This window comes from Taurulus bubalis, assembly GCF_910589615.1.
Source record: "Taurulus bubalis genome assembly, chromosome: 9".
In the NCBI taxonomy this organism is placed as follows: domain Eukaryota; kingdom Metazoa; phylum Chordata; class Actinopteri; order Perciformes; family Cottidae; genus Taurulus; species Taurulus bubalis.
In genome coordinates, this window is record NC_136597.1 from 19,313,989 (window position 1) to 19,434,797 (window position 120,809).

Genomic DNA, 120,809 nt, shown 5'->3' on the forward strand with positions numbered 1-120,809 from the left:
TGCTTCAGGCAAAGGACATTTCCACGCCTGAAGCTGTATATGTGTGTGTGTGTGTGTGTGTGTGTGTGTGTGTGTGTGTGTGTGTGTGTGTGTGTGTGTGCGTGTGTGTGTGTGTGTGTGTGTGTGTGTGTGTGTACACGTGTGTTTAAGTCTGTCTCAGTTCATTTGTGTTAAGAGCTGAAACCACCATGCTGTCTGTGATTCAAGCCTGTCGGCCCCGTCGGCGTTCCTGACTGTCTGCTAATACAATGCCTTATCCCTGTGTTCAGTGCTCACAGGGGATCCAACAGAGAGGGAATTCCCTTCTCTCAGGAAATTACTTTAGGACCACAAAGACTGTTAGGCTCTGAAGGCCACGCCACAATGGCAACATACACTGTAACAAGATTACTGTAGAATTTACAGCAAGTTGCTGGCAGCAATTGGCAAGTAAGTAGCTGCATTCTATTTTACAGTATGCTTACTGTAAAATTAATCACAGTACCTATGAAATACTGTCGTCGTTTTTACAGTAATAATCCAGTACCGTCATTGTTATTACAGTAGTATATACTAATACTGTACTTGTCATCACAGTAACCTTGTACAGTTTACAGCAAATCCTAGACTACTGTAACATGCATCACTGCATTCATTTTAATACTGTAAATGAATACTGTAAAATAATTACATACTGTAAAATGAAGACACAGTTTTTTTCAACAAGACATTTATTTTAATATTTCAGCATTTTAAATAAAACATTTACATTTTGTTTTTAGTTTGTAAAAACAACATTTTTTATGGTATTCTTGAACATACAACATTTAAATGTTCCTCTTTCTTCAAGTTACTATGACAATTTAAACATGTTTTAAAGTAATTTGACAGTAAACAGTACAATTCAAGGACTGGAAGCAATACAATATTCAAGTCAAGAGGGAAATGTATAAAAACAATTTGAACTGAAACAAGTAATTCTAGTACAATAAAAAGTCCATGACTGACTTTACTGTATTTGAACTGAATCCTCTCCCTGGACGGTCATCTTTTCAGTGAACTGGAGTCTCTTCATGAACTGGAGTCTCTTCCTGGGCAGGAGTCCTCTTCCCTGCAGTGGAAGGACAGAGAGACATTGGTTACCGATTCCCATTAGAAATACCACAATATGTTTCTACTATGACGATGTCAGCATATGTGGTGTTTGTCTGGTACTGGGATCTTACCAACATGATGAGCCTTGAGGCTCAGCAGGGACACCTGGGCCTCAACATCAGCCTGGTGAAGGTTTCCTGCAACACAAAATAAACAGACAATAGTACCGTATTTATTAGGAGAGACATGAAAGAATATACATTATTAAGAATATTTATTTATCAAATAAAGGTGTATTTAGGGGGAAAGAGCTGGTTCTGTGTGTGCGTGCGTGCGTGTGCGTGTGTGTGTGAGAGAGGGGGGGATATGATCAGCAATTGTATATGTTTAAATGTCTAGTGTGGAGGATATCATATTTACTTGAGAAGACTGTGCCGTCATTGTGCTCTAATTAATGTGCAGTTGCAAATTGCTGGCAAAAAGAAATTATGAAGGAATAATAATGAGCTTCGTTACCTTGCTGTTGCTGAAGTTGAAGTGGACTCTGGTCAGAAATGTTGTAGCTCTTGCTCCAAAATGTTGAGAAGCCTCTCCTTGCTCTCCGTGGTCGAGAGAATAAGTGTCCATCGGCACACAACGTTAGTCTACTGTCATCTTTGTGTAACACAACGGAGGAAATGCAATGTCGCTTCCCCCCTCTGTCTGAGTGACAGCTCAACCTAACGTCTGTGTTGAAAATAATGTTAAAACGAATTATGGTGTATTCCCGCTCAAAATGACTGTATTGTGATTCACAGCAACAGTTATTACTGTATTGTGAGTCACAGCAACATTTATTTTACAGTAAGATTCACCCGGGAATGAATTTTGACCATGATGCATTGCAGATCTACAGTAACATGCTGTATAGGAGTTCTACAGTAAGAATATGGCCAGTATACAGTAATATTACTGTGAAAACTACAGAAACTTGTTACAGTGTAGACAACGGACTTCTTAATGGAGCACAATGACATTTACTGGCATGCTATGCTGTTGTCACAGAGTAACACACAATTATGGAGTCACGGTTGGCATTTCCTTTCAAGAAAGTTATCCATGTTAGGTTACTTCACCATTAAAAAGGTAGAAATAGCGGCTACTTTGAAGTTAGCTCTGCTATATTTAGATAAGCAACACATTGTTATCTCTTATTCTGGTGTTGGTTTCATTCTGTCATCTGTTGATTGTCATGTAGTGGCTTGTAGTGTCATGTAGTGTCTTAAAGCACACATGTACTGTGTGTAATGTGCCAATAAGTCATGTAAAGAAGGCTTTGTAGTTGGTACGCTGTGGCCTTGTGGTTGCTGGCTCCAAACAGAGCTTGTTTTTCTTTCTTTCTCCTTTTGATATGTAGTCTTTAGGGGGATGAAAGGATCCATCTCAAATAGATGGGCCAGTGAACACCAACAGGAGGCCCACTAATAATCAGAGTTACTCTTCATTGTACACGTACGCATGTATTCACACAGACCGATAAACAAACACTAAAATGAGTATACATGGTAGTCACAAGTTATCCTTATCAACCATACAAAAGCTATGCTGTTAAGGAAGCTAAACTCTTCCACAAAAATGAAAACGCCAACTAGGGGATTCCTGCTATCTTATTCTTACACGAAAGCAGATTCTCTGTAATTTATTTGGCTCTTGACAACTGTCCTATTTTAAATGAAATGTAATACCCCGGGGGAAGAGTTCCAATAGTATACCTTGTAAATATAGATATGACACAAACCTTTTGCTGTAGTTCCCTTCCTCAAATTGCCAATTTTTTTCCTAGCACTTAACAGTTAGCCATGCAGTGCTAGCTGTCGACTGGTGCCTGTCCCTAGTCACACCTTGTCAGCGAGGCCTGTCCTGTCTGCGGCCAACCACTAATGGGCCACTGCCTCAGCTCTGACAGCCAGGATGACTCTTTCTTTTTTCTTTTCTTTTTCTCAGCTGCTACCTCTTCATTAAGACCTGCCTCAAGCTACTGTGGCACAAAGATCAGCACCTGTTGTCTGTCACACCGAATGGGGATCTTCGCAGCACCTCAGCTCCTCCTCCCACTCAGATCAATATCCAAGTCCCGATTAGGGATGTACTTTTTCAGCCCTGATACTGATACAGGGGCTTTGGGCACCGAGGACTGTGTTAAATTAATAATCTGAATGCCTCATGGTGTGGAAGAAACAATGAGCACTGTTTTATGTTTAAGGCAGCATCAAGCTTGGCTTAAATATTGTTTTCCGATCAAAGTGTGTACTGAATGGATCTGATGCCGATTGTTCTCAATTGTATTAAAGCCAAACCTTGATATCACCCATTACTTTTAATCCACACATCAGGATTATGAGAGTCTGGGTATGTGCCGCAAAATGTGAAGCCAGTATCATTTCCTGTAACGTCTCAACTTTTTGAATGGAAGGAAATAGATGTAAATTATTATATAATTGATGTAATTATGGTAAATTCAGCAATACGCTGCTCATTCTTGTTTCCGTGTACTGTAGTGAGGATGTGTAGCAGTGAATTGAGCTCTTTATTATACCTAAGGGCACAAACCTTTGACAGGTGTGGAATGAATCATAATGTATCTTGCCTTTTTCAGAAATAGTCTGACTTCCTGAAATCACTGCAGAATATTTAGACTTTTCGAGCTTCAGAGACAGCGGGTTCAGTCCAGTCTGCCGTGCAGCAGTGGGATGACTGTTGCTCAGGCGTGTAGCAGCCTGTGTGGGTGGCAGCAGTGGGGTGTTGGCCTTGCCCCTGATGTACCAGGCTGTTGCCCTTGATTGTCTGGCACAGGGTCAAGGTAACGCAGGGCTGGTCACTACCGTCAGCATTCCTCACTGTCAAGGCACACAGTCTAACACCATTGGGAGGCTGAAAGTGTGTGTATTTTAGCGTGGATGCATGTACAACAGAACATGTTGCTGTGCTATTTGTGCTTTTCTGCTTATCACTTTGAGTCATGTGAGATTGGCAAACTATGTATACATAATCAGTGCATATTTGCTGATGCCACTGACTCATACACTGAACTGTTACATGTACATCCTGTGCTGTGTGCTTAGTTGGATCAAGAATGTATATCCGCTACAAGAAATCAAGCACTAGTTCATTCGAAAGTAGGAAGAAACATGAATATTATTGAGATCTCTCTGTGGCATTTAGTTATTTAGTGATCATGTTCCATTAAGAAATGTTTGCCTTCCTTGTGAATTAGTCTCTCTATCAGCATGGAGGATGCTGTTGCTCTCAGGCTGTTACTCATCTCTGCAGAATATGAATTGATCGCACTTTATCCAGGCAGAAATCCAAGCAGGGAGACTTGGAAATTGAATTAAGAGGTGAATGATGTAAAATAGTGGTGAGGTAAAGTGTTGAAACTCAAACTAATATTCAAACATGGAAATGATTAAATTTGATCTATCAGTTTGATCTGATTGAATTAAAAATGTACAGTTTGAACTCTCTGAAGTCTCTTGTACTCCAGCACTGGGTAATCTTTTCCCCAGTCAGTTAACTAGGATGCTATTATTGTTCAGTTTGTAGATGGGATATGGAAGAAACTTATAAGCCAGTCTGAGTGGATAATCAGCAGAAGCAGCAAAGGTACTGCCAGTAAACGGGTCAATGTTAATTGGGATCAGGCTACATGGGTTTCATTCAAATTAACACACAAATACCAAATTATATAAATTATCATTAATACAGTGCATGAAGTGGAAAGCAAATAAGTGCCCGTACTCCCCTAATTCTTGATGTACATGCAGGTACTTCGCCTCATTGATTTGATCCGCATCAAATTGAATCAGAAATTTGGTAAAATATTGGGTTTATCAGTCAGTATCTGAAAACCACACTTATTCCCAATTATTTATAGTTTCTAATTTCTAAAGTGAACCCATTATTTCTTCACAACAGAAATGTGATGTGGACAATATCTGTTATACATATCCCTTTTTATTTTCAATGCATAGCAACATCAATGTCCATTTGTTTAATTAAATTGTTTTCATTGTAGTGAAATAGCATTGGGCAAGACATTATATCATTTCTCTTTTTTTATCCAATTAACAAGCTATTAATTAAAGTAATAATCAACAGATTTATTGATTATCAAAGTAGTCCAACCAACCAACCAAATATATTCAACGATAGTTTGCACGGTGTATAAACGGTATAGAGAAACATATGACAGTTAAAATATTCACATCTTCATATTGCCCTCTACTAATGTGAAATCATATGGGACACCTTAAATAAACACTCTGCATTTGAGCTGCTTTTAAGATATGACCAATATACGCCGAAGCTATGACTATATCATACTGAGACCATGACAGCTCTGAGGCTGATGCATATGTTCTTGGGGTATTTAAATGTTGTTTGTGATAAGCAATGAAGGCACTGCGACTTAAAAACAGGCTGTTTAGTGGGTCTTGTAGATAGGAGCCTCGTATCATTAAACAAACAGATTAGATTTTGGTTCCACTTGACAAATTGACTGTAATTTCTTTTGCTGCCTGGATGATCGGTAGAGATTGGATTTCTGCTGGGCTCTATAAGACGTTCACAGGGAGGCATTAGCAAAACAAACATATAACAACTGCTCAGTCTTGATTCAAATTCTCTTTTGGCTTTACCCAGAGACTGAGAATCACTTCTGCAAGAAATAACACTGTTTTGGGGGAAACTCCCAAATGAAACGATTGATCAAAAAGTTTGCAATTTGAAATGTCAACACTGATTAACTCTGAAGTTAATATTATGTACCTGACAGATGTTGAACTGCCTTATAAAGCTGTCTTTATGACAGGATTTGTCAAAGCGAGTCAATAATGTCCCCAATAGAAGAGAACTCAAACAGGAAATGCATGCTTGAATGCAAAACATGGCAAAGCAGATGGCAAGCAACAGGGCCCTGCAGTCCAGTGTAGGGTTGTGCGTTTGGAAGAAATCATAGGGGAAAAAAACAGCCAGGACGGATGATATCAGGCCATCTGTCTGTATTACAACAAGGTGTCATTTTTAAGCGGGTGGAAAACTCGCTCACGCTCTTTCTTCACATCTGATCTTTTCAGCAGATAGCACAACAACTATGCCATCGCCTCCTCTCTCTTTGACTTTTTATGCAACCAAATCCCACAGTGTCCGTTGCATAATGATGTTTGTTCGCTGATGAATCTCCTTGTTGTACCTTGAAGTACTCTGCCCTTCTTTTAGTCTCTGTTTCCGTCTCTGATCTTGCACTGTATCAGGTTACATTGCGGTTCATGGGGGGCCAGAAATGATGCTGTTAAATTCCCTTCTCTCTCAAAAGACGACAGTGACATACAGAGGAAGAAGCTGCCTGCTGAAGGAGCCACTGAAGTTCACACACACACACACATGTACTGGGGAGACATTCCGGCTGTTTCCAAGTGAAAGGGAGTTTGTCCGCCTACACTCTCAGAGGACCAGGAGATGTGTATCTGGGCCTGGCTGAGAGGCTGCTGGCTTGCTCTACCGTGGCAGGTGGTGCACAGTTTCCATTTACAAGAAAACACCAAGTGTAGGCAGCAAAGAGGAGGTGCTGTCATCTATTCCTGCATCGAACACAGCAGATCCAAACCACTTTGTGGCGGCAAGGATGGTCATGTTGTATTGATGTTTATTCTGGCACAATATTTTATTTCAATGATGTTTCCAAAAATTGCACAATAGAACGTAGGGAACAGTGTTGATTCACACTGAATCCCTTTTAAAATGTTGTCAGATTCTGAGTCGATTCACAATATTCAAAAAAGGATTTTGTACATTAATAAAATTACTGAACAAAGGTAGAACTCAATCATGAAAGCACCGTGCACCACCTGAACTTGATTTTCCAAACACATTTATAATCTTTGTGAATACTAAAAACACCATCACCAACACAATCGCTTTCATTTTGTTCTCAACTGCTGGAGACATAACGTTAAGTAACAAAACCAACAGAGCTCTGCATTCAAATTGTGACACCAAGAATCAGAATTGAATCAAGATATTTTCAAAGGTTCCAGACACTTGCGAGTGGTATAATTACAAAATTGATTGTCTGAGCTCGTTGCCATCCAGTTTCATCAAGTAAACCCTTTATGTTGTCTACAATGGAATACCTTGTTTGTTAATGATGATGTCGTGGGATAATAAACCTGGCTGAGGAGCAAATAGACCCATTCTTTGTAATCATTGCAAAGGCAGTTTTATCTCTGCTGAATGAATAGCAGAGTCTGTATACAGCGGTATTCCACCTGGAGCCATGCGGATCAATGTTTTCAGGCCAGTGTAAGATTACTTTCTTTGTACTTTCTTTGTAGAACTATCATTGTATTATGCATTTTGATTGAGAACAGGCTGAAACCTTTCAATGCATATGTGCACCTTTTTTGTTCTTCTTCTTCACAAGTGACATTCAATGGCAGCCAAAATGTCATGCAAGACGTTTTCAACTCAAGATAAGAAACACCGGCTCAGTCTCTTATCATCGTGACCCAGAAAAGTCAAGGAGAGCTCAGGGGGCATTGCCTTGATTTAGATGTATTCCACATGCGGGACCAATGGAAGGAGGAACAGTGAGTACAAATTAGGAAGTAAAACATGCATGGAGATGATCCCTGCATTCCTCCAGCAACTACAGAGTTTGATATAATATGCAAGTTATGGAGATCATTGAACCCAACCATTGGTTTCCACAGTGAGGATTTAGGTGGGGCTGCTTGGAAGTCATAATCTCTGAGCTCTCCTCACATCGGTCCCTGATTGGCTGAATGGCTGTTTAAAGTAATTCAAAGTTAAGATATTGGTGGATTTTGTCTATGACACATATGTGCACAAGTGGACTTAGGACTGCATGATTTTGCAAGTTAGGGATTTAGCTCTAGGGTAGAACTGTATTTATGTTGCGTTTAGTTATACACTTGCCTAGAAACTTCCAACACTTAGTCGACAACCAATTTCACGACTGTCACACAATAATATTTCGGTTTTTCATTGTATTAATGCAATTGAGGCAACACTAGAAGGATGGCACAGGCTTTTCTGTGTGCCCCCGCGGTTGATATTTACACTAAACTGAACACTGATGCTGAGTAATGTTTGATGATGGGCCAAGCTTGTCCAATTCCCAAAATGCGATACGCTCCAGTGACTTTAGTCATTATACTCAGAGCCAGCATGCTTTAGAAAGCACTTTTAATGACAGGAGTTCTGTAATAAACAGCTTGACATTGCATTACAGTCACGTTCAGTTGAAACTATCATTTTTTAAATATAACTTAGTTGTTAGTGTCACAACTGTATAGTTCTGCTGATTTTTCGCCAAAGGCATACGGCTCATACTGTTATGGACATCATTTAAATGCATCTCTTGAAAGTGTGGCTGTGCATAGAGCCGACAACTCTTTATTCCCAGGAGCAGTTGAATAGTGATATTCTGTTTTTTTAGTGTGAGGCGGAGATATATCTTTGATCCAGAAATACTGTCACCTCACAATTTCCTCTGACCCTGAAACATTGTTTGATGAAGACATTTAAATTCTTGCTATTTCTGGAACCTCTCCTTCCGGTAGATGTTGATGTGTTAAGCGTCAGTGTGGTTTTCCCAGGCAGGCACTCACCTTGCGCGTTGCTCAAAATCACAGATTTTTCTGTTTTGCATCTTTCTTTCTTTTTCTTCCAACACCCCAACCCCTTTCCTTTCACCCTCACTCCCACCACCTCCCCTTGGGCAATGAAAGCTAAGACGGAGGGAGAGATGGATGATGTTGTGTTGAACTGTGACGTGTCTCCATGCAAGTCATTCCATTATTATTCATAAATAATTGGCCAGAACCATCTGTAGAAGCTATTTATAGAGGTGATTGCCGTTTTGCCAAGGAGCACAAACTCTTAGCTTTTCAGTTGGCTAAACTATAAAGGGGGAAATAAAGCTTGAACACAGGGGTTAGTTTCCATGAGGCTTCTTATGAAGCACTTGACCTCTGGTTGATTTTTTTTTGCCCCAAAATGCTGGTCAGATGCTACATTTTGCTTGTGTGGTCAATACAGATAAATGTGTATTGTATTCTGTCAAATTCTGTCATCTCACCTCTTCTCTCTATAGTCACTCCAACAGTAGAGAAGCAGCATTTAAATGTGTAATTCCATTTCAATGGCAGCCAGAGATATTAACTCCATCTTTCTTCTGAGGATCTATCCTCCACTTAGGTCGGAAATCAATATGGACCGGTGAGGCCGGTCAGTTATACTGGATTAGACAGGAGCACTGATCCTGCTCAGACAAATAGCTTGCAAACGCATGAACCACTGTTCTTTTGTTCCTCCTGACCACAACATTACAAGCTCCATTAGTTATATCAGTGCATGCGTGTGTTTCTGGTCGTGTAGTGCTAAGCATGAACAGTGTTGAACAGTGCCCTTGAAGTTTGAAAGTGTGAATGACAGAAAGAGAGGGAAGGAAATCTATGCAGAGAGAAGGAAAAAAAAACGAGGAAGTAATCAGATTGGGAACAAAAGAGTGGATTATTTAGCCCTCATGGTTCATTATGATAAGCCCAGAGCCTTCTGGTGAATATTACATGAGAGTGTTAGATTAGAACAGATGAAAGGGAGAACTATATAGCCCAGCCAAGTTGTGCATAAACATATTGAAGATTTAATTGCACTTTGTGTGATGGATGCATTTAAAATCGGAATATGCAGTTGGGCAAGGGAGCAGAGGGTGGAATGGGATTTCTCGAGCGCAACTTGTGTTAATTCACCTTGCACATGCATGTGGGATTAAGCAGGTGGGCGAGCTGGCAGAACGCTTTACACAGTCCTCCGCCTCTGTCAGGATGTGCTGATTCGGGTTATCGAGGTGTGGTATGTTGAACTTGATAAAAAAAGAGAAGAAGAAGAAAAAAAATGACAGCATGACGCAGGTTAGGTCTGGGCCTATCTGCATGACAATAACAAATTCAATTTCAAACACAAGTCGGAGCTTGCACGTGCTGTAGCAAAGCATCGCCTCATAAAGCACTCCGTCTCCACCGCAGCGTGACAGCATGAGAACATGGCTTGAATGCATGATGTGACAAGGCTGTGTGGTAGAAACAGTCTGCTGTCATTAGTATGCAGCACAGACCCGTCTTGTCTAGCTGGACCTTTGCAGAAACTCTCTCTCCCAGAACAGCAGATAAATTGTCTGTAGTGAATAGAGCAGCTGAGGCAAAGCTGTGCCCTTTTCTGTACAAGGAGATTTCTCTTGTGTCGTTGGATTTGCCCCTCAAAGCAGTCACAATAGTCTAAAATACAGGAGTTGTATGAACAGAGGGGTCAAAGTTTAACTTCCCTGTAATATTGCAACGAGAAAGAGAAGCAGAGAGAGAGAGAAAGAATCTTATTAAGACCTTTGCGCCAGCAGCTTAGCTCTCAACTCCTGAGTGGGTTTTATCAGAGAAGGCTCTTCAAGCATGACCACAGTAATGAACCTATTAGCCATGAAATTGACTTTTCTGATAAATAAAGAACAGAGGAGAGTTTAGGGGACCAATTCCATTGCAACCCTTTTGTTTGAAATTCATAATTACATTTTAAAATCAGTACTTTTTTTTTTTAAACAACTGGACCTGCACATGTGCACAGGAGTTCTTCGTCATCAAGTTTTTTTTACTTAGCGACTTACTTTCTTTTAAGTGTGCTGCAGAATATTATGTGGACAAATTCTCCAGGTTAAAAGCATTAACCCCACGCCATAGCCAGTGTTTAGAAAGGGTCCAAACGACATAAATAATGGAATGCTAATATTCAAGGCAGTGTAACAACAAATAACTCAATCAGCAAATGCAAACCTCCCTGCTGGCTGAAATAGCATTTTAATCAACTGCTGTGATGACACGTTGCACACTTTAGGACCTCCTAGTGCAAATGTCTTCTGTCTGCCTTTAATTACTGCTTGACGATGAACGTGATTTGTCTTCCCACACAGGGGGTATGCTCAAAAGCCAGACGAGAAGCAAGCACCTTTAGTTCTGAAGTGGCACTTACAAATAATTCAAACGATTCACCATCTCAAATTTACTTTAATTACATTTTCTCAACATTGCAAATAAAACTTTCGAGTGGTCCAAGCTTGTAGAAGTTTACCTCCTCCCATCCTAAATCATGATTTCTATTGCTTTAGCAGGACGTTTTTGTTTAGCATCAATCGTCGCAGTACATACATCTGCGGACACGTTGTTGGCAACTCTATCAATATTTTCTAATCACTTCAGGACCTATAACACAACGTCAGTACTTCATATTCCACTCTGGAAGCGTTTTTGTGAGTGAAAAAATTGATGTATTCAATTATGCCTACATTCATGCCTTATGCAATTATTCATGGGCGGCAATCTGCCCACGGTCAGATCTTTTAAATGCATTACTCATGAACAGGTGGCGTTCATCAAGTTGAAATGAGCAACTTATGACAAGTTTATGCAGTAAAGATTAATGACTCAGATGTTTAGGATGCTATGGGGAAATGTTCTTGCATGACATCCGTTGACTGTTCTTAATTTGCATTTGTATCACTATGTATCACTTCAAGTACCTCACAAAGTAGCCGTATTCATATCCATACCATCACCGTGGCGAGCAGTTGGGTCCTTTCTGAAACAGGTGGTTTGAGTATTTCATCGGCTAAGGTAGATGATGCTGGTGTGAAAAGGGCCCAGACAATCTCACTGTGTACAGAATGGACTCACAACACTTCTCTATTTGCATGGATATCTTGTGACATCCAATCAACATATCCCATTGTGTCGAGTGTCAGACCCTGGTTGATTGATTGTAGTCCTGCTTCGCACCCCTCTGCTCAGAGCTCAGCTCAGCAACGACAGAAAGGACACACAGATGAATAATGCATGTCTATATCAACTCATCTTGCAAGCACAATGCTACAAGAGAAAGAGATGGATAGATAGCACAAGGCACAGATGGACAGAGAAAGTGAGAGATTTATTCCAGAGCTGATCAAGGTGGGCCCTGTACATGAAATTAGAAGTCCTGACACAATTTCAAATAAAATGTCCAACACATATTGTGCAATAAAGTCATTGCGCCCAATGACTTTCATTAAGTTTGCTGCACTAATATGAGATGACTGATCTTGTTTTGAAATTCACTGAGACTTTAAAAATAAAAAAAACTTTCAGAGGGTGAAGTCACCTCACTAGCTTATCTAATTAAAGGTCTATTCTATTCTTTGAAGGTCTTTCTATCGCTCTCAGGATTTACAAATTGTAGACCAACGCCATTTCGTGCCATTCGCTCTTCCTGAAAAGAAACTGAATCACTCAAACCTGCTACAATAAAGTCCATTTAATTCTTGGAAAATAACTCAACATCGCCTTGTAGTGGGTTATACTGTAGAAAGCGTAGTTATAGTAGAACAATATCTTATGTATTAACTTTGGTGAGGAGCCATCCATGGCCAAGAGTCTGAGGCCAACATATTGAATTTGTATCAGTCGCTTAGTGGCTCTTTTTTTAGAAGATGCTTAATCACTCTGCAGCAAAATTGTATTACTCATACAGACTAGAAGAACAAGGCCTTATCAGCCTGCTTCCTTCTGTTACACACAACAGACAATACTGTTTTGACCATTATTGCTCTCTAATGCCATCAAAGTGATTCTCTATGATGCAAAAGTGGTTTCATGTGAAGAGGATAAAAGGGAAATAGAAAGAATAATAAGGAGAGAGGTTTGACACTTAATCATGTTATCTGTCTTGTGAGTGTTCCTAGTAATTAAGACTAATTAAGATGCATGACTCAATAAATTGAATGTCAAATTAGGTATGCACATTTACAAGCTTTGTGATTAACAATATGGCAATGTTCACGTATGTTCCATCAAAATAAAAATAATACATTTATATTTCACCCTTATGTCTAAAAAAAACATAAATAACACACAGATAAAGCCACAGTAGATCAAGGCGCCTTTAAGAAGTAGTGCCTCAACACTCAGTTCCACCTTCCACCTAACACAAGTGCCACAAGGCTACATTTCAGCCATACTGTGTGATTTTTCTGCTTGGACATTTTCTGCCTTAGAAATTAGATGACCTCCATTCCTTTACTTTTTATAGGACTATATGGGATGTATCCACAACTACACTATCAATACAGATGCAGAAAAGACTCTCTTTTTGTCAGTATCTATCTTCAGGGACTCTAGAGGGAAGGGTTGTTGTTTAGTTTTTAACTATTTAGTTGTGGGTTACTCAGTCAGAAGGGAATGTGTTTCTGTGTGTGAAAGAGAGAGAGAGAGAAAGAGAGAGAGAGAGAGAGAGAGAGAGAGAGAGAGAGAGAGAGAGAGAGAGAGAGAGAGAGAGAGAGAGAGAGAGAGAGACAAGGTGGATGGACACAACATTAAAATATTGTTACAGTTACAGAATCCAGATAGTAGTAGTAAAATGTATTTCCATATCCTGGAGGGGAAAAGAATAATTCATAATTTAAATTATTTTAACTGTCATGCATCTGTCTCTTTGCCGTTCTTTTTCAACTCTGGAATCTGCTGGAGATATCAGCAAACGATGATCATCATGGAAGCAAAAATACCAAACGCATATAAATACCATGTCCAACAGAGCATGCTGTGTCTTTCGTGGCTGTATAAGCCAACAAGAGTGTTGGAGTAACTTTTCATACTCAAAGTTTGATATCATTGAGTCTAAGTCTGAGTTTCAAGTTGTGGCGTGTTGACTTAATCAAAATGTTTCATTTGACCTCATTTTCTCTTGTATGTGAAAGATTAAAAGACTTAAAATTAAAAAAAATCTTTCATATTTTCCAAAGGTAAGACAAATCGGAACATCCGGTCTCAACAATGCACATACAATAAACATGCAACAGAAATTTGTTTTTAATTCAGTTTTGTTGGCAAGTGAGAGCTTCATGCTTTTGAGATGAATTGTGTACGATGCTTGATTTGAGGTCATTTGCTCTTCAAGACTTGATCTTGTCAGTGAGCTTTTAGAGAGAGTTTTATAATGCAGTGGGTATTTTCCTCTAGTGCCAACAAACACCACCAGCATGAAAATAAATTATTTATAGTTCCCAAACACATAAATCCTTTATAGTGCACATACTCCTGTATTTATCTGAAACGGATGCTTAAAAAGTTGGAATCCAGCGATTGTTGCCTATTGCAGAAACGTATTTGAATATGACCCAGTTTTAGGAGATTTACTTGCGTTTTTCTGACGTCACTGTCTGATACGCTGGAGGCCTGACAACTTCAGCATGAAGGGAAGGCGTCTCTTAAAATTTTAGGAATCCTATGCAGAATGCAGAGTTGTGGGAACATTCTGTTTGAAGTCTAAAGCCTCCTCGACCTCAACAGCATAATCATTTTAAAGTTACTGATTTCAATGGACTCTAAACTTGTTATGTTTTCCAAAATCCTTCAGTCCAAATATCTTTAATATTCTGTTAAATAATCAGTAATGGAGAGTAGTTTGGTAGCGACATCATATATAATATGATTCTTCAAAAGTCGGCCACTCATGATGAGCCAATAAGCATTCAAAAAAGGTTATTGAGCTATCAACTGATCTGACAGCAGCAGCCCAGTAACATGCTGTAATAAACCTAGTTTTCCAATTAATGCTTACAAGCCATTCACCAGGCTGTTTTATTTTATTACAATGTCGAGATTATCTTTGTTTACACACCTAATCTTAATAACCTTTCATTTGTGGATTCATTAATAAGAACACAATATTCCGTCTCTTCATGATCTCGCAAAGTTTTGTTGTAATTATTCTGGCCAACAATGGCTGAATCAGTCAAACGGCTTCTCAAAACAAGCCACAGAGCTTATTGGTCTTTGCGTCCTTTGCGTCTATGAACGCAGGGAAAATGCCAGCCAGTGATGTGAAGAGACCTCTGTAGCCTCCTCCTCATCTCTGCTTGAGGCTCAAAGTTCCATTAGCCACTACCGGCACAAGGCATCCAAATCTCCCTTGAAATTGTGTGGTGTCAGGTTATGTCGACATCCGGTTTTTCATTATTTGTTAAATTATCATATTCAGTTGCCAGGCTATCACAGAGACAGACAACCCGTCACACTCACTTTCAAACCTATAGGGGCAATTTTAGAGTTAATGAACCTACATTTTAGACTGGGAGGAAGCTCGAGAAACTGGAGAAAACCCACGCTGACACGGAGAACAAACTCTACACAGAAGGGCCGCCATACAGCCCGGGCTCGAACCTGGGCTTGCTGTAAGGCAACAGCAGCCACTACACCACCTTTTGTAATCTTTCCAATTCATCAGTTGCATCTGAAGGAGCCATGCTTTTTGTTTCAGAGTTGCCGGGCTTGGAGGATTGAGCACAACTGTGGTGATTGAATTGATTCCCCACTGTTCATTGAAAGGAACATAGAAATCTCAAACATTGCTGTTGTCCTGTGAAAGCCTCTGGATGAGGATTTGAGTGATTTGTATCACTAATAATAGCTGAATACATGCACAGGTCAGATTTGTTTGTTTCCCTCTGTGCCATTCTGTCAATCAAACTTCAGTAATGTCTGCTCAGGGAACGAGTGCTTCCTGTCCTTGTAAAATGTGTTGCTGGTTGATGTATTTCACGGTGTGTTCTTGTCCTTGTACATTGAATCCTTCCATTTCTGAATTCCCCTAAGGTAGCAATTAGCCCTCAGTCTGTCATCGGCTAATGGATTTCTAATTGAGTCTCCACAGGTAGTCTACCTGGTGTGGGGGTTAAAAGGAAACAATGTGAGCAGGGCGCAAGATCTCCATCATGCGTTTTTTAAATCATTATTATTACTTGTCATTTCACAGTGACCAGCAGGAAGCAATGTCCTCAGTCTACTCTATATGCATCATCCTGTGTCTCAGTCTGGTCTTCACCCCACTGCTTAACATGAAGCCTGCTGTCATGTCATGCTGTTCAGCTTTGGCATCTATTTGCCTCAATTTGTCTGCCAAAAGTATGAAAAACACACCTAATACACATCAGCTTTTGTACAATGTTTATATTCCAATTCAGTTTATTTTGTATAGACCAAAATCACAAACACAAATTTGCCTCGAAGGGCTTTACAATCTGAACACATAACATCCCTGTCCCGGGACCTCACATCGGATCAGGAAAAACTCCCCCAAATAAAGATAGTAAAAAGGGGAAGAAACCTTCGGGAGAGAAACAGAGGAGGATCCCTCTCCCTGGATGGACAGAAGCAATAGATGCCATGTGTACAGAATGAATAAAGTAACAGAGTTACAGCACATTCAATGAATATGACAGAAATTATCCATATAATGAGTAGTAGGCATGGACCACGATCCAGATAACCACGATCCATGTCAGCAGACGGAGATAGAAGTGGCACAATACAGTATTTAGGACTTTGTAAGCATGTTCTTGACTTCCAGGTTTTCCGGCTGCACTCTTTAACTAACAACACATAGGTTTGTAAAGGACATGGTGTAGAAACAAGGCTTTTGATTCAGAACTTATATGCATGTGACCCTTTTCTGAACTGCTAACAGACATACAACAAAAAGAAATTTACGGAATGAACTTTGCAAATGTTCTGGATATATTGGGTACATTTTATGTTGCACAGCTGCATCAGTGCTTTAAAACTCCCTTTGCTATTGCACCACCACACATCCTTCTTTCATTTTTTCTTAAAGCCTCTCATTCCTGCACACATTTCTCTGCGCCCTGCATTTTGTCTAGCCTCTTACCAACTTCAATCTTCTTTCCAATATCCCTCTCTTAAGGTCCATTTTACACTTTCCATTATCATTCCCTCGCAGTGCTCTTTTTTAGGAGCCCACTTGTCATCTCTTATAGTCCATCTCTATGTGCCCTTTTTAAAGCCTTTCTTTTTTCTTACCTGACTGAAGGACACCAGCAACATCACCAATATCATCTGCTATACTTTCCTAATGATTCTCATATTTTTGTTGTGTGGCAATACCAATGTCCTGACCGTGTTCACTTCAGGCAAATCCACATTGCTGCAAAAGACCTAAAATAATCATATCTCGTCTTTCCTCTTTATTCAAATCAGCAGCTCTCGTTATTGATCAGAGTGGGGAGTGCATCAGTGCCTAAACATGGACTCTTGCTCTCAGGCTGGTAAAGCAATTAAGAGGTTATTGATCATGCTGCTCATCTGACAGCTGCCTATTTTGTATGTGGATGGGTAGCTTGTATTTGCCCGGTGTGAGGTGATGTTTTGCTTCAATAATAACTTCAACAGCTGGTGCACTCGATTGATTACTGTACAGAAATTTGATTAATTTTGTTGGGTATCAGAGTGGTAAAGTGGGTGTGTATCAGAGTGGTAAAGTGGGTGTGGAGTTCATCATTTAGCCAAGCTCTGATCTAAGCCATAATGACAGAAATCCAAAAAACAGAATGGATAAAGTTTCCAAAATCCGCCCTGTATAAATGTTGGACAGGCAACATTTATAATAATCCGTTTTCAGAGTAGTTCCTATGTGTGTAACAGCTAAAGCGATGAATATGAGAAGGCCTTTATATGAGAAACAAGGGATGTCTCGATCGGAACTACAAAAACACTCCACCTGTGACTGAGTTACTGTGACAGTAAAATGTCAGCAAATCTGTAGATTTTTTCATTCAGTCACCACTTTGCTCAAATACCTTTATATTCACACTGTAATTTTGACTCGCCTACGGAGCAAAATGCAAGCCCCATAGTAAAGGATCGATATTTGATTGGCTTTATTTGAGCTTTTATACCTGCGTCGGATCAGCGCCGAAACCGATCCTCAGCATTGGCTCGGGACATCTCCAATAAGTTATGCCACAGATTAGTGATTAAGTAACCTATTGCTACAAATTAGTCCGTACAAGTGTCTCGGGAAAGGACAAAGTACTATTACGGTTCAATTACATTCCTGTCCTGTTTTTGCATCTGTCGTACACAATGTCCTCACGGTGTCACTTAATCACAGGGTTAACACAGCTAATTGCCCACTCACTCATCTGGCACAGGGCTATCTGCCTTCCTTTGTAACATCTATTAATTATGAATAAAATGAAATCTCACAATGTCATTGCTCATATTTCTCCTCCTCTTCAAACCACTCTATCTATCCATTGGGCTGCCGGCACCATTTTGTTACATTGTTTGAAACTAATATGCAGCCCTCCATGAAGAAAATGTTTTGAATATCTGAACACTCGCATTTTCTGCCCAGGTCTTTGACCATTATGTGCGTCTGATCATTTTGTTTCTCTCAAAGTGGTTTTTGAAATGGATACAACTGTGAGCTTCTGTATCTCTTTCCCACTCATTCTGCCCAGAGAAGTGGAGTAAAAAGTGTGTGTGTGTGTGTGTGTGTGTGTGTGTGTGTGTGTGTGTGTGTGTGTGTGTGTGTGTGTGTGTGTGTGTGTGTGTGCGTGTGTGTGTGTGTGCGTGTGTGTATGTGTGTGTGCGTGTGTGTGTGTGTGTGTGTGTGTGTGGGCGTACTCGTGCATGTTTGGAGTGGGTGTTGTTTAAGAGATATGTGAGATTATGTTGCATTTTCTGTTGTGCTTCAGGGACATCGAGTTTATTTAGTGGACAATCTGATTGCATTGATTTGAAATCCTCATGTCTCTCAGGTCAAGTGTCATTTCGATGTTACACTTTGTGTTGGACCTCTTTTAATGATGTTGCACATGATGGAGGGCTGCGTGTGTGTATGTGTGGTCATGACAGAGAGAAACAGGAAGGCAGAGAAGTGTGTATGTGTGTGTGTGTGTGTGTGCGTGCGTGTGTGTGTGTGTGTGTGTGTGTGTGTGTGTGTGTGTTTGGAGGGAGGTGAGAGTGAAGGAGGAGGGATGTGAAGCCATGATTAATGCAGCATTGCCCTTGTATGTTTCAGAGAGAAGAGAGGACGGAGGTGAGCATTACAGCATTAGCATTCTGGCTGTGCTCCTGGAAGAGTCTGCTATCCCTTTGTACAGATGCTCCACTGCCTTTTAGATTACTGAACAGACACTTCAGTCTGGATGCATATCAACCAGATGTTTTCCAAAACTTTTTTAGGTCCGCTGCATAGTTTATGCGCTTTAATAGAGTAGTTTGGGTTGGCGCTTATGCTCTTCTGATCTCAGCTGTGCCGTAGCTTTCCCTTTTTAACTGTCATTGAATACAGGACATTCTGTTTGCCACCTCGTTTTTTTTTCATTAACATTAGTAGTTTGGGTAATTAAAGGAGCGGGAGATGTTCAACTCTATTGCCTTCAGGTGGCAAGGTTGTACATGGGCCTGATTTTAAGCTGACTTGAAAACTCATCACATATTTAAATCCTTGCTATGCTGTGCTGCCAAAACCCTTTGGGATGTTATGTGGAGTAGTGACAGCAGTTACTGTTGGGTTACTGGTATGCAGAGCAAGGCGCTCCAGCACATGGAGGAGCCGCTGGCATGACTGTGCACATTTTGACATTCCTATTACTGTGACCCATTATAATAAAAATATGAGCCTGGCGGCAAACTCCAGCAGAAACTAAACTTTTGTTCTGTGCATTTCGCAGCAGCACCATCTCTATGTTCACACTGCAGACCAAGGGGTCCCGAATTTCATGATGTTGCCCTTATAAGTGACACAGATCTGAATGTGAGCAACAAAAACTTGAGAGCAGCATTTTTTGGGACAAGTTTTGTTACAACTTCAATACAGAGGCCATTAATCTGATTACTTTAGATTAAGGAGGAGTCCACATTTTAACGCATTATTCTGCATCGCTAATATTCAAAGCAAATGTGTGTTCCCTCTGTTTTTGTATTGTGTTAAGTTCAGAAATCTTTGGGTGGTAGGCTTGAAGAAAGGTTCCGGATTCAGTAAGTTATAGTGAAACATATTTAATAAAAAGTTGTTGATACAGTGTATACGAGGGTGCACGAAACATAGCGTCAACAATCCACCAAACTATCTAACGGCAGTTAACTGTCTAGCCTTCAAATTAGGAGGTTTCATTACATTTGATATTATAGATCAGTGTAATGGGCGTTGTCGCTCTCATTGGCTTAGCTGTACAGTGTGCAATGGTTATAAGTTTAACAGAGGTGGAGGCAGCCTTCGGGTTGGTTTAGAGGTAGTACCTTTAGCACGCTTTGCTTCTTGGTACTTGACGTCATCTCTCTGTGTAACTGAGCACAGGTTCCCTCCCCGAGAGGAGTTGTTATTTTGTGCCGGGGTGTACTTGGCACGATACCCATTTTAAGCAGAACTGTGAGCTCATCTTCCCATTCCTGGCATACCTACAACATCTCCTGAGTGAACTCACTAACTAAGCATGCTGACTACTACCGAAATACGTTAGCTCAGGCCTGGCGAACCCGCGGCTCCGGAGCAGCATGCTTTGCCTGGTTTCATGCGGCTCTTGCGTTCATATCGAAGTTTTTTTTTTGTTTTTTTTTTTTTTTATCTTTTTATTGATTTTGCAAATACTTTAGACCACTGGTGTCAAACTCAAGGCGCGACGGCTTGAAAGCCATGAAATCGCGGACCCGTTTTCAGTCTTTTGCGGACCCGTTTTCAGTCATTCGCTGACCCGTTTTCAGTCATTTGCGGACCCGTTTTCAGTCTTTTGAGGACCCGTTTTCAGTCTTTTGCGGACCCGTTTTCAGTCCGTCAGGACGGTCATTTTACATGGGCAAAAAAAAAAAATCCTGTGCTTTTATTTTGAAGGGATTTTTTAATGCGGCAGAGTGCAATTTATTCAATTTCAGTCATATTGATGTAATGTGTTGTGACTCTGTTACGTTGTTCATTCTGGTCACATGACATCTATTCTTCTGTCCATCCGGTGAGAGGGATCCTCCTCTGTTGCTCTCCTGAAGGGTTCTTCCTGTTTTCCCTGTGAAATGGTTTTTACTATCTTTATTTGGGGAGTTTTTCCTGATCTGATGTGAGGTCCCGGGACAGGATGTTATTTGTACAGATTGCACATTTGAATTTGTGATTTTGGGCTATATAAAATAAACTGAATTGAATTGAATATTCACACACTCCTCAATGCTGCGTTCACAACTTTACTTGCTTGAGTTTACACATCGGACTATTTGTGATAGTTCGCTTCATTCCCAACCTTTTTTTATGTTATGTTCAAAAAGGCTGAAGTTATAACATTATTATGTGTGTTGTATTACCTTTTATCCTTAAGAAGCACTTTGGGGTTTTTAATTGAGTGTGAAAGGGAATATTCCTTTGTTTGGCATACTGTGACACTATCTCAGGTTCAAACGGCACCATATTTTCATTAAATCATATTGAGAAGTTGAAAATGTTCCTCGCTTTGGTCGCGGCTTGTCCTTCCGGGCTGATGGTGGGTCCTGCAGCCGGACCAGTTGAAACACTGCCCCAGACCACATGCATGTTCTTATTAGAGTTATGTCCTTCTCAACTGTGACAAAAAAGCTTTGAACAAAGTTAATATAATAACGTGTGTTTAATCTTTGTCTTTCATCTGTTTTCAGTTTGATCTTTGATAGAGAAATGTTGGTTTAACAGTGGTGTAACAGAGACATTTTAATTTTTGGCTCTGGAAGGGTGGGGGGTTATGATGTGGCTCTTTGCGGTTACACAGTAAAAAATGTGGCTCTTAGTCTCTGACTGGTTGGCCACCCCTGCGTTAGCTTTTGATGAGAGGCTGCGTATGAAAAAAGGCTGTTGATCAGCAAGACATTCATATATTACGTTGTTGGAGAATGAAACCCAAAAGATACTCAATAAGCAGACACAGACATTATGAAAAAACAATTTGACAGCTCATTGCTTCAAATTGGAATTTAAAATGAATCATTATGTACCGAGTCAGAACCTCCTTAATTAATCAAGCTTAATTAATAAATGATTGCAGAAGCTAATTCATACTTGTATACTTTGGACAAATTATTATGTTCACGGTTTGAAAGACTGTGATTTACATTCACGAATAAGAAGTTGGCCAGACAGTGTGAAAATGGATTCTTGATGTCTCAGGTTATAGTGGCTCAGTGCTCACAGAGTGTGAACATCTTCCAGAATATCGTTTGTGTCAAAGGGAAGGGCTTGTGGTTGTGTGCGAGCAGTGGAGGAGCCGTCTAAGCATGCCTTTTTGATCCATAGAGCTGAGATGATCACTGTATGTGATCCAATCGATTTCCGCGTTTGTCCTCCAGTGGTTGTTGTCCTCATCCTGTCACGCCTCCTCTGGGCGAAGGAAATGTTTGCACACACAGCTTGTTTGGGTTGTTATTTCTGCTCCCGCCTCAGGTCACATATTGAGCTGAACCTGGCGGTAATAACTTTTTCTGCTGCGTCTCAGACAGGTACTGCTGATTGTCTTTGGCTTACTTTAGTGCTGCTGGGTGTTTTAGGCACTTTACAGTATAACATTCATCAATGATCAATATGATGACGCTATTGTATGTTTAGATATATAGTTTTAAATAATTTGTGACGTAACACCTGAGATCCCTGTTGATCTGTTTCTAAGGTAGTCTATAGTCTTATGTTAGTATAATAGTTTTGACTGGTTAATCAGGTGGTTTATATTATCTGCTGATATTACATAACGTATTGCAGATATATTAATATTGTCATATATGTATGCCAATAATGAACAATATATATATATATATATATATATATATATATATATATATATATATATATATATATATATATATATATATCAGTGATCAGTGTCTGACAATATGACAAAGAAAAAGCATGCCTTTAAGTGAATGTGCGATGAAAAAAGAGTGATGAAAGCTATTTTGAATTTGAAGAATTGTTCATCATTATGACAAGAGCTCATAACCATTTTTTAACGTGACATTTTTTTATATTGAGTTGATATTTTATAGATAAGGAAAAGTATTTGTCTGTATATGATGCTCAAATGCACTATATAGTCAAAACATTTAAAATCTACTGTGGTGGGATTGCACCTCTCCTGGTTGACTGTAAAGATGACCGTTTGAAAATTCACTGCAATGCATTCCACTTTTTTTATTCTCAGACAAATCAGAATAAACCCATTTGGATCACACTTTATTGATTAAAACAGACTGCAAGCTTGCACACAACCTCCCACAACAACTCCACCTTTGTTTTGCTGTAGATCTGTCTTTTCTGACGAGGGTGACGTCATGCAGAACATTACTCATTTCAGCTTTAAAAGCAGTATTTGACCCTCATGAATGTACTGCAAAAAATGTATGGAATGCTCTGAAACCAATAAAACTATTTAAAAATATTTTCTACTTTTATGACTTCTTCTACTTCATGGTCTTCTAATTAAATCAGTGCACCCTCTCTGCTGCTGACCATCATGTATTCCTTGTATAGTGATTCAACATCGTTATGCAGGAATCTTGTCTTCAGCTGCATGTAAATCAGCTTCTGCATTCAGTTATCAACCCACATTCATCATCTACCTTTGCCACTGACATCCATATTTATCGAGCATATTTTATATCTGCATAATACAGTGGATGGTTTGTGTCTATTTTGTGGGATTTATAAGCATTGTTAGCCCAAACGATGCATCAGCTTCCTTGAGACATAACCGTATGTTAAGCTGTGTCATCTTCACAGCTTACCATAAATGATCATTTTGTTTATCTGAATCCTTGCAGCAACATAATCATTTGTTAACAATGTTTGGACATTTAAGAAACAAATGACTAAATACATTAATAGATAATCCAGATATGCATACTTTTAAATGATGAAAACTTCTTATTTACTGTTACTCGTTTAAGCAAATCTAATTTACAATGACCATTATGAAAATAGGTGTTGAAGTGTCATATCACATCCTTTTGCAGTGAGGAAAATATACAAGTTCATAAATATAAGTAAAATGTATCATCTGAAGTGTCTTCAAAAGTGTTTTTCACGGAAAACAAAGTCCTCAGTTTCTGTCTACTGATGTGTTGGACTGCCTGTCTGAGCCGCGACTATTGGCTTCTTTTGCACGCAGACCAAGTATTTTTGCTGCCCTCTGCTTCAGTGCACCGTGGAAATGGATGACAGTGTCTCTATAAACAACACAGTGGAGTTATGCACCACAGACTCTAGAAAAACTCTTTTTCTTTTTTGCACTTCTTCGCCTTGTGCTAAAAATAACTTTTTTTTTCTGAAGTATCTTTAGCACTGAGGCTCTTTGATGACAATATCAATTACTGCTGATTTCCCTCATTGCACTGATAGAACAAGAGAACTTTGATTAATTGTGTCGCTAAAAAGTAAATCTCAATGTGTATTATGATTGTGGGGGAAAAGCAGGCCCTCTTCTGGGCATCCATTATGTTTTTAGAAAAGATAAAAGGGAGCCTATCTTGGATGAATGTAAAGACATCAGCAAATGGTAATGTCACACGGGTCAGCCATTAGTGAATGAGATTCTCTGGAAGTAAGACCTGTTATTGGTCCTCACCATGACTCCTAGCACCTGGATCCCAAAGTGGAGGTTGTGTTTGATGCAGGGGTTTGATGCTTTTGTAGCTTTAATTGTGTTACCTGTGGTGTAGAAGTCAGGTCCTCCACCTGTCTTTGGTACATGCCATGTTGCTCTTTAGATACCATTTGTATTTCATCCCCTTCCTGTCAGGCTTATAGGGTTTGTTTTCACTGACTTCCTCCCTGTCACCTTCAGACATTACTACCTCTGCTCCTTTACTTATCTAGCTGTATTTCACTGCACTGATAGGCAAAATGCTCTGCAGAGTCTTTTGGAGTGAATTAGAAATGTTTGTTGTAATTAAGCCTATGTGAAAGCTGCAGCGGTGATTTATCTTTTTAAAAAGGGATGCGTGCATTAATCAAAGAGGCAATGATCTCAATCCCACCGAGAGTGATTTTATCTCATCATGTTTAGTAACAGCTAGAGCCAGACGGATAATGACAGTTATAATACAGATCACTAGGTTTTGGGAGTAAAACGTCTGATAATAATATATCGGCAGATTTAGTTTAACATAAGCGCGTAACATAAGGTCCTACCAACTGTTCTATTTTGGCCACTTGGCGGCAACAATTACAGTCCAACTAATTAACAATTCCCACCTGACTTCTTGAATGGGAAGAAGTTGAATTGCTGTGAGAGGATAGATAGTAAAGGCCTTGGTAGGGTTTAGTTGCAGTCTGTAGACCTCTAACTTAATTCATCATGGTACATTTTAGAGGCCATAGTCAGACTGGTTATCATATAAATGTATTTTCAAGATGACACTGTCAGAATCCTGTTGGCCAAAACCATGGTTGGGTTATCATTATTTGCCCCTTCATCTCAGACTTTAAATTATTTTCTCCCCTGTCAAAGGGAAATATTATTGAATGTTGCAAATGTGAAATGTATTATCAGGACAGAACACAAGAAATTATGCTGATAGTGCGCCATCCATATTAACACATAAAAATGTGTGCACGGATCCTGTGCTAAGCTGCAGCTTCAAGTATGGATGTAAATACACATTAATAATATGAGTTTAAGTTGTCTGCTGAGCTCAATTATGTACTTTTTCTTCTGCTGGGAATTGGACTGGTGTCGCCCCTTCAGGGTGTTAAGCTGCACTTCCTGGTTATCTGATTAACCCGAGCCATTTTTACATCTGTGTGAACGCTGTCGGAACTCTGTTCTCCTTTTCGGGGCTATAGGTGTTCTTAATGGTATGTCTTTGGGCTCAGGGTGTTACAACTGCCATATTTTGTAATTAATTATGGTCTTCGCAATTATGGTCTTCGCAATTATGGTCTTCGCAATGAGATTTAATTTCTCCAGGATTCACAGGGTGTTGATTCTGTACTCCATGCCTTACTTTTCATGGGGCAAATGGTGTGTATGGTCCTCCTGCTGTGCTCCAGGTTTGAGGCTGTTGTCTCATTAATTCTGGGCTTAGTTTTGCTGCAACCCATTACAAACCCACACCTCCATCTTGGCTTTGTGGTGATGCATTGCTTCACACTTCTCATTAATAACCCCACTGCATATAGGTTGGTGGGGAGGAGAGGCTGAAAGTGGGCCACAAAAGATGATATAGCCAGCAGTTGCTGGTCCACACAGACACAGACGCAAACGCAATTGATGGCAACATTATAGAGAGAATTAGACCTGCATAGGCTAACTATTGTGATAATCCAATAGTTGGCCTCAGACAACATCCATCTCAAAGTAGCTACGTCTTCTGATGCAGAGAAATGGTTTTCTAGTATTTAACAGACAGTATGTCGGGTGGAAAGAGGTGCTGAGGTATGGCGCTACATTAACCTTTTTAGAAGATAAAACTAGTAATAAAGAGGCTGAAAGGCAGTAGTATAACACATAGCCCATATCGACTTTGCAGGAGCAGCAGTGTGTGTATTTACTGTTGGGATACTGTGGGGAGTCCTATTGTTTTCAGAGAGAACCCATTGGTTTTCTCCTGTTTGCTTTTCCACGTTTGGGTGGGAGTTCTTTTTAATCATTAAAAAACCCATTAGTTTACCACAAAACATACATTTTACAAGATCTTAGTCATCTTTACAAGAGCTTAGTGTGGAGTTGGTTTATTGTCCAATTGTGAGCTAAACCCAAATAATGAATGTTGAAACCTTGGAATTACTTGTGAGTTTAGTAATAACACTGGAAAGACAACGAACATGTCATGTTTGAGTAATGGCCCCATATCTTGCAGTACAACTATAAAAATACAATCATTTAAAACAGGTAGTAGTTTATCAGACACACATTAGAGGATATCATAGCTTTAATTCATAAATGATTGTTTTGATCAGGCTATTCCACAACACATGAAATATAATGTTGCCTTTAAACCTTTTTATAAAGCTTCTAGGAGCATCTCTTCGTGACCTCAACAGCTGCCAACATCACTACTCTTGCATTACATTGCGTTAAAGGAAAAGTGATGATTTGTTCATGAATCCTTTGCTCTCCCAGGTCACAGAGTTTTGACATGTTCCAGTTTAACACACAGGTTTCTGTAACACTTGCATGTGTTTTAGCAAGTTGTTGAAATGTTTCTTGTTTTTTTTCACGGTTACTGAACGCAACATTTTTGTCCTGCATCTCATTAAAATGTTGCATGTGTGTTGCAGTGTGAAAGCAGAGCAGTGGAATACAAAATGTTGAACTATTTTCCCTTGACTGTTGCATGTGCTTTGCTGCACTGCGTGTACAGGTCATGTCGTTGTGTCTGGTGGTTGCTAAGTTCTGCTATTTTTAGGCTGCTGCCTCTATAAAACTCTATGAGCAGTTATAATCTGTTGTGTTGCGAGCTGATTTCTTTTTTTATTTTGATTGTTGCCACATACACAATGACGTTTTATGCTGTTGATATAATTACGATACTCTTCAAATCATAATTAGATCCAAACAGTGGTAATCAAACTGTACATATATTATGTGTTATAACACATAACAGGCAGTTCAAGCACACTACTGGTGTTGTACTACTCTCATATGACATATTCTACTCACGGCAACATATTCTACTCACGGCAACATATTCTACTCACGGCAACATTTGGTGCTGTCAGGAAGTATTAGGAGGTTGATGTGTTTCATCTACCGTTCAAACTAAAAGGCTAAATCAAGTTCTGCAGTCTAAAACATTGTCTGCAGTAAAATATTCGGCCCATATCGCAAATTTTGTCCTTGGCACTGATTTTCAATACTGTTTAAATTTGCAGTGAATAAATACTGCGCCCCACACATGCCATCATCAGTTACACTCACACGTATCGGAGATGAAATGAGATTTTGAAGATATACAAATTTTGTGGTGGACGAAGGAGGTTTGTGATCAGCTTTGTCCACACAGTGTTTTTAGGTTTGTGAGGCCCTTCCCGGAGAAAAGGCATGTGTGTCCTCTGAGGACGACAACACAAGGCTCACAGGACGAGCGGCAGAGTGTGCAGCTGCTTATAAGAGAAATAAATAAAGCATTAAACTTTCCTTCACAACCCAGTTGTTTTGGGTGGTAATCTCTCTCCGTCCTGTGTTCCATTTTATTTTCCCATTATCTTTATCTCTGCCTGGATCATTTGGGAAGGCTTACCTGTTTTAGCCTCTTCTGTATTTTTCAAATGCTGCCCTGTCAGTAATTCCGATTAAAGCTGAGAGTTTCCCTTGTGATAATCACGCGCATTTGTCACTTTCCACCAGACCGACTGGGAACCTCCATGGTAAGTCAATTTGGCACACCACAGCCGCCAGAATTAACACTGTGATGAGTGGCAACGCAGGACTCCTCGATGGCGTCATATGATATTTCCATCATATCAGGTGTGAAATAGAATAATTTCACAAGACTGTTAACTGTTAACTTCCATCCTGATTTGTGAATGCATATATGGCGGAACACAGAAACCAAATCATACTGGCGCTATATTTGAAGAGTGAATCCAAAAAGAGACATTTAAAAACAGTGACAGACACTTACTCAGTCAAAAATCATTAAAGACACAATTAGACCGTTGCTACAAACTGTTGATAATTGACTGTTTGCTAAGCCCATTATAATAATGGAAAGCTTGACAGGTGTAGCAATGATAACTAACACAATACATATGCAGTTTACAATAACAGTGGCAGATTTACCTCTTGAAATTTGTAGTAAATTTGGAAACAATGCCTCCTTGATATCAGATAAGTATATACCAAAGCAGGCTTCTCATTTCAGTGGCTTACTTTTTTATGTTTCCAGCGGACGTTTAAAAACAAGAATCCTGTTAAAAGGGTCCTGAATATGCACTTGTTGGCTTCATATCATGCTAAAAAAAACTGAGACTAAAGCTACATGTGCCAGCCTCACCAGAAATACAGAAACAGCATTGTTCTTGGATTTCATTTCATTATTTTGTGTTTTAAATGAAAAGAAAGTAAACAGAAATAGAAACATAATGTTATTCAGAGAATGTCCTACAAGGCCTGTTTGTTGTGAACACTTGGATCTGTTAGGTCTATGATGAAGAACTTGCTGCAAGACATTAAAGCTCCCAAAAACAGGGAGTGACGAATTTGTGCGTTTTTTTTTTCTGCTTTGGAGATTTAAAGAGTGGATTTGCAGAGATGGAAATAAACTTTCCCCTCCAGCATTTACATTTTAAACTCTTATGAGGATACTACATCAGTTGGCTATAAAGATTAACTTCTAAAGTACATCTGGGGAGACTTCCTCACCAATTGTGGTGAGAGCTGTTTGCTTTTGACAAATGCTTCACGGTCTTAAACCGGAGAGTTTCTGAAGTGCCACCACTTATTGCTGATCGTTAGATCATCACCTGTTGTAAGTGTGAAAGTCCAGACATTTTTCTCCATCTGTTGGGAGGGAACAGTGGAGTCTTAGGATTCTTATCGCCGCTTTAGCTGGCCAAGACGCCATGTGTTCAAAGATGAACCGTCAAGCTGGAAGGATGTGTGTGCCTGTATGAGGTGAGAAGAGGTCAAAGTATCGTATGTGCCTTTCAAAAACAGCAGGGATATCATCACCCCAAAATAAGCGATCGCTGACCTCTTGAAATCCATTTTCTTCAGACCAAACCCAGTTGCTCTAGAAATAACAATGGCTCTGTTTGTTTTATAATAGCAGCAGTGAGAATCAGATAACAAACAAGGGCACCGATACAGCCTCCTCATTCCTGTCTTTCTCGTCCCCAGAGTAGCTGTCATCCGTGGCCTAAGCTCGGTTTCTTAGCTGTGAAGATCTTGTTACCCCAAGTGCTGGCTCCGCTGGTGTTTCATCTTTCATCCTCCCTCTGTGAAGCACTGAACTGAACAACCTTTTTTTAAGAAAAATGGCGGTGGCTGAGAAGTAGCCAGATTTAACTTCTGCCTTTATGTTACGTGGGCACAAGTTATCCAGACCCTGGGGGAGGGCCCTCAGAAAGCCTGGAATGGAAAGTTTATTTTGTATTTATTTAATATGTTCGTCATAACTACATTGGAATTGTCTAAATAAATTGGTTAAGTGACTGAACTTTTAATCAAACAAAGAAAAAATGGCTCAGTCTGCCCCTGCACTAGGATTCAGCACAGAGCGCAAACTGAGGGAAAACAGCTTCTCACTGATTTCTTACAAAAGAAAAGAGAGCACCGTTTATGTATTGTTTAACAGAAGTTGTTTTTATTGAAGGCTGTCAGACAATACCTAGCTTGGAGCATATCGGCAATTTCTAACATAAATGAATCATTATCATAAATGTATCCGCATAATAACGACAATGTCATATTACATGTTTTTCGACATTACCTAGCAAGCACATAGAGCAGCGGCAGGTTATCATCTCCTCATAATGCTACAAGGACACGGGACAAGGTGAGCTCATGATGTGGCGACTGAAAGTTATTACAAGCAACCATTTGACATTGCTGTGTAGAGACAGTGCAACGTTAGCTGTAGCTATAGGTAGTGTTCACTTTGTCAACATACCTCATCAAGAATAACTGGTAACAGTTTTTCTTTTTTGTTCATTAACAAGGTCTATTCTTCTTGCGTTCTCTGGTGAATGTCCAGCGACACGAGCGACCAGAAGCCTCTGTGTTGTTTAGGCAACACAACTACTGGGTTTGGTTTAGGAATTGATTACGTTGGTAATAATGACATGATAGTGCATTACTTTTCGTAGGTAGGTATGACTTCAAACCGTATGACAACAGCCCCATCTCTGAGTTCTTTACATTGAATAAATGTGTATTGCTGTCTATATTTGTTATGCATGGGCACTTTTTTAGTGAATAACTGAGGACAGATCATAACATAACACTATCCCTTATTTACATATGTGAAATGCACCAGAGAAAGCATAGTGGTGGAGTTTGATCAAAGAAGCACCTCGTTTAGCTGCACTTAGATGGAAGTGTGGAAAACCCTCTTAATGTAAAATACAGCTTGCAACCACGGCTCATACTCGACCCTGAGAGCAAAGAAAAAGATAAAAATGGGAGTTCTGAGTCATGATGGAAACATTCTCTCATGCCACTCACTATGACATTACTTATCGAGAAACCTTATATTATACAAAATATCGCATCTCTCTTTCCCAAGACTGGTACTGATGAGGAGCTTTACTTTACTTCAAGAGGTTTGTGTCACACAGTTCATCCCACTCCATCTGAGTGAGCCACTTACAAATGTGGCAAGTATGTAAGACCGATTTGTTTACATTTCCTCCTCATTAAAACTGTATTATACTGGGTGAGATCAGTTGTGTGTCTTTGACCATAATGCACATTCAGCTCATTTTGAAGCACACAGCAGTATATGGCTGCACAAAGAGTTCGTAGGAACAACAATGGTCACTGAGGTAATTGCTTTAGGATTAGCAGGTGGCAGAAGCACAATTACATTTTGCTGCCCTGAGACAATTTTTTTTTTTTTAATTTCATGGCCATTCAGGCTGATTGCTTTCTGTAGTGGTCTGGCAGTCATTGTAACAGATGTGGGAATCTTCCTGTTTGAGCCTGTTGCCCATTTTACAATTGCTTCGTCTGCATTTTGCCAGCTTAAGGTCACTTTAAGAAGTCGGGTCAATTGCCGTTTCATCCCGGCTGTTGTAGTGATATCAGAGCTCGCAAACATCTTATCTGTTGCACTTGCAGTTTGTCTGAAGAGTGATTGATTTGAGTCTGAAGTCTGACAAATGGAGTAAACAGATGAACTAGACTGAATAACGAGGTGCCTCAGTAAGTGGTCGACAGCTCACCTGGCTGGAAACAACATCGTAGCAGTGTGGCAGCCGTGTGATAATGACACATACTTAAGCTACGCTTGTAGCTGATATTTACTGGGATGTCATCTTTCCCACTGTATTAGGTTGTAAAGGTATTTAGGGGTACACTGCATATATATCCTGCATGTAGTAACCACCCAGAAAGGGCTGATAGTACAACTTCTAAATTGTCTCTGGCAAAACCTGCATAGACCACATGTCAAGCTGTATCTCTGGCAGCAGCAAATCTCTTGGCATTTCCTTCACACTTTCAAATTTTCCTTATGTACTGAATCTGTAAAAACTGGAAGAAATCTAACTGGGCTAGTCTCCCGGCACACGGCACTCCAGAAATACCTGCAGGTGATAACTAGCTGAGGTTTTGTAACAGGTGTCCTGTCACCTTAGCCGCTATGCATGCATCATACCTGTGGGTGGAGGTGGTAATTAACTGTTGCTTTGTCATTTTTAGAACGTTACCATGACAGCTCTCTCTGTGCTGTCTCTTTCTTCTCATCTTTCTTCTCAATAAGTCTCACCTACTTCCAATGTCTGGAACATAATACAAATGCGCACCAAAATTGGCTGTAGTGGGAGACCTGGGATGGGGAATCATTCTAGACTTGTTGGAAGATTTGTTTTTATGGAACCGGTTACTGGATATGGATGAAAGTAGCCATTGTTTTGCAACCCTGGGTTTAGTGAGGCATTTTTTTATAAGGAAAAACTCAAGATTTGTTTGTTGGAGAATGTATGTTTGGCATGATAATCTAGAAGAAGAAAAGCGTCTCGGTCTGATGTGTTGTCTCTACAATATAGAAAATGAATTCCATTTTGCTTTCCAATGTTCTTTTTACTGCAAACAGCATGATGATTTCATTAGTAAGATAGAAATAGATATTGATTGAGTCAATATGGATGGCACACAAAGATTGAGATGGCTGTTTACATGTGAAACATTTCGCCAGTTATTTGGAGAGAGCCTGGGACAGAGGGGGAAAAAAGCTCTTTACAGAGATAATCTGGAAATATGTCATGGTTTTTGTTTTAGTATTTTTTTCCCCCTACATGCTTTGAATATGCAAGAACGGAAGATGTATACACAATATTGGTGTCTTGCAATCCCATGTGGGGTGGGCCAAATGTTTGGCATGACACGGAAATCAAATAAATAAATTAATGAAAATAGGAGGAAAGCAGTGAAAATAGAATCCTCTTAGCTTACATAGCTGGAGTGTGTGTTTGTTTGTGTGTGTATTTATGAGTTAGTGGTGGTCCTGGTGGGCTGACATGCCCATCCATCATGATCAGATCAGGTCGTAGACTCTGCTCGATGGGCTGTGGCCTGCAGGTAGCAGCAGCTGCAACACAGTGTCTCTGCTGTAATCAATATAAAGAATGTCAATGTGACAAGCCCTGTCCACCTCACAGGACAGCACTGCAAATAAAGCAACCGGTGTTTTTGTGCTCTAAGAATGCAAATAAAAGCATGTGTGCAGCCCCATTGACACTGACGGTGGCTGAGGATTTACATTATTGCCAGTCAGCATTTTTCTCCCATCAGTGATAGGGAAGGGCAATATGACCTACTTTTGTATTGCAGTATTTTTTTTGCTATATGCGATGATGGTATTGATGAAGGTAAATCAAAAGGAATATTCCACTCAAAACATGATTCTACCTCTTTTCACTCTCTCTGCAATGTAAGTAAACATCTTAACCTTTTAAAATCCAATCCCCCCCACCCCCCCATAGGAGACTGAGCGATTGTTATATAAAACTGTAAATCATAGCTTGTTTTATGAAAAAATGCCCCAAACTGCTGTATTTGGATGTATTGAACACCATAAGTAATATACAAGTGAAATATATGGTTTGGTACATGAAAACATTCAAATGTCACAGATGTGCGCAAATGTGCCCCAATGCAAATTTTGGAGACCTCGCCTGAATGTTCTCTGTACTAAACCCTCTCTAACTTTATTCTGCTTCACTTTATCAAAGTCAACCTTTGCAGAGAGAATGTTCACATATTGTGCTATGATTTGGGTTAGAGTTAGACCTTACGGCTGCATCATTTCAAAGAAATAATCATCCTGAAAGTGCTTTTTTTCTAGGCGGACCTGAAACTCTTTAATTTTTTTTCTGTGTGGCATCTTCATTTACTCTTAACCAGTAACATATAGACTGATATTTACACATCTGAACAAAATATCACATGTGTCGCCTTTTATTATAACCAAAATCATTCAAATAGCCCTAGTAGTTGCAGAGATACATCCTTTTTAGTTTGGGTGTGCAATTTTTGAGGGAAGGGTGTAGAAATAGGTGGGTTTTTAAAAAACATTAGTTTTTTAAACCATGTGTTCATTGGGTCGAAAAAAGAATGGAAATGAGGAATAGACTTGTATGTGTTTTGAGAGGAGTTCTGGGGAAAAATGGCGTGCTGGTTTATCCAAGCCTTGAACCTCCCTGTCATGCCTGCTTTGTCCACCTTGGGGAGCCCGGTCTTGAGCTCTTTGCTGCTTTTTTTAATGGAAGCAGAATCTCAAAGATCTTCCTGAGGTCGTACTTGTATTCAATTTCTATAAGTCAAATGGCCAAGCTGAAATGAAGACTTATTCTGTCTATATAAATATAGTAAAACACTTTACAATAAATATGAACAAGTTGTTCTACAAGTAGCCCTACTTTAAATTTGAAAAAGTAAAGCTTGTTTTTTTTTATTAAGACTGTATAAAATATGGTAATTCAACTCGTATTTTATAGTTTGATAGTTTATCCTTTTGTTTTATTGCATTGTAATGTATTGCTATTACGCTCCTGTAGGTTGACCTTTTATTATACGATACAATCAAGCAATACTTGTCTGAAAAAACATAAAAGTCTTTACATAAGTAGTATTTTTTCAGTTCCATTGTATTAGATTGCCATAATGTGCCCCTGTGTGTATCCAGTACAATTTATCACATTAGAATGAGTCGCCTCCCTAGTCCACGAACACCATTCCCTAACAAATTAAGTAATAAAATGAAATGGCTGCACGTGATGAAATATTTAATAACCCGGAGAGAAATTATTCATGTTTGAAGGTAGAAGTGAGATATCATCAAAAGGTGAGTGTTTAAGAGGGAGGTGACATTTGATGGATGGTATCCAAGGTCTGTGAAAGCTCTTGTATCTGTTACCGCACTGGAGATGGAGAACAGAAGGGATGTAAACCAGACATGCCAACATCGACATGCTACTGTAAATCAGTCATGCTTCTCTATTGATGGGGCTCATTTTGATGATTGCCTACAAGGCTCGAACACTCGCTATCAAAACAGATGTTCTATACAATATCTGATTGTTTGTTCTATATTCATTCCTCTGAATAGTTGCTTGGACAGGATTTTGGAATTACATAGTGCTAAACTGCAGCGTGATCCAACACAATCCAGTTCAGATGTCAGAAGAATGAAATAACAGAGCATCAGCCTGTGGTGTGATAAATCTACAGGATCATTAGACAGATGGCCAAGCTAAATGAGGGCATGGGTGTCTGCGGGGTGATCAACTTTACCATCATGGATGTTTTATAGAGTTCCGCACCTCTAGAACAATAACCCACTAATGTCATCATCATGCTGACTTTCCATTTTGCACCTTGCTTCAAGTGGAGCTAAAAACCTTTGGGTCGATTGACAGAAAATTATTGCTACTATTGATAATACTATGAACATATTTTCAGTAGTCAGTTTTATATAATTAAATGTTTCACCAGTCCTGATATGCATGTCAAATTAAACACATTTTGGATATGATAAAGCACCCCAAAAGGCCATTACATTTGCAGAAAAAAAATGTAAATGACAGTTTCATTAGGGCATTCGTTGGCCCGACGCTGTCAGTGCTCGGGCCTTAATAAATTGAGAAAATAATTTACAGCTCAGTTTCTGATGAAAGTAAGCTTTAGATTCTCAGCAATGTCTAAACAAAAAATGTATTTAAAGAACAATGTGATTATTAGATTGGTTAATTTAATTAATCCCCACGGGGGAAAGTGTGGTCACCTGCTCAGTAACTAATATCAAAAGATAGAAATACATGAGAGAAATATATGATAGAAAAAAGTCTGTTGATAAGTTGATGTGCTGTGATCCCTCCAGCTAAAGCAAAACAGAAACTATGTAATACGAGCAAAAAGTTGTTGTAAGCTCTGTGAGAAATATATATGCATTCACTTTCGTAAGACATATATAGAATATATAATAGTTATAAGAAACCCGAACAAAAATTATACTGACTACTACAATAGAAGATTTAGTACATTTTAAAAGCATACACTCAGTCATAACCACTGGTATTCTCTTTTTAATTAATATGTTAATACAAATTTTAGTTATTGTTGTCACCTTTGATGTCATGGTCTGTTAAAGTAACAGTATTGTCCTTTTTTTCTTCATTTAACATTGTTATGCCCATAAGCATAAGGCTTTGAAACTCAAATGACTTCCCACTGCGCAGTCACAGCTGAATAACAAACTCTCGCTGCTTCTCCATGGATATTTGTCGTACATTCAGTCAGTAGCTTGTGAACTAGTCCATGACCCATTGTCGTCTCAGTAGTTGTTCCTAAGTCTCAAATACATGAAATGATCATAACAGCATGTCATGCTTTGATGTCACTTTAGATGTGGTCGCTTCTCTGTTGTGATGGATTGGTCGGCTGCATGATTTCAAATATCTTTATTGGTCTCCTGATACTGTGGCTCAGACGACTCAAGGGCTCCTGAGCAAATAAGAAGGCAATAACTTTAGATGATTACATTAGAGTATGGCATTAGATTTTAATTTACCCTATAATACGTCAACAATAAATTAATAATTTCCTGTTGAGATCTCACTAACTAGAATTTTATGGTGCGCTATAGGACAAAATATATTTATTAAGCTCCCATTCATTCACTATCAGTACATCATTAGAGCATGTTAGTCGAGCCAGGTGTCTCTCTCTCTTCCTCTCTCTCTCTCTTTCTCGCTTCCTCTCTCTCTCTCTCTCTTCCTCTCTCTCTCTCTCTCTCTCTCTCTCTCTCTCTCTCTCTCTCTCCCACTCTCTCTCTGTCCTGTCTCGATGTCTCATTAGCGGTGTGCTCTAGGGTTATTGATCCCTGGGAGAGGTTAATTACGTTATCAAAGATTGAGTTGTATCTTTCGATATAGTAAACACAGGAAATGAGGATCTGAGGCTTATTATGTTTACTGGTTTCAGTCATGTACTTGCTGGAGCCTCTGTCTGAACCCTGAGGATGATTTATCTGAAAGTATTAATCGATAAGTATACAGGCAGTAATTGTAGCTCCCTGTATCTCATTTTCTGACCATTTTCACAGAAGGAATAGCTTTTTCGTTTTTACTTCTATTTATTATAATTATATAACTGTTCATTATTATTATAATTACAGTTATCTTTGTTATCAACTAATTGTACGGTTATTTTTTTCGATGGGCTATGCCCGTCACAATTTCTAAGGATGCACCTTCTTTCCTAAAGCATGCAACAATCAAACTCTTTCTCCCTTAAACTTCCAAGATCAAAAAGTCCAAACTCACCTACTTTGTATGACATACTATGACATTTTGTATGACATGTGTGAGATTTCCTATGGCATACTACACTATGACTTTTTTTATTTGTCAGATTTTCTTTTTAATTCCATACCCTACTATGACATTTTTAATTACTTTTTTTATGCCGTATTTATTATATGAGATTTCTATGATTTGTATTATGGTATATTATGCAGTGACATTTTTATTACTTTTTATGAAAATAAAAAGTAGTAGAATCCTACATGTGGAATATTGTTGATGACGTTTGTAAGGTTTGTTATGGCATATCATACTAAGACTTTGTTATAGTCATTTTTTATAACATGTACTGTATATGGCAAACTATACTTTTTCTTTTTTAGACTTTTTATAGCATACTATGACTTTTTCATGACAAGTTTATGACTTAAATTCTTATGACTTTGCATACTGAACTATTTATGACATTTTATGACTTTTTCAGACATTTTTCAGGCATAGTAAACTATGACAATTTAAAAACTATTTCATGGCATACTAAGTCTTTTTTATTACATTTAATTACTTTTTTTATGGCATACTATGCTAAGACTTTGTATGGCTGCTTTATGTAATAGTGATACTTTACACATTGTTATGGCACACATGCCTTTTTTTAACTTTTTATGGAATGCTATATTTTGAAATTTGTATGACTTTTTATTCTGGCATAATATAGTATGCATTTTCATGACAGTCTATGACTTTTTAAGTCATACTATAGCATACACACATGCTCCTTCACCTGAATAAATTGTAATATTACTTTGGTAATCCCTTGACTTTTTCATCCAGCGCCATCATTCTAATGAATACTACAACTGCTTAAAATCAGCATGTTTTTTTATTGTCATAATACTGCTTAATAAGTATCTAAAATTGATTATCAAAATTGGTGCTGATAAATTTTCTTTTGCTCAACTGATTAATCCATTTGCCACTACTTTATGCTATTAAAAAGTTATGTCACAGTCGTAATCCAACCTACTCTGAACTACAAAAGCAGTCACCTGGAAAGTGACCCGACTTAGCATGTCTGTGCTAGTATTAACAGCTAAGTAAACCAAGGCAGCCGCTACAGTATGAGCATGACGGTGGATTAGTATGCCATGCAGCGGTTGTGTCCCCGCCTGTTTTACTCGACTGTGATTTCTGTCGTCTTGGCTGTTCTGTTGTTCAGCTGTCAGACCAAAGTGCAAATTCTATCAGCGGGGGCTTATTCAATTCAGTTCTCCTTTGCCTGAAACCTGTGGACCAAGAAAATGAAATGATTTCCCCCCCTTTGACAGTGTTCACACACCATCCAATTAGAGCTCTGAAACACAAGGGAGAGAGCAATGGGCTGGGAGAGATGTTGGCAGTATAAAAGGACAAAAGACAAACAGTAGTGTGACAGGTTATAGAATTGAGTTAGTAAAGGAACGAGACAAAAGTCAGAAAATACGGTGCACTTGAATGTCATCCTACATGCTTGTATAGTATGTGTTTTCTGTATTATTCTGAAATTATTGTTTATATAAATATGTACTTGAGCTAGACCAATAAATCAGCCAATATTAGTTTGTTGCAGATATTCTATATCAGTGTATTTCTGCTAATAACAAAGAAATTCCAAACAAAATGCCAAAGGTGTTTTTGAGGTCATTTAGAAACAGCATCTCCATTGCATACCAGAGAACACTGCAAACAAAGCCTTTTAATTTAAAGGGTCCACATCATAACAAATGTTTGTGTATGTTAATGCGTTTATATATAATAATTAAAAGTCTGCCAATGCTCTATTGGTATTATCATCATACATCTTAAACGGCTATAATTTGTACATGTTATACATTCTGTAATAAAGTACAACCACAGCTGAACAATATCTTTTCATCTGTTTTAATGCATCAAATCCACATTGACCTACTGTCAGTAAATCAGCAGCAGACTTTCAAATGAGTCCATTCTTTTAACTGCAATACATTGATAAGGTACTGTCATATACACGTGTATAGCTCAAGTTTCAAATGTGTGACATGACTAAAAATAGTTGTTTGGCAAAACACATTCAGCGACAATCAATACAGTGTTGTATGTGTTGGAGAATGTGGTGATGTAAAGGGTTATTTATAGGGTTGATTTAGTCATGGTGTGAAATCATGCTCAACGTGTTTTTACTCACTTCTTCTGAATCTTACTTTGTGTGATCTGCACTACAACATCCAACAGATTTCCACCAACATCCTGTCGCTTTGGAGTGCAGCCCACTCCTGAATGAAGGTTAACTTTAGTCAGCACAGCTTCCTTGTTCTTGTGTTGTCCCGTTGCAGCTGGACTGTGCAGAACCACTGCACCTTGTGCTCATGGTTTACTGGTAAAAGAGACAAAATAACATGTAATTGCTGACACAAACGCCATGTTCAAACAGTCTGCTATCTATCAGTTAGTAATTATGAAAACTAATTGCCCTAATTAGGAAGCCTTGATTAAGGTGCAGCTTCTGATTTAAGAGGAAGCCAGCAGTGATGATCCCTGTGTCAGTTTCTCCCCATTCTAATTGTTCATTTTAGTATTCATTCCCTCTTCAATTGTTCCAGTCAAAAGACCTCATGCATAAATGCAAGGCATTTGTGCAAAATGGCCACCCAATGGCTTTAAATGAATCAGATGCAATGTTTTTTGCTGTACTAAAGTCCTTAATATTGATTCTTCAAGACAAATATCTGAACTCTAACCTGCCACAATTCACATTGACAAAGTTATACCCTTATGTTCTCTCGTGATGGGAATTTTGTAACTGTTATTTATTTATGTAATCTCCAATTTAAAACTCAGCATAGCAGCCATTATAAATCAAATGTGAGACGACTCCACTGATGTGTGTATTTGTGTCAGCATGTCCACACGGTAGTGCACACACGGACAAGCCTGCTTCCTATTGTGTAATCTCCCTCATGACAGTGAAAAATGCTTTTAATTTCTCACCGCAATGACTACTGTATTCTTTAGTTCTCCATTTAAACTTGCAATAGTATTCAGCCAGAAGCATATCCGACACAACTTTCCATTTCCTCAAATACCCCATAAAGTATTCAACTCGTTTCATTTTGGAGTGGCCTGTTATGGAACTGCTATAATTAGATTCCTTTGCTTGAGAGGCTTGCAGGGTGTTGATCATTGTTTTTTCATGAGGCATACTGTGCTATGAATCTTATCCTTTCAGACTAACCATTTTCTATTTGCAGACACGCAGGGCCCTCAAGATTTATATTCATAAACATGAAAATATGAACTACACAATGTCCATAAATCATTTGAGGGATGTTGTTTTGTTTTTTTACATAAAGCAGGGTTGATCATTTACTGCTGTTTTTATGCAACATGTTATTCTCCTAAACCAGTCTTATCAATAGTGTCTTGGATCTCTTTGTTGACCTTATAATGTTGTTATGCTTTACAAAAAGTGGCATTTAAATGATCATGGAGGACCGCACATCTTTCAATGAAAAAAAATGGAGTGACGGCGCCCTCTGGCTCTCGAACAATATAAACTATGTCTTTAAATTGACAATAATACTGCATATTACTATTATGTGTTTTTATAGTATTTTTATCTGTGCAAGCATCAGGCCGCAACATCAATTCTGCAAATATTGTATGTCTAACTACATCATTAGATGTTTTGTATATGATAATGCGTTGTCTCATTTTCATTTCTTTTCAGATCCCTTTTCATCTCAAGGGAGGGACCAGAGTTCCAGTGAGGATCAGATTCAATTAAAACCTTTAAAGTTGCCCTAATCGAGCCCAAGAGTGAATCATCTTGCTTCGGTATAATTGTGCTTTGTTAGCAGATATGCACTGTAGCTTTAATGTGAAGAATAAAACACTAGAATTGTCCCGTTACCTGAAATCAGGCTTTATGTGTTTATACGTTCAGATCGGAGGATATTTGAGCGCTCTTAAAGCTTGAGATAAAACGTGCCTGGTTCAGCGTGTCTCTTAAAACACGTGTTCACCCGAGGAAGAAAATTATTCAAAGCAAAAGACGGGCAAAGAATATCTTCACAAGCATTAAAACACAAAGCCAAGCATACCCACATTGTGTGATGACAGTTTATGAAAAAGGACCAAACATTTTTACCGTTTAAAAAACAATTATGTATAATATGATACAAGGATATTTTGTGCAAGAGGTTGTTGGGGCTGTGAAACCTGTACATTATGAACAAAGCACTTAAAATTCAAGAGCAACCTGAAAGCAGAACACGGCGACTGGGCCATGATTGTGTCAAACGGCTAACTGTCAAGATACTAGCTGTATTATACAAATGGTTTCCACCAGTATACAATAACTGTATAGGAGATTACATATTTATATAAAGTGCAGAACAAACACACACTTAAAGCAAGTGCTCTGTGACTGAGTATGAACCCACCACCACATGCTGAAAGCCCTCTCATCATATGGCTACAGGTGGTTGAGCAAACGTCTAAAAACTTGGCAGGGCAGCATCAACTGTTGGCAATAGTTCCCCTGCAGATTATATACTGTATTACAAAATGTGTATACTCTGTGCAGTATATTGAATCTTACAAATAGCAATAATTTCAACAGTTGTGAAAAAGTTAGCTAAAATTCCCCTTTTTACAATTATAAACAGACACATGTTGTTTTCTGCTCCTTCGACAGAGGCATAGCACCACATGCTCTCACTTTTCAACCTTGAATGTGAAATCACCTGAAATAAATGAGGTGGTTCATTCTTATTTCAGGGGTATAAGACGTCTTTGACATTAAAGATATAAGAAAATATATGCACCGTTAGTGACTAGATTACATGATTTGTTTATAGTTCATAATTCTTGTTTATCTCTAATGCTTCAATGTTACAAAAAGCAATGATTTCAGCATCACAGTTGAGTCTCAAGAATACAGAAGAGCAAAGAGGCATCAAGCGGTCCATCAGACTCGGTCCAGCACCTCTCCATGTCAAAACAACCAACGGCTGGGCTTTTCTGGGAGATTATCTACTGTTGGGAACCCTGTTGAAGGATGACATAAGCTGTTATGGTCTACAGGAGGGTGGACACATGATTGAAACCAAAGACAGGGTAAATATAATTTAACATGCAATGTCAGCGTACAGTTTAGATGTTATACAAGAAAAGCTGCTGGATGTTATTGTTCAGTGACTTTGGTTATTACCGAGTTGGTTCTTTTACGCTTCCAGCAGTCTGGATTGATTCGTTTCTGCTCCTCAGCCAGAGCCTTGGCCTCCATGGTGAACAGCCTCCTCTCCTCATTCTTCATCTTCTTCCACTTGTCCCCCAGGATGACACTTATGGCTCTGAGTGCCAGGTGAGAGAGAAAAGGAAAAAATGTCATTGTGTAGCATGCGATCAAAGTGTCTTAAAAAAAGATCAAAAAGAAAGCCATAGTGTATATGCCATGAAGTCAGAAAGTGTGTTATAAAGATCGAATTGAAAGTCAGCATAATATGTCTTAAAAGAATTCCTGGAGAAAATCATGGTATAGTATGCCATTAAAAGTCATACAAATTGTCATAGTATAAAAAAAGTAATAGTATTGTATGCCATCCAAATGTCGCCAAAAAATCCCAAAGTATAGTATTCAATAAAATGTCACGTCAAAAAGTCATAACATTCTTCATAGTATGTCATTCAAAATGTCATAAAAGGATACAGTATAGTATGCTTTAAAACTGTTTCATTAAAGTCTTAGTAAGCTATGCGATAGTGGGCTAAAATGTATAGTATAGTATGTTGGTACGTCGTGAAAAAATAAATAATGTAAATAAATTAAATAAAAACATCTTGGTTGGCATAGTAGGCCATGAAAAATCCTAAAAACGTCACAGCATAGTTTATCATAAAAAATGTCACAAAAGTAATGAAAATGTCAGACAGTTATATTATAGTACGCCACAAAAATTCGATTAAAGGTCGATTAAATTATGGGCCTGTGGGAGTCTAATAAAGCAATACATATCCTTACAAACCCCCGATTAGTATCTCTACATTTACAAACACTTTTTTTTCTCAGCGGGCGATTCAAAATCCTATGGTCTCATTGGTCCGTCACATCATATGGCACATGCGGAAACAGCTGATCATTTTTTGATATGGTCGACTAGATGATACACTGTCTTGGCACAAAGTGGGTCATTTTTCCATTTTTGACTGAATATGCTTCCTAACATGCCAATCCTTTCCTGGATTGTGTTAATTGTTGCTTTAGTTCTTAATCTTTCTAAAAAGGTGCACTATTAGTCTGTGGGTTATTGTTACGGCACCGAACAATACTCTGGAACTCTCGAGGAGTCCTTTTTGATACACCTTGCTCATACTCATGCTGATCTGCATGATTTTTTTGCAGATATAAATTTTGTTCCTACGACGACTCAAACACAGGGAAAAATAGGTCTAGACACCCTTCGAGGGTTTTTAAGAAGTTAAATGTCATAGTATAGTCTGCCAAAACAAAGTCAGTGTTATTCCAAGTTATAGTATAGTATGTCACACATATATGAAATATATCATATATCATAAATAGGCATAATTTGTTTTTATGTTATAGTAGAGTAAGCCTTAAAAAAACGTCATAAAAACATTATTAGGTTATAAAAAGTGGAATACTATATAGTATATCATGAAACATTTTATCAGCAGGGATGCCAACATCAGGAGCTGAAACTGGGATCTGTGGCTTTCAATTATAAATTGACTTGAATTTGAAAGAAAAATAACACAAAAAAATCTAATATTATCTAGATTAAGCAACAGAAGTATTTAATCTCTCGTCCAGTGGAAACCACACCGGCAAGGAGATCCATGGCTATTACTGGTGAGTTCTCCAGGAGGAGAAACTAATATTCATTCAGTTTTGCTACCGCACGTAACAAGAGTGACTGTAACTTTATCCTCACACTTGGGGTCTTATGAGGTCATAAGGCATTGTCTTTGCGTCAAACTACAAAGCTCCACATATGATGTTGTGGACTTTTAATCTGTAGCTCTGGCCTCGTCCAGGTCGACTAAGTAACATTCAACGCTAAGCGTGTCTCTGTTTTTAAACAATGCACACCATGTCGCCTCTACCCTTATTCTACAACAGTAACTCTGCTTCATAAACTGCCGTGTTAATCACAAAATGAGACTGTGTTGTAAATGTTACGGCCATATTACACTTCCGCTCTAAACACTAACGCAGTGTGTTTGGGAAAAGAGATGTCATTATTCTAGCGTAAGGTTAATGTGACCATACTTTAAAGATGTGACACAGTAATATACAAAAATAATGAACCTCAATTAGAGAATTCTGCATGGCAAAACAGTATGAATGAGTGCCATGACTGGATCTCATTGAGGTTTACATACCTGTTGTCCTTCCCAGGATACATATGCGTGTACTCCACTCGGTACTTCTTGGCGAAGAGCATGAAGGCATTCATTGGCCGCTTGCATTTTGTAGGTGTGGCAACAATGGCTGTCCCTGAGGTTTGGCTCTTGTTTGATTTGCCAGTAGAGGATTGTGGTGAGCCAGAGCGCTCAAGTTTATCACAGTCTGGACCGACGCTAGACAGTGAGGTCTTGCGCTGGCGAGCCATGCTGCTGAGAACATACACTGCAGAGGAGTCTAGAGGGGTGAAGTCATAACTGCAAAAGAAAAGAAGGAAAAGAGACGCAGAATTTAATATATTTAATAATAATATTGAATTTAATATTTCATTTCATTCACATTTTTTTGTTTTCCTATGTGCGAAACTGTGTTTGTAACAGAAGGTAATCTTGTTACTAAATTCTGATGCACTGAAAGGTAGACCTTTAATTCCTCTCATTGTAAAAAATAAATAATAATAATCAATAATACAATATGGCATTTGCACATATTTGCACATATGGCATTTGAACAAATGCCATATGATGAATAGATGCAACAACACGTTTTTAAACACTTTTTTTATATTTAATGGTAATATATAGATAAAGGAACAACACGTTATGTGTGCGGTATAATTCAGTTATGAAAATCAAATTTAAAAAACATTTCTGTTAACTTTAGTCTTTGTACAAGATGATGATTCAGGTGATGAGAGTAGAAATACCTGTCTTTAGTGCAGTGTACAAGGACATATGCTTAATATTATTAAACATTTTGAGAAAGTTGGCCTTCATCTTTAGAGCATATGAGTCTGCTCAAGAATTAAATTATAAATGTATTTTGTATAGCCCAAAATCACAATTTTGGCTCAGAGGGCAACACTAATGTATCTGATTCTACAGATCCTTCACCTTGAAGCTTTTTATCGGGTAAAGCCGATCATTATGTACATGTAGATTCATCATAGCGAGCGACCCCTTTCACATTGATATCAAATACATTTTCATATTAAATATCACTTATAGGCACTTGAAGTCTCTTCATTACACAAAGCATGATCGCTGTAGTTACAGGCGTGTACCTTCTGAAAGTGTCAAAGACGACAGAGTCATCACAGTTTATGGCTTCTGGGTGGCTTGGTGGCAGGCACACATTCCCCAACTGCATCTCATAGCAAGGGATCCCATGGTGCACCACGGTAAGGCTCGGATAAAAGGAAGACCAACCTGAAAAACCACAGATAGTAAATTACAGATTACTGTCATGAAGCTGTTTATACACAGAAAAAATATATAATTTTAGCATTTTGGATTGGGCAAACATTTGGTCAGTGGAAGCTTCTGTTGGCAAACACCACTTTCATTTTGCTTCTGTTTCTTGCCATCAAAGCTGACATGTTGTTATGTTGTGTTTTTTAAGAGAGAACCCAACCTGCAGTTGATATTTTGTCCATATTTTGAACAGAATCAAACAAAGAAATGTTTTACCTTTATTTTTGACAAAAAATGGATGATCCAATCGGCATTCGGCTGTTAAAAAGCCGTCATCAGTTGAGCCAGGGTCAAAGGTCAGTTTAAGAACTGCCTGGCCGAAAGATACGGTCTCTTCGTGGCTCACCAACTTCAGACCCTCTGAACCGTATCTCTGTAAATGAAGCAAAAGACCAATAAGAGGAGTCTTTCCTCCAGCAAGATGAGGTCGTTGAATACACTACCAAAACCAACTTGGAGCCTGATTGCCTGGAAACGTGGTTTCTAAGACACTAAATGAGGCCACTAGTGAGTCACCAAGGATGTTAAACTGTATGTTTCATTCATGCACTCAGTTACTCACTTTCTGTACCTCTTCTGTTAGCCTGGCTGCCACCTGGTGGCCATTACAAGCAATTGTTATGGCTACTGACATTACACTGAATCATGCACCTATCTAGTCAGCAATGCAGCAACACTAAACATAACGTGTACACGCCAGGAAAGTATTCCAGAATATTGCATATCAAATATTCTAATACGTGTTGCCTACCTTAAGAGAGAAGGTGGACGGCATCATGGTTTCATCGTCTGACTCATCATCAGAATCTCCAAGTTCATCAGCGTCCTGCCACTCCACATTAGGACCTCGATGGAAGCGCAGGCGAGTTCCTGAATATCAACACAACCGTGTGACATGATGAATACGCAGATGTGTGTTGTTATTGAGAAGAATACGCGTGGATGCAATACTGCTGTTTGGACACCCGAGGTCAGAATTTCTTTATAAATGTTTGTAACTCCTGCTCATTCCAGTTGTAAAAGGAGGATCCTTTCAGAAAAGTGTGAACAGCATCAGCACCTATCAGTCTTGTTTATAATTAAGCAGCCAGTCAGAACTGCTTTGACCATTTTAATAAAGGTCTATTCAAGAAACATTTCAGATAAGTTTCTTCTTCTTCTTTTTTTTTTTTAAGTGTGTTTCTCAATTCATATTTGTTGATAATAAAATGGTGCATTTCACAATTTTGCTTCCAAATTACTGATAAACATTTATAGATTTAAGAAAACACGAATGACTGACTTTACATAGACTGCAAATTTTGCCTTAAAGCTATGAGGCATCATTTTCAAGACCATGTTTTCTTTTCAGGACATTCTTCGGAAAGCTCAGGCTTCACTTCAACACATGTGAGCGAGGTGCAAGTGTCTGCATGTGCAGCGGTGGATACATACAGCATGTACATGAGTGTGTATGTATGCACCTTTAAGGAAGCAATGCCAGGCTGTGGAGGGCCAAGAGTGAGACCAGGCCATGTCTTCGTCATCAGAAAAAGATGAGGACATTGAGAAAACTCCAGACTCTGATTCACTGCTGGCCTGTTGGAAATAATAAATACACATCTTACAATGGCATCAGTATACAATAAAAATCAGTATACATGCCAAACAGAATGTACTAGGAAATAATCACGGAATGGGTGATTCTTAGCTTTTCAAAATGTTGAGGTTGTAAATGAAAGGTTACCCTGGTACGCCGGCGCTCCCTGAGGTGGCCTCTGGACGGGCTGGGTGCGCTACTGGCTAATGGGGGACGGGCGTAAGAATGTAAACTATTATTGGTGCCAAAGATGTGGACTGGAGATGATCTGAAAAAAATATTTAAATGTCATAACTATATTTCACGGTCATATAATGGTCATTGGTGATATTCTTTAGTAAAGTACAATTGATATTTAGCTGAATGTAATCATCTTGTTTAGCACCAGCAGGGGTATTCCACAATGCAAATGTTAGTTAGCCAGGTTTAGGGTGAATTGATTTTGCCGATATCCTGGTTGTAATGATGTAAATATAATGAGCCATTCACTTCAATAACTGCAAAAAAATAAAAAAGAAGAAGATAACTCATGATACAAGTTATGTATTGATACTGGCGAACCTGCCCTTCCCGCTTTGTGGAATACACCCCCAGTGGTACTAATGTGCCATATTCTTACTAAATTCCTATCCTTATATGAACTCATCGGACTTTGTTTATTTTCATGTTAGTCCATCTTTGTACAAACCTCTTATGTGGTGCGCTCTTCAGAAGGGAGCTCTGAGGACTGGTGGCGATGTTGGCCAGCTCCGTGAGCCAGTTGGTGCGTGGGGAGCAGCTGAGCTGCTGGTGAGACACTCCTGCTCCAACCTGAAATAACCCTGGAGACCTCTGGTCCTCCTCCACCTCCTGCAGCTCTGGCATGTCATCTGGGGAGAAGGCAACAGTAATATCCATAATTAGTATGTGGAAAAAGCTCAGTTTACTTCAATATATAATGTGATTGCTGGTGTAGGATTTTTTACCATAATCCATGTGGCACCCAGGTGAGGAAGGCAGGTCCTCGTTGCACTTGAGTAGATCAAAAGACTCGTCCATTTTCACAATGTTCTGCTATTTCCTTTTTTCTTTCTTCAAAAATAGGCTTTATGTTTCCACTGCCACATCTGCTGGTTTTATGCAAAACAAAAAAAAGGGACAAAACAGAGGTTTCACAAGCAAGTAATTTAAATTAAAACAGATCCTTTGTAATTGCATACATAGTGGTGGTATGCCTTTTGTTTAGAGTAATGTGGTTTCATTAAGACATTGTGAGCCTTTAATTATACTCATAATCGGTACAATTATTCTGACCGCGGGAAATAAAAACATACCCAGGATAGCATGTAATAATCTCAAGACGTGTCACATCAATAAAATGGAACAGGTAGGCAGCATAGAGGGAATCCTTTGTCTCTGGATCGACAGTATACCTTATGTGACGAGTCATGTGACCCGCTGCGTGGAGGCCTTGTTTATAAACTTAACTTTGGCGCATGCGTACCAGAGCCCATTCATTCGACTGCGTAGCGAAAGTTTTTAAAACAAATAGCTGGAATGCGTTTTGAAAAGTGCCATATGGATGCTCGAAAACACGATGTTGAAAATGATAGTCAAACAGTGTATCCAGATGTCAACATAACTCGGTGCTTGAGGACACGCAACGTCATTTTTTGTATTTACTTAAAATAGAAATGAAGCTGAATGAATCAAATCAATCAGTTTACAAGGAATAAGGAGGACAGCTTAGCATGACTCGCTGCATGCGCTGAGAAACCGATGTGCAGACTTCGTAAACGCGGATGTATACCAATGACATCCCGTTAATAAACCTTTCAAAAGTACCATCGTGCCCCAAAGACGGTTTTGCATAATCGGGCCTAACAGTAATGTTTCCCCTCACTCCTCAAAAGTAGCAGCAGTGTCCTCGGCTAAAACCCAGAGGCGGTCGGTTTCAACACTGTAAACAAAAGAATGTCAACAAGTTGAGGCATGACGCAACCTCTCTGCTCCGTTGAAATGAATGACACTGAACCCCAGAGAGGCCTTTTCACGGCATTTCACAGCACATTTGACCAAAATGAAAGACGTTATTCGATGCACAAAAACTGCGGTCGGACGGGCTCGTTATCACCAAAACAACAAGCGTCACAGCGAAAAAAAAAAAAACATTGTCGAGAACACTGGCGTTGGACTTCGAATAAAACGCGTGACAGCCCCGCTAAAACGCCACGTTAGCTCGGCAAAGACGCGGATCACACGACGCTGAAGTTAAATATGTGTTTGAACCTTTTGTTTATTCGAATAAAACCGAAGTCAACTTCACACTTACCAAACCTGTCGCCATCAAGAAACTCTCTGGCATTCACTCGAGGGGTGGGGATGAATGTTTCCCAGAGAAAGCCTCCTATTGGTGTAGGAGAAGGCCAGTCATGAGAATCCGAGCATTCCATTGGTCGAGGGTGTTGAGGAAAATGTTGGAGGCGGGCTCTAGTTTGTTGATCATCGTATGGTTGGATGAAAGTACATGTCTGTTACTACCCAGTAACAGCTGATTGGCAATAACAGGAACAATACATGGCTATTTTTCATCTGCAATGTTGCCACTACAGCTACACTCACGTTGTCTATCTATATCACGCTGCTTTCTAGATAATGCGTGGATTATTTGTCTTCTCCTTTGTCAATAAATCATGACTTTAACTCTTTACTACAAAATATTGTGAATGAACGAACGACAGTATGAATAATGAATGAATGAATGAATGGTGAATGAGTGAATGAAAAGCTTCAAACGTGTGCTATCCCATTATTGTCACAAATAACAGCGTTACACACAAATATAAAAATGTTCTTTATTGACAAGAAAAGTGAAACATACAGTACTTTCATCCAGTATTATGGGTTTGCCTTAAAAAATGACCAGCACTACCTGCACAAGGGTTGGGGTAAATTAAGAGTGTTTAAATGTTAAACCAGCTCTACCAGTGTAAGCTGCAGTAAACCACAGACAAAATACAGAAGACTTCAATTATTAATCTTAAAAAGATAGAGAAGAGATACAGAGAAGACCCACTTTAGATTCCTGTTTAGAGGAAACATCAGAATATGTGTATCCAAACAGTATACGTTGTTGGCAGAGGTAGACAGCAATAATGGGTGTCATAATCATAATGTATGTTTCACTAACACAAAAACAATTTGACTTAAATTGTACATTAAAACACAGGAGAATCAATAGTTTCAAGACACTGCCTATAATGACTACAGTCTAATGGGGCAACTTATTAAATTAAAGCTGGGCCTATATAATAACAGTAAATATTCAGTTTTAAATTGTACAGCAATGTGTGGTATATTCATACAAAACTATCAGCTATCTCTCTGAAGTTTTTTTTTTGCAAAAGCATAGTATTAGGCTAACAGCCACACACGCACTTACCAATGATATACAGTATATGAACATTCGTTCAAGGGATTAAATCGAATGATAAACAGAAATGCATTTTGTAAAAATGTCAAAGTACTGCCAAGTCTACATTCTGTTGTGATCAAAATCTGAAATATGTTATCAAATCAACTTCTTTTACAAATTGTTAATCCTTTTCATGTTGGGGCACCCTTGTACCCATGCTGCCAATGCTAGTGCTCTTGCCAAAATGACAAGAGATTGTGACATATTGGCTCACGATTATCCAGTAAGAAATGAGCTTTGGCATCTGATCTTAACAAACAATGTTTAGAAATGTACAAACGATATTATACTGTAGGTGTAACTAACACTGTGGAGAAAAGGTGAGCGTCAACAAAAGTGTTCAATATACAAACAATTAATGCATCGGACACTGACGAGTAAAATGTACGCTTACATTTTTAAGGTGAGAGTCGTGACTAATCTAATTCAAACCAGCTTGAAGCAACTCTGCTTTAGCTTACTTTACTCTCAAGTCTGCTAAAATGAACCTATATATCTCATATGGGATTCTGGCGTAGTCTGTTTGTATATCTGACACACAAATGTTATAGTGGATATTCACATTTGTAAGAAAAATCTGTTTATGTGATTATGGGGACAAACATCCATACAAGCCTCTTTTATTTTTTTTTTCATCCACCGATTCATGGTCCATTGGAGCTGTCTCATGCACTCTGTTGCTCAATCTCAGTGCTACTTCCAAACAGGGTCACCAGCTGCTCCTCATAGTTAGCTATGTTTCTCTTCATGATGTCCATGCAAGGGCCCAGCAATCTCTCAAAGGCTTGGACGTCCATAGCTGGCAAATACATAAATAAAAAGAGGACATCATATAAGGAGAGTTCAAGAGAATACTGTAAAGTAGACAGTGGTATACTGAAAAGTGTATGTGCCAGACGTAATATATGAATGATCATAAAAATGCTCAAAATATACCTAAGCATTTGACGCTTCCCACAGCATATGCTGATGCGGCTCTGGGCTTGTTTGTGACCAGCGCCAGCTCCCCAAAATACTGGCCCCTCGTGCATGTGGCGATATCCACCTCCTCATCCTCCTGGTCTTTTTTCGTCTGGGGGAAAAAGAAATGCACACTATTAACATACACACTTTTTAAACTTAACAATTAAAAAGGTATACTGGGCAAACATACCCTGCTTCTCTTCATGGTGATTCTAACTTGGCCAGACTCAACAATGTAGAAGCAATCTGCTGAATCACCCTGTAAATCAAAGCACAAAAATATGCGACTCAGCGTTTATAAATGCTCCATCACAGCAGAATGATCAATTCAAGAACAGATCATGAAGAGATTTGGTCACCTGGGCAATAATCTGCTGTGAATCGTTGTAAATCTTGGTGGATATTACGTCCACTACCTTCATTCTCTCTGAGAGCTGTGGATGAAAGGATGTTTGGTTAACAGTAGTTTTATATGCACAATGCACTTTCTTCACACTGGAGGACAAAGCTAATCTTACCTCTAAAGATGTAAGCAGTGGTAGTGTTTCCATGAATGCCTCATACAGCCTCCGTTTCTTGGCATTGTTCTTCACTATAATCCTCCTGAATGTCAGACGATCCTGAAACACAGATTTAAAGAACAGGATAACATTCAGGTTTTCTTTTTTTACATCAAATGCCTCTCTCCTTTCTCTTCCTGTTATATGTTATTTATTTTTGTTGACTCCTAATACACATGATGGAGAAAGAATCCGAGATGAGCAGTGAGTCTGGCATCGCCATACATTTTAATGGTGTGCTCATTTGCCCTGCCCTCTTTAAAAGGCAAGCTGGCTGGGTAGTAAAACTCCCTGCAATTCTCGTTCACCCTTTCACCAAATAATAGCTCATAGGAAACAACATTGTGTAGTTCAAGCAACAGCAAGCATGTGTTCATGTCACCGTGCTGCTCTTAAAAAAAAAAAAAAAAAAGGGGGTGTTCTTGCCATTCTCAGCTGTAATGACCAAAATAAATATCCTGACTTAAATACCCACAACCACCACTTTTTTTTGTGTCACTGCATCCAAGGGAACGATAGCTAGCTCACATTGGCAAAACAAACGGTATGTGTTGCGGTTGGGATGGTGATATTACATTTTAATTATTTGCATTTTGATGTATATCATTTTATATATATTTTTTTTTTACATTTAATCGAACCATTTGGCACTCCCTCTGCGGCCCACTAGGTGGCGGTCTGAAACAAAGCTGCTGTGGGAAACAAAGGCAGTTTAATCCAGCGCCGTCCAGCAGGGGAGAAAGCTCCCTAAACAAGGCTCTAACATCGTGGTAAAGTGGTCAGTAGGTCAGTCCCAGGCCCTATGACGTAATGTACTGGAGCTTTAACATATCCTACCAGGCTGCCACAAAGTTAACTGCATACAACTTAAAGTTCAGACCTAAATGAGACTCTAATTAAAACTGCCGTTTTGCTCAGTGGCATTTCAGGATCACTGTCCCTCCTCGACCTCAGGGGACTGTCGCCTGAGCAGGACAGGCTGCTTGTTCACTGAGTCAAACACGCACAACAAGTACGCAAGTGGATACAGCTGCAACCTGCCCGGTCCGCTCACAGATGACATAACAAAGCTGTTACCCACAGTTTAAGGACACGACCCTGGCTGAGTCATTAATGAACAGAAGGAAGTAGGAACTGAATATCGGAAATAGCTGTTCTGGACACAACTTAGTTAGTTAGATGTAATTATTATACAAATAATAAAGTAGTGCAGGAATACACCTTGTATTGCTTTCAACTTGAACATTGTCTTCTCCATGATAGTGTTGAATTTTCACAATTTTAATAGTTTATAACATTTTGAGTACTCGACTACTCAAGTTCCTCTGAGGTGTATACGTGCTAAAACAGACACAACTATTGAGCCATGTTTGTCTGATATGATCTGAATGGGACGCATTTTTTTATTTGTATAGGCCTGGATTGTATTTTTTCATATTCAGTTCACACATTCACTAGCTTTAATCTATGCATTAATAAAACATAATAAAGAAAAAGAAAAAAATCATATCCAGGGGCACAATTAGCGCTCTCTCGCTTTTTTTCTTCTTCTTTTTTCATGGGTTGTATATACAGTATGTTATTTCAGTCAGACTACATGAACTCACCAATAGTGCCAACACTTCCGCAGACAACCTGGATAATTACTGTAAATCTTGACGACTGACCTTACAGCTTGTTATGAAAACCTGAGCACGCTCTCTCTCACATGAGGATTTAATGGTTCACTCACTAGGCACCAAAGGGCTCCAGGCGAGGTGGCGATTATTGTGGCTGCCCTGGGGGTGTTGTACATCAGCGCCAGTTCTCCAAAGCTGCCTCGGTTGTCATAGCAGCCTACCAGCTTGTCTGTGCCATCAACCTTCACGAAAATGTTAAACGTTCCACTGAATGAAAACACAAAGGAAAAACATACTATCAGAGAAAATATATACACGTCAGCAATAATGGTGTTTCTTGAAATCTTTTGTTCGTAGGAAACATTTATTTTAAGGCATTTATATGTTATATATAACAATCAATGATCTGATAAAAAAATAAATAAAAAATGAGTAAGCCATGTTGTGGAAGCCACATGAAAGATCACCTTTCAAGAACATAAAAGTTGTCCCCATCATCATCTTGATCAATGATGTGCTCCCCTTCAGTGCAGAACTTCTCAAACATTGCATCCAACACCTGAGACATCTCTTCCTGCGATGGTGTGAAATATCAATCAAATATGTGAATTTCAAGTGTTGAAACAATCATGCAGAATCCACATAGTGTGCCGTTTCAGCTACTTGAAAATAACCATATTTCCAAATCATGCATAGTGTACTGAGCTGTGGCAAAAAGCTGCTGGCCACAGGCCAAGTTCCCCCTTTGTGTAATTTCAGAGATGGCAGAGCACAAACCAGAGGAGTACAGAGTGCTTATGGAATGATCCGCTCACCTGATCCAAATTCTTGAACAGAAGAATGTCCCAACATGATTCCTGTAGTCTCCGTCTCTGCTCATCGGTTTTGGGGTGGGTGACCTGCAAGTTGAAGCGTGGGTCTTACAATTCAAACAAAAATCTACTTCCATTGTTAAGACTGAATCTTAGGAAACACGGTTTACCCATGGCTCTTTATCCTCATCATCTTCATCAGGATTGAATGCTTCAGCACACACTGCATGACAGAGATCAACAAATGAATGAGCTAGACTCTCACTACCACAGTTTTTCTGGTCTTAAATGGTGGTTATAATATGAACAATACTTAAATTTTATATAGCGCTTTTCTAAGTACTTAAAGGCGTGTGTAGTCATATCAAAACTTTTACTGGAATAATTCAAGCTACAGGACACAAATTGAAAAATACTTTATATTTGAATTAACAATATGACAACTGTCACAATATAACAACTTATGAATCTAAGCTGAAGACCTATACCTGTTTACCATTACGTTAAAGTAATTTTCTTTTAATTCTCATTCATCAATTCTGTTCCATTGTTTTTATTCTGTGTGCTTTTGTTTGCTTGCTTTTATTGTATATACCATGTGTTAATTGTGTAATCTGTAAAGCACTTTGGGTGGGCGCTGTGTATGAAATGCGCCATATAAATACATTTTACATGGTTTAATTTTAGTCTGATATATGTTGAGAATGATTTCCTAAATGAAGTGATAGAAGGTAGAAAAAGTGTTACTGAATACTTTCACTTGCTCATACTCTCCATTCAGATTGTCAAACATGCAGATAAAGCAGTCTGATGCTATCATGTTACTATTATTACTGGCGAGATATTATTATTAATAGGAGTAGCACTTCCCCTCATCTCCCCACCCACGTCACTCACTGGCATTATTAACCAGGCTTGAGACAAGTGCTTTCACGAACTCTAATAAATCAACACTATTGTATTTTAAGCAAAGGACGATGAGAAAAGACAGATGGAAAAAAAACGTTTGAACTGGATCACATCTGACGTAGGCTCCGTATTCAGGTGTCAAAGAAGTTTGACATGTTTCCAGCATTGACATTGTCCAGAGCTTTCCTTTTGGCAGAACAGACTTAAAACAGTCAGGATGACAACTCACCTGATGCTCTTCTGATGAATCTGTTTATTACCGGGGCTGCGAAAGCATAAAAGGTAGATATCAACAGGTTACAATTCATTATAACATAAACCTATCTCACAAAGACCGAGTCATTACTAGAAAGGGGTTATGTTAAAGCACTGCGCTCTACATAGTAGTCCTGTGCTCATTAAGGAGCCATCAATTGGTTAAAACCTGAATAAGGACAGCTGCTTTGAAGTGCTGCGCTTGAATCAAATTTGAATGACAAAACAATTCAAATGTAAAACACAAAGCAAAGCTCCAACATAATAGTCTGGGTATGAAATATACATTAGATAGGAGGTCTCCTCCATGAACAGTGTTGTCCGAGGAGGCTCAGTGAAATAGCATTAAGTCAATGGAGGTGTGATGGGGCGTAATCTTGACCCAAAAATGCAACAATAGTTAGTTGTAATGACTGCATATGGTGTATTTGTCCTTATGTAACCATTGCAGGCAGCCGTGCAGACCCCACCACTCATTGGGATGCTGTGTCAGAGCTCTGGGTTGCTATGCTACTTGCTGCACCGTATGGCACCATGCACTGCACCGACCATTCTGTGAAATATGACCACAGCTAGGAAGCACAAATGAGTCTAGGGCGGCGGAAGTCACATTTTGCATTGCTTGTATCCTAGCAGAGGTTGGGTTTCAACCATGTATCTGCTTTGATACCTAAACAGGGTAGGCCCATCAGGCCTGCACCTGAAACTGAAAACGTTCAAATGACCTATAGAGGTGCGGGGGTCCGTCTACAAAACACACGCACACACACACACACACACACACACACACACACACACACACACACACACACACACACACACACACACACACACACACACACACACAGTCCTTTTGATCTGCAGCTGCTGTGTCTTAATACTGTCCTTATCACATGGAAAACTTGTCTGCTCGGAGGAAGACACCAAGACACCTTCATCATTAAAGCAGCATTCGAGCCTCCGTGACCATATATGGTAAATGACAGCGCGGTGGTGGATGCAAGGTGGCGAGCGCTGGAGCATCACTGCGCTCAATGAGCGTCTCTTTCTCTCCCCACTGGACACAAGCCGTGCACACATGCTTCATTGTTCGAAACAAATTAAGCACATTCCGCTGCCACTTTGTCCTCCTGACACACAGCGCAGAGGTACACAGCAAAAAAAATGTGTTTTGCCTACCTATGAATTCCTCGTCATCGTCGTCGTCCTCCTCTCCGTTTTCCGAATCGATCTGCATGGCTTCGTCAATGAAATTGACCGCTTTTCCGGGTCTTGGTGCCGAATTTTGGTCATTGCCAAATGAGGCCTCTCTGGTCTCACTTTCCTTCAGCTGGGTGAAGTACTGTAACGCAAACTCGAGCAAATCCCTGGGCTGATTCCTCAACACTTCCACGGTAAAGCTCTGTAACAGCTCCGTCAGTCCTTCAGGAATTTCTATACTCATTCCTATTATCAGTCTATGAATGTGAACAAAACCGGTTTGCTGCGAATTTGAAATAATCAAAAAAGCCCACAGCTGAGATGAGGGAGGGGGAAAAAGCTTAAATCCGCAGACGGGTGTAGTCGGTCCACCCAGTCAGCATCCACAGCGAAACCTCTATTTTTCTTGAATGAAAATGGCTCTGGATTTCTCGTCCAAGCATCTTCTTCTTCTTCTGCTGCTTCTGGCTACAGGAAACCCACGCATGTGACCCAGGAATCCATGGCAACCACCTATCCAGGGATTGCGTATGAGCAGCAGCAGCAGCGCAGAAGCTGCAGTCAGTCGCAAAATACAAATGATGGGAGAGAGAAACCCTCGGGTGGATCAGTCAGAGATCGATTTTCACTGAGAGATGAGATCTCAGATGCCCGTCCGTATTATGTCTGATGTCCAGTAGGATTTTTTTTTTTGTGTCATATGTTTATTTTTCACAGATAATGCCTCACTGAATGGATGAATATAGAATAAAGACAAATCTAAGAAATACAGCAAAACACTCAATCAATATACAAAAATCTGATGAATTAAATAGTCAGATATGAGATAGAAATGTTTAAATAAATAAAGCAGAATAGTATTTGCTTAATATAAAATGGTGCCATTATAGATGAATAAATATGATCATTCATTTACAATAAGATCAAACATTTAAATATTAAAACCACTGGAATGTACAGTGAAAATCAGTCCTGCATTAGTACTGATATAGCTTAATTCCTAATTACATATATAATAGAAGCCATAAGACAAAGGCTTATTGTAGAGGGACTGTCCCTTTAATAGCACCAGCAGTTTAGGCCCTGTGTCTTGTTCCAGAGGGAGATAAATTAATACATCTGTTGCATATTCTAATGTCATGGGACCTTTGAGAACATTGTGACTCCCAGGCAAATATTGTATGCTGCAAGAAAGCTCCAATTACACCAAGGCAATTTCCTTGTATGTGAAAATCTATTACAATAAACCGGATTATGAATTAAAACAAAACAGTCAACACACGTCATATGGACATCAAGTGAGTGTTTTACGTGGAAAAGTTGTGACAAGCGTTGCGGTCATTTGGGTTTAAAAAATACTGAGTAATTATGAGTTAGGGAGAACACTTTTAGCCCTTCCTTTACACTTTCTCACAATAGAGCCAAATTGTGTAATTTCTGTAATTCATGTCCCGCAATGTAAACCTGTAAATGTGGTAACTCTCAACTGTTACTCCTCAACTTTAAACATGATTCAGCTAACCAAGGGAAAATAGAACAGCACATAAGGAGAGAGGAAGATCAAATAAACAACATATGCTCATGATGGTGAACACAGAATTGACAAATATATATTTTCAGAAGAAATAGTGGAGCAGATTGAGTAAAAAGAAGGAAAAAAATCCCACGTGCCACTTTGTAGAGATTATCATCCTGTGTCGGAATTTGTAAAAGAGCAAAGGGCAAAAGAAGATGGAGAAATCATTCTACAGGTTAGCAGCAGGGAATTACTCTACCAAAAAGAGCACAGCTATTATCTGCAATGGTCGCCAGTCCTCTGCGGCTCGGCTACGAGACCCTTCCCCCTGCTTTGGCCCATATCTGTCGCTCTTTATTAAGAAACAACATTTTCTCACTCAGGCGAACATATGGGAGCCTGCGGAGTGAGAGCTGCTGCTTAGCTACTAGCTCCCAAATAAACCATTCAAAACCTCTTATTTGGATGTGTGCAGTGCATCATGGTAGCATTCAGTCAGAAACTGTAAAACTACTCTAAGTTTTAGCATTGTTCGACTAAAATAAACTGAAATTTGAAGAACATATTAGATATGTCTGTCTGACATTTCTAACCTTCATGAATGAAGGATTTATTGCAGGATTGTTGAATTAGTTGTACATAATAAATGGGCAATGAGTGTAGCTGCAGGCGGTCATACCTTAACACTTGTCTTTTTTTATAAACACACCAAAGTGACGTTCATATTTCATGATGTGGTTGACTGCCACCTACTGGGCATGGTGTTGTAATACATTGCTAAAAATAAATAAAACATATTTCCTCTTTACATACATCAATGCTAATAGATCTTTCTGGTGTTTTCCAGGTGATCGGTTTAACACAAGATTTCAAATCACAGCATTGCACGAGGAGATCGAGTGAAACAAGCCATTCAAATCATTGGTGAAGTGGGCGATAGCGTTACTATTGAGACGCCAAAGAGGGTTCACAATTGTATGTCAATGTATTAGCGGTACAACACGAATACCAATTGTTACTAATCAGAAATATGATGATTAGTTTTTGTATCTTTCTATTTAGTAGTATGCTAACAGAGATGATACAGTTGGCTGAAATGACAATTATTATTACAAATGTGTTAATAAAAAATACGCTACAACTTCCTGGGTGAGATGAAACTCATTTATTTAGCTTTGCCTGATTTTTATGCATTATTGACTGAAAATGATGCCAAGTAAACATAATCACATTCTGTTGAAACCATAAATCATTTAGAAATGTTCTGAGGCTTCAACCTTTCCTTCCTGCCCGGTCTGATCAGTTCCCTCCTCCCAGTAAGTGATTTGCTAGAGCCCATGTACTACGGGCACATATTAGCTTTCTTTAGGATGACCAGTGCTGCTCGCACAACTAGAGTCAAACTTAGACACTTTGTGATGGACAAACCATAATAACAGTAAACGTATAAGACCCAACAATTCTGTCAGCAGTTGAGTGACTCTTACCTAATAAATTGCCTCTCAACGGATTGTGTTCAATTTCTATAAATGAAAGAAATACTATCATTGAACTGCAACAAGTCACCTGATCTCAGCCATGTCCACTTGATTACAAGTTTTTTTTTTTAAATCAAAGCTGTTATGTCGTCTTCCATGAATCTGCAATGCAGACACGGAAAAGAAAGAAAACATTTCAAAGCTAAACTAAATGTAATAATGAACTTATTTAAAAAAGTATCACTGCGTGATTCCTAGTCATGAATGTCTCTGCTTTTTTTGCTATGCTATGCTCTGCTTTTTCTCCCTGTCAGCTAGCATAGCATCAGGTGAAGAGACTCACGTCAATGGTCCAGCAGGGATTCAGGACAGTCAGCAGCATGGTATCATGGGTAATATATTATATACAGTAGGAGACATCAAGGCTGAATGCGTTCCCTGTTCAGGTCGTATACAGTGGATGGAAGAAGGGACTGAGTGGAGGTACCGGATGAATCGTTTACTGCAGTTTGAGAAAACTTCCAAAGGATATTTAATGTTTCAACACAATTCTGTGGCATTGGGTCGATTCAAGGTTCTCTCCTCAGGTGCACCATGTGAAAATTGCTTTAGGTTGTCCAGGAAATTGAATTGCTCCTTTTGGCTGAGTTGATATAAACTGCTTATTTTCTCCGTTTAAGCTTTTGTATAGTTCAGTGTTTTATCAGTTCACCTTGGCATATCAATTCATTTAGCAATCTGAACTTCATGATTTACAAACGCCAGTGTTCATGGAGAGACATTTGTTTTTAACATAGCTCGATACACCCTTTGTCGAGTTTGGTGTGTGTGTGTGTGTGACAAACAATCAGTCACCTTTATCCACAAAATAATATTGTTTTAGTATTTTGTGTATGTTGTTAACATCACCACGTGTCCTTTTTCCAGGAAACATTTATTTCGATCAAGAGACAGGATCGCTTCTTTCCATAAACAGGTCAGTTAAATATTAACAAATTTACAGTCATGAGGAATGTAATAAAAATAAACCAACAAAAACAAACAATGCTCTCCTTAAAAAAACCCAACCCAGGCACCCCGCCCATGATGATGTTGACCATGGTGGTGCTGGAACAAGACTCCAATCCAATCCCAGCTCCATTGTTTCATGCTCTTCATTCAGTGCTTTACAGTTCATCTTTGTCCGATTTTGTCTGCAGGAGAACAACATTTAAGTTATGAAAAAACTGCCCAAAGAACAAATACTCTGGCGTCTGATTGCTTTAGTTTAAATCACCAACATGCTAAAGAATTCCAAGTGTTCTCACCGTTTCCTCATCTTCTTCGTCAACAATTTCTTCTTTATCTTCAAAATCGTCGTCCTCGGCTTGCTCATCCTCTGGCTCCTCCTCTGGCTCCTCCGGCTCTTCCTCTGGCTCTTCTTCAATCTGTAAAATAGTCACATTATTTTTAACATAGCTCCCCAACAATCTTTAACTATCACTGAATGCACCTAAAATGACCCAACAGAAAATTCTACAAAAAAATTAAGTGTAACTGAAAAGAAATAACCCTGTTTGAACATGCCAGACATAAGAATGTGTCCACTGGCTGTGGCAAAGGAAATCTGACATGACACATGTACACTTCAGGGAAAACTTTGCTATTTGACAGTTTCCAAAGTAATACAGAAATGTGGCAGTTGGCATTAACTTGCCTGTTCGTCCAGAGGTACATTCATGCTGAGTCGGAGCATGCGCTCTATCCTCTCTCCATAAGCCTTTGTGTCAGCCAGATGGTAGCCGGAGCGCAGAGTGGCCGTTTCAAACAGAACCACAGCCAGATCAGACGCGGTCTGGTCATCGCCGTCATCCTGACGGACATGAAGGGAAAGAAACTGATCAGTTGTTTGCTCAGATTGGTCCATTTCATGTTAAAAAAAAACTGCACTGAAACATACTACTGACATGTATTTCTGTAGGTAAAAAACAGCAACTAGAGTCATTTTTAGCAAAGCATTATATTGATTTTATGAATTACATTTATTGCCATCATTAAAGTTAGTATAAACATAGTGAAGTGACAGTGGCCAGACTTACATTGACTTTGTTAAGCATCTGCTTGATGAGAGGATGTTTGGGGTTGATTTCTAATGTTTTCTTCTGGCTAGCATAATAGCTGAAGAGAGGAGCAGAATTAACATACGAGAACAGTAAACAGTCAGGCAGGCCACAACATGTTCCACATTTGCAATTTACAACGGTGATAATGAGCATCAACATTGCTGAAAAGCACCGGATCATAACTCACTTTGTGGAAATGTCTTTTCCTGTCTGGTAGGCCTGTGCCTTCATGATCCTCTCCATGTTTCCTGACCAGCCGTATTGGCTGGCAACCAAAGCGCAGGGGGAGTTTGTTAGCCTCTGAGAGAGAACAGCCTTCTCAATCTGTGGGACAGATAGCATCGTAATAAATAATATGACTGATGAAGCAGACATAGTTTAGCAGCTGTGGACAAATTTTATTGGGCTTGTAGTCGGTGTTTATTTCCCATATCATGAATATTACAAAATTGTTATCTACCATGTCCTTTAGGGGCTTGTCCTTCAGCCAAGTGGTGAGAGGTTCATACTCCTTCTCCAGGGCCTCCCTCTTGTCCTTGGTCTTTTCACTCTCGTCAAATTTAACGCCCTCCTTTGCGACGTTCTGGAAGCGTTTTCCATCAAACTCGGGCAGTGCCTGGATGCAGTACTCATCCACCGGCTCCGTCAGGTAGACCACCTCGTAGCCCTTCTTCAGCAGATTCTCCACGAAGGGAGAAGACTCAGCCTGCAGAGGGAAAACAGGACAGATGATCAGTGCCAGCCTATCAAATTAAAATTTGACATTGTCCAAGTGTAATTTCAGCCCGCCTTGTACTTGACAGTTTAAACTGCCAGTTGACATAATCTAAAACAATGGGAATACACCCACTCACCTCCTTCCTGCTGGTACCAGCCATGAAGTAGATCTTGTCCTGCTTCTCCTTCATGCGCTCCACATATTGCTCCAGGCTGGTCACATCTTTTTCGCTGTTGGAGGTCTGGAAGCGCAGCAGCTTGGCCAGACGGGTCCTGTTGGAGTGATCCTCAATGACACCCAGCTTGATGTTGGTTCCAAACTCCTTCCAGAACTTTTCGTTGTAATGCTCCTCTGCGATCTTCTTGATCATGTCCAAAGACTTGCGCACCAGCTTCTTGCGAATAACCTGAAGAGACAGAAAGGATCCCATCTTCTGTCACTTTCCCTTTACATTTTGTTTGATGTTCTTTACCATTTTATTTCATAATGTTTACTTTGTTCTCTTGCCCGTTCTCCTTCCTGTAAAACACTCTGAGCTTGGTTTTGAAATGTGTTGTACAATTAAGGTTCCTTTCCTGCCTGCTTATCAATAATATTTTTGTCAGTTAAGAATCAAAGACCATGTACATAATCAATAAAATCAAGCGTTTTAACATTTTAAGAAGAAACAATTGATATTTAGATGGAGTTTTATAAATATCAGATGTGAAACTCACCTTGAGCAGTTTGTGTTGCTGCAGAGTCTCTCTTGACACATTCAGGGGAAGGTCGTCAGAGTCAACCTAGAAAAATACATGTTCATTAAAGACCAAAGACCAAACGGTTTATATTAGCACATGCCTGTGTCTCAGATAGAGTTAGCATCACTCACCATTCCCTTGACGAAGTTCAGGTACTTGGGCATCATGTCGTTGAAGTCGTCAGTGATGAAAACTCTCCTCACAAACAGCTGTGACAGAAAGAAACAATCATTTAGAAACAGAGTTGAGGGAAACCTGATTATCCTTCTATAAAAAAGGACCATACAATGCCTTAAAAATTGAGACAGTCAAAGGAAATACCTTGATGTAGTCGTTCTTCTTGGAGCCATACTCGTCAAACAGGCCACGGGGAGCTGAAGTGGGCACAAACAGGATGGATCTGAAGGTAACCTCCCCCTCAGCCGTGAAGTGGATGTGGGCCAGAGGGTCGTCACTGTCCTGTTAAAGCACAAAACATGTTGAGCCTACAAGGAGGGCACACAATCTACGTGGATGTTTGACAAAGCGCTGCCGTTCTGGTGCCTACCTTAGAGAACGTCTTGTAGAACGCCTTGTACTCTTCCTCCTCGACTTCCTTAGCTGGTCTCTGCCAGATGGGCTTGATATCATTCATCAGTTCCCAGTCCCACACAGTCTTCTCAACCTACAAACATAATAAACAATTTTTTTTTTTTTTTTAAATGCCCAACATTATCTATGTATTAATATGTCCAAACAAAACAACCGGAAGTTCCATTTATGAACGCAAGTAGGATAATAAACCGTCTGTCTATTGATCTCCTCCCCAGCGCCACAACTACACACCACATAAATAGCAGTATCCGTTCTTCTAAAACAGCCAAGCGATAGTATCATGCATGTCGGACAATAAGGTTGTTTTTACTATAGATGGATAGCACCAATGAGCAAAAACGAAAAGAAAAAGACATGCCACTGTGATAGGAAAGACTTGACCGGTCATATTTGACTATGTAAATTTTCAGTCGGGCACACTCCCAATTTTAAGATACACGTGAAAGTCATCAGACAACTTAAATTCACTTCCTACCTTCTTTGTCTTAGGCTTCTCTTTGTCCTCCTCTTCCTCCTCGACCTCTGCCTCTGCCTCTTCTTCAGCAGCCTCTTTCTCTGGTTCCTCTGCATCTTCCTCGATGGGCTCCTCAACGGTCTCAGTCTGGCATGTTGAGGGGAAGAAATTATGTAATTTCACACATCAGTTTCACAACACTGCTGGGATGAAGTCTGAGTCACATGTGGGAGGAAGTTGCTCAAGTAATCACCTTACTGGCCCAAACGTATATGGGGAAATTGATGAACTGGGAGTATTTCTTGACGAGGGTCTTGATCGTCTCCAGCTCCAGATAGTCTGAGGCCTCCTCTTTCAGGACCAGTCTGGTGTTAGAAACATGAGGATTGTTGAATTTCCATACTATTTGAACATTTGAGAGTAGAGTTGTAACAGGAAAACAGCAGTCCAGGTGTAATTAAGTAAGTGTTATAGTATTCTGGAGCCAAAAGGAGAGGTGCGAAGACCAATACAACTAACAGCAGTTGATTATTATTCTAAAGAAAGTAGCAAAAACTGCTAGAAGTGATTTTGAGAACTAAAAACTCACGAGACGGTGCTTCCTCTGCCCAGTGTGTCCCCACGGGGATCCTCAATGACAGAGAACTGATTAGAGTCGGACTCCCAGATGTGCTGGGTGTCATTGTTGTGTTTGGATGTCACGATGACTTTGTCGGCAATCAGGAAGGCGGAGTAGAAACCCACACCAAACTGGCCGATAAGCTCCGAGGTTGACTGGTCCTCAGTCTGCATGTCGTTCATCTTGTTGAGGAACTCGCTGGTGCCAGACTTGGCAATGGTGCCTAAGTTCTTTACCAGATCCTCTTTGGTCATTCCAATACCAGTGTCAGTGATGTGGAGCATGTTCTTCTCCTTATCAGACTGGAGATAGGACAAACACAATTAAGTTACTAACAGAGCAAGAAATATTAACATCATTAATAAATCATACAGTAAGTTGTTCTTGTGCATACTTTTATTTTGATGGTCAGCTCCTCGTTGGCGGCCATTGCATCCTCATTGGTCAGAGACATCAAGCGGATCTTATCCAGAGCATCTGAGGCGTTGGAAATCAGCTCCCTGAGGAAGATCTGAAACGGATGCAAACATCATCTTATTATTAGTTCAACCTTTACTGAAGAGCTCTGTAAGACATATCTTTATAATGACAACAATATTCCTGCCCAGAAGTCCAACCACTAGACCCCCTCCCCTAGATCCCAAACAGTGAGAGATGTTGGATGACAGACACCCAGCAGGTGTGCCTTAATACATGTTACACAACATTACCCAGTTTGTTGATTCAGTGGCTGGAATATTTGTTCAAAACTCAGGGCCATACAATTTGATGAGTGTTGTTTTAATAGCTTTTTTTAAAATGTTATTTTATGTTAAGTTGTTGCAGTCAGTCAAATTACAGTATAGGATGAGTTTCAAAATATGGTTGTTTTAATTGGTTTCAAACACAGTTGCCACTTTATGAGGAGCATCTGTAAAATCTAATGCAATCCAAGTCAACAGCTCAGCCATAAATTCTACTTGTATAAAAGATAATACATATTAGTTTTGATTGATACGGTCAGAGATGTATTAATTAAGTATGTATATTATTGAGGTTGTAGCAGTATTGTACTGGACTTGAATTTATTGAGGTGTTAATATTATGCCCACTCCTATGTTTAAACATGAAAAGGAAAGATTACAGATAGAAATACAATTCAATATAAAAATAACTATGACATCAAAAATAAACATATTGTTGAATTAACGCCTCACTGATTCAAGTAAATCAACAGAATCTTCCTGCAAAACCTGTGATTGTACATCAAGATCTTATATATTCCCGCTCACCTCTTTGTTCTTGTAGAGGGAGTTGATAATCAGCTTCATCATACGGTTGACTTCGGCCTGAAAGACATGTTTTTCAGACTTATCTCTGATTTCCTTGATCTGAGCCGCGTTCAAGCCATCCAGCTGGATAGCCTCCTCCTCTCTGGGGAAAGACACACACACGTGAGATCAGGAAAGTGCACAACAACAATTCATATCTTCAGGCAGAAAAGAAAAAAAAACAAAATCAGTTTTTGCCCTAAGGGATCAGTTAAAGCCAAGACACAGGATTTCCTCGTCTTAGTGACGGATGTGCAGTAAAGGTTGCAGAGCTTTACCACCACTGGGATTCAAGAGTTGCTATGAGCGTTTGTGTGCACAAGCTTGGTCATGTTGACCTTGTGCTGTTAACTCTAGGTTTAGTCGACCTTTCCAGATAGGGACAACCACAGTTCACTCAAAAGGCACATCAAACATATATTCAAAAAGGGACACCTACCTCTGCACGACTTCATCATCTGTTCTGGAGGCATCTCTGCTTTTACCAAAGTCCTCCTCTACAGCCCCATCGACGTCAAGTTCATCCTCTGCCTTTACAGCCGCTGCCAAAAGGGGATTAAAAAAATGCATTATTATCTGAAGAAATATACAGCACTAAAGATCATTTCACTTAGAGAGAGGATTTGAAAAGTCGTGATCGAAATCACTAAATAAGTAAGGTGCGATGTTAAGTAGGAGGGCTTTTTTTCTGAGGCACAATACGGCTGTAACCCTAGATGATATTAAAAAGCAACGATTTAATGGGGTTCATAGCGAGCATCAACCTGCTTTAACAACGTTACTTTGCGTTTCTGGAAAGGCGGTTAGAAATACTGCATATTCGCGTTTTTACAAGAAGTGTGTTGAAGCCCGACATATTGTGGTGTCTATCATTAACAATTGGGCCAAAAGTAAGCCTCATAACGACACAATATATGAAAGGCTCTGGTGACGAACGAGCAGAGAAGAAGCAACCAAGTCTACGCAGACTAACGTTAGCTCGGTGGCTAATGTTAGCTAAAATGTTAGGTCGTTAAAAGTGAGACAATATGGCAAATACATTTCCGCTACTCACCAAAGGCAAAGAGAGCGAAAAGAAGACCTATCGCCCAAACCCGCTTCATTTTCCTGCTCGAAGGTGGATGAGTATCTTCAGCTCCTGAAACAAAAGCCGGGAGATAAGAGCACGCAGCACAGCCTTAACAAGAAAGACTGACAACCCACCTCTCCCACTGAAAGAGCCCACTTTATTAAACCCGTGACCACCGGCCAATGGCTGCGCACCACGCACAACATTCGACCAATCACAGAAGAGTACCTGGTACATGTTGTCCAATCAGATTCTTCAACATAAGTCAATACTCGAAAATCGTGGCCAGACACCATTGGCCAAGAATGAACAATCAGCACATCACTTCCTAAAATGTACCTCTCGATATGGAGAAAACAAATCTCTGTCAACACGTTAGTTAAACTTTGATTTTCTTATGCAATGCTACAGCCAAGTGACTCTGAGGCTGGATGACGCTGAATATTGTGTTTATTACTCGATGTATTGTCACTGACTGCAGTTGACACTTAGGGATGACTACACAGTATATGCACTACTAATCTTTGTCCACGAAATGTCGCTGTGAACAAGTGCTGAAAGACCGAGATTGAGTCAAATTTGAATCATTAATGGTTGAATGAATAGCGTGTTACATTATCATACAAATATGCACATTATTATTATCGACCTGCCTGACGTGTGTGTACTGGGTTGTGCGAGCGCATGATAAAGCTACATATGTCTAATAGCAGTTACAGGTATGGTGTGATGTGTTTGTGTGAGTGTGTGAGTGTGTTTTTGTGAGTGTGAATGAGAGAGAGAGAGAGAGGGAGAAAGAGAAGGGTGCATTAAATATAGTATGTATGTCATTGAACTAAACATATACAGACAATTTAAATCCTTATGGGATTTGTAGTAATAGTCAATCAAACATAAACAGTTAATAGTCAAATGTATGCAATATTAAGACAATTAGAACGAGTCCTTTCCTTTTGACTTACCATAATGAATGACAAAGTAAATAATTCTTCTTTCTAATATACTTTATTAGAGAATGTGCACAATATAGCGACAGGGATCAGCGAACAAGTATTTTTTTTTTTAGTGTGTGTTGTTCTGTTTGCAGTAGTACTGCATAAAGTGACAAGAAGGTAGAGCAAACAGACAACGTAAAGTGAAAAATGAGAAGAAATACAACTAATAAACAAAAAAATAAAAAAATTAAACAATTTAAAATAAGGAAAAATAATGAATCATAACACGCCCACCCACAAACCCACCCACACCCATGGCCTTTACATTTGTTCAGAGATTTTTGTAGTACATGGATTTGGTTGCAATAAATCAGACAGATGGACAGAACCCAACGCGCCTCAATCATTGGGCCTTTGAAATAGGAAATGAAAGGCTGCCACTTCCTTGTGAAATGGTCATTACAGCCTCTAAGTGTATATTTGATTTTTTCAAGACTCAGGAAAAACATTACATCCTTAAGCCAGGCAGACTGAGATGGTGGACCTGGAGACTTCCAAGCAAGCAGTATTCTGCGACGAGCCAGAAGAGTAGTAAAAGCAATTTTCTTCGGTACTATATAGGATGGGTTTGGCAGGGATTCCAAAGATTGCCAGAAGAGGGCATGGTTGTAGCTTGATCCCTGAAACTATAGATAAGATATTAAAAACATAGCACCAGAACCGTCCAAGTTTAGGACACGCCCAAAACATGTGTGGTAAATCTGCTTGAGCATAGATAGTCACAACGGTTACATCCTGCATCATGGTCTGGGAACATTTGAGCTAGTCTGCTGTTACTAAAGTGCCTCCTATGGACCACCTTGAACTGAAGAAGACCAAGTCTGGCACAGGACGAAGATGTGTTCACCCTCCTCAGTACAAAGTAAAGTATTTCGAGTAAATAATTCGAGAAAAACAATATGAGAAGTGAACAGTTTAATTTACTTATTCACAATAATGAGACAACATATTCACTTAAAATGTGATAAATGTGCCGTAAAAAAGGCTGCCTTTTAATTCATTATTACATTATTATAACACTATTATTACGGTCTTTATTATGATTTAATATATTATAAGTATGACTTACTAAGTCATAATGTGCATCTTCTAAATCAAACTTATGAGATAGTGTCATCAAAACAACAGGGAGATCCTATGCCAGAATAATTAGATTGTAAATCAAAATTATATTTCGAAACAATTACAATAAAATAATCTCTCTAGTGCGCCCTAAAACATATACATTGTGTCTCCCCATGACTATGTTTATTTTAATGTATTTATTATATGTTTATGTGTGTCCTTCCTAACATGCATGTTTAATACATGTATCCGGTTGTATCGCAGCTGCTTGGTGGACAGTAGCGACTGATCTCCAGCAGACGCACCGGCCTCTGATTCGCTGCTTCGCTGGGACGTTGCTAAACCCGGAAGTGACGTAGAGAGCAACCACCCAGGGACACTTTCGGTATTTACAGAAGAGCTGCTGAACTGCATGCATTCGTGTGGGAGCCCACCGCGACCTCCACCCGGGCTTCAACCCAAAGAGTCATGGCGCCCTTGTCTTTGCCCCTGTCGTCGTTCCTGAAGCACAAGGACTGTCTGCAGAAGGCGAATGTTTTTTGTAATGTCATACAGAGTTTACACCACCGGCCGTGCACATCTCGCTTATTGAAACGGAGTTTCGGTGCCGGGGCCCATGGAGTCGGTCAATTACTGTCACACCGACCTAGATCCCCCAACTACGCGGCATCTGTGTGTCGCAGCTCTTCAGGCGGCCAGGACATGACAGAGCGGCTGCGGTCTGTTTACAATGAGACCAAAAAGCAGACTGAAGGTATGGACAGCAGCATGCGTGCAACGAGACACAGCGCTGTGGGAGATACAACACTGTTGTTATCTCCCTGAGCTGTTATGACGAATGTTTACAGCAGAGTTCTGCACCAACTAGTTCTGCAGCCTCACCTTAGGAGCGGGAATTATATATTATCTGTAAGCTATTCTACAGGACAAGGGAGTGGAGGATACAACACAAACACCTGTAAAATATACTGAAATTCAAGCATTACCTTCAGCATCTGCTTGGCTCTGCGCAGACTTTTATGGTAGCAACACATTTAAGCAAATAGATATAAAAAAGATAGAAATAAGTAACTGTAGTTGAACAGAAATCATCTCACAAGTGTTATTACCATGACTTTTTTTTTCATTGTTGTCATTCCTAATATTTTATCTGGTTTTTGGCTTCCTTAAATATTTCAGTCTTGTATTGCTGGAGAAAGAGAAACCCCTACTGTTCATTAGCTCCAGCATAGAGCCTAATAATGTTTCCTTTCCTGGATTCTGCATTATTAATGCATGTATCTGGTAACATATTGCAGCATAGTAGGAAGTGACTAAACTCCAGACACGTCACAAATACACCATGAATCATTTTATTTATTAGAACGGTGACAGGAGAAACATAAGTTGACAGATATATAGCGTGCAGGTACTTTATATGGCGGTGTACTGGCCCTGTTCCACCAAATCAAAAGGATTTATCCACCACCTTCAATACATATATGTACATCTGTCCTGAGATATGCCTTTCTGTCATAGCAACACATACTATTCTGAAACAGAAGGAAACTGTAAAACAACCCCATGTGTTTCTCTCCTCTTAGCTTTGATCCCGGCAATTTTCACCAACTCAATCGACCCTGACACCATTTTTGCAAACAATGAGATGAGCCTACGAGACACAGAGATCTACGGCTTCGACTACGACTACACCCTGGCTTTCTACTCCCGGCACCTGCACACCCTCATCTTTAACATAGCTCGGGACATTCTCATCACTAATCACAGGGTGTGTTCACAGTGTTCACTTGGCACTTCAGACATGTATTTGTTGGAGAGATCATTATCAGAATCAGGTTCAAACTGGGCTATAACTGTGTTGTACCATCTAGCACCATGTATACCTACACAGGTGGATTATGGGTAAGGCTTGTGGTGCACTCCGTTGTTCAAATGTTTTGTTTATTTTTTCCATTCTTTTTTTTATTGGTAGTAGGCATCAATTATACAGTTACATATGTTTTTCAGACAATTGACACTGCATGTGCACATTTTTAGATGATGCTCATTTTAGTTATACACATATAGAACTACAGGTGAAAAACATAGAATAAACAACAAGAAATAAACAGAATGAAGTAAAGAACAAAAAGAAAAAACAATGTATAACTAGTACTAATACTTATACATAAAATCAGGTCGATGGGGTGTTACGTATGTAACCCATTTTTCTCAATATGCCACACATTGTTCCAATTTGTAGTTGACAGATGCTGTTATCTTCTCCATGTTGTAATGTCCATCCATGTCTTCAGATTCGTTGTTCAAAATGTGTTAAGACTAAGGAGATGTAATGGGCTGTTTTGTTGTCACTAAAATATTTGTTTTTCTTTTGTATTAGTATCCAGAGGGTCTGAGAGAGTACGAGTATATTCCTAATTTTGCTGTAAGAGGACTTCACTATGATGTTCAGAAGGTGAGAACGTCTTTGCTTTTCTCACTCAAAAACTGACCGTTGTTTTATATTTTGCATCAATTTTACCGCACACTCAGTGTTTATTAAGTGATCAATTTTGTGGAAATATTCAATGATTTGAAACAGGCACTGCTGATGAAGATAGACGCTTTTCACTACATCCAGCTGGGAACTGTATACAGGTATGTGTGCACTGTGTTATTTCTCACTTCAGTGTCGTGGGTAATCAATAATACACTGAAAAACACACAGCACTGTGTGAGTATAACATGCTGTTTCTAATCAGGCTACAGATCTAGATGCTGCACATCTTACAGCTTCTCTGTGGCGCGATATCAATTCAAACTATTATTGTCTAAGGATTTAATATGTTGTGTTTCTTCTGCAGGGGTCTTGATCCAGTCCCTGCAGAGGAAGTAATTGCCATGTATGAAGGTTGTCATGTACCTCTCGAGAACATGAGTGACTTCTATGGCAAGGTGATGAGCATTCCTTCTCAGTGACGAGGTCGACGCTACAGAAATACAAACTGAATATAATGACGTTAATCAATGTCCCACAGAGTTCCCATGGCCACACCATGAAACAGTTCATGGACATATTCTCCCTGCCCGAGATGACTCTCCTGTCTTGTGTCAATGACTTCTTCATGAGGCACAACATCGACTATGAGCCAGTGCATCTCTACAAAGACGTAAAGGTGAACTATCTTGTTATTGTTTTGTGACTTTGAGCAATGTCAGCATACAGTATTTGCACCCACTGGCTGTATCTCCCAGGGGGTCAACGTGTGTGAAGACATAAAATCCAACCACATATTCATAAATGTTAATGCTTTCATGTTCGCAGTGTGTTCGCAGTCATTCAATCCAGTCTTAATTTTAGCCGTGAAAACCGGAGTCTAATTTTAGTCGGGCAAGCCCGCCTCCGGCCATCTGCGTCTGTTCTCTGGTGGCTCTGCTGCTTCAGAGGGAGAGAAACCAGCGCTGCCTCCTCCCTCTGAGGGCAGCTGTCATGCTGGTCCTGTCTATTCTCTGTGACAGTGTAGCATTTTTGACAGATCGCTGTCATTAAAAGCCCTCACACGCGCTCTCAGTTCCACGAGTGGGTCTTATATCTTTTCAAGGACACCCCGCATAATCTAATTTTTTCCCTGCCAAGCCTGGTTTATTATTCAGCATTAACTCTTTCTATTGCTTATTCTTCTGCTTTTCCTTGAATTTTGCGTACATCAAATGGTCTTTGAATATGATAAACGTCCTTTATGTTTGCCCTTTAATGTTTAATATCTCAAGGGAGAGTCTGTTTACTTATTCACTGATTCAAAAGTGCCGGTTACACTTTAGAATTTTTTTGGGAATTCTCACTGTGTCACCAAAGCAATTGAACTCCAGGGTCTGCTTTCTTTATATTTAATTTGTATTCATAGATGCACTGTCTTTGTGCTTCCAAGTCAACTGTTTATACACAGAGTAAAGCTCCTGGAGCTGAATGTTAACATTGTGTCTCTGAAGTCCTGACTTTTTCCTTTTCACAGGAAGCCATTAGAGACGTTCACGTCAAGGGCATCATGTACCGAGCCGTGGAGGCCGATATTGGTAACGTCCCGTGATTTATAGCCTTTTACTTTGTTTGAGCCAGAATTTAATACATTATACACACCTAAGGTGGTGCCAAGACTTAAACAATGAATTCAGAAATAATGAGACTGTGATATAGTACAAATTAAAAAAACATAGTTTTGTCTGTGCTGATTATATCACCATCACCTACCTCTCTGTTTTCTCATTTTCTAGAGAAATACATTTGCTATGGCGAGCAAAGCCACGCTGTGCTGAAGAAGCTGGCAGAGCATGGGAAAAAGATGTTCCTCATTACCAATAGCCCATTTGACTTTGTGTAAGTGCGAGCAAACGGAGCGCAAGGGGGTGTTGCCGTGATTAATTAACGCTGCCTTGTATCGCTGTACTAATATTTAATTGATGCCATTGTTTAATGCCTCAACTTTTGTAGTTAGGCAAGCACACTTCTAAGGGCTTTCTATCCGCAAGTATTTGTAATTCATTGTAAGTCCTATCGTATTACCCGCAAGTCAGACTTGATTACACAAAATGACTAGCGATGCATGTACAACCTCAGAAGGCCCAAAAACATCAAACCTGTGTCCTTGATTTAATGTTTTATTACATTCAGTTTTCACAGCACTAAATATGGAACAAAGGAAAAGGAGAGGCTGTACACACACTGAAGTTCCCACGTTTTTACCAATGCAGTATTTCGACCTTGACGTCCTCTCGGATCCATATTCAAACATGTTTGCAACCTATTCATAATTTTGTCCTCCTCAGCCTGTCCTTTTCCTTTGTTGATGCACCTGTACCTAACTGGGGATGTGCACTATTCCCTTTTTGAAATTGGGCTGGTCGATAATTCAATGTAATAATTTAGCATGTTTGAATTCAATCATATTGAGATATCGTAATATACACCAATATTTGTCTAAATTGATAACAACGAGCACATATTTAAATTAGAAAATGAGATTCTGCGCTAGAGGTCTTATTTAAATGAGAAAATAGTTTTTCACTTCATTTGTCAAGAGTTTAATTCACACAGGAGGATACAAAACCATGTGCTTATGCCAGACTATTTGTTTATCGGACGACCAGAAAACAAGCTACATCGTGATTTACATCGTTATCGATGTGAAATGACCTATATGATGAAAGTAACATGCCGGTTTCATTGATTTTAATTTAACCCGGGACTAACATGGTCAAGATGGACATTTTATCGGTGGTGTGTTGCTTTAAGTACAAGTGTTTGTTCCAATACCCTCATGATGTAGCACACAAGCTAACGTCTCGAATCTTTGTCCTCAGGGACCGAGGAATGAACTACATCGTAGGGAAGGACTGGAGAGACCTGTTTGATGTCGTGATCGTTCAGGCTGACAAACCTGGTTTCTTTAATGACAGGAGGAAGTAAGTGTCTAAGTGTGTGCCTCTTTCACGCCACTGGGTTGCCACGTGGCCAGCAGTTGCCTTGTTCATTACTTGGACACACAATTAATGTGCATTGGTGTATGTTTGTGTGTGAGCTGCCAATATTGGACAAAATGTGTCTTTGTGTTTTGTTTCACTAGACCTTTCAGGCGAGTGACAGACAAAGGTGCATTGCTCTGGGACAGGATTCACAAGTTGGAAAAAGGAAAGATCTACAAACAGGTGTTCTCATAATTCCTGAAAAATGTCCCCTGGATACACCTAATAAAATACATGGTTCATGTTTTTTAACGTGTGTGTTTGATCACTGTAGGGAAACCTTTATGAGTTCCTGAGACTCACCGGCTGGAGGGGATCCAAAGTGCTCTACTTCGGTGATCATATCTACAGTGACTTGGCCGTAAGCAGCATCCATATTTACTACAAAGGGCTCATTACAACCACACAAACCATGTATTGTGAAAAATTACGCCATTAAAAACAAAAAGTGGAACCTGGCCTTGACCATGCTCCATTTCAGATAAGTATGTTTCTCCTGACATTAGTTAATTTGTAGATCCAACAGCCTAAATCGTAACTGTCTGAAGAAGCCTACAATGAGATAGTTAGTGAATGCTTGATAAAGACAGTACAATAAATGGGTTGAGAAAGTAATTCTTCATGCATTGTAACACAGTTACCGTCATACTGCATTGGGTTTGGTTGACAGGTATTTTAGTGTCAGTTTATTATATATATATCAATCTACCAAGTGTACAATATTTACCTTTTTATATCTGTAACCTAGCAACCTGCCCTTCATCTGCGCTAAACAAAGTGACATTTCACTGAGTCACAATGAGCTATATAACGACTTGGATATATTAATGTGTCTGATCAGCTGCAAATGGAGATAGTGAAACGTAGAGTTTACATCTTTGGCGTAATGCCTTGCTGGTGGCGGGCAGAAGCATCTCTCAGTGAGTACGGAGTTACAGGGGAGGGATGAGGCTGTTTTACTCCAATTGTAATGCAGTATTATTAGATTATCCAAGTACACAGAAGAATCCCCCCAGAAATGTTTTTTCTTCATTTCTGCTCAGCGTTTCAGTCGTCCGTCTTACTTGCTTCTGACTTAAACTTCCGTTTTAATTGGTTTGCACTTGTCACCTAATGAGCTTTAAGGGAATGTGCACAACCAGAAGCTTTTTCCAATGTATTTATTATTCCATCTTTTGTTTTGGGTTGTTAGCATTGTTATAATCATCCGAGTACTTACCACTAGGCCCACTGAGACTGTTCAGTCACACAGATCCAGTGCGGCATTGCAGTTGTGCTGCTGGCGTGGGTTTTTTATGTCGTAGTTGTCTCAGCAGGTAATCATAAATGTGAGTACAACACTGTGGCGTAACAGCAGCAATACGCTCAAATTATGGCTGTTCTGTTTAATATGTACTTAACACACACGAACACAAGCAGGTGAATTCCTGAATTATTGACAATTCCGGTCCTTTGCTTTGCAGGATCTGACGCTGAAACATGGCTGGAGGACGGGCGCCATCATCCCTGAGCTGAGGAAGGAGATCAAGATCATGAACACGGAGCAGTACATGCACATGATGGCCTGGTTACAGGCGCTGACTGGGCTTATCGAGCAGATGCAGGTCAGGAGACTTTATAAAAACACACGTGTCCTTCCCTCTGTGCCTCTATCCTCAAATGTGTGAGCTTAACTCCTCTGCACTGCTCCCAAACAGGTACACAGGGATGCAGCATCTCAAGCTGTCGTGGAGGAGTGGATCCAAGAGCGAGAAGGCATGAGGTAGTGGAGATGATTACTCTGGCAAGAGTAGTTCATTTATTGAGATCTTGTAGAACCGATGTAACCTCGATGGTATGAATGTGTTTTCATGGCAGGTCACAGACGAAGGACATCTTCAACTCTCGGTTCGGGAGTCTCTTCCGGACGTACCACAACCCCACCTACTTCTCACGCCGACTCTCACGCTTCGCTGACATCTACATGGCCTCCATCAGCTGCCTGCTCAACTACGACTTCCAGCACACCTTTTTCCCTCGCCGCACTCCCCTGCAGCACGAGGCCCCCTTCTGGCCTGAACACAGTCCTTCTGGTATCAGCGTCCCCTCACAGCTCAGCAGGACCAACGCAGACTCCGATTAGTGAGAGAGCAAGAGAGAGAGCAAGAGAGAGAGATATGGATGATCTCCATTGCTGACTCAATTAATTTGTCAATTTTAGACATATGGAATTTTAAAAGATGCATGCCACATGTTAAGATATGTACAACTGCTAACAATCTAGTAGACTGTTGATGTTAATTAAGCAACAAAAAAAAGCACATGACACATTTTTATGTTTTCATTTATGAAATGGACACTTTGTACTTTACGCTTTAGTCAAACAGAATTAAAAACATTGAATGCACTGTTTTAAGCCTCGCCGCATGCACCTATTATCAGACACGAAAATTTCAATTTTTTTTTTTTTACGTTTCCTTAATTATCTCCGGAACCACAGCGTTGTTTAACTTCATTTAAATTGCTTAAAATACTGCAACCCTTGTGAGAAGATAAATATGTTGTAGAAAATAATTAAAGTAACTGTTCAATTTGAGTATTTACGTAATCTCCAACGACCCTACGTCACATGCTGCGGTGGCCAAAACGGTTTCACAAGATCCTTCATAAGTATCCCTTAAAACGTCGGATTCCACTAACAAACACATCTCCGTAACCGTACGGGCTTGTGGGATTCTAACAAAACAATCCATAGGCTTACAAACACACCTAGAAGTACCTGAAACAACACAAAACGGCAAGAAGTTTAAAAAAAATCGCTTCCTCTGGACATTTCCCTGTGCTGTGCGACTTGTGTAGCCCCACATTTGTAAAACCACGTCACAGCGCAAGGAGGAAGGCTTATGCAAATTTTAAGGTCAGGCAGCTCTCGGTGATAGAAGGCTTTCACATAGAAACAGTGATTTTCCCATTTTTCAACCGAACGACACAGTTTTTTTTACTAAAAATAGGTGTCAACACCCCATAGGCTTCGATTTTCTTGCATATTCCGATTATTTAGGTCATAACCTTTCCAAAAAGGTGTTTTATTAGTATGTGGGATGTTGGTAAGGGTCTGAACCATGGAGGTAGTACATGTCGGTGATCGCTCCAAAAGATATGTTTGAGAAATCTTGCTTAGTTCATAGTTATGATCAAAATATGGTATAAAAGTAATTTTATTGAAAATATACATTTTTTTCACAAAAAAATTCTGAAAAAAATGATATAAAATAATACGAGTAATACAATAGTAATACAAGACTACTTGAACACGGGGAACAAAAGTAGAGAAGTAAAAAAAGTGGTAGCATATGGTTCTACGGTTTCCAAAAGGTTAAGGGTTGCATGTACGTGTGTGTGTGTGTGTGTGTGTGTGTGTGTGTGTGTGTGTGTGTGTGTGTGTGTGTGTGTGTGTGTGTGTGTGTGTGTGTGTGTGTGTGTGAGGTATAGTGAGAAATTATACAAAGATGCTGTATTTACACAGTCTAAACAGCGGGGGGCAGTCACGCGTCATGTCTATTATGTCTATATAAATTGAAGATTACCTTTGCTTTTTTTTCTATCCTTTGCATCTGTAAAACGATAGAGACTGTACTAGACTGTCAGTGAAATGGGAATACTCAGATGGGACCTTTTACATTACAAACTCTGTTGCCTTAATCTACTTTTCACATTACTGTGTACATTAATGTGTATATTTTTGCAATAGTCTAATGTAATATGTGGTAATGAAGCTTCTCAAATGTTACATCTTAGTTCATCTCATTTTGAACTGCACATTTATGCTCTGAGATCTTTGTATTTAATTGTCTGAATGGGTTCACACATCAAGTCTAATTTTAGCAAGTGAGAAATGTTCATATTTGTCAGGAGCGTTTTTTCTATATTTAGCAAGAGTGTTGCTATTTGATCTGTTCAGGCAGCATTGAGTTTCATTGGGTTTCACACTTCTGCAGAAAATGCATGACATGTTTTTACATCTGCTGGAATAAAAGCTTGAAAAGAATGTATTTGATATATCATTTGATGGGGAACTCTTAAATATCTGTGGCCACAACCTAAACCTCATGGTTTATTTGTGTTTCTGTAGTTTTAAATATGAAGTGTATTTTATTTCACTATTTATTAAAATGGATTAGACCTAATGATCCCAGTCATGAATTTAAAGCAAATTGATATGTTTGGATACTTGTTATGTAATTAAATTAGCAGGTATGTGTTTATGTAATGTGTAATCCATTTGTACTATGCTCTTTTATTCCTTTTCTATTAACTGTATAAACAACAAAAGGAAGAAGTAATTCATAATTTGAAAATTAAATTTCCGGGCTAATTCATCACTCCTTAATATCCTTCGACTTTCTAATTACCATTATTGCAGTGGGTTTATTGAGACTAATCCATTCAAATCGTGTTACGGACCAATTTCGCATATTGCATTTGGGGATTTCTCCATCAGACAGGTGCACAATCTGAGTCCTTAGAAAATAAGCAAAGCCGAGTGGTTTTAGAGAGATCAGTAATGATAAGATCAATGATGCTGTGTCCCGAGCTGAGCTGAGCGTCCCCGGATTTCGGTCTCTGGCCTCACAGTTGTTCCACCAGAGCTGGACTTCATAAGGGCACCATGGACAGCAACAGCATGCTGTTGAGCTCCGGCTCTCCTCCATCCATCCACCCCGAGATGGTGACTTTTACCCCCACCATCTTCCCTCGGGTGGGCTACAGTATACTCTCCTTCCTCATGTTCATCAACACAGTGTTATCAGTTTTTAACAATGTTCTCGTCATAACCGTGTTACTGAGGAATCCGTCGCTCCTCCAGCCTATGAACGTTTTCATCCTCAGCCTCGCGGTGTCGGACCTCATGATAGGCCTGTGCGGCTCCCTGATCGTCACCATCACCAACTACCAAGGCTCCTTCTTTATCGGCCACACAGCCTGCGTGTTTCAAGGATTTGCAGTCAATTATTTTGGTAAGTGAAGTCGTGGGAGAGCAGTTTGTGTGTTGTATAGGCTTTTTGAGAGCAAGTTTGTTTTCTCTGTGTCACTGTGAAACACAATCTTAAAGCTAGAATGTTTTCTTTTTGTTTCGCTTCGCCTAATCTCAGAATGTGTTGTGGCTTTACAAATATATTCATGTTGTAGGCCTCTGTTGGATGCTTTTTCAAAAATGTCCCTCTACTGTAATCAGATCTTGCAAATGTCATGTTTATTCCTATATTTGTTCATCTGACTGAAGTTCATTCTTGACTTTGGACTCAAACTGTAATACAACAAATCCTCAGTTGATGAAGTTTGCCCTTTTATTATGGAGGTATTGATGTTCAGTCCCTGAGAAGGGAGTTGTATTTAAAACGTCCAGAAAAAGTAAGTGCAACTTGAGATGTGTATCTTATTTCTCTTTCCCAGGTCTGGTGTCACTCTGCACTTTGAGCCTGCTTGCTTACGAGCGTTACAACGTGGTGTGCAAACCGAGAAATGGTCTCAAGTTGAGCATGCGGAGAAGCATCAACGGGCTTCTAATTGTCTGGATCTACTGCTTGTTTTGGGCGGTGGCTCCGTTATTTGGCTGGAGCTCCTACGGACCTGAGGGAGTCCAGACCTCCTGCTCTCTGGCCTGGGAGGAGAGATCGTGGAGCAACTACAGCTACCTCATCCTCTACACACTCCTCTGCTTCATTTTACCGGTTGCAGTCATCATCTACTGCTACACCAAAATGCTCACAACCATGAATAAGGTGGGCTCATGATGGTTTCTGTGTATTTATTACACTTTTACACCATTAGAGCTAGATTTAAAATGCCTCGTCTGTTTGCAATTTACCGCCTACAGACTAAAACAAGCTTTAAATAGCTGTTAATGGGTGTGAAATGTTCTTACTACTTGTAGCTGAACAGGAGTGTGGAGCTCCAGGGTGGGCGTTCCAGCCAGAAGGAGAATGAGCATGCCATCAGTATGGTCCTCTCTATGATCATAGCTTTTTTTATTTGCTGGCTGCCATACACGGCACTGTCAGTGGTGGTTGTCATGGATCCAACACTCTACATCCCTCCACTGGTCGCCACCATGCCCATGTACTTTGCCAAGACCAGCCCCGTCTATAACCCCATTATCTACTTCCTTACCAACAAGCAGGTAAGCAGCTAAAGAATATATCTACTTCTAAAATTGAGATGCAAAGGCTGAGTATGCACAAATACTTATACTCGTGAACTTGATGCTCATATATTTCCTGAATGTTCTTTTCTTTTTTTAAATCTTTTATGTCCAACAGTTCCGTGATGCCACTATGGAGATGCTGTCGTGCGGTCGCTACATTTCCCATATGCCCAGCACCGTCAGCATCAACATGCGCTCCTTGAACAAGAGCAGCCGGCTGACTTCCTTAGGCAGGAACGTCAACTCGCACAGCAAGGTGTTGCCTCTGTGACCTTCTCCAGCAAAAACACATTTCAGTGTTAATCGGTGCCTCATCAAGGACCTGCACATCTCCAGGCCCATGTCTCAGAGAGGTCTTCACTACAGCCCAGTGGGAACAGAATCAGCTCAGTAACTGAATTTGAGGAAGTGGACAAAACAAATGGAAAACTATGTGAAACATGTAAATGCAATCCAATACAATACACACAAATAGTGCTTATTTTGTCCCCTTGTTAGATGATAAAAGAGATCAGTTGATTCATCGGAGAAAATAATTTGTTTTAGTATTTTATTATATTGCATTACATTGCAAGGTGTTCCTGTCGTTATTGTCCATCCCATTGTTTCAGATTATTCAGTAAAATGGTTTTATTTATGTGATTTTTTAGATCAGTAAAGTGTTACCTCTTTCATACTGATGTTTGCATGTGTATTCTGTATGCATGTGGGAAACTAGCCAAAAAAAAAAGGAGATCCTGCAAGACTATAGGAGGTCAATTACAGCCGGAATGGAAAGAGAGAGAGAGAGAGAGAGAGAGAGAGAGAGAGAGAGAGAGAGAGAGAGAGAGAGAGAGAGAGAGAGAGAGAGAGAGAGAGACTGTGAGGAAGTGAAACCTTTGACCCCTGCATTTCTGTTCATAAATAAAATGCACTTGAGCTGTTTCCATGTGGAAAAATATACTTCTTTCATTCTAAAAGTCAGTTATATGTTGATCAAAAGCATTTTGTGTGGCATTTTTGTATGGAAATAAATACTCACATTCTATTTCAGTTATTATTATACTGCACGTCACCTCTTCCCATATGTTATTATGTAAAACAAAAAATGTAATCAATGTCAACAATAACCAGCTCCAACATTGTCGAGTTTACCTCTCACACCTCCTAGAAGTCTGCAGCATACCACATATACTATTAGATTGCTGCAGTGTATACAGGCATAATTTCACTCATGAGCCCCTGTGTGAATACGAGATTTACTCACTCCAATTATTTATCAATTGCAGGCTTTGCAAAAGAAACACAATGTGCTCTTTCTCAGATTGTACGGCTGGTCTAATATGTAAGAACAACAATGAATATAAATCAGTTCTGCAATACCCACAAAATACATGAGGTTTGGGTGCACTTAAGTAAGCTTGCTGCACAGCTCACCTTGTGCATGTTTTAACAATGGGAAGTCAGTCAGGCAGTGAGATACTTTCTTTTTCTTAGCTGGCCTATTTTGTTCTAGTCGGTTTCCTTTGTGTTTATTTTTTATAGACAGTTCAGAAGAATTAGATGGTTTCCGATAGGGATGACAAAACCTCTGAGCCTGATTCAAACTCAAGACGTTGTGTCTTACGTGGCACACGCCTGAAACAAAACTGAGTCCCCAGAAATGAAGATTAACGTCAATCATTGAATGAAAAAAAAGGAAACAATTAAAGAGAGTCTTAACTTTATAGTGAGTAACTAGGGCAATTATTGTTTTGATCTAAGGGGAGTAAATATTCATTGCATGTTTGTTTTTTCTTTTGTTTTTGGGAGCGATGACTTGATTATATTAATCACACCATGATTTGCTTTAGTAGCGTTTCACAGTACAATTTTGTGATACGGTCAGTCTGACAATTCTTATTTTTCCCAAACAACGGATTAAAATGTCTCTTGTTCCTGATTTTCTCCAGATATGACCCTTAGAATTGATTCCAAACAACCAGCATCTTATTTCTCAGTCCGAGAGTCCTTTACTACAACCCTATCATGTGTCTTTCACTGAGGAAAGGCTTCCATCTGGACACTCTGACATAAAGTCCAGATCAGTGGAGCGAGTGTAGATTGAAGAGTGAATTAGCACATTTTAGCTGCAACATAATAAAGTGTAAAAAAGGTGAACACTATGAGTGATTTCGATCATAAACCTGTTTAGTGGTGGCTGCCCCAATGTAATGTTTCTGAAAAGTCTTTTGTAAATATGTCAGGATGTTTTTGATTAGTTTTTATGTAAAATGGGTCATTTTTTTTGTTTTGATGCTTATTTTGTGCTGTTCCTTCCCACTTGTTTTGGCGGTTTTATGTAAATATTGTAAATGTGAATCTGTTCCGAAATAAAGTATGTTTAACAAGTTGTTTGAAATATTTACAGTATTTGTTTATTGCCAAGGCATTTGATACATGGTTTTGTGATTTAGCACAGTTTAATTTTCCAGAACTTTTTATCTTTGTGAAATTGATCGACATTTGTTGGGTCTAAAATGTAGGATGGTCAGGAGAAAAATGTATTGTGTTGATCTAATCCCAGATTTGCGAAGTCCTTAAGCTTGCACATTTAAAGGAAAGAGCATTTCACACTTTATCTCCAAACAGGATTACACAATGTCATGCTATAATCCAGCTGCATGGCTCCCTTTATTTCCTAAGCCAATTCAAGAACTCCCAACTCATCCATCTGGCATGTTTAATGTAAAGCTTGTAACCTTCATGATATTAAGTCAATTGGACAGCTGTTCCCCTCACACATATACTTTAACAATAGCCTATGTATTACAGCATCATCCTTATTGCATTGCTGTATTGAGCCCCTTGTTGGCTTTTTAAAGTTTTAATCGGGATTTAGACAATAGTGACGTAAATACGTTTTCAATTAACAGCCATCCTTTTTCCCTGTTGTCCGTGCTCATGTGAATACACAGCACAGTCTTTAATGATTGTGAACAGTGAGGACTCCCAGGTGACCTGCTGCTGCAGTGGAGTGATAATGAAAAGGGTGGATACTTGTCCAAGCTAAAGGTTCACCCATTAATATTATTCACTCAGTGCAGAATCCCTTGCCAACAAGCGAATCAGGCGAGAGAATGAAGATACGGAACTAAACCTGTTGGCTTTTTGAACCCGGAGATGAGAGGCGAGCCTACACCTGCGTGGGACTTTGGGAACAACACCGTTCAGGAGGACTACGCTGACATCGCCTTTGTGGTGGCAAACAGCTTGATTCTGTTGATCACTTCTGCGGTGGGGATTGCAGCAAATCTTTTTGTCATACTGGCAGTGTGCCATCAAAAAACACTTCAAACTGCGATCAATGCATTGGTGGTGAATCTTGCAGTCATCGACATTCTGAGGTGTGTAATTGACTGCCCCATTCTCTTTACCATCGTCGTGAGTGTGTATCAAAGAGGACATGTGGACGAGTTGCTCTGTGATACACAAGTGGCCTCTTTCTCTTTCAGCTGCTGCATCCAACTGTTGACACTGACCTGTATAAGTGCAGAGAGGTACCAGGCCATTGCCCAACCTTTTAAAAATAGTCAAAGGCGAAGACGGATTATGGTGCAGATTCCTCTCACATGGATCTTGGCTTTTCTGGTGGCATTTGTTTGTCTGACATTTATGAAGGACTCACCTGTGCATGCCAAATGCAAAGGATTATATGAAGAAACATCATCCTCCAATGATACCTTTGGACTTTACATGTTGTTTCCACTGTGGGCAGTTTGCTTTACTATAATCACTTTATTCTATGCGCGCATATTTGTCATTGTGAGATTACACAATCGCAAAATATTTGACAAAGGGACTTTTCGTCTTTCAGCTATAGATGAGCAGAAGAAAGAAGAAACCACAGCCGTGGAAAAGGGACCCGGGAAATCCGAGCAAAACCAGACCCTGAGCAAAAGTGTTGCATCAGAGAGAACTGACTTGAAAACAGAACAACCTCACCCTCTTGCAATGCAGCTTGCCGTGCAGACTGCTTTTAAAACTGAGCAGTCCAACTCCTGTGGCACAAAAGTTGAGACGAAACCATCAAATGGAGGTGCTGCTGCCAGTGTTAAAAGCAAGACCACAATGCCGCAGGTGTCAAGCAATCTCGACACAGAAAAGGAGCCCATAGAGAGAGTGGAAATGGTCAAAGCGCCCTCTGAAATGAAAGAAACCACCGGCCATGGTCCCTCATTTGCACAGTTAGAAAAACCCCAATCCTCTTCTGTTCTACTGATTGAACTAAAGCAAGCTAAGAACAGCAATGGAGGAGAAACAATGACTGTTGCCACAGTAGATCAAGTGTCTTCATTACCTCCCATCTCAAATAATCCCCCCAAAACAGAAGCTACAAAGCAAAGTGTGCAGGTGGAAGGTCCTGTTTGCATGATGCCTTCCAAAGCAAATAAAGAAAGAGTGCACAAAAAGAAGGAAAGTCAAATGGCGAAGCGGGCTGGCTACATCATTCTATCCTTCCTCTTGTTCTGGTTCCCATTGATCACAACTATCCTGATGAATTTTGTTGTTCATGACAACAAGAATACAAAGGTAAATATTTGTAGGTGAGAGTGCAACTTTTTCTGACATTTTGTGTGCATATGTGCTGCTTATTTTCTATAAATCAAACTGAACCAACGGTTTAAAAGCTAACCAAGTTATATTTTTTTATTTTCTCTGATGTTTTTCAGATCACTCTGGACATGGGCATTCTGTCAGTCTCTGTCGCCTGCGTCACATCTCTGAGTGACCCTATCATATATGCTGCAGTGAACCCTCAGTTTCAGACAGAGTTTTATAGAATTAAAAACAATTTTGTGTCTTTGTTCAATAAGAAATGACCATATTGACACTTGTATCTACTTTTGAGTGACACAAGACCAAATGACCAAATTCAATATTCACTATGAGTGTTAAAATGGTTAACGCGTGTCGAGCCATTGTTCAAATATGAACTAAATTAAACCACAGAAGACAAAGTGTGAATTTCTATTTGGGTATATTATTCTATATGCTGCTGCGTTATCTTAGATTTGATGCGGGAGGACTTTGCAGCAGTTACTTAACGCTGCAGAGCAAAGGCGCTGCATGCTGCCAGAAGCAGCCTGGACTGAAGCAATCAGCACGGCAGACGGATGCTGTCCCGGGAGTTCTCTGTCAAACAATCACTGAGGCCTGCGTGTCCGTCTCCAGAGACCCTGCAGGCAGGACCAACCACTGGGATAGTCAGGTCTTCACATGTCCCTAATTATTACCCCCATCTGCTTATTAGTGATGCTCTTTAAAGCATTAAGGCAAAATGTTATGAAATCCATCTAACTGTGCTCTGGTAAAAAAAAACAAAAGACATGGCTCATTTAATGGATGTTTCAGTAGAGCTACAGTATTTATTCTATCCACTGCACCAAATGCACAATGTGTGACCATTTGTCGCTTTGCCTTACTCCTTATATATGTACTCAATATATGACAAGATTTGCATTTCATTAAAAGCAAAGTGTTGCGGAATTTACATCATAACATACCAGTCGCATTGTGTTTCCTTCCATCAATCTCAACTTTACTGACAAACCTCCAACAAGAAGACATACTTTTAATAAAACAGAATTCTGCAATGACAGCATGCAAATCCTTAATTCAACCAGTAAACAGACAGAAATAGTATGCCAACAACTGTAAACTAAATCTAGAAATAAGAGGAGCCAACTTCAAATGCAGTCGATAAAGTTCTAACTGAGATATTTACAATATGAAAAATGTACAAAATGGCCCTTAAACACAGTGAAATCTACCAAGTCTCGCTTATTATAATGAATATTATAATTTAAGAGCAACTCAATGCAATTGATGTTCAACAGGCTTTCATATGGTTTTCCAGGTCAATACTATGTGTCCACATTAGGGTTAGTATTAGTTAAGTGTTGCGGAGAACATTCACTTATGCTTCTACCTTGTAACCTAACTAATATGTACCCTGTATAGTTCAATATGGATTGTTAATCAATGACAGTGGCTTTCACAAAGATCCATATCAGAATGTAAAATATGTAAGCTAACACAGATTTTGTCATTTTTGACTTTCACTTGCACATTTCACAAACATGTCAGGATGCGTAGTATACTTTACTCATCAAGCGATGATATCGACCAGTTAATGAGTCAGTTCATGAATATTCACAACAGTTATCCGTTCCAGTGGATGTATGTTTTCTAAATTTACAACAGTGAGGGGACTATTAGAAAGCAGTTAATTGAGGGATTTCAAAACAATCTATTCATCCGGTTGGTGAGTGAAGTGGATGTTTCTAATGTGTAAGTAGATGATTGAATATTCACAAAGACGGCCTTCAGTTAATGAATATGTGTGCTTTGTCATCAGAGGCCATCAAGAATGACTTTTTAACATCTGCCTTTACTCCTTTGAATCAGAAGACAACAAATACAACTACAATACATATTCAAAAATAAAGTTTTTTTTCTCAGTATTTTTAGGCAACGACGATAACCACGCAATTCCAAACGCTTCCTTGCTCTGCTGTGCTTAATGGTGCAAGATCTGCTGGTTTGCTTTTTACTTCCAAGGCAGCCGTCCACATCATTTTAATACCATGCAGAGTTTGACATCAGATGAGATCACTATTTCAAAAACCCAGATTTCTGCTAATCTTATAATCCCTCTAGATTATGGCAGGTTGATGCTCGGTGGTCCCTCTCCTCAGCATCTGGTGCTTCTTGAGACCAGTTAGCTGATCAGATAAGCATGACATCTACAAGGCAGATACTCGGACAATGTTGCTCTGAGAGTATGCGGTGGTGGTGGTGGAGCCGTGACCGTCCGATGAGGTCACCACCGGTGCAGATAGGCTGACCATGGAAGGAGTGATGTAAGGTCTGTCACATTTCAAGGGCACAGTCTCATCGAGTTTGGCATTCAGGCAGGAGCGGCTGCAAAAGAAACACAGGGATGAAAGAGGGTGAGAGGCTTGACCTTGTGTGAATGTGTAACACAAAGCCTATACAGAGTGCTTTATTATTATACTGCATGATCCAGAAATATCCACGTTCTTTGTGCCGACTATATAACGATAATAAGTATACATATGTCAGTCATTAGTGTGTGTTTTTGGACATTACATTTCTCATTTGCTGTATGTCGCCTGCTGTCCTGTTTCATTTAAGATCCCACACAAGTGTATAACCCATGAAAAATAATTCTCACCTGTGTATTAAATCTTTCACACCAAAATGAATGAGTGTCACTTCACCCAATTTATGATATAGCATGTTGTCTCTCTTAAAACTTGTGGCATCAATAAATACAGTTTAGGTTTTACAGCACTTGCCTTTGTTTTAAGATATTGGCAAATCCTAATTTGGGAGAACTTGCCCTCTCACATGCAACTTAAAAACCGAACGTGTTCAAAAATCCCACATTGAACTGTTGTTGCTGTCCAACAAAAACCATGTATCTCCAAAATGCATTTTTCATTAAATAAGAAAAATGTGTCTGAAGCTTCATGACAATACAGTTTTAGAACACTCAACCTCACACATAAGAGACTTGTCTGAATCAAAAAATAGCCCTCAGTTTATCTGAAACTCTAAAAACTAAATATGGAGATAATGATATGTGTATTTATATAGCACCTTTCAAGAGCAGGTGGCCAAAAATGCTTCATAGCAAAAGACAAAATATCAAGTAAAAGACAAAATGCCCGCCATAAAATGCAGATTGCAAGCTAAAGAAAGAGAAGAAACTAAACAAGAGCAATTCTAAACAGGTGACATGAATTCCATTGGGAGAGAATTCCACAGTCGAGGAGCTACCACCTCAAATTCACAGTCTTCTTTAGTCATGAGCCTGGAGCGAGGAACAACTAACAAACACTGATCAGAGGACATCAGAGACCTGCTGCTGCAGTAGCTCTTTAATGCCTGACCATGAAAGTCTCTCACAATGATCACAAGTAACTTGAACTGTATTCTAAATTTAATGGGAAGCCATTGAAAACAAAATGGGAGTCACATGAGACCTTTTGGAGGACTGGTCAAAAGTGAAGCAACATTTTTGGACCACTTTTAGGGAAGTCTTGCTAAAATATGTGAAAAGAAAGTTACAGTAGTCAGGGGAGGAAATAAAGACATGAATTATGCATGCCGATTAACAAAATGATCATTTCCAACTCAGCAGTGGACGCAATGGGCCTGAGTTTAGAATTGTTTCTAAACTGGTAGAAACAAAAGCAAACCAAACACTTAACATGCTAATCAAGACTAAGTGGTTTTCACTGGAGAGCAACAATATGTTTGTTACTTCCATATAATTGATAATTGTCTATATATCAGTAAAACTGAATCCATCACGTAGGATGGCGTTGAATCAATACAGTTTTTTCTTGTCATATAATACAGGATCAGCTGTGTATTTGGTGTGAGTGAGTCGAGGGAGACAACGACGTAGAGACTACCTGTTGGCAACTGGCCTCTCTCTTATCTGTATGGTGCTGAGCTCCTGGTTGTTTGTGCTGGGCAGACTGAAGCTGCTCTTCTTCCGGTGGCGTCGAGAGCAGCACGAGCTGAGGCCGTGTGGGGACGAGGACAGCGAGGACCCACAGGACCCCGACTTGTTCATCACAGAGATCTCCATGCAGTTGGCCTGAAACGTCTGCTCGTCCACAAACTCGTGATTCTGCAGAGAAAGATGGGGGGGGGGGGGGGATTTGGATTCAGTGTTGCTCATGAATCACTCTATTACATTGATGATTGGCTCTGCGAAAAAATAAGTGAAGATGTTTCACACAGTAAAGACTAAACAGACTGAACAGAATCCACAATAAAATAGTTTGATAATTGGAGAATGAATCATTAAGGGAATAGAAATACATTGGCCCAGATGTCCATATTAAGTGCCATCTGTGAAAACATTCACCACTGTTATCCCTGTGACAAATGAGCATGACTTGAAGGTCAGGCTCCACGAGGGTTTCAGGCCCAGCCAGCAGGTGGCAGAGTGATACCACACAGGATCTGACGCCATGCCTTGAATCACACCTCCTGTTTTACACCCTCTGTCACTCACGTATCCTGCCATCTATAATGCACACCAAGAGAGGCCTAATGTAAATATGTGCGCTGCCATCTGAATGGCATAACGCCCTTATGGAGCTTCTCCCAGGCAACCATCAAGCCTTTCATGGGGGGGAGGATCATCTCTGTGGAGGGACACTGATTTACTGCCTGTCTCATCTCTGTACAGGATTTACAGCTGCATGAGTAAAACCAATACAGCTTTAAATTATAGATAGTGTAAAATGAAGTATGCTGGTTTGTTTGGAGAGACAAATGTTACTGGCTGCTTGAGTCATGTTATCTTTAGCATGTCGCTAGTGAGGGGACGTAACATCTCCCAGCTCCATCTCCAGCTATTTTTAACTTGTGCAGCATATAAAAAAGATTGTACATGTCAGAGCATGGATGACAAAACTCACTTTGTTTCTATTTACAACACACTGTAAAAGGCGGGTACTGACAATACAGGCAGAAGTGATGCAATGTTTCATACAAGAACAGTTTTTAGAGCGAGCTATCTAAACAGTGTTACCAAGATAGTAAGAACGAAAGATGCCAAAGTGATTGTGTTTTTTTCCGGCGGACTTTTAAGTTTGAGAAAGAAACGGTATCTTACCGTGGTCTTCTCCAGGCAGTGCAGCAGGTGATTATGTTGGCTCTCAAAAGGAGGGCTGGGGGCCTTCGCCACCAAGGCTTGTCCTGCCTCCTTGGAGGCCTTCGAACACACAGAGTAAAACACAAAAAAAACAACAGTGTAGATGAGCAGGTTAAGATTCTGCATGGACACAGAGTCTCAGGCAACAGCTTGATCGGTGATGTAGTGGAGAGTACACAAAGCATTGAGGGTTGAAATGCTGATCTGTAGCACGGCAGCCAATCTACTGAGATCCTATGAGGTGTGGATGTTTTAGAGATGCGTAGAGACGGTGGCTGACCACAACATGTTTCACTGATAAAATTGTATTTTTTGCTATTCTTTAGCTGATTTGGTGATAAGGATCAAAAACGTCAAATTAGAGGTCATTTCAGTGCAACAGCAGTGGTACACCTAGACATAGATCGAACAGATTGCACCAAACACACCACAGATTCCGGACCACAACAACACTGCACACTTTGATGGAGCTCTGCACGGCTCTGGGATGGAAGGTATGTTGTGTTAGTTTGCACTACAACCTGGATGCTCTCGAAATAACACACAGAACTGCACAGCAGATAAAAAAAACAGAGTTTAGAGGAGATGCAGGCCGAACAGACAGCCTCCATAGCAGTAAGCCTTTGGTTTCCTCCTTCCCCTCCAAACCCTGTTGGACAGACATGCAGAGCTTGGTCATGAGTCAGTGTGACGGTAATGGCTGTGCTCCACCAGAAGGCAAGTGTGCCTGCCTGGCCCTCCTGCTGTATGGATATAGAGAGAGAGAGAGAGAGAGAGAGAGTGTTGAGGAAGCATGTCAATGCTGCAGCTGAGAGGTGTGATGTAAGAGAGAGAGGACGATCACACTGAAGCACTGGAATGACAGCAGCCCCTGTGTTACAGCATGAGAAGCCCACCCCCCTCCCGTGTGTGGTGGCATGGCCCCCGAGCAGAGCGGCATGCAAGTGTCAGCGAGGCCCCAGTCAGTCAGCCCCCAAGCCGCTGCTTGGTCTCGTTACCTCCTCCAGTGGGTTGATCAGGAGCCCATTTTGTTTGTAGCGCATATAGACATTAGTGCCTCGAATCTTCGCAGCACGGATTCTAGCAAGTCGAGATTTCTGTTTGAACAAACAGACCTCTGTTTTAGCCTTTGACGGTTTGTCTGTCACACTAATCGACTCTGTCTCCCTCTGGCAGCCACAGTATCTAGTAGGGAGAGGCCATGCTTAACCCTACGATTAAGAAATTCTGCCTTAGCAAACAGTTTTAGGGAAGAAATGCACATATTGCTATGGAAAAGCTGCTGACACAATACTCTGAAGATCATTTGTTCATTCATTGTCATTCCCTCGCTTATTTCTTTCTCCCACTGAAATATACTCAAGGAATTGAGTCCATCCAATACACACACACATATGCAGAAACACAATACAAGATTAATATTCTGGAAGATAGTGTTTGCCCTGTCATTCTGGTACGTGCGGATAAGACAGGGAAAGAGGCAGATAGAAGCAAAATATAGAGAGATAGAGAGGAAAAAGGACGAGAGAGGGAGGGGAGAGTCTGTACCCTCTGGGCTCGACGTTTCTCTGCCCGCTGGCTTTGGTGGTAGATACGGCTGAAGTTTGACACTATGACAGGGACAGGCAAGGCGATGACCAGCACCCCACTCAGAGAGCATATGGACCCAAACACCTTCCCCACGATGGTTTTTGGCACCATGTCACCATACCTGAAACACAGAAAAAACAGAAGACAGTGAGCACTGGGTAGGAAAATATTCCTTTGAAAGCATCTGTCCCGGAGGCTTGTTTCATCAAGTTAAATTGTTGTGTGTCTAATGTTATTTTTAATAGTCCGGAAATAGTCATAGTGACCTTGGAATATTTCACAACTTCAAAAAACGAAGTCACACATTTGAAGTGGGTGAGGAATAAATAGGACTTTTTTGTGACGCCTCTTCTTCTTGGCCTACTTTCTACATGCCATCGTGATGTTCTTCTTTTAAAGCCCTGTTTCATATATAATTACACACCTGCTGGTACCGGCTAATGCTTTCACATCATGACCAAATGCGCTACATATCCCCCGTGACCTCTGTTAGCCGCAAACAGCTTGCAAAATATACAGGGAGTTGTATCCCATCAAGTAAAAGCAAAAGGCGAAAGGAACAGCGTGATGCCGAACCCTGGAGAAATGGTTTAAGTGTGTGTGTGTGTGTGTGTGTGTGTGTGTGTGTGTGTGTGTGTGTGTGTGTGTGTGTCTCGATAGCCACATGTGTGTTTTCCCCTTTGTCCCACATCAAATACCTTGAACATTGAATGCAGATACACACTAAAAACTAAAAGCAGCTCTTTGGAAATTGTGCACGACACTGATCGAAGCACAAGCATGCAATATTACAACATTATCCAAATGTTGAGCAGGCTACATTCAGCACGAACAGATTAATGGCCGTGCATACGTCAGATGGGAATGAATCATCCCCATTAAAGAGATTAATGTGCCTGTCTTCTATCAGGCAGTCAGACCTGTCTGGGCTCAAGGTAAAGCTAAAATCAAACTGTCTTCACGATATCACTTTCTTTACATTTGCCGACACGTCTGGTGCTCCGTACTTAACACTCCGCTGATTTCAATTGTGTTGTTCGATTCATTTCCACATTTTTATTATTTTTTTTACGATATTTTTATACAGTTCGCTCACTTTATTCTCTAAGATAAGCATTTGAATCGCCGTTCAATGCACTTCAGTGCGTAAAAACCGAAGATGAACGAAGCGCCGTTCATACAACGTTCAGCATGGATTCTGTTCAGTAGTAGCCTCATATTCTGTATATTCATAGTATATTCAGAACCAGAATCGAAAGATGAACAATTAATTGGACACCTTCATCTGCACTACTTTCACTACTCTGACAACTCTGTTGTCTTTAATTGTTTTTTGTCTCTGTTTTCTTTAATGTCTTTATTGGTTTATTCATCTTGTTTATTGTATATAGTATGTATGTATGTACGATGAGAGCTACGTGAAACCGGAGTCAAATTCCAACACACATGTCCAATAAAGCTAAATCTGATTCTGATTCTGATATTCTGTATATTCATAGTATATGCATATACTGACCTGCTGTTTCAAACTGTTATCTTCAGTTCAGAACAAAACTAGACTCGACAGACACTGTTTGGGTAAGGTTACTGGCTCAGAAGCCAACTGTATGAGACAAAGTTATCGTATCATGATTGTTTCTGAGGCATTGTGGTATTTGAATCATTATTTGATGAGAAAACAAGATACATTCGTTCAGCAGCAGCCAGTGGGGTGAGCTCCACTGCTCAAAGATACAGATTTGTATGCGACAATCGTGAAAATCTGGTTTAGTTTCGATGTACTAAACACCCTAAACACTTGCTTGCGACCAAGACTAACAAATTAACCCACATTTTGACATCCTGTTGCCGCATAGAGAGGTAATTATCATTCAACATCGTGAAATAAGGGAACAAACCCTGATTTCTCCAAGGCACAAACAGCAAATTACACCCACAAATCATTTGAACATTACCTGCATGTTCATGAATAGCCCTCTGCAGACACTTTAGGCAGCACTGGGACTTTAGTAAAAGAGAGCAAATGAATGATTCAGAGCATGTATGTTTTCCTCGTCTTCAAAACAACCCTTTATGTGCTGCGGCGGACCAGCGGATCCAGAGGATTGCAGGTGGGTGAGATGAATGATCGAGATCCTAATGCGCAAATGACCTGAGAAGACCATTACCTCCTGAGAGGAAGATGAATGCAGGTGGGAAAGGACATCAGCATTGCTCAGTGGCTGTGACAGCCGCGCGTCTCTCAAGTGAGGCAGGGTAATGTGAATGTATCGCTACACGGGAGGTTGACTATTTCATAAATGAAGTTGTCTAATGCCCACGGCCGTCTGCTTGAGTCATTAGCCTCAGGATTCCATCACGTTCGGCCCAGCAGCCTGGGCCTATACAGAGCTTGGGTGGAAAGATGTAAAAGTGGACATTTTAATATCACGCTTGATGGGACTTCATGTACAACAGTTTGCTTTCAAGTTGAGTAATCTTACACAGATGTCATTAGCTATACAGTTCATTACAGGTCACGTAATTTTCCTATGTAATCACTGACAACGCCTGACGGCAGGTGTCAATTATGTATTCTGGATGTACTGTTAAAAGCCTATTAAGAGATCCACATAAAGAGCTTTCACTCACGTAAAGGTGATTGCTCAAGTGTGTTGTATTCCAATGGGAGGAGGAGCCGCAACGTGCTGCTGGATGTGAAAATAAGTCCAATCCGAGGGATACAATGCATTGAGCTCCTTTCTCTCGAAAGCAAAGCATAGTAGTGGGGCGGGTGAAAAAAAGAAAGGAGCAAGCGCACTCTGGAGAGAAACACTAACAGTGATGGATTGTTCATATGGGGGAAGCTGCGATACACAAAGCTCTGCCTCCTGGATGACGGCAGAGGCAGGAATTAGCAGCACCGAGAGATTAAAGTAATGTTCCTGCTTTGTTCTTGTTGTCTCCGACTACCAGGTAGCCACGTTTGCTACCCCAAGCAGACATGGATGAGACATGAAGATGGATGGCCAGATCTTTATCCACCCTGCAGAGGAGGAAGAGGAGTGTCGGAATGACTGAGTATCAATTCCCCAGTTCCACCCACCTGAAACCATACTGCGCTCGCACCAGCACCGGTCTTAAAAACAGCGCATTCTGTAGAATTGTCCTACAGTGAGATGACAGCATTGCAGATGAAGCTCAGCACCCGGAGAGAGAGGGAGACTGAGGATTTGCCTCAGACGGTGTGGGAGAAATGTCAGACTAAAAAGACTACTTGAATTCCAGTAAACGGGGGATGAATGTCCTCGCCCGGCTCGGATAATAGACCAATCAAACATTCATGAGTCCCTGTATCAACCTGCGTGGCAGCGTTTGTGCGGTTGACCTTAAGAGTGTGTGGTATTCCATCAGGGGTTGCTCTGAGACAGATTTCTGACCTCACCGTCCCACAGTAAGCGCCGACACACAAAATAACACAAACACTCATGGAAACAGAAACACACACATGCACATACACACATACACACACACGCCCCCACAAGAGTATGCACTTGTTTGTTTGAGTGTGTGTATGTGTGTGAAAAGGCCTTTAATTTGACATCTAGTTAAACCAATCCCCCTTCCTAAAAAAGCAATCTTGTTCCTTGATTGTCTTCCAGATCCCTGTGTCTGAAATCTGACTGCCATCTGGTTAGTGGGAAGCGAGAGAAGAAAAAAAACACAAGATATATGGATGACTTTACCGATGACTTTATGTCGTTTGTTTATTTCGGTTCTCAGAGACAGGGCAGGGCTTTTTTTCTTCTTCCTAAAATCAAACGAAATTAAAGGAAATCTTTTTCAGGTAAAATGGGCCGTTCTGATCGGTTGCACCACTGCGTCTGCTGCGCAGAAATAAAGTGACCTATCAAAGAGTTGGGGGTTGGCAGGAGAAAGGCAACACTTACATGAAAACCCCTCTTGTTTGAGCACAGGCTTAAGTTTCTGATGTAATCATAGAGGTCCCACCGACTCACATGCCAGCTGAGTTCACTGCCAACAGCTTAGCAGGGCTGACAATTAGGATCTAAGAAGGATTGTGGCAGATCTTTCGGCTGAGAGGGCTTTGTCACCAGCGTAAAAATCCAATCATTCACTGGCACCTTTGTCATGGTACTTCTGGATTCCACTTCCTGGGTTTTACGGTAAAACTAACTCGCCTCCTGTAGAAGTGACTGTAGTAAAGGGCAATAATAAAAGCAAAGGGAATGAATGGAATCACAGCATTAGATTCCACTGATGTGAGCAATGAAGGTGAAAGTGTTCAAATGAAGAAACCTTGTGATAGAGATGCTGGAGCTGCTGCACACTGTTCTAATAAATCCGTCATGGTAAAGACACTGAATCTCATCAAACCACACTTTGATCTACTCCACTTTGATATTTCAATGAAAAGCAAAAGAATTAAACTAATTTGATTAATACATTAAGCATTTTGATTCGTCAGCTGATTAGAATCAAGCTGAATTAAGCACACTGTCCTATCTCATGCTTGATCTATACCCGTTGTTTCATGCCAATAATTTCTGAGGGGCCTGCAATCTGATAATCTGAATCTCAAATTAATTTTAATCTCACCTTCTTCTATGAGATCTGTTATGAATTTACATCTCACTCTGCGTTCGCTTCATATTTTCCGCAAGCAATCGCCCCCCAGGCATCTGTTGTGGGTGTTGAGTCACTGTGAACTTACTATGAAATGCTCTTTGAGATGCTCAAACAAGACCGTTGTTTGAAAACGCACTTTACTAGAAAAAAAGCGTCAAGGTTAACGGCTTTTAGTTTAACACAGGATTAGCATTTCTGTTATTATATCAAAAAGAAGAGATTGTTAAATTCCACACATGCTCTCTGGATCGAGTTTATTCAGCATGTCTTTGATAATTCGGTGAATGCATGAGTTTCTGTCTGACCTTCACCGACCATCCCATCCCTCCCTATCGGTGCTTCCTGAGGTAATTCATCGCTCAGTTTCACAGTTCAATGGTTTCTACAGCACAGACAAGCCCTCCAAACCTGTGAGACCTAAACCTGTCAATTACCCTGAAACTCCAATACTGTCACTGACTGTACCAATCAAAAGTTGATAATGACAGAGAAAGGCATTAAAACAGCGAGGGGACACCGGGATAGTGGCAAGGTCGGGAAGTATCGGATATCCTTAAAGTGGTGACATGCCCTGCGGCCGTGATGTGAAATGTAAAGCTACAGCAGAGGGCCAGAGACTGCCAGAGTGGGCACAACATTAAATGTTATCCGAGAACCTGACACAGAAGTGATGAAGTCTTACACTGACCAACCGATATATGCTCCATTTTTTACAAATCATGACAAGGAGCAAATGGAGCAATGCTCCATGACAATACGGTTCTCTGTTCCTTCTCCGCTAGGCTGAAAGAGCACAATATTCATCCTTGCTGACAGTTAAATAATAGATGTACCAAAAAAAAAAAGTAATTTTCCTCCAGAACTCCATCATGCTCACACAACTATGAATCCAGAATCTCAAGAAATGGATTATGCTGCCTGCATGTCATCGAGGCATACTAACATGAGTGACAGGGCGATATAAATTTTCTGGGGTGTATTTGTGAAGACCGCAAGATTTATCGAGTACTGCAGGAGAGGTCTTGAGGGTGGTTATGTCATATTAAGAGCTCTCATAAAAAATTGAGTGTGTAAAAACAAGACAGCAAAGGCTATATGATCGTTCTTTTTTGGTGCCGATAGGCATCGTTAATCTGACCACGTAGAAAGAAAAGAGAAACTCAGCAAACAGAGACTGCTGCATTTACAGATAAATAAGGGTAAGTGGAGCTAGAAAAGGAAAAGTCTCTCTTTTGTTGCATAAATCTGTATTATTGATAAAGCAAATGTGAATCAGTTTTATGTTTTGGTCAGCGTGTTAAAATATTAAAAACATTCTGTATTTATCCATGGGCACCAATGAACAGACTGGAAAAATAAAGTATTCGTCATGCCAGAGAGACTGGAAGCATCACTGCTGGCTATCGCCCTGCAGGAATGTTTCAATGCAGTGGCACAGCTGCAGAATGAACCACTGCAATGCAATCCTTGGGGGAAGATACACCACAAGGTTTCAAGAATCAGAAGCACAATAAATGAACATGATCTCCAACATGATCCCTAAACACCACGTATCATTCCTGATGTTCAGCACCGCATCTCTGGCTGCAGTCCGGGAGCACCACATCCAAAGCGCTGCCTCTCTTGGGTTTGGGCACCAAAGACTGACGGGATTAAGAGTGTGTGGGCCGATAGGACTCTGCTCTGATGCTATCCCTCAGATATACATCATTATAAAGGGGGGAATCCCACAGGCTCTCGGATTAGCCTGCTGGATTTTCACTGCAGGTGATAAGGGAAAGGAGTAGAGGCTGGCAGAACTACACAACATAATGGCGAGATGGGAAAGCACAGATAGGAGGGAGCCAGAAGACCGCACTGCCTGGTGTAATACATGTGCAAGGAAAAACTGAGCACTCAAGTATGAGTAACTGCAAACAATAGCTACAGGGAAGGACAACTTTGAGATAGGTGAACATTGTCAACTCTGCGGGCAAAAATGCACAAACTACATTGCTCCGACTGGATGTTGAAATGCAGTATAATCGAAGTGCGCAGCAGATGTGAGAGATTGTTTTTCATGCTTTCCACAATATAGCTGAGATCCAGTCTCTGCAGAATTGTGAAAGTAGATGGATAGAGCTGAAGGTTAGAATGTGTAGTTCAAGGAAACAGCCAGAGCACGCATGGCTGCATGCCATGTCTTGTAAATGAAGATTTTGTGACGCAGCAATGTCAATGTGCTTTGATCGTCCAACTGAAGGTTCACCGTGGAGACTCAGGAACTACACAGCACCAATAAAAGCTGGTGAAATTCCTCTTCTTTTCCTAACCGTGCAGACACTGATAAACCATATAGAATAATCCCCCACGTATAGCTCTGGCAAAGGCACCTCATCTTTCTCTCTCTCTCTCTCTCTCTCTCTCTCTCTGTCTCGCTCACATATCAAACATGTATTCCCTCAGCCCTCCAAATCCCAGCTTAACCCTCACCCCGCGAAACCAGGCGGCTAGTTATCATCGCGGCTTTGACATTAGCATGCACGCCCTCTCTCATTTGGGAGATCTTCTTAAGAGTCAGGGATGATAAAAAGCTTTCCTCTCTGCCGCTCTTCCATTCCTGACTTTGACTCACCCTTCCTCTGCCTGGACCTGCCCGCCTCTAACTATGAGATGGAGATGAAACGCTTCATTCTCTTTCTTTTCCTCCCCCTTTTCTATTATCTTGCAGTGCTATAGCACAGCCCTGCTTGACATTTTTCTGTTCTTCTTCTCCAGTCTACACCTGCTGACACTTGAGAAACAACTGCTGTCCTATGCAAAAAAACAGCCCTATTCCACTGTTATTATGTGCCAAGTCACCTCTACTTCAGCTCCTGGTCATGATTACAACCAATTCCTTACGGCGATTTCTTTTAATTACAAGATGAATGGCTGTTCCGTATTAATAGAATTTTTACGAGGGTTAAGTGTCCACATGGACCCATAAAAATAGCTTGCTATCCTACAAACAGAAAATGTGAGAGTAGTAATATGTATCAGGAGAGGTCTGCATGAAGCAAGTCTTCCATCAGTCAGGACAAGATGAAATAGGTGAACTGACTAAAAGTCTAATTTGTCATTCCATGTTTAGATTTTTGCCCGTTCTCCTCACAATACTTAAGAAAGCCAGGGACTAAAAATATATTCCCACCACGTCAGTATAATACTTTGATAATGCAATTACACTGCTTCGTGGCTGAACGGGGAGGGCAAAGGAACATGAAAGAGGGGTTGGAAGCACGAAGGGGTGCCAGAGCTATGGATTATGAGAGAACGTGATAATAAAATGAAATCATCAGACACTCAAGCGATTATGCTAATGAACTCATTCAGTATTCATCATAGGTTAATCGGCATGCGGGCGAGAGTGGTGGCATTTTCACAGAAAGCTTTGATCAAGCAGGTGGCAAGCTACCGCACCTCTGGTGAAGGCCTACGGCGGGGTTAAAGGTGAAAACACAAAAACATATAAATGAGTATTAATGTGTTGTTGTTTTATTATATTGAGCAATGGCAAATTCCTCCTCGCAAAGACGCAGTGGGCTACACTGGCCTCTTACTGGTGCATACTGTACATAAGGACTGATGCAAATGGTCAAATACTGGTATCCAGATGAGATTCAAAGTGACCCCTGTGACCTTTGTTGTGTGTTCAGATGATGGAGATGAGGAAAAATGTGAAAGGTCTTGCGGATTAGCGCCTCTGTGTTAGAAAGGAGAACTGGTCCAGGAGCCTCATTACACTGACAGCAGATTAGTGCTCCGTGGCACCAGAGCAGACGGTGCAAGATTAACTTTGATGTGCGATTCCACACAGAGCAGCCGCTGGATATCAGCTCCCTCCACCAAATGGCCCCTTAACTCTGAGTTTGCAGCGTGTGCATTCATGAGTTACAGTATCTAAAAATCTGCACTTTAAACGGCAGAACAGTCACCAGATTTTGGACTCAGGGAAATTGTGCTCCTGGTAATATTACACCTGCCGTAAAGAAACATGTGTGAGCTGTATTTACTGATTATTTTTGGTATCACTTCATCTATTGGGCTCTCCACCAATTTTACATATACAGATTAGTTGCCTGATCGTGACGAGCATCCAGCTTGTAAAAACAGATGTATGATGTCTTCTGGAGAAGCTGGCATTTATCACTCCTGGGGGTTCAGTAAAAAACTCTTTGATAGTAGAAATGCAGTAATTCATCATACTATGTGAAAAAGTCAGGACATCTCTGCCTCTGTGTCTTTTTGACAACTCTATTTTTTAAATTGTCTACATTTTATGCAATAATAAATTGCTAAAGTACCCATTTAATCGGTCAACTGTCTACACTTTTACATATAAATGTAAAAAATAAAATAATTGAAAATGCCCATCAGACCTGAAGTCAGATTTGTTTGACCAACAGTTCAAAACCGAAAGGGTATTTAATTGCCAATTATAGAAGACAAAGAAAGATAGCGCTTCCTCTCATTGGAGAACATAGAACATGTGAATACTTTGATATCAAAACTGAGCTCTCAGGTCAACAGATCCATCTCTCAGACAAATGAGCAAACACCATCCACTGATGAAGAAAAATGAGCCAGTCAGATGACTTTATATTGGAATTGACCGTCAAACCACTATTCTATCTAAGTCCAGAATGAATTGATTGATGGCCTAACATTCTGCAGTTTCTGAGCAGATTTCTTTAAAGTAATGCGTAGCAGACCAAATATAACTATATATACATTCTAGAATTTGGAGAAAGTTTTGGGATAATAAATGTTGGGAGTAAATGATCGATTTTCTTTCTGCTCAACACCAGAAAACTTTTTAGATTCTGTTTGAGTTGCAACTTTAAATTGTCTAAATCAGCTTTTTACACCGAACAGCTGCAGTCTCTTTTCTTCACGCTTGCTTCCTGTACATGCAAAACAACACTCTAATGCTGGATAGTTATGCCTCATATGGGACACTGCAAGTAGATAGAAGCTCAATGCATAAATGGCCTCAGATTACTTGTCATACCAGTGGGGAAAAAAAGCATTTCAAACTCCTCAGGGTGTCTTTGAAACAAACATCAAGGTACAAATTCCAGCCGTTTAAAAACTAAAAAAATAAAACAGCTGCAAGTTCAAAGGAACATTACAAACTCTCACAGTGAAGCTGAGGGGAATAGCGGAGGTTGGGATGAGACAGAAAGAGTGGCGAAGCGTAGAAATGTACTGAGCGGTCTCTCAGAGAGTGTGGACAGCAGCCAGACTGGCGACAGCAGCCAGACTGGCAACAGCAGCGAGCCCAGATAACAGCAAGTACCAGGAACCAGCAAGAACCTGTGGGGAAGTATTGGATAGAGCTACATCTCTTCTAACAGCTGCTGACTGGCCCCTGGGGCAGAGCAGAGCTGCTAGCTGCAGCCATATCCACCATCTCCCCAACTGCACCACGCTTCTTCACGCGCATGGGGACATCATTACTTTTTCCATTTCACTCCACGAGACTTCTCCTGTCAAATCAAAAAATGACATGAAAAATAATAACTCGAGGCCATGGGTGGAACAACAACAACGCAACTGAAAGGTCATTTTGCAGATGAAAATTGGTCTTGCATCCACACAATCTATCAGTCATCAAGGAGTGTGTGTCTGCTTTCACAGCAAGGGGTGGCTGAAGCCTGAATTAAACTGACCCTGGGCCAGCGGGAGAAAGCCTGTGTACTTAATGACACAACTCCCCATTATTTTTAACTTCAACATCTTCGTCACTGCAGAGGACAGGCCTCCTGATGAATAATGATGTTAACACTGAAGGCAGGCGGCGTAAAGTCACAGCTTTGGCTCCAACAGAGACAGCGCATTCGAATGTACCGTTAACCATCATGACTGAATTAAGGTTATTCATTTTAATCACACTACAGCACGCCCTCCCTCCCACTATCCCATGGGGTTGCTATATTTAAGCACTTTTTCATTTCTTCTCCTTTTTTTGGTCTTGGCTGATGGCAAGGCAATTGCTTTGTGGGACGTCTGCCCTTGAAGAATCAGACAACAGAAGGAGATATTTTTACATACTGTAGATGTGGAGTGAGAGCAAGAAGCTGTATCAAATTGACTGTGTAGTGTTTAGAAATCAAATCACAGGCGCTTTTTTGCCTGCATGCTTGCTTTTGCTTTTAATTCTCTTCTTTATTTAAAAAAATGTTTCTCCTCCAAAACAGAAGTGATGTTGGTTTTGTACCTGTACTCTAAGATTAGCAGTCTGTCCTAGGGGAGAGGGAAAGAGTTGGAACGTTTGCCTCCCATCTCTCCCATTCATTTGCCCGCTTTCTAATTGGACTATTCCATCTGTTGAGGTCTACAAATTGACTTCTGGGGATGCGACAGCTAAAACATCCTATCAAACACACAAATACTTCAGGGACAGTCTCCTTGGAGCGTTGCCATACCAGGCACTGAAAGAGTAGTTTGTGTACGTGTGTGTTTTCCTGTGTGTTGGGATGTACTATAATCAGATGTCCAGCGGTATACGTGGTGGAGATAAGTAGAACCCTGCTGAACCCTGATTTGAAGCTGACAAGATTGGCTGTTTGGAAAATAAATCTACCACACAGCAGATCTGTCGGTAGTGAGTGACATAGTTTAATAAGAATTATTTCGCAAGTTGACAATGTTGATAAGTTCCCGAAATACAGTATCAGTGGTATCGACGGGATGTCACATGCACATCTGATAACTGTTTCTCCTCTGCAGTCCACAAAGACGAGCTTTTTAGATCCTGAAAAGTGGAAAATGTTTATGATTTTCTTCCAATTCCTACTTGGAGTCGGTTAATGATATAGGAAATTGTATTCCATGCGCTTTTCAGTCTTTGCATCCCATTGACTGGGAGTTGAATACTCAGGAGCGAGCTGCGTGATGTGTGACAGTGTATTTGTGGGGATGATTACAGCCCATTAACTTTGATGGATGCCATTTCAAAGAGATGAGGATAGGAGTCGGAACGGCAGAGACACAGTTTGTTTTTCTGTCACCAACATGTGTACACAAAGGTGTGGAGAAGAGTCCTGAGGTGTAAAACGTAGCAAAGTCCATGCAGAATTGATTTTTGTAACCGAAAGAGACCACTTTACCTTTGGAGGTAATTGAAAGACACATGAGCGAGGCTGACGCTGGATCTGTCTCCTGGGATCCCGAGGATCAAACATGACCACATAAGCTAACAGCATTCCCATCAGGAATGAACATAGTGTGCGGTTTCCCTGTACATGGGAGCATGTCTGCATGTGCAGGTAAATGAGACTAAGCTGGACCCAAAACTGATTGCAGTGTCCGCCTTTAATAATGCTAAGTGTCTGAGCTACTTTCTTCTCTGTCCAACTCACTTGCTTGTCTTTGCCTTTCGGCCCAAATGTGTGGCTTAGTCAAAATGAGACACACTCCGTTTGTCTGGGGCCGTTATGTAAAGATAAGGCCATGCGTGCCAGAAATCTATCTCTAAAGCTCCTCCACGGGGATTACGGACAATTGGCTAAGGGGAAAAATACAAATAATAATCAACTGTTTACGGTTTTGCACTAATACCTTGGAAAAGAAGCGGAAAGCCCCGCATGGAAATGCAATCCTTAAGCATTTGAGATACTCCTGAGTAGGATGCCTGCAGAGAGACACACAGGCAGGAAATCCTTGAGGTGGGAGCAGAACCCACACTTTAGTAACACCTCGGCAAACATATCAATCGACAGTAACCATTGTCCATTCCATTCTGAATAAAGCTTTTAAATTGTTGCCATTTTTAAGTCAATCAAATCCAACCATTACAGTATCAGGAGGCATTGACAGGATAAGATTCGGATTTGTCATTTCAATGCTTCATTATGCTTACCTGGTCTGACCGTGTTAGTTGGTTGCCTAACTTACCCCTTGTACTGTGTATTCACTACTTGCATGTGGGCTTTAAAAATGTACCTGAGCTGAATACACCAAGGATTTTGTTTTGGAATTTTTCCATTTTCATAAACGGATTGGGATGAGCTGTCCTGTGGTGGAGGAAATACTACTTAATATAAATACTCATTCAAATAGTTTATTCAAAACTTTCTGTCATCCAAATGTACTTTAAAACATCAAAATAACTAATAATAATTCAAAATTCCCCTTTTAAAATTTGTATCATCATCATTGATGTATTCCACGTAGCATTTTAACAATGCTGGTTAATGTGATAACTGGTTTATATACTGCTGGGTAGTTTAATATAGACTAGTGCATCATATTGTATTTGTTAATCAAACATTGTGTATTTCCTAAATAACTACAGCTGTCAAATAATTGCAGTGGATTAAAAAAAACATAAAATATGTCCTTTTTTTTCTTTCTGAAATGTAGTGAGGTCAAATTATAAAGCAGCATGAAGTAGACATACTCAAATAAAGTCCAAGAACCTCAAATTGTACTTAAGTACAGCACTTAAGTTTATATACACCCAGTTAGTTTCCACTTCATGATGCACTGTGACAAAATGGTAAAACACCTAATGTGAAGCTACAACACAATGACAGCAAACTGAGCTGACAATGACAGTCTGAACTAAGCTCTGACGTGATATCTTTTAGCAGGGATTTAAAAATGAGCTGTGATAGCGCAATCAAAAATGAAAGACATCCGGTGTGAATGTGGAGCAAGAAGCGGGTCTTATCTTTTCAAGACTTCATTGTACAGTTGCCCTGTCAGACTACTACTACTGACAGTAGCTAAACCTGCAGCCCTGTCAGGCTGTACTTGTAGGCACAGGGGTGCTTTGAGATAAACGTAATTGTCATCATTCCAACACAATGTGAACATGCTGATTTTAGCAGGTATGATGTTCACCATGTTCAACCTTCTAAGTGTAGTGTGTTATCCTGTAAATAACTGCTAATTTGCAATAAATACATAAAGGCACAGCTTTGGCTCCAACAGAGACAGCCTCTACTATCATAGCTGAGGCTGATGGGAATATAAGCTACGGCAGGTATGTGGTCATATCCCAAAGAATTGGACAAATTGGAATTTTGACCTGATGATGGCACGAGATGAAAAATAAATGAACCATCAGCAACCGGAAAGCTGCACTCAGTGAAGTGCAGGGTCTGTTTGAGAAAGCAGATTTAACAACGTCTGAGCCGAACCCTGAGCTCTGAGTTAACTGTGCGTGATGAATGAAAAAAAGCCATCTTTGGTGCTCCGATGCCACGATTCACCACGGCAACAGGTATATGAAAGTCATAGCCTCAGTAGAAGTAGAGATATTAATGCATCTGAGGTATTTAGATATGGACTGTGCACATGTGTCTTTAAAAAAAATAGTCAGAGCGGGGAAACGTGTATACAATAGATCAATACAATAACGTTGCATTCTATGCTGACTGTATTAGGATGTAGTCTGAATTACATTTTAAATATATTTGTTCAGCTTTATTCTAACGGGGAGAAAACACAGGAGAGAGCAGCTGAAGATGAAACACATAGCAGAAGATTTAAAAACTACATATCAATAGACCTAAGAGAACTGATTGTAAGCTCACAATCTGATCCAGTAATAATGTGTTCAGTGATTTAAAGGTTAAAATGCCTTTGATTTCAAACCATTTTTTGCTTTATTTCAGCTACTTCAACAAATGTGAAACACAGGCACTGAAATGCTGTTAGAACTCATTCAGACTACACTCAGCCTGTTTAACAACTCAATTTCAAACTATTTTGCAGCTGCACCACGTCCTGCTCTCTCCGAAATATTAACATATAATCTCCAATATTATAGGAATTATGTTCCATCAGTGACAGCCGACATCAACTGCGTGCTCAGAGTCACCGTGTTATATATTTATATAAAAGAGATACTTTTCTGGGCTGAGGGGGGCTTGGCGCTGTGCAATATTTGAATGGGAGGGCTGGTCAGAGAAGTGAGTGACAACACATAAAAGCAACTTTAGATTTTAATAATAATAATGTGCAACCAGGACTTCGATCTGGACATGCAGGGATCCTCTTTTAATTAATGCACTTCGATACGCTCTTTGCCACAGACTGAATCAATGAGGAAGTAAAACAGCATGTCTGGCTCGGTGAGAGGGAGGAGACAGAGAGAACGGGTTAGCAGGGGCTGTTAAAGAAAACGTGCCAGCGGGCAGGTTAGGTCCACAGAGTCAGTTACCATGGTAACCGCCTCAGTTACCTCCCTTTCTGGAACTGAAAACTGAGTTTTTTTCCTCCCATCATCTCAAGGTTAACTAACTCAGAGTTTTCACTAAACCTGCTTTCTGGAACAGGGCCCGGATATCTGGCATGTGTGTCTTCCACCACCATTATGTGATTGAAAAGAAATAAAACCCAAATTGGCTAAACACATTGTCCAAAACAATAAAAGGGGAGCTTTTTATTCCATCAGCTGTCAGCCAAACACCGCAAACTGTTATTAAAAATACTCTGGAGCAAAGACGCCGCATTACAAGCACCGCTAATGGTTATTAAATTGGTATGCACTTCCTGTCTCCTAAGTGGGCGTGGCCACTCCAGTCCATTACCTGACCTGGTTGTGAAGTGTTCTTCCTGATGAAAATAATTACAATTCATTCTGAAGAGAACAAGGATTTCTGCACTAACTTTTAAGGCAAGCCAACCCAGAGAGACTTGTCACTTAAAACTGCAAATGCCAACCTCATGTTGGCGCTAGAGGAAATGTCAGTGGATCACCAAAGTCAGAGGGCCATTTTTATGATACCCAATAATGTTACCCATTCTCTGGGTGTCATTAATTTCGGCTCCAAAGTTAATGGAAATGTATTTAATAGTTGTGGAGATATATCAGTCTGCATCAAAGTGGTGGATCAACCAGCAGACAGAGCAACGCTGCTCGTGTGGCAAGAAGAAAACTACTGTCTGTTTATGCAGAAACCCCGAAAAACAGTGTGGTTTATCACCATGGGAATGTAACTTATGCTGAAATACAGACAAAAGACAGACACTGATATGTGATGCCTTCAACCTGCCATGTGAGTGCTCTGAATTTACAGGTGCCGGGCACAATAAAAGCATCATCACCATTTCCCTTTGTGAAGATTTAATGCTCAATGCCTGTTGAGACTGCGGCAGCAAAGTGTTGATTTAACACTGAGGTAATTCTTTAAGACCATATTTTGTGGTTATTCTTTAAGATCATCATTTGTGGTAATTCAGTTGCACCGTATTGTGCTGTATGATTGCAATTTTTACTATCTCAGTAACAAGAACCAACACCTAAATAGAACAACCTAAAAAGCAATGCTGGTAGTACATTGCTATTGTATTGAAATACTATATATTCTACAGGTGTTATTGTGTCAATCACCGACCGACAGTAGCCTAAATACCAACTCTAATAATAGCTAATGTCATAATGGTAGATAGCAGAAAAACTCACAATATTTCTCTTTCTAAGATCTACTCCACTCGCAATAAGCTGGAGGTGTCTGAAAGTCTGAACTTGACATAAAATAATAGCATTATATGATCACCACTTAATATGTCCTCAATCCATCTGCGACTGCAAGAAGACAGGTAAAGAAATGGAAAATAGTCACTGACATGAGAAATTAGTTTGGGGTGAAAGAGAAAAATATATCCCTGGAGGGCACATGCCCTGTTTAGTTTCTGTTTGACCAAATGACCTATATTAGGTGATATATTTAGCTATTTATAGAAGCTGGGGCAGGCAGGAAACAGCTGCCATGCGTCAGGGTGACAGGCTGACATCCCTCATCTCAGCAGGACCTCCCTGCCAGGCGGACAGGAGGAGGCTCTTTATACCTTATCTGAAATGGGACATAGCCTCTTATCGTTCATACTGCATACAGAAACTAATAATCTATGGCGCCTGTGGCAAAGACTCAACAACGTAACTGGGTTAACAGTGGCGAGTACTGTATGGGCAGCTCCATTCAAGGCCACACTTTGAGGCGCTTTACAGAGATGTGTATTCTGCCGTTATAGCAAACTGCGGATTTCATTCAAGTAGGATCAGTATTGATCATGAGGAGCTTTTATTGTGGTATGCTGGCGCCGTAAACTGGCACAAGATGCCTCAGCGCTGACAAAAATGAGACGATTCATCAGTAGTGAAACAGTGCTTTAAGCCGACAAACAGGCTGAATCAATATTCATGACTTTGCTGTGAAGCAGCTCACGTTCACGTATTATGAATGGGCTGCAAACCAAGTTTCAATTATTGTGTTAGCATCAAAGTTTCACCGCTCCTCTCTGAAACTGATGACAAGCCTTGTGTTTGTCTTCGCTACATGAAGGTCTCCATCGATTTCAACGCTCTCCTAGGATACTAGGCTGTGAGTAGTGTTAACATTACAAACTATTATACAATGAAAGTGTGACACCGTCAAATGTATGCTACACCGCATCTAAGTGTTGGTACTTTAAAACTGAGGTAACTGTCGAGGTAATGGATTCCTCTCATTTCACCCTAGTTCTTGTTTTGCCAAGAGGCTGTGAAAAGAGCATACGTTTCATTTTAAAGCCTTATCTAGTGATATCCTATCACTCTTCATATGAGGTGTTGGACCAGCAGAAGTTACATCACTCTTTAAATTCTGTTTCTTTCACACAGCAGAATGGTGATTGCTTTTAGCCATAATCTCTGAATCTCTGCTGATCACAGATGTTGGCTTGTTGGCTGAGGGGCGTTTTTGATAAAGAGACAAATGTCAGGGGGAAGGATACTCACAGTCTTGCATTATAAAAGCTGGCACCGTTTCAAGATATTGTGTTTGCTATGCGGCCCCATGCGCATGAGAGGGGGAAAAATCGGTGTAAAGTGCAATTCACTCCTCCCCAACTCCTCATAGTGACGGGTGCGACTATCATCACCGCCCTCATACGTTTTTGTTCCTACATCTGTTCTGCAAAGAGTGATTGTGAGGTCAGAAAAGGGGCAAAGACGGATTTGTTCTGGGAAATGCAGCATAATGAATGTTAGTTCAATGTTTACCATAGGGACAGTGGCATCTAAAAATATAAACAACTGTTTTCTTCCTCAATCCGCACTCATTACACGGCAATGCAGGGAGAAGTGAAATGTTCAGACAGGCATAGCGGACATTAAAAATGTTACCGCTCTCTGTGAAAAACAAACTGCAGTCTGCTCTTTTAATAGCGATTAGCTCCAGTATGACACAGAAGTAACAAATGCGAGGCCAGTGACTTGCAAACTCTGCAATTCATGACAGTAATTTTCTTTTTTTCACAATGCTAATGTGACCATGTGGGAATTATTCATATCAATTCATTTCTCTATTGTTTCAACACCACCTTGAGTTGATAATTAGTTTTCTGGCCTTACAGCGAGACCCTGATCATGAAAATTTAAACAAGTGAGTGGCAGTGACTACAGTATGTCTCTCAAAGGAAACTTTCAGTGGCTGGACTCAAACTTATAAAAAGATCTGCAGTATGTGGACATGTTGCATTGAATTTCAGGTCCTAATAGGACAGGAATTGATTCATGAATATAGAATAAACTTCACACTAATATCAACATTCTTTTGAAATGAGAGGAAGAGAAATCAATGCACTTAAAGGCATACGTAGTTCAACATTTTGGGAAATATACGTATTTGCTTTTTTGTCAAGAGTTGGATGAGACAAGAAGTCATCCAAATGAACTTGCTTGTCCATGCTCTCGATTAGACACATTGATCTGAACTGATGCATTTAGCAGCAGGACAATTATGTGTCTGTGCCTTCCAAAGAAGTATCCAATCACTATGGAAAAATAAATTACTCTCATGATTTCACACAATAAAGTCAAGAAACTCATTCATAAACTTGACACATGTGTGACAGGAAAAGAAAAACAAACAAATGTGACCATGACTCTAAACTGATGAACAAAACTATCAGTGAAAGATGAAGTGTATAGCAATTCTCCAATAATATTGGAATCACAAAATCAATAAAAATCAAACATTGTTGGCCTTTTAAATGTGTTTTTCCTTATTTCCACTCCATGCTGTTGTGTTTCTTACAATTGTATATTTCTGTTTGTCGTCTGGGGAAGATATTTTCTTCATTTGTTTTTGTTTTCCAGAGTTGAATTGTGCTGTAGGGGTTGGTGAATCAATACCTAATGGATTGAGACAACCGGCACTAAGTCTTGTTTTGGGTATCGATAGTTGCATCAATAAGATTGATACCAAAAGAAAATGGAATAAACACTCTTATTGCAGTAATGCATGGACTCTTTGCTTCATTGCTGTTGCGCATACACATGGCGAACACTTCATTAGCTCATAGACTTCACACATCGTTTGTAATCTATCTTTAAAGACTGATGAAAAATACATTCAGAGGTAGCCTATTAATGATGATAAGATGATCACATTCAGCTAAAACTATGACACGTGATCCTCCTCTACATCACTTTACATTACTGAATTTAATAATGAAAGAGCGGTGTGATTCTGGTCCTGGTATTACTTGGATTGAAACCAAATTGTGTGGTATTGCTCAACCCCTTTTTCCCTCGGCCGCCATAATTCAATTTATGTTGTAGAGCCGAAAATCACAAATTACAAATTTATCTCAGAGGGCTTTACAATCTGGACACATACGATAGCCTAGTAATAAATGGGGAGACATGTTTAGAATAATGAGCTCTATATATAGCCTGGAAATACTTGTGATCCTGGCATGATAATTATATGGCTGTAATGCTAAGCAGAGAGTACACCGTTTAGAATAAAGTTGTACATCTCAACAAAGTGATGAGGAAGCATTATGTGTGTCTGCATCCCAATCTCCATGAGCAGAACAGCTATTTTCATCTGTATGTAAATGCTGAGTATGTAAATAAGCCATGCAGCATACAGAGGAGAAGATAGCTGTGATCGGGTTTATAATTTTCTAGCCATTTGATCATCTGATCTCATGGCGTACACTTTGAATCTGATATCTTCTAGGACATATCAACTTTCAAGATAGGACACAGTCACATAATAGGCAATATTTCCCCATTTCATTCATTCTCTCAAGTCTTGTCAGGGTTTCTTGGCTGTTAGATTGGATGGAAGTGGAGCCAGACAGAGCAAATACTTTCTAACAACAATGAAATTGAGGTGATGTGTTTTCTCACATATCTCCTTATTTCCTAATGCAGTGATGCTGCATTCATTCAGAGCAACTTTAATCTCGTTCTGGAAAATTCCATTAATCTCTGACGTTGCTTGCAATACAAAGAAGTAGATGAAAATGCTGAGCAGTGGAAAAATACACTGATGCCATATTTTATGTCCTCACACTACGTTACCCAGGCCCAAGTGCAGAACATGCTAGTCTATTTCCCTGCTTAATGCAGCACATTCAAAGTGAATTAATGAAAACCCCCCGCATGGAATGAGTGTTATTGGTGCAGCCCCGAATACGGGTTGTCAAAGAAATCAAATCAAATAGAGGGATAGCCATTTTGTCCTTGCAATATAGATTATTTATCAATCTGACCGTCCGCAGTGACGCATGCCTGCTTTTAGAGTCAGTTCACATACACAGTAGCCTCACATCAACCTACCAACTGGCCAGAATCTGTTTTCAGTTCAGCCTTGACTGACCAAAAACACATTTTCTTTTTGACATTATATTCAGTAAAGATATACCGTATGCAATGTCATTAAAATGTAATTTAAGTTGCGCATGAAAGTCTTTGAAGTTTATACCTATTACAGTACATAAATATGATGTAATAAATCTGTAATATATGAATCCCTATAAAATGCTAATCAATCATTCAACTCACACCTCTACAACAGCCTTTTAAATCTCTAGCTCCCAGTGTGAAACGGTTTCAGTGTGATGAAAACAAAGAGGCTGAAGAAAATGCAGGGGATTGCGTATTTTCAATTTAGCAGAAAAAGAGCAGCCCTGTTGTCTGTTTTCCTTGATTCCGTCTTTCACAATGATCCTAATCTCCTCTTCCTGGCTTCCTGTCCCCGCCCCTCGCTCTCACTCCTCCATTTCACAGTCATTTGCATGGGCAGAAAGGAGCTCGCACAGAACACATTTCACTGCCAGGTCCCCCTCATTAAGTCACCTGTCACTTCAGTACCATTATACCAGCCTCATATTAGCATCACCTCTCCTCCCCAATAAAGCACCTGGAGAGGCACTATGAGCCTACAGGCTAACGGCAGCCTACACATCTCACAACAGCCACGTTTGCTTTACACAGCAATTCACCACATCGCTCATAATGGATTGCTGATTTTCATAATGTGCACAACATACACAATGCCAAGTGGTGTAATGTATTCTACTGAACACAAAAATTACACCCATTGCGGCACATAATCAAACACACCAAATGTTCTCGCTGACTGTCAAGAGAGTGAAAATCCTCTGCATCCAATCACATGAGTGCTATATCACCAAGAATGCATGTGTTATCTCATGGGCACAGATATAGTAAAAGGCCCCACAGATTGTTCCTGCATATTTCAATTACATGTTACAATTGGACTTTGCTTTGCACCATATCAAAGCTGAAGTTAATGTGTTGCATTGTAGGTTTTGATTGCATTGGGGTTCAGGTGTCAAAAAAGGCAAGCATGATAATGGCTATACTTCTGGTGGTTTATGGGCCCAACAGTGACCCTCATGTCTGTTAACCTTTCCCCCTCTTGCTTATAAATTCTATCCAGAGAGGTTTATAGGGCTCACTTGTCAAGCCTTGCCAGTCGTATTTGGTGGGTGGAGCTGTAGCACAGACTATCACTAGGTGATAAATTTTGCATCTGTTGAGTGACTACAATGTACAGCGGTGTTTGTTGCACCATTGGACAATGCACCTCGTAAATGGGACAGCAAATCAGCAATTAGAACAATCATTCCTCTCAGCATCAGAGGTAGTGGCTGAACGAAAGATATTGATATGGGAGAAAAGTGTGTGTGCGTTTGAAAAATAAAAATGCTTGTTGTCGGATGCTCAGGGCCATTATGTCTATCAAAGGTATTGTCTGTTTGTGTCCAGAGGAACGAGTGTGCCTCTGTGCCACACTAAACCCTGTCCTCCCCACTCCGCTTCCCTTGTGGGTTGCGCTTGACTTCCACCGTTTTCACAGCTGCTCTCAGCAGTGCACTCCATTACACCTTAAATCACTTAAAAGATCTGAAGCACCAAAAAGTCCCACTGCAGCTAATTCACCCTGACTGTGTGGATCATCTCGAGAAAGCAAGAGCAAGAAAAACACTGCAACATCTGATTCCAGCCTAATAAAAGGGAATGCTATCTTATGTTGGAACCTATCGCTGCCTTAAATGGAGAATAGTATATCAAGTCAATAAATTAGACCTCAGTGCAGTTTTCAAAGACATTGCAAAACACAATATCCACAGGTGCTAATCTCCTATCTCAAACACACAGTCACCCATTTTTTGGCAGGAGCGTTTTGACAGAGGCAGATTCCTCTTTGTTAGATATCCGAAAGTAGACACAGAGATTAGGCTCAATAAATAAGGTGGGATAAGTGGGTCTTGTCCTGTGTTTGGTGGCACAGAGCAGTAGACACACACAGGCGTGACACGCAGCTGCACAGAGCTATTGATTCTCCGCTAGTCTCCAGGCACCCTTCTCTTTCATTCAGGCTGCCTGCCAAGTGTCTCTGAACAGGAGCCCCAGCTCTCCCAATGTCTGCACGTCTGCTTAAGCACAATCAATGGGCCATCAGCGGGGGAGAGAACGCACGCCACTGTCTTTACTTCCACGGGGCGAGAATCAGGGAAATTGAAAATATATGTAGTGGAAAGGCATCATGATACCATGCAGGCATAGAGCATCTTTGACTCTCAGCATGAAATCAAATGCCTCAAATGGAGGTTACAGTCAGTAGCGCCCCCGTCTTTAAAAAGCTTATTTGCCACCGAATGAAAAGACCCCATTCGTATCTGACTTAAATAACTATTTGTTAGGCGTGGCTCAATTTTTCTGCATGCTGGGATCTGAAACAAACCATCAAAATACCTAATTTCCCCGGATCACATACGAATTTGAAGGTTACTGGAAGAGAGCGCAACAACAGATATTTTCCTCACTTCAGTGTATTCCGCAGACAATGATAAGCACAATTCAGCTCTACTGTACGGCTGTAGTTTTTTTTTCTTCTTCTTTTTTTAAAAGCACACCTCAAGACAATGATGGATCATGAGAAGGAGCCGACTTTGTCTTTCAGTGATGGGTATTCAGCCTCTCCACCGGTGGTCCACTATGCAGCATATTGCACCACTGCAAGGCTTCAGTTGAGGTTGCAAATCTGTCAGCCAGGCTGTCATGGTTCACAATGGAGTGACAGAAATGTCCCCATTACCAAGGACATTTCAGTTTTGTTCCTCGCATGGCAGAACATCTTTTTCAAATCCATCTTAAGCAACACAAAGGGGATTCCGTGCTGAATGCAGCAATATAGTTGTTGCTCCCCAAAGATAAATAATGTACCGTCTTACACAACTCATCTCTCATCTGCGCTTTCAATCCGAATGCAACGCATGGCCAATGCAGCATTACGTTTGGGCTGGCAGCTTCAATCACCGAATCGTGCATATTGCTAATTATGTTCTCATTGGTCATTTCGAGGGTGAGTGGTAGTTCGACTGGTATTGAGTGAGTGCAGGTGGAAGCTTTGTATGCTATTAAGAAGACAAGAAATCCACTAACTAAGTGTCACCTGCTGCATGAGGAAAGATAGGGAGAGGTTGGCCTAGCGACGATAAATACTAATAATTATAACAATAATGAGAAGAAGATATGTTGCCTGCAGAGCTGAAGGGTAACCAGGTGCAGAATGCCTGCATCAATGCAGATATGAGGATCAAGACGGATCTGTATCAAACACATAAAAAGTCAAGCATACAAGGCAGTTTGCTGGCATGGAGCATGAACATTTCTGTATCCGATAAACCACAAATAAAATTTAAAATTGCACATCTGTACGTTGTATTCATAGCATTATGCCTGACACATCTCAAGCACACATACACACTCACACAAGTACACACGGCCTGTGGCAATTTGTTTTTCAATGTTTGATCTGTGATGTTATGAGTTTGAAATTAAAAGGCAACATTATTTCAACAGGACCTCATTTATGTGTCATCAGTGGAGAGCAGCGCGTGAGCACTAACATTGGCTGAGTGGCTGTTCAACCTCGTATACGTGCAACAGCGAGTAAAGAAGCAACGGGGGTATTTTTACACGCGAATTAGAAACGGTCCGGTTATTATTTCCCACTGCATAACTTAATAATCGCGCTTCAGGCACTCAAATGTCACATTCACTTTTGTTAATTTCAGCAGATAAAAAACAAATGGCGGCCCGACACTCACTCATTGACAACAACTTTTCAGCACGTTGGAAAGCGCACCGCCGCAGCAGCTGAAATCGAATTCATAATATAAATATTATTATTAATAATAATAATAATAACCCATGGAGGCATCTGAGCGGTTGAGTGCACACATCAATACAAATTAATTTGTAGTAATCGTTTTAACCGCTTTTAATTATTTTATGCAACATCAGCACATAGTACAGCTGACGTTGTTCATGACCATGAAATTAGCATTCAAACATTGACTGTACCTCGTTAAAGGAAGAGGGAGAAACTGAGAGAGAGAGAGAGAAAGAGAGAGAGAGAGAGAGAGAGAGAGAGAAAGAGAATGCAGGGAGGGGGAAGGGGTGTGTGTGGGTGTGGGTGTGTGTGTGTGTGTGTGTGTGTGTGTGTGTGTGTGTGTGCGCGCGCGCGTGCGTAATCTATACATTTTGTAAACTACTTTGCCTTTAATTCGATCACTGCACTCGTGCCTCAGTTCCATTATAAATGCGCTATGCAGGATCTTGGGAGCCGATCTGCTTCTATAGGGCTCTCCTCCTGTAACGTGGAATTAAACCAAAAGACACCTCCACACTCGCTTTATTGTCTGTGCTCACTGCGGTAACCTTTCAAAACGAGCGCTTCCAATAAAAGCCATTGAATAGAGGCAGGGACGAGGCATAACCTTCGGATAAGGGCTGTTTGTGAGGTGCGGGCTCATTGATAGGCAGTGAATGACGCACAGAAGCCTTTATAAAGCAGACCGTCCCTGCTCTCATATTGGCTGAGCAGCGCTCGAGGCTGTTAATATGCCCACTAAATGCACACCTGTGGCTGCATGACAATTACTCCAAATATTGGCCGAAATGTGTGTTAGTTTCGCTCTCTACGCTAATGTACCTATTCAAGAATAGAAGAATAATGGCAACACATAAATGGGGCAACTATAAATAACCGATCGAAGATTTAGTATGTACCACGTGTCGCCATTAATGTGGACGTGTCATTGAGTCTGTGAGCTGGTTGAACCGGTGAATTGTGTTTTGTTGGAACAGCTGAAAGGATTTTATGGACTTATATGCAGCCACCTACCCCAGTGTTGTCATGGTGACAATGGTGTACCAAAACGCTGCGGGGATACTGGTGAACTTGCTGGCCGTGGAGCCTTTTTCTGCATAAAACATGACCGTTGCAAAGATAATGATGGCCATGGTGAGGGAGAATAGTAGGAAGCCCAGCTCGGAGGCGCAGCTCTTCAAGGTGTAGCCGAGGATGCGCAGCCCCGCGGAGTGTCGGGAGAACTTGAAAATCCGAAAGACCCGGAAGACTCTCAGCGTGACGAAAGCACCGCTCACCTGGTCATTGTCGGTCATGACCAGGCCAATGTAGTAAGGCATGATGGCGACCACGTCGATGACGCTCATCACACTTTTCATGAACTTGTACCGGCTGGGAGCTGCTATCAAACGGAGGAGATACTCAACCGTGAATATCATGACGCACGCAGTGTCTAAACAAAAGAAGGCCAGCGCGTAACGGTCTCCACAGGACAGCTCCTTTGACCTGTTGGGCATAAGCCCGCACGGAACCGTCTCCACCACGTTGGCCATCACTGATATGGCAATGAAGAAGCCTGTGACATAGTAGAAGACCAGCGCTAAGGTGCTGGTGTGAGGGTTTTCAAAAGCCCGCCACAGGAACTCCCGGGACGTCAGGTTCACCGGCGGGGCGTCATTGCTCATGTCCATCTCCTCGTCGTCTTGAAGCCTCTCCGCATTCTCGCGCCTCCGGTCCTTGTACTCCTCATAACAGCAGTCCCCAATGATCTCGGGGATGATACCAAAGAAAGCGAGCTCCTCGTCGTACGCCGCTATGCACTCTTGGCGCGGATAGTGTAGTTTCCCCGTGCGGTAAAAATTGAGGATGTGCCGAAAGATGTCAGGGTCACGGTCGAAAAAGTACTCGTTTGTCTCCTCGTGGAAAAAGAAGTCTCTCTCCGTGCTCCCCAGCAAAGTGTCCGGGTACCTCTCCAAAGTGGTCCGCCACGTCTGAAACTTGGTCCCACTCACGTTGAGGATGATGAGTCCGTCTTTGCCTTTCTTCTTGTCTTGCGGAGGGATGGGCATCGGGGTGCTCGCCACGGGCATCCATCCTATGGCCGCCGCTCGGGCAAAAGGGAGCCATGCCGCTACACCTGCTGCCATGCTGGCCTATAGTGTTTAATACAACCCTGCTCCGGTTATCACAGTGCTATGGTTCAGAGATGTATTGCATCTGCAGGAAGAACAGCAGATAGAGAAACTGGTGGTTAGGCTTCTGAGGCACCTAGGCTCAACAGAATGTGATGAGAAAACAAACAAACCCATTTACTTGTACTGGCACTGCGCATAGCACTGTTGAGTATCGCTCTCAAGCCTTTTCCCCATTTTAACTGTTCAGTTATGGTAGCCTACTTTGCGGCAGAATATGAATTGGATTTCGAAAACGTCACCAATCAATAAGCAGGAATGAAAGTAAAAAGAAATCCACCCACCTTAGGGAAGGCTGCTCTTTAAACTGCATCCACGGTGAGTTTAATTTAGAAAAATAAAAAAACAGCTATCCTCGGAAGAGAATACTTGCGATTCCGCCACCCATCTATCGTTCACTGCAGCCAGACGATAGAGAAAAAACTGTAGAATAACGTCGCATCAACAAGTTAAACAATTCGAGCAGCAGTTTCTCCGCACAGAGTGGTCAGTCGTCCGAGCGCGATCTTTTCTCTTTTTTTTCTCCCTCCTCTTTTCAACCGCAAGGCAACGGTGCTCAGTTGCATGCGTTTTTCCTCGCGTTGCAGCTACTCCTCAATAAACTCCTGTTCCTCTCGTCGACTGCAAGACCACCCTCCCCCTCCTCACCACCGAGCCCGTACTGTGGAGAGAGGAGAGACAATCGTATGCAGAGAGAGGAGTGGTCCTATCTGCACCCAGAAATCCCTCTGCTGCTTCTCTGTGGGGAATAATCAATGCGTAATGGTCCAAGTAGGCGGCATCTCCAAAAGCTCAAGTTATCGCTTGTGTTTGTGTGTTTTTCCCCTCGCTGCACACCGTGAACCCTCACAATTCGACTTGGTCCAAATGTAGCCTATAATATTGTGTTTGATACAAATCATGAAATATTTTGCCTAAGGTGGCTGGTTTTCTTTGGAGGTCGTGATTATTTTGTTGGCTACAATTATGCGCAAAGTCCTTTGAAGTCTCCCTTCTTCTTTTTTTCTTTCGAAAAATCATTTATACAGAGAAAAAAAGACAATAAGTCTGATAGCACTCAGTTTGGGGAGTTAAGAGTGATATTGTTGTTTGTCTTACTATCAAAACTCTCACAGGATGCCATAGCATATGGATTTCAACCGATGGGCTTATTAGTTTGTCTTATTTTTTTATTTTTTTTAATAAATCTAAGATCTGCAACAAATCGTGATCAATATTGTTTCTTGAAATGCATCGTTTTTGTGATGCTACTCGACAGAGTAACACTGCTTTAAAGGTCAACATCATTGGGCTACGCTGCTCGACTGACATTTTCAAAATAACCATAATCAATGAAATGTCTCTTGTGTTCCATAACACAACACAGCCATCTCCGAGGGGAACTCAGACAGCTGCGTCCACTGTGGAGCA

The 120,809-nt window shown here is 40.3% G+C and overlaps 7 protein-coding genes across 7 annotated transcripts; 3 read left to right on the top strand and 4 right to left on the bottom strand.

The window, feature by feature from the left end:
* Positions 1–41,489: 41,489 nt before the first annotated feature.
* hbp1 (HMG-box transcription factor 1) lies at positions 41,490–48,805 on the bottom strand. Its single transcript, XM_079224234.1, has 10 exons — positions 48,676–48,805; positions 48,399–48,579; positions 47,858–47,978; positions 47,595–47,709; positions 46,883–47,001; positions 46,348–46,504; positions 45,942–46,086; positions 44,857–45,135; positions 42,665–42,806; positions 41,490–42,501 (listed from the first exon to the last, which is right to left on the bottom strand). Exons 1-10 carry the CDS (start codon positions 48,746–48,748, stop codon positions 42,487–42,489), a joined length of 1,347 nt encoding a protein of 448 aa, XP_079080360.1. The 5' UTR covers positions 48,749–48,805; the 3' UTR covers positions 41,490–42,486.
* Positions 48,806–51,829: 3,024 nt separating this feature from the next.
* Positions 51,830–57,969, bottom strand: prkar2b (protein kinase cAMP-dependent type II regulatory subunit beta; the record flags this gene model as incomplete). The annotated part of the gene is made up of 11 exons (XM_079224173.1): positions 57,462–57,969; positions 56,257–56,292; positions 55,289–55,341; positions 55,122–55,205; positions 54,774–54,880; positions 54,420–54,573; positions 52,646–52,747; positions 52,487–52,561; positions 52,318–52,386; positions 52,101–52,236; positions 51,830–51,963 (listed from the first exon to the last, which is right to left on the bottom strand). Exons 1-11 carry the CDS (start codon positions 57,724–57,726, stop codon positions 51,830–51,832), a joined length of 1,215 nt encoding a protein of 404 aa, XP_079080299.1. The 5' UTR covers positions 57,727–57,969.
* Positions 57,970–61,391: 3,422 nt separating this feature from the next.
* On the bottom strand, positions 61,392–68,208 carry hsp90b1 (heat shock protein 90, beta (grp94), member 1). The gene is made up of 18 exons (XM_079224092.1): positions 68,068–68,208; positions 67,453–67,555; positions 66,975–67,116; positions 66,098–66,214; positions 65,674–66,005; positions 65,338–65,449; positions 65,106–65,231; positions 64,584–64,700; positions 64,358–64,495; positions 64,168–64,245; positions 64,013–64,078; positions 63,433–63,702; positions 63,039–63,284; positions 62,766–62,902; positions 62,555–62,633; positions 62,173–62,328; positions 61,784–61,903; positions 61,392–61,669 (listed from the first exon to the last, which is right to left on the bottom strand). The coding sequence occupies exons 1-18, from the start codon at positions 68,114–68,116 to the stop codon at positions 61,643–61,645; spliced, it is 2,415 nt and encodes an 804-aa protein (XP_079080218.1). The 5' UTR covers positions 68,117–68,208; the 3' UTR covers positions 61,392–61,642.
* A 2,402-nt stretch (positions 68,209–70,610) lies between these two features.
* Positions 70,611–79,633, top strand: nt5dc3 (5'-nucleotidase domain containing 3; the record flags this gene model as incomplete). The annotated part of the gene is made up of 14 exons (XM_079224231.1): positions 70,611–70,896; positions 71,726–71,910; positions 72,523–72,597; positions 72,724–72,779; positions 72,986–73,076; positions 73,160–73,297; positions 74,135–74,195; positions 74,394–74,496; positions 75,480–75,581; positions 75,743–75,824; positions 75,916–76,002; positions 77,105–77,245; positions 77,339–77,403; positions 77,499–79,633. The coding sequence occupies 14 exons, from the start codon at positions 70,611–70,613 to the stop codon at positions 77,761–77,763; spliced, it is 1,737 nt and encodes a 578-aa protein (XP_079080357.1). The 3' UTR covers positions 77,764–79,633.
* Positions 79,477–82,096, top strand: parietopsin (the record flags this gene model as incomplete). The annotated part of the gene is made up of 5 exons (XM_079223364.1): positions 79,477–79,508; positions 80,256–80,638; positions 81,075–81,403; positions 81,556–81,801; positions 81,941–82,096. The coding sequence occupies 5 exons, from the start codon at positions 79,477–79,479 to the stop codon at positions 82,094–82,096; spliced, it is 1,146 nt and encodes a 381-aa protein (XP_079079490.1).
* Positions 82,097–84,966: 2,870 nt separating this feature from the next.
* On the top strand, positions 84,967–86,666 carry LOC306741112 (D(2)-like dopamine receptor; the record flags this gene model as incomplete). Its single annotated transcript, XM_079223365.1, has 3 exons — positions 84,967–85,447; positions 86,231–86,376; positions 86,517–86,666. 3 exons carry the CDS (start codon positions 84,967–84,969, stop codon positions 86,664–86,666), a joined length of 777 nt encoding a protein of 258 aa, XP_079079491.1.
* A 1,926-nt stretch (positions 86,667–88,592) lies between these two features.
* Positions 88,593–119,354, bottom strand: LOC306741680 (A-type voltage-gated potassium channel KCND2-like; the record flags this gene model as incomplete). Its single annotated transcript, XM_079223996.1, has 6 exons — positions 88,593–88,770; positions 90,294–90,514; positions 91,511–91,609; positions 92,548–92,646; positions 93,098–93,260; positions 118,243–119,354. 6 exons carry the CDS (start codon positions 119,352–119,354, stop codon positions 88,593–88,595), a joined length of 1,872 nt encoding a protein of 623 aa, XP_079080122.1.
* Between the last annotated feature and the right edge of the window lie 1,455 nt (positions 119,355–120,809).

What these genes read in the sequence shown, in the direction of transcription:
- hsp90b1 (XM_079224092.1), bottom strand. Translation starts at nt 68,116, where the DNA reads ATGAAGCGGGTTTGGGCGATAGGTCTTCTTTTCGCTCTCTTTGCCTTT. An exon ending in TATACGTTTGGGCCAGTAAG is followed by an intron (nt 65,232 to 65,337) that starts GTGATTACTTGA and finishes TCAACATGCCAG; the next exon opens with ACTGAGACCGTTGAGGAGCC. An exon ending in AGCAACACAAACTGCTCAAG is followed by an intron (nt 63,703 to 64,012) that starts GTGAGTTTCACA and finishes CTGTCTCTTCAG; the next exon opens with GTTATTCGCAAGAAGCTGGT.
- hbp1 (XM_079224234.1), bottom strand. Translation starts at nt 48,748, where the DNA reads ATGGACGAGTCTTTTGATCTACTCAAGTGCAACGAGGACCTGCCTTCC. An exon ending in TGGGTGCCACATGGATTATG is followed by an intron (nt 48,580 to 48,675) that starts GTAAAAAATCCT and finishes CCTTCTCCCCAG; the next exon opens with ATGACATGCCAGAGCTGCAG. An exon ending in CGTCCACCTTCTCTCTTAAG is followed by an intron (nt 46,505 to 46,882) that starts GTAGGCAACACG and finishes CTTCATTTACAG; the next exon opens with AGATACGGTTCAGAGGGTCT.